The sequence below is a fragment of the Melopsittacus undulatus genome, chromosome 6 (assembly GCF_012275295.1).
Source record: "Melopsittacus undulatus isolate bMelUnd1 chromosome 6, bMelUnd1.mat.Z, whole genome shotgun sequence".
Classification (NCBI taxonomy): domain Eukaryota; kingdom Metazoa; phylum Chordata; class Aves; order Psittaciformes; family Psittaculidae; genus Melopsittacus; species Melopsittacus undulatus.
Genome location: NC_047532.1, coordinates 4,142,388 through 4,286,566, shown reverse-complemented (window position 1 = coordinate 4,286,566; position 144,179 = coordinate 4,142,388). Strand labels below are relative to the sequence as shown.

The window sequence follows — 144,179 nt, the reverse complement described above, 5'->3', positions numbered from 1 at the left end:
CTGAGGCTGAGATTGCTACAGAGTTCACCCATCACCTGGAAAAGAGTCAGAGTAGTCAGGAAACTGCCTCTACAAAGAACTAGATTCACTAAATAAGCACATTTCAGGGCCTCTGGCACTGAGCAGCGTTACCTGCACTTGTGCCCTTGTTTGTTACTCCACGAGAGGACTTTGCCACCATGATGCGCCTGGGCTGCAAGCAGGGCTCAGCTTACACCCATTTCTTGTTGGTTTTGCATGTCCAGTGAAAGTTTCTACCAAGGACAGAGCCTGTGCAGACAGTCCTTTGAAAGAATTATAGCTCACATGCACACTCTTACGCTTTCTTCCTAAACTTACCAACAAAACCAGAGCTACTGCCTTCCACACCCCATTCTCATGCTGAAATCTGCTACTTTCTCACAGAAGATGAAGCAGCTTTACCCCACGCAAGACAACTCCATTTCTTCAGTCCAAGCTGGTGGATGCCTAGTTGGCAGAAATGTAACCTGCCAGTGATAAATGACCACTCATTTTCATGCATTCAGTGCTTTTATTTTGTGCTCTCAGTGCAAAATACACACCAAGACTACCACCATTTGTGCAACTGCTTCCAAAAAACAAATCTTACAAACATAGAGCAATATCCAATAGATTCAAACAGTATTCTTACACTTTCAAAAGTCAGTAAACCTGTACAGAACAAAATTAGAAGAAATACAGCTATCACAAATATGTGACCACTAGTGGCAAAGCAGCATTGATTTGCTGAACCTGAGAAAGCCAATCTCTTTCAAACATTTTCATTCTCCAGTGACCACCATCATGTGTTCAATGCTTTTATTTTGTGCTCTCAGTGCAAAATACACACCAAGACTACCACCATTTGTGCAACAGCTTCCAAAAAACAAATCTTACATAGAGCAATATCCAACATATTCAAACAGTGTTTTTAGACCTTTCAAGTCATGAAACCTATACAGAACAAAATTAAGACAGAAGAAATACAGCTATCACGAATACGTGACCACTAGTGGCAAAGCAGCATTGATCTGCTGAACCTGAGAAAGCCAACCTCTTTCAAACATCCTCTAATGACCCTGTGCCCAATTTTTATCTGCAGGTATAACTGCAGCCTATTTCAGTGACTAAGCAAGAACCAGGTGTCTATGTGTTCCAGTGCAACCACTCGAGGCACAGTATTCATTTAGTGACAGTGTAGGTTATTACACATACTTTATATAGTCAAACTCAAGCTTTGTGTCCCCCGCACTGTTGTTTCTGTACAATCTCTTTCTATGCTCTCCTAAATAATCCACTAAAACATCAAGTCATGTATCACTAGCATAAACCTAAGGAGAGACATGAAATTTGAGTGTAGTTTAATCAACTGACCCAGCCCACTAAGACAAGGCCAGATTTACAAAACAACATCAACATAGTTGACAAACAAATAAACCAAAGGCAAGAAGTGAGTTTATGGTTCTCTGGTTTACATTCTTTGAGGCACATCATGACGTGCAGGGTTAGGTGAGGCAATATAGCTCACTTGCTGCACTGGTCCAGAACTCACAGCATTAGCAATCTGCGGAGAATTTCCATAGGGTGGATTTGCTGGATGCCAGGTACTAACATAGCAATAGGCAGGTACTGAAGAGTCAAATCCAGGAAGGGATTGCTGGCTGAAGGGGTCTGAAATGACTGGGTAATACACTGACCAAGAGGACAGGGCTGGAGCCTCTCCATTTTGAAAATTACCTTAAAAAACAGAACAAAATACACACTCTTACTATAACTGTAGTCTGTTTATGCAGACTTTCATTACTATGAAGACAGCATTACTCTGGTGGCCAAAAGGGAAAGTCCACTTGGATGACAATTTTATGCCCATAGATGCCCTTCCTAATGGAGGGGTTAAAATCATTTGTGGTACTAAGTTAGACTAGAGGACAACTTGCTCACAAACCTCTGTTCAAGAGCTGCTTAGCAGCATTCTGCTTTGGAGTGGCAGCTTTTTCAAGGTCTCTGGTAGAGAGCCAGTATCTTCTTCCCTATTTGATTTCTCACCATATGGCATTAATCTATGCAAAAGAACCACTCAAACTGAACAGGTCAAAGCATTATCAGAGCAATTTAGTCTTTTTCCTCATTCACTACAATACACCTTATTTACTGCCATGTGTATCTACAAGCCTTAAGCTGAAATGCTTGCCAAAACTCAGCTTAAAAAATACAGGCATTCTGGTTTGATATCCTGAATATCTGCTCATCAGGAAGCAAAAATGCTCTTTCAATGGTTTAGAAAGAGTTCTGCCAAGTTAAAGTTAGCATACCTGGTACAAGCCTAGAAAGGATTCCTTCTTCCTTTTTATGGCTTTAGAAAGCCCTTGACACACTGCTGGCTACACCAGTGACAACTGTGACATACTTCAAAGCACCACAGACAGCAGAGGAATTTGTGATAACCCCTTACAAGGTTTACTCTATGACCTCAAAACCTCGTGCTTCCCACCGGATAGTAAAGCTGCAGGCAAGCAGCTCTGAAAAATTCATTCCCTCATTCTCATTTGTTGCCTGTGTGGTCTTACATTCAAATACTAACCATTTGCAGGTGCTTCCAAGGGAACCTGGTGGATTCCAGTTTGCCCAGCATCAGTGTAGAGCTCAGGTACAGGAGCTGGCTCAGTATATGATGGATAAACTTCCATGGGTGACGGGGAAAGCACTGGCTCTACATACATCATGGGAGGCCAATAGCTCTGGTGGTAATACTTCAAGAAAAGGAAAAATGATACAAGGTCACTCGTACAACCACAAACTCTCCATCTCTTTTCCAAATCAGTGCTAGCTTCAGATCTGAAGTTAGGAAGAAGTGTATTTCTTCCCTTCTAGACCCTCAAGACACTGCACCTGCCAAACACCTCAATACAGCCTACCAGAAAAGACACTGCAATACCTGCAGCAATAGCCACCTCACACATTGTTGTTGTGTCAGGTAGCTCTTCAGAGAAACAGGACTCCCACCTATCAACTCTTTCAGATTTCTCCCATTTCTTCAGCTGCAGAAGCTGACATGACTTCCTCTACGTTCCTGAGCAGCAGCACTGACACAGCATATGCCTGCTGGTGCAAAGGCAACTCTTTAGCAGAGCAAGAGTTACCAGAACACAGACAAGTTGTGCTAACCAGTCTGAACACAGTTGTGCAAGTCCTAAAAGACTCAAAACACACATCTCTACATAGTCTTTGATGTCTTGTCCAAGTACACATTTTCTTAAGAATGCCTGAGGTTCCTCCCCTTACATCTTCATGAAAGAACAGTATTTATCCACCATTCTCTGCAAAAACAACAGCAAAACCAAAAAGCACCACCATAATCTAAAGTAAAACAATTGAACATGCATGCTAGTGTGCTTCACATTTTGAGCTACAACTTCACTTCCTGAGCTATACTTTTATCGCCACCAAGCAAGCCTATATGCTTTAAGTCAAGCGTGCAGGATGCACATTTAGCACACCTGGAAATCTCAAATACATCAGTGCATTTGTCAAGAAAATCAGCAGGTTTTACAGGCAATTTACTGTACCCTTTAAAAGCACTTACTTGCAATCCCAGATTAAAATACTGCAAGACCTTTCCATCTGAAATTAAAAGATGTGACATTAAAGAATGGAAAAGTACAAACTGAGAAGCAAAAGCAGCTTATGCACATTAAGAGCATCTTATTTTAAGTTACTCTTACTTAAGATCTTCTGACCTAATTTTGAAGGCCCCCCCAAACTGCTGTATCAAGTCAGAAAGTTGGGGGGGGGGGGAGTTAAAGATTATGTTAATTCCTTCCCTTTCCTCACAAGGGTGCTCCATTCCCTGCTTTCTTGCAAGTAGTCTTTTACTTGTTTTCCATGTACTGAATAATTTGCCCCCAGGCAAATACGTAATATACTGAGAAGCAATCACAGATGTGTGAAGGAACTTTGAAACCACACTCCAAGAACAGCAGGGCTCTGAACTTGGAAACACACTTCTAACTGTCCAAAAATGAAGCAGTTTTAAACCTTTAAAGCTTGAGCACTGAAAAGAAAAGAAGAAATGTATGTTTTAATCCTGTGATGCAGTTCTGGAACTGTGCAGTTCTCAGAAAAAACGTTGGTTTCTCAGATTCAGATTTGTTTTAAAGGCTCAGGAAAAGCAAGTCACCTATTTGACAGCAGTAGATCTGTGAGTGCATGAACACAGACTTTGCTTTAGTACCACTGGACACTGAAAGGGAAAGCAGAGAGACAGCTCCAAAGGAGCGAGCCACAAAGAACTTGACAACACCTCCAGAGTTACCACATACACCATCTTCTAACTTCCTAACTACTTCCCCCTAGATCAGGGCCTTGGCTCCACATTGCTGTGCTGTCCGCCCATCTAACACGCACACCAACCCTGCATGTTGCATTTTGCTGCAGGCAAGCACAGCATCCAGAATGCAAAGCCCAACCTTGATATACACAGGATTTGTTGCTTCATTGCTGTTGCCAATTCTCAACTCTTCAGTGCTCAGCACATTTGATCAGGACAACAATTCATGCAGCTATTTTAGGAAGTGTGCACAGGTCCTTCCTTACATCTAACAGCATTAAGCTTAACTCCCCAAAGTGCTGGTGATTTGGCAGTGACATTGAGAACAGCCAAACATAAAAATAACACAAAGCCTCACATGAATGCCATTTTTTTAGTATCCAGCTGAAACTGCATCTACATTTGGAACAAGTTGTTGGTGGATTTTTTAACCCGATTTTGTTCTTCAATTGTTTATGCAAATCTATGCAAAACAAGCCTAAGAGTGCAAAGAAACAACTGCTTCGTAGCAACGATAATGGTACAAAGGAAGAGCTGGGAGACTGAAGTGACAAACTGATAAGGGAAATAATGACGTCTGTGGAATGCTGGAACAGAAGCCAGGACAGTAGGAGACCAGTTTTTGTTTATATTCCTCTTCCAGATGTCTAGAAATCCAGTCAATCTCCACTAAGCATGACTACTACCTTATGAAGCAATAGCTAACCACTCTGAGATGGAAACACAAAGATCATGTCAAAGGCTGAAAAACCCCATCTTAAATGCAAGCAGCACAAAAGCCATGACAGAATTTTTGCTGTGCTGATGGGAAGCTTTGGTCAGTCCTGAACACTACTGCAGTCTCTAGAACACAATAATATCAAGCAGTCTTTTACCAACAGCTCCTTCGAATACAAACAGAAGAGAGCAGGTAAGGGGTGGACATCTAAGGTCACCATGTTAATAAACATGTTTCAAAAGCCCTAAGCACCACTAAACAAGATCCAAGAGATGAAAACTGGAACAAATGCAAATGTACCAGGTAATACTAAGGCACACAGCAGATTTTCCTCCCAAGTCCAGGATTTAACTCTGTTAACAAGTCATACTCCCCATCTATACCAGGCCTGCAAGTATCTTTAGGAAAGTGCACAGAACTCTAGGTCAAGTGTACCAACATACTCTGTACTACAGTCCAAAGCTTCTGGATTTCTGAACTTAAAAAGCCACACATCCTACAGCAGCGTGACAACATAACTGCTACATACGACTTACTAACTACCAACCTTAAAATCCTTTAGAAAAAGAAAAAAAGGCTTCCAGAGTTTACTCCAAAGAGGACATGGCCAGTATTAAATGGAGTGACTCAATTGAAGAGCCACAGGCAGGGTCTGAAGAGGTTATTAATCCACATCCACTCCAGATTCTTGTCAGCACACTTAACACCCAATTCTCCCAAGTGCCAGAAGCCTCAGTCAAGGGCATTCAACTAAAGCTGAAAAACACTAACCCTGATGTGTGCATGGTATCATCTAGAGCAGTACTAGTGCAGCACAGACTTGGGAAACTGAATATTCAAGATTAAAGCAGGAGCTCAGAGCAGGGGCAAGAAAGCAGAGCTCCTGCAGAGCACACAAGCAGTACCTGTGAAAGCAGCAGGCCTTTGAGCAGCCTCACCACAGTGTTTTGGGACCTGCCAACTTCTGACAAGCACATCACATGGTAAATGCCACTGAAAGAATCCATAGGTTTTCAGCCCAGTTATTCTTCAATCTACCAGATGTAGCTACCTGAACTGCAGGTATCAAGAGCAGCTCTTTATCTCACCTGAATTTAGCTCTCTAGGATTAGTAAATGGAAGAAAGTCCCACACAGAGTCAACAGACCTAACTTAGATGGCAACACATTGAATCTAACATGAAAACAATTTGCATTACTAAAATATTTCATGGTCTATCTTAAAGTAATAGATGTTAGAATAAAAGCCAGAAGCTTTCATTGCATCATTCAGTGAAAGCTACAACTGGCAGATAGCTAAAACCCAGTCTGTTACAAGGATGGGTTTTTTTGAGGATGGAGCTGGGGAAGAAATCAAGTCAAGATAGTGATAGTGAAATTACACTTTTCAAAAGAGTTCAAAAAGGAACACTTGGATTTCACAGTCACTACAGATATGCAGCTAGCTCCTTCGCCTGCTTGCCCCTGAATGAGCAGCTGCTCTCTACACCAGAGAACATGGGAGGTTCAGGAACTTGAACTAAAGGTAGTAAGCCTGATAAAATCGCATCATCTGCTCTATCTATAGTTATTAGAACAAGCCAGCTATGATGCAGACTTTCAACACATTCAGTGTACAGAGGACATTAAAAAACCCCGTGTACTTTGTATGCAGAGATATATCAACTACTTGAACAACAAAATCAAACAGCCAGTTTTGGACTGCTGCTCTTAAAGGCAGGCTACAGCTTATCTGCCTCTTGAGATGTGTGCAATGATGCAACAGTGGCACACTTGGGCCTCACAGCATTCCTCATCTAGAGAAAAACAAGTTACGTAGCGTTAACAGCAAGCAGTACCATTTTCCTGGAGCTGAGGCACTTAGCTTGATCTCTGGGTTATCAGACAAAGCTCTGTGAATTACAGGCTCTATTTATGACTTGTGAACCATAAATATGAGAGAATAAAGGGATAAATTAATAACAAAAACATCAAGTATATCAGTGCCTGTTGCACAGCTTAGCAAGCTCAGCTGTCTGATGCAATCAGTATGCAGATACTCTTATATTGTAAGAGCAAACTGACTAAAGATTACCACTTTCAAAACAAAGTCCATCTTCAGCTGATAAAGCCACAAGTTGTTTCTGAGCTGCCCTGCTGGTAGGTGCTATGTTGGTTTTCACATGCTCACTGCTTAATAGCCAAAATACACTTTCAACACCACCCTGACTGGTAACAGTACATGAGAAGGCCGAGTACACATGGAACCTGCATTTTATCTCCCATTTATACCACCACAGAATGACTTCTTGGACCCATACAGAACACCACAGTATGCCACTCAACTATGCAAGAGCATGACTGTAAGGAAACTGGGTTTGTTGGGTTTTTTTTAATCAGTTATCAGACAAACTATTCCCCCACCAAGAACCAGTACAATACAGGCCAAGCACCCTCTGCCTTGGTATTCATTTCTTTAGATGCTGTTTAAGGCTGTGGTAATCACATACTTGAGTCAGACATGAACTTGCTATTCAGAACTGGAAATGAAATTGATTTTAGCATAAGCATCCATAACATTATTTCTCACTCCCTGCAAACTGCCAAGAGCCATTTCTTCTCACTGTAGGTATTCTGTGAAGTTTCCATGGAGAACCCGAGTCAGAAGCATGCTGAAGAGCAGCAATAGTAAAAGCACAAAATACTGTTATTACCTTGAGGCAGATCACTGCCATTGGGATCACAAGAGTAAGGTGGAAGAATGGTACCAGCTTCTCCCACCTCACTGACTGGAGGAAGAGGGGCTGAATAAACTGGCACTGGCACCAAAGAAACTGCTACAATTAGAAGGAAACAGAAGTCAGCTTTGCAATGGCATGTCAAATGAGCAAGATGCTAAGTCACACAATTCAGCATGCACTTCTTCCTCATCCCAGTGCCCCTAAATACAAACTTTAACAAAGTTCTCCTTAGTAATCACTTTAAAAGAAATCCAAAAGTTTTAAAACCAGATGGGAAGGTTCCAGTCTCACAAGCCTGAACCGTATGTCCATCTGCAAGCTTCATGTAACTAAGCAGAGGAGCAAAATAAGGTCCACAAAAAACATATTAGGCTTTGTGTGGATCCTGAACCATGACAGCCAGAGACTCTTCTGGAAGGAACCAGTATCCTAACTTAAGAGAATAATTAACTGTAGGAAACTGGGGAGAAAGGAGGTGCCAGGAACGTCTGCCTTCTGAAAAGAGTTTTCTAGCACAAGCCTTGGCATTGGTGGCTAAAGGTGGTGACAGGGGAACCCAAAGCAGATACCTCCAATTCCCATGCAAATTAAGAGGCAACTGTCTCCTTCAAAACACAAAAACAAGAAGTGAGCAGTGAAGTTGCAGCTACTACCACATCATTTTAAGCCAAAGCAAGTGATCCATAAACCTCAGACATCCAAGTCCACAGCTGTAGCATACACACTCTACCTGGCCTCCCTATAGAAGGGGGAGATATCACAACTGGCTGGCCTGCTGTTTGTGGGGAAGCTGCTGTTGTGGCACTCGCTGGACTGGAGGCAGCAGAATTTGAGGAGAAGCCTGTAGCTGGAGCAGCATAAACAGCTGTAGAGGTTGACATAGCTGCAGAATTCACCACCACCTGGAAAAGAGTCAGAGTACTCATAGACAACATGCTTTGACAAAGATTATAGAAACGTCACATAGTTGGAAAATACTCACATAAATGCATCTTGGAAGTCCTAGCTGCAAGGCAGCTAACTATCCAAGTTCTCTAAAAACTGGCTTGAAAATACCAGCTGCAAAGCATCTTCTCCCCCTTCTACAAGATGCTATGAAGGGGCAGGTAAAGGGACCCCATATACTGGCACTAACTGAGCAGAGTGGTTGCCTCTTCTTAGGGCTACCACAATAAAGTACTAGATACTACCTTCTGGGGACAGCTGTGGGAAGCCACTCCATCTTGAGGTGACACAGAGATTGTCTCTTCTTCCTGAAGGGATTCCAAAGCAAAGCATAGTCCGTTTAAGAGGCAAAAGAAATCCCAAGGCACACACACCATACCCCTAAAGATTTATTTATGGACTATATATACACACAGGGCATCTTTGGTAACTTGAGTAAAAGCAGTTTTATTCTGACAAGCACAGGACTGACTTTCACACCACTGCACACCAGCAGGTAACTAAAGAGTTAGTTTCAGAATACTAAAAATTAGAATTCCACAATCAGGTCTATCAGAGGTGACATCTCTCCAGTCCCACAGTGGAGGAGTAGGACTGACTGCAATAGGACTTAAAAGGTAGCACGATAAAAGCAAGTGCTGTCAGGAGCAGAAAAAGAAACTAAACAGCACTCAACTACACACTTTCTCTTTGTGAAGGGGAAAGTGGAAAATCCTTAATTATCTTGTGCAATGCAGACTGTATTTGCAGACTCAGATAAAACCCTCAATATTTAGGGAGGAAAGTTGTGTGTGTGTGTGAATACATAAATAAAACCATCATTCTTTCACAAGAAGTCTCTGACCTACTATGTTAAGCCTGTATCCAACGACAGTTCCTATGAAGAATGCCAAACGCTTCAAGGACTCATAATCTGAATAGCCAGTGACTAAAGCTTACCAAGTTTTCCATAGGCTCTGCTGAACTAAATACCGTTGCAGTGTCACAGTCAGGATCTGGAGGGCATTGGCAAAATGAATTGAAAAAAAGCAGCATTAAATCTAATGCTTCAGAAAAAGATCATAATGAGTGCATTACAGTCAGCAAGCATCCTAGCAGTAAACACTGAACTGTTACTAACTTGGAGAAGCATAGATATATTCTTCATGGAATTTCCCTACAAGGGAAAGAACAAGATGCTTTGATTCAAAGGGAAAAAGAAAATGGAAAAGGAAAAAAAAGCTTATAGCTGAAGTTACCAGAATTACATTTCAGTGTACCCATTAATGAGCTGCTTTCAGGATCACCATCTTTTGTGCAGGAAAGATAGGAAAACTCTCAAGATACGCTCATTTTGTTATTCCATCAAGTATTAAGGTTGCCATTACTAAGCTTATACCATGCACTCATACATTTTTAGGCAACAACATGGCCTGCTGCTGACTTACCTAATCACAAAGGTGATGGTGTAGCAAGCTCAAATAGAAGTGACAGTTCTAGCAGACAAATACTGTGCTCACACATGTTTAAAGCTCCCAAAACCCAGATCTTTAGGAGATGTAAGGCACCTACTTTGACAATCTGAAGATCTTCTAAACATTGTCTTTTCTGTTTACCCAACTAATCCTTTAAGAACTCACCATTTTCACTTGCTTCTTCCTCCTCACAAGAATTCAGGATCTGCTTGTTAGCAACATCTGAGTTTGGGCTTCTCCTTGCTACCCAGAATCCTGCTGTATCACGGATAATGGGACCAGGGTTATCCTGGCTCTAAAGAGCAAAATCAAAAGCATGCATTTAGAAATAGTTTAAACCCTTTCCATACTCTACACACACTCACACAGTGGAAACAGGCTAGCAGATGCAAATCAAATCTTACTAGAATTACTGTATGTGTGCCCATTCCTATGCACCTTGATGGCAACAAAATGGTTACTGACACATTTCTTGCTATTACCTTTGGTTTGCCTAGTATACTTCAGGTAATTCACTTGGAAGACCTGCCACTGCCCTACATCATGCAGTCAAGTTGTTTCCTCCCAGAACATAGCCAGCTTTATCACAGGCTCAAAGCTCAAAAGGAAGGAGCAGTTCCCAGACAACAGCCAACAAAGACTCCCGTTTTCCTCATGCTGGAGCATTCCCACCACACCACCACTGCATCAGTGCATCCACTACACTAATTGCATGGGAAAAGGTTTTCTTTAGTCACAGTTGGCAAATGCAAGTCTGACTCTTTCAAAAAGCAGCACCCATTCAGGTTTCCCACAGGACTCCTTAACACTTCACACAACATTGTGCTGAAGTCAGTCCTTAGCTGCACCAAAATTTAAAAGACAGAGTTCTCTGAAGCAGGAATCTAGATGTTCAAGAAGTTGATTCACTCTTTTGTGATGGCTAAGGTGACACCCAACATTCTCCTCAGAAGACATGGTGACTATGAAATCGATAAAAGTGCTCAGAGAGGCTTGTAAGATTTCCAAGGTTGAAGCAGAGGTGGTAAGTCAGAAGATTCTCCCACCAGGCCTCTAGTAGGATGGCAGAGTTTTCTGTGAGGTGCATCTTTCCCCAGGAAATGTTTTATTCCTTGACTAAACAAGACAAGGGAGAGACAGAGAAAAGGCTTTGGCATTGACAGTACAAAATCACCGAATGAACATGAAAAACTATTCATTAGGAGCTGCAGGTATATAGTCTATCAAGGGGACGAAAAGCTAGTGAGCTGTACTGATTTTGTGGTGGGGAAAAAAAAGACCAACAAAAACCAAACCACTGCAGGATAATCTGTCCTTATTGCTTGACACTCTTGGAGGAAAAATCAGAATCAGATCTAGCACATGAGGAAACACTAAACAATGGCTGCTGCTGGAACAGCCGTGGGCAGACTCCCTCTCTCTCATTCAAATGCAAGTCTAACATTTGCTACATTCACTGCTTCAACACAGTAAAAACTCAAACTTACAGTTTCTCTTCAAAAAAGAAAAAAATATTTCTGCTTGCATAGTCAGCTACCTAAATATCAATTGATTCTTTGTAGCACATCCAGCTTTCTACTAAGGTTAGACTACAAATAAAAGACTTAAAAGTTCTTAAACTTAGTCTTAAGTACACTGAGCCACTTTATATACTATCTGACAGAAGGACTGCTTTAGAAGAAGTCTGTATCTGTAATTTTCTCCTGTTTCAGGAACAACATGTTAGCCCCAGAACATCACAACTACAAATTCACAGGCACAATCCAGGTTATCACTATAGGCTTTCTGAATCTAGTTACACAAATGATAAATCAGTGTGGCAAACAAATTAAAAGCTTTCCCCACACTATCTAGAAACAGACATACACAGGAAGAAGGGATTTTCTTTGTTTAGTTTGTTCAAACTGCAACGGAAAGGAGAAATATGACCCTACTTTTATGAAAATACACTGAAGAGAAAGATGCTGCTGGTGAGGTGAGGGAAAGGAGTGGAACATTCAGGGGAAAAAATGGTTTCAAGCAAGGCTTTTTTTTTACAGGATCTAGACTCATTTCAGCTATTCCCTCTTGAACACATTCACTGCTACAGCTTATTCCAAGGGAAAAGAAAAAACAACAAAACAAACCTGCTGTGTATTTAGGTAAACAAGTGCTGTGCACAACCCTTTGAGAGATATTAACATATCCTTTTGTTAGTAACTTACTGGCAAAGTAGGAAAAGCAGTGTTATCCTCTCCTTGGATTTCGTAGAAAGCTATAGTTTCTTCTGGTCCTTGAGGCTGCTCTCCATTCCCTGGCACAAACCCATACTGAGACTCCTTATTCGCACACTGCATCTGACGGCAGCTATGGCTGTATGAACTTTAAAAACAAGGAAGGAGATTAAGAACTGCCACCATCTGGAGTTTCACCTTGGTTTCACTGCTCAATTTTAACTCGGTGCTTTTTGGAGAGGCACAATAAACCCACTGTTTCATACTGTGCCACTAACAGCCAACACAGCTCTCCACATGCCACCATCCTCCCCAGCTTTTAGAGAGAGATTTTGTGAAGATGTTTATATTCACTTACCAGGACCTGCCGGAGAAATTGCCATAGCTCTGATAGCACCTCTTTCCTGGACTGGGGCAGAATGCTATCTGAGGGCCAACCATGTTGTGCCTGTTTATAAATCGGGCAGATCCCCTAAGTTTAAAGGGTAAAAGATGTAATTACAAGGAAGTGCTTCTCAGATGGAACTCATTTGCAGCTTTACCTACTAAATAGCAAAAACTCTTTCCTAACTAGCCTGCAGCAAGAACAAATAAAAAATGAGTGATGATCTCAGACAGGTTTTCAAGGCTTCATACCTTGACATCCCAAATCCATGGTTACGTCTATGAGGAGTGTTCTGAGGATGATAGTGTTCATAAGGTGGCATGTTCCCACCACCCTGTGAGCAATGAAGTGGAGTAGAGTGCCTTGAAGAAACATCATGCTGTAGCCGGGGTGGAAGAGCTGCCTGACCCCTGCTGTAAGAAACCGTCATAAAAACTTCCTTGCCACGAATTTTCTTAGGCAGTTTTTTCCCTGTCTTCACATCCATTTCTGCAATTTCTGTTGAGGACAGAAAAAAACCAAACAGATTTACACCTTAAACACCTGACTCCAGAGCTTCCTTCTCTTTATCAGTTGAGAAGCGTCAATATTTGGACACTCAGAAAAGAGCCTACTGCAGAAGAGTGCATTTTAAGTATACCCTTATTTTGAAGGCTCCAGGGGGCATTCTAAGTTCTGAGCAGAATGTAAACATCTCACATGTGAATACCTTCCAAATTCAGCTGCTCAAACCAGTGTTCACCAGTGTCAAAATCCCTTTATGAAATCAAACAAATACAGTCTATATTTATTGGCTGGGGAAGCTCTCATCCACTCATTCTTCTCTGCTATGATCAAACCAAACAAGTGCCTTGACTCACAGAGCCAATCTGTGTATCTGGTTTTTAAGTGCCAAACTTCTCCTTGGTAATTTCCAGCAACACCACTTTGCTGTGTATTTTCAATGGATTTCTTCCTTTGCAAAGACAAATTCATCCCTCTGTCTAATGGGTTACTTTACATCAAACCCCTGCAGTGACCAAGTTTTATATCACAGCCTGAAGTTACTTCCAATGTCCAAAGACTGCTACTGTGAAAAGTACCATGAGCTTCTTCCCCACTTCCCCCTGGTGTAGATGGGAATGGTGTAGAAACCTTATACAAACCTATTCCTGAGAAGTATCCACCTGCTATTTTCTGATAGGCTCCTCTTTTTAAAGCGGAAACCATATTCCAAGCAAGGACAGGTGCTACTTGTGTCACCGGTTTCAAGCTTGTCAAAGGAACTGCATGCCTGCAGGAAGAATACTGATGTTGGTGCCACAAGGATATCACAACATAAGACAGAGGAAAACAGAAAAAGCCACAAATGGGAGCATAGGGATCTTGGGGAAATAAAAAATAAATCATCTCATTTGCCTGACAACAAGCACACAGCTGTTACTTGTTTATTAAACAAGGCAAGCTAGGATTTATGCTCAACATACTGATTTCCTGGTCAAGACTTTGTTCCCTGCACATGTATGCCTATAGAACTACACATCTGGAAGCATGTGACAACACAGGATTTCTGCAGTACGTCATCAAGCTGAATTCTAAGTTTAATCAGAATTCTTGGAGGAAGGTGAATACTTTGAATAGCAAGGTAGAGAAAGTGATGAAACCCACCAGAAGTGCCAATTATTCAGTTGTTTGGGTACAGCATAAGAGCTCCAGAGAAACCAACACCAGAGGGTAATCTGTTATTCCTGAATTAAGCCCAAAGTGCAAAAACCATTTTCATGTACCAGAGAAAGGCAAGCAGCAAGATTTCACAGAAGGCATTACAATAATTATTTTGGTCATTGGAAACTGCACTCCTGAAACACTGCATTTGAGGGGTGATAGCCAACAAGGAAGCAAAGCTTCACGTTGTATTTGAAAGCCTAGGTTCTCCTCTCAAACTATCTTAACAACCCTGTTTAAAGCCTCCGTGAATATACAAACTCGACCAGAAAGAGCTTAAACACGAAGTGTCACCAGGCGGCTTACTTTTCTGCCAGCTCCTCAATGAATACAGTCAAGGTGTCACCATCTTGTCCGATTTCCTGGATATGAGCATTGTAATACTTACCTCCAGGCTCCAGACATACCTGAAGAGAGAAGAAGGGAAGCTCTAAAATAGCTAAACTCTACCAAGGATTTAGAATACTATCTGCAAACCACTGATAACAAAGCCTGCCCCTAACTGATCCTATGTTGGCTCAGGAGTCTCAAATACTTCTCCAAAATAGCAGGCAAAATAAAGAGCACTACACTAACTTCAGGAAGGGAAAACCAATCTTCTTGTAAGTAACTGAGAGGTAGAATACCTGCTTTCTTTACTTATTTTTATACACTGTGCCAAGCAGATAAGTATCAAGGAAGACTGTTATTTAAGAACTCAAGGAGAACAGAAGATAAAACAGGAAACTGGAAAGCTCTGCTCAGCTAGAAGTAAGTCATTGAGTGAATCATCAAGACTGCCTCAAACAGTGATAAAAAAATAAGCCCTCACTACATACATCAGAATACAAAGAAAGCTGACCTTCCTTTCAGCATTTCCAGACCAGATCATGCTACTCTGACTGTCCAAGCTTGCTTCTGACCCCCAGCGAAAATCTAACAGACAACTAGCTCAAAGGCACACTCAGTGCATTTTGAGCTCTTGATCTGAAACCTCCACACTCACAGAATGCACATCAAATTCCTGTTTGCAAGGAATTTCCAAGCTTTTCCTTCATGTTACCCAATGTTTAAAGCAGATTTTAGAAAGAAATTAAATTAAAAAGGAAGTCAGATTAATAACTACAAGGAAGAGAATGAGAAAAGCCTTGAAAAATTCTATGAAGTCAAATTATATTAAGGCTTACCATACTCCATTTAAAGAAGTTTTAATAGTTTCTCATAACTGAGTCTCCTTTATGTACTAACCTGACACTTGTCTCCTAAATAGTACTGTCTCCCAGCAAACACCATGTAGTCAGTTTTTTGAAGCTCTAAAAATAAACGAATAATAAAGGAAAAAGCCTTTAAACTATTGTTCTTTCCTCATATATCCTACAAGTACTTCAAGACAGCATCCAATTACAAGTTACAGGCCAATTAAGTACTTCCTATGCATACCTGAACATTCCCCATAGTAATGGTGAAATAACTACAGACGTTCTTAGAACACACCATAACCAAGCTAAATCACTGGACATCACTAACACCCAGATAATGCAGTAAGTAGCACTGCTACTTCAATACTACACTGCCTTTTGTGAGTTAATCCTGCATTTAATACAAATCCTGGTATGAAGAATGTTGAACACGTCTTGCCTTGCCACAGTACTGGTGGCACTTGGCAAAACTGAGACCTTATCCAGGTAAAGCTAACGTTGCCTAAAGCCTCATTGCTGCTGGATGTCAGTAGTTTTTCTCCATTCCTTGCCTGGCTTCTCTGCACACCAGTAGACTACATAGATAATTAGTTGATATACTCTGTTCCAAGAATTTTAATGACCCTCTAATGCTTATGCAGTTGCAACATGCTGAAGTCCTTCAGTATGCGAAGCACTTTGGGTCAGACATTAAACGCCATTTTAAAACTTATCTCTTTTGGTAACTTCCTGCTTTATGGATCAGCCACAGGGTATCCCAAAGAGCAGCAACCTATCTCAATCCACAAAGACCATGAAATCTTTCCAGAAAGTTCAAGCCCAGGAGAGCTGGGAAGCAAGACAAAACTCATCTCATTTGACAGATCCCAATGCTAAATTTGAGATCATTATTATACATCTCTGAAGCCAAAAATCATGCATAAAAAAGCAGAAGTCCTTGCACACATGCTGCAACAAAAACCTCCCAGATTTGAATGATTTCCAATACAACAGTATGGTAACAGAGTGCTGCATTCTGCTTTGAGTCCTCGTATTTCCCATACTGTAGTCAGTAAGTATCAAAGGCCAGATTTTTGCCAACCTTGTAACCATTGTACAGTGTCAGCAGTAGTATGTTTCATATTTTGAAACGAAGCCAAGAAACCAGCTACTAGCAAGATGTACTACCTACAAGTATTTGCTGGGTCAATCAGGATCCCTCACGTTTCACTTGTGACGAATCAGCTTCTCTGATAAATCTAACACTGAGCCTAGTACAGAGAGCCTTCTAGATTTGCTTTTTTAAAGATACCTTTTCTGCTGTCCAGCCAAACATCAAACTCCACATTTCGATAGATCCCAGGGTCCAGAGCCTTTAGTACTCTATAAGGAACAGGCATCTTTGATGGATTTTTCAGATGCTAAAAAGAGTTGAAACAAGTATATTTAGTGTGCTCAGTATAGTCTCCACCCTGCTAGCATCTATGGAATGTTTTAAAATGTACACATGCTATTTTCCAAAATATTCACTTCCACTGTTTTTCCTAAAAACTAAGCCTCAAGAATATGAGAACACATTTAAGCATTCAGAAGCAGAGCAAGACTTGGAAAGGTTAGAAACAAGCTCAAAACTAACATTTAACATGTTCTTTACTTGGAAAGAATCAAAGGAAGACAACTAGACCAATGAAATCATGGTTTCAGATGTTGGTGGGAGTTTCAGTTATTATATCTGAAAACATGTTTCTACAGAGTTTCTCAAACTGTTCTAGAGTGATTTATACTGTGTTCAAACAAAAGTGAGCTGATTTAAACCATTTCTAGGAAAAGCAAACAGCAGACCAGAAAACATCTGCTAAGCTCCATCTTTGAAGGGATATTAGCTAGAGAAGAACAAGAAAGTATCAGAAAGGAAAAAAGGCTTATCCAATTTAATAGAAACTCAGGGGCAAAACCAAGAGACAAGCAGATGTTAAAAATAAGCCACCCACTTTCCACAATGTCATTTTAAAAAGTGGAAGAGAAGGTGTAGCCCTAACAAGGGTAATGTCATACAACAACAGCAACAAAAAGACACCATAAGGAACTCTTTCCTAACTGACAAACCTTTTCTTCTTCAGCGTCTTGTTTGACCTTATCTTCCTGTGGATTGTCAGTCTCATTGCCTTCCCTGTAGTTCAGTCTAAGCAATTGAAAATAAGATTACAAAAAATACAATGCATAATTTCTAACCAGGATTAAAATCAACCAACTGTACATACAACCTGAAAAAGCACTATGGTGCCATCAAGTGGTAGATTTTTGTCTTAAACACAATCCATGGCTACAACGAGGTACAGGACAACCCTTTCCTTGATTTCATCTTTACTTGTTCCAACACCCATCCCTAATGAGGGCTACTGCTTTCATTAAGAAAGGATGAAGGTGATCCCACTGACCAATTAAACTCTTGCACTGCCAAGTATAAAAAGACACCCTAAATCCAATCAAACCAATGTCATCTGCAAGCATTCAGAGGCAGCCCTCAAGCCTTTCTAGTGACGTGAGCAACACAGGATGTGAGAGTTTCTATAAGGACATCCTGACTGTTCCTCTTGTCCTCAGTGATCCAACAGACTTGAATGAGTCCACTTAATTATCTATTTGAGGTATGATAACATTCAAAAGAAGACAAAGTCAAGCAGAGCTAATCTTCTCAATACATTAATTCCTCTGCAAAGTGATAGAGGCTTAGAAGGATAATAACAGGTTTTCACTAAAATTCTGATCACAAAGATCAATTTTATTTACAAATAAGCTGTCATTTTACAGAGTAACACAACTATAACACAGCCAGCAGCACAGGCTTTTCAATTACATGCTACTTCCCAGCCCATAGGAAAGCACATTCTCTTCCACAATGTATTTCAGCTTTGTGTTTGCACCACACGACAGGTAAGAGTTAATACCCCATAAACACTGGAAAAAAAACTTGTAAAAGTTGCTCTTTGCAAGGTTTTTAAAGGGATTTTTTCCTTCCCTTTCACCATAATCCCCTCCCAAAACACTACCTCTTTTCTGATGGATTTCTGGATACTTTTTCATGAAGACAATCAAAGTCCGCATCCTCACTTGCCACAGAGACATTGTTTCTGTTCTTCCTGGATCCCCTTCGAAATATCTCCACTGCAGACTTTAATTCTCCCTCATCCATGCCAAACACATCTTTGTACAGGATCTCATATAATATAGCTGAACAAATCAACACAAAGCTCAAACCAAATATTAAGGTAACACCAGAACAGCAAGAACTGCTGCGATTTTCAAGGTAAACATATCTTCATATATTACCTATTGTTACAAAGCACTTGTTATATTACATTCAGTTAATGAGAGGACCATAAAATAATTCAGGTGGAAAGAAGGGACCTATGGAAGTCATTTGGTCCAATACCCCACTTAACAGCTAGAATAACAAGTGTACATTAATATACAATGAATTAGCTTCCATCCTTCTCCACTCCACCTCTGAAAACCAAAACAAACACTGCCTATAAACATATGAAAACACCTAAGTTTCTTCCATAGAAAAAGGATTTCAAGTTTACCCTGGCAAACAGCAGCATTTTCCTGAAACTGTTTTGTATACACAGAGTCATAATGGCCATTGTCTGAACAACACAGCAAAACCTGTGAAAAGAAAACACGGTTTAAGTCCGGAATGATGTAAAACTTAACTCTGCTTGAAAGCCTAGCTCAAGACCATATTATTCTTTTATTCAATACCATCTTTCAGTCAATACCATCTAAACCCAATAAATACTCTATATGAAAAAGCTGTAGAATCAGCTTAAAAACTGAATCCTAGGTAAACTATCTAAGTAAGTTTGTCTATTATATCAAGGAAAACTATCAATTTGTACATCATGCTGCATTCAACATGAAATAATTGGTTTATAACCTACCTCTGAAACCATCAAGTGCTCAAGAGGTAAAATAAATACAAGCTATTAAATTCAGCACCCTAATATACACTGTGCAAGTAACAAAGGCATATTTCGCTGTTCCCTGCCTGAGGGACTAGAAAAGCATCTACTTCTCCAGCCCTCAGCAAAACCCTGCTTTCAGGAAGAGATATTACGTTGTCCTTTTGCCTTCTGCAACATATGCACTGACACCCCACATAAACATACACCATCAAACCTCATCTTGCCGTATGATCATGGCTAGCAAAAGCCCAGGTTGTCAGCACACTCCCAGCAAGGATGCTTCCCAGTTAACCAGCAGGAGCTGGGATGCCAGGGCTCTTATTTCAGTGTGCACTATGCCTTCTGCCAACTCAGGCTCTCATCTCATGGTGAGAATGAGCAACAGCAGACAGAGCTACTGGCTGTAGACGCACGGTAATGACAGACAGCTGCCAACACTTAATGAGAGCTCTGGTGATGAAGCCTTTGAGGACAAACACACAGTTAGACCATCCTGCTTGATTTTTAAAGTTGGCTCATTCTGAGTTAAATTAAGCTACACAGAAAAAGAAAGAAGCACATGTAAACAATGGCAGTTATTCTATAACCAACAGAGAACAGCTGCAGCAGCACAGATTTCAGTGCAGACCAGCCCCTTTGGCAAATACAGTAGCCCATACTGAATTCCATACTGCAGCAACTTTTCTGGCTTTGTGCCCAAGCTAGTCATGGAATTGTGTGGACACATCTATATGGCTACAGAAAACACAAGAAGGGGCTGACAGGAGGTAATACAGAGTATTTATCCTTTATGTGTCTTCTCTTGACCGCCAGCAGTAATATATATATATACAAGCTCTTCCATTAGCTCCTATTCTTAACTGTGCTCAATTGTACATCTTAGAAATGAAGCAGTTTGTTAGACAATTCCCATTAACTTCCTGTTTTTAGAAGAAAAGCTGCACACCTCATCCAATGTCAAAAAGAGAGGTACTGGGGGTGGGGGAGAACACCCTCTCTTCACCAATGCGATAAACAGATCTTGTTCTGCTCTTCAGCTCAACCCAGGTATTTCATTTTACTCTGTTGGATCAGTCAAATTCCCACTGAGAAGGGTTTTTACCCAGAGACTTCAGAGACATGGAAGAATATTCTGGAATTGCAATGTTATCTCTTCCTGCCAAAACTGAACTTCTTTGCAATAACATGCTAGCATAACGAATGACTGGCAGGAGAACAACACCTAATCCAACTCTCAAATGGGAAGCAAAGCTACTATAATTCCCTGTTGTGCAAATACTGTGCTTTTTCCATGAGCTGAAGTCAGTTTGGGGTTTTGTTCAGGTACACAAGAGCACTGGACTTACAAGAGCCCAATTCCAGTGGCGAGTTTTAACAGCTAAGCAGGACTGGAAGTCACTAAGATTTAGGGGTAGGAAACTGCCTCACTTCTGCTCACCTTGTCTTCAAAGCCATTGTTCGTAGCATAAATGGGGGGCTTTCCAGGGCAGCGGTACAGAATAAAGTCTCGCCTAGGTAAGCAGAGGAAAAACAATACTCAAAAAACCACACTTTTAGTAGAACCATGTTATGGAGAAGTTTGCAGGGAGCTGTATAGAGAACCCTGGTGGTTTATAGGAAAACCAAGGAGAATACTTTTCCTGATAAATGAATGCTACCATACAGGAAGAGCTAGATGAGCAAACACCCATCTTAGGGGAAAATAGTTATGTGGGAAAGACTAGTATACTTAAGTCACAGACCAGGTCAGGTATCTGTGCTTACAGCAGGGTGCTCACACACCACTGCAATTTAAGTATCACTCTGCAAAGGATTAGTGCTGCAGCACAGGGAACTAGAAACTTGCAAAGCTTCAGCTTGTTCCTTCAGTACAAGAACAGAATGAGCCTGCAAAGGGAGGGGTCTTCCTGCTACCACTGGAGACAGACTGCTTGCTGTAAGACAGCAGCACCTGCACAGGCTTATGTTACCTTTGACATGAGCATAAGGGTTTTACACACCAAGTATGTCCACTACTCCTCACTACTGGAGCTTTCAAGAACATCTACCTGAGTTTTAATTATGCTTATAATTACCACACAGCACTTCCACTACACATAGCCACTTGTTTGCTCCCATTTTCCATCCTCCAGCCACTACAAGAAAACCCTTGGTTTCCTTGAACATTAGCACAAAGATAACAAACATAGCTGGAAATTGACCCTCCCTTAAATCCAGGCTATGAGAACAGGGGCTGTGATGACACCTGTTTACACAGTAGTTTAGCTTTGTTTGGGTAGCATTTCTCAGCTTGTTTCACATGTTACTATCTCAGCAACAAACAAACAAAAGGTTCTGGGGCCAGAATCCAAATGCCATCAAGGTAAAAGCAAAATGAAACTTAAGAAAGAGACACTTACTTGTACATCACTGATAAAGCACTCATTTCCAGCTGGCCAGCACTTTCCTGTACAAGATTATGAGACTACATGAGCTACTGGATCAGTCTTCAACACTGAGAACGTAAGTTCTCTCTCCTATGAGGATATCTAACCAAATTAATCTACTGCTTAAAACAATCAATGCACTGAAGAATTGAGATATTAGTATTTCCACTTCTATGGCATACAGAAGTCTGCAACATGGGATAGACATGAGCTGAATAAAATGGAGCTAGTTCTGGCAGCGACTCTTAATCACACCATTCAAGATGTATTTGTTTTCATTTAAAGCCACTACATTTGTTGCAGAGATTGCTGCATCCATCACGCTTACTGGCTAAAGTCATAAGAAATAAAAGTCTGATCTCTAGTATTTGAACCTGGAGGTAGAAGAACCAGGGGATTGCAAAGCCTGATCAACACTTGATGTGACATACACCACACATTTCAACTTTTCCTTCTAGGAACTGCAATTATGAATAAGGCCCATGAGAGGCCTCAGCTTTACTGTCCAGTCTGCACACATTGCTCCTTTGCACTAACACAAATTCCCCACTAAAATAATGATACTGATTGATGCTGTTTATACATGTGAATTTTCAGCACAGGCCCACTCTATTACCTATGAAAACAGAACCCCAGGACTGGGGTCTATTTAAACACAACCCCCCAAACTTTAAACAACCACCTGATTATTTTCCTGGTTTAAGTCCCTAAAATTTTAATCCCTTACCAAGTACCAGATCAATCTTACCTTTGGATCTCCCAGTCGTTCAAGGTATTTCTCAAATGATCCTTCCACATACTTTCAGCAAAGAATAAAACAAATGTAAAAACTTAGCTAGTTGCAAAGCAAAATTAAACAGAAGCTGCCCATTACAGGCTATTGAATGGAAGGGGGCAGAACAAGGGCTGGGAGTACAGACACCAAACTGGGGAATAGTCTGACAATTCCTATCATTTTTGGTTTCTGAAGGGCTGTGGTCTGAGTGGGAGTATGACTTCACTGCTCCCTGCCTTAAAGCAGGGGGTACCAACATGTAAATACCGAGAGAGTCTCAAGACATTTAAGAGCACAATCCTGTGAATACTCAGACTCATCTCCCTCCAAGATCAGACTGAGCACTTAACTGTGAACACAACAGGATTAGGGGGCAAAACACACACCAAAACCAAGCAAACAAACATACACAAACCCCACCAAAATAAATACATCTAAATATCTCATTACTTTATGCAACAAGTAAACACACTCTGGAGTTTTCTGACATCTTTTGATATTCTTTACTCCAAAATCCTATGAAGTTCCTGCCTACCGAATTCTCCACAGAGAATATACTACACCAATAACTACCACCTTACAGGTTAATCATGTATTAGTAACTTGCTAAACTTGATTTCAGGAGCTGCAGAATGTAAACCCAAGTAAAACTTGTGCGATAGCAACTCAAATAAGCTAAGCAAGCAAGCACCCATCTGCTGCTGCTCTCTTAGGTGCACGAAGCCTGGCAAACCATGGTATGTTTTCACTTAAACCACTCTCCCCCTCCCACATTCCCCCATGCAAAGCTGTTGAACACGGACATTACTTACAGATTCAAACTGAAGCTGATGCTGCCTCATAAACGAAACACAAGCTTGCCTAACTTCTAGGTGGTGATTTTGAGTTAAAAACAGCTGGAAAAAATCCCATAAAGGTTGTAGAAGAATGAAAAAAGAAAAAAATCAGAACTGAAGTTACGCTATCTGTTAAGTTTGTTTTACTCATAGCTTATGGGTAACCCCACCACGACACACTCCATAGAGCAGGGTGCCACAGGCAGCTGTGGGAAGCAGCTCCTGGGAGCCCCAGGGTGACCGGTCATCCATCCCCTCGCACATCCCACCCGTTGGGCACCCCGGAGAGGTCTCCGGCATCACCCACCATCCGCGGGCAGGCAGCGGAGGAACTGAGGGACCGTTACTGGAGCCGTTACCTGCTCCGAGACGGCTCGGAATAAGCAGGAGGCGTCCTTAGCCGTCACCTTGCGGTACAGCCCCAGGCTGCCCAGGTACTTGTCCATGGCCACCTCGCTGAAGGACTTCCCGAAGTACTTCTTCCAGCCCTTCTGCATCGTCGCGGGTGGCAGCGGCTGAGGCGAAGACGGCAGCGGCTGAAACGGTAACGGCCGAAACGGCAACGGCACAAACGGCAACGGCACAAACGGCAACGGCACGCGGCAGCTCCGCGCTGAGCGGCGCGTGGAGGCTCCCCCCACGGCTGCTGCTAATGAGGGGCCGGCAAACAACGCGCCCACCTGCGCCCGGCCCGGCCCGGCCCCAGCACCCCCCTCCCTGCCCGCAGCACACGGGGAGCAGCCCCGACCACGGTCCGGTCCGGCCCCCCCATTGCCCTCCCTGCCCACCTGCCACTGAGAGCGGCACCGAGCACGGCTCGGCCCCCCGGAGCCCGCAGCGGCCATTTTACTGTGAGCCCCCCGCCGCCGGTCCCTGCTCTGCTCTCCCCTTAAGGCTGCAGGGGCTGGCCGGGGCCGTGGGTTCGCGTCCCTCGAACATCCATAAACCCCTACGGAGGTCATAGAATAAAAGAGTTTGGGTTGGAAGTGACCCTCAAATCTCATCCAACACCCTGCAATGAGCAAGGCCATCTCCCAACTACATCAGGCTGCCCAGAACCACATCCAGCCTGGCCTGGAATGTTTCCAGGGCTGGTGCATCCACCACTTCTCTGGGCAACCCGGGCATCTGTTTTACCACCCTCCTTGTAAAGATTTTGTGGGTTTTTTTCCCCTCACATCCAGCCTGAATCGCCCCTCTCTTAGTTTAAACCCATCCTATCACAACAGGCCTTGCTAGAAAGTCTTTCCCCAGTTTTCTTGTAGGGGACCTCGGGCTGGGTGCCTGGGAGAGAAGGGAACGCTTGCTAAGCCCTTGCCAACCGGTCATTCAAAACTGCCTGCAACATTCCCGAGTGCTCTTGGGCTGGAGCTAAGTGAGCAATAAACTGGAAGTAACACCAGCTCCACACAAATCATGACGTGAATAACTCCTCTAATAAAGTGTTCTGGGGAACTTTGAACAAAACACTCTCGCATGACAGTACAGCACTATTTACTACTCTGTAACCCTTGTGCTTCATTTGATTGGGAACGTGATTCCATGCACATTTAACTTGCTCATCAAAATGGCACTAGGACATCAGATGCACTGATCCAGGAGTTATTTCCTTCGTTTAAGCAACCACAAAAACCAACCCAACAGAACCCAGCCAAGCAATGTACCAGCAGGCAAAGCTGTCAAGCACCAGCTGCACACTGAGACAATTCTGGAGATCAGAGACCAAACAGCCTGTGTGAACCTTTTTTCAAAGTATTTACTTCAATGAATCAATGGGAGCATCAACACAGTTGACAATTTCAACACTTTAAATGGGGAGCTCCAGTCAGTATCAAACAGGAAACGCCACACTCCACAGAAGTCCAAACCAGGTAATGATGGCATAGCTGCATGAATGCATCGACTGCATTGCCCAGCCAGTTCCTCTCCTGTAGGCCATGCTGTATTTTGGGTGTAAATCTCCCCGAAACAGAAGACAGTTTAGCAGCAGGTTTGCAACTCTTGATTCTTCCCACCCACATTTACCACATGCATGCCCCTTTCCCTTTGAAGAGGCTTCACTTTATCTGTTTCAATTCTCCATTCAGTGCTTCTGTAAACACATGAGAGCTGAAGACACCTGCTCATTTGCAGGACATCACAGGAACATCAAAAAGAACAACTTACTTCCACTAGACCTAGGAAGTATGGTCAAGAGACAAGGATGTGCATGCCATACTGGTTAAGAAGTTATTTAGCTTGTCTTCCTCACTGCAATCACCAACTCCTGCAGATTTTGTGAGGTAAATATGTGTCTGTCCAAGAAACCTGACGTTTCATACTCTCCTTCCTTGTTGGCACTCTGCTCTTTGTAGCATAGATAACTTTGAATCTGCACTAGACAGGAACCATTTAACGTTGGTTAATGTTAACAGACATTTTCTTTGCGGGTTTGTCTCAGCCGCTGGACTCTTTAAGTATGGAAGACCTCATTAGCAGAGGAATAAAGGTTTAATTCTGTGATTTTTATTCCTCTGTATTGTTTACTGAATCCCCAAAACTTGATCCAAGAACAAAGCAAACTTTTCTGGTTGTCCAGGAGGAAAAGGTTTCAAAGTTGGTAACTCCATTGACTGCAGTGTCTCCACAAGAGTGCTGTAGAAACAGACAAAAACACAACATTAAAAAGAAATCTACCCCAAAGGGAATTTTTTTTCTCCACACAATTTTCTCTCTATTCATCCATACATAATCCTTTACCATGGAAGCAAAAATAAGGACCCCCACAAAGCAGTGGGCCCCAGCACTCACTGCTCACAGGCAGCACTGCTGAGAACACGCTTCAGTCTGTCATAAACAACCTCAGCTCTTCACTTTCTTACCTGTGGCTGCAATGCTGGGTGACTGAACAAGACCTGAGGATCTTCACCATCCCAGGAAACCCATCCTAGCTGAACACACGGCATAGTTCCCCACTTAACACATAGCCAGGAGAACAGCTAAATCAATCTGTTTGCTTGGTTTTGTCAGGCTGCAAATAAAGACTCTGATGCCAGGCACTGCTCAACAAAAATTCCTTCCTGTCTCCAAAGCTGTCAGAAGCACTGAGATAATAAGGTAAGGGACTTGCCCAACAGAAGTGAGTGACAGGCCTTTTGTTTTCAGAAAGCTCTCCCAAAACATATGAAATCCCATTTGCAGGGCAAAGGAGTAAGATACAGACTAAGGAATGGGAGTTGCACTTCCTCTACCTTCAATTTAGGGGTCATCTGTTATTTATAGAGTGCAATCAATCATAAAGAATCATAAAGAGAAAACAGTAACATACAGTCAAAACAAGAGATCAAATGAATCTAACAGAAGCTAAGAAAAACAAACAAAAGGAGCTGTTTGTTTTGGTGGTGGTATTTTGGGAGGGGGGGGGCTGTGTTTTGGCAGTGGTACTTCTCTGGGAGGTTGGCTGCTTGGTGGTTTGTTTTGGGGTTTTGTAGTGTTTTGTTCTGTTCCCCTGAAGTGACAGGCAGCAATCTGTGAAACTCCCTGTCAGAGGATGTGGTGGATTCAGGAAGTTTGGTTAAAAAGCCAGCTTGAGAAAGTACTTAGAAAACAGAGGTATTGAAAGTTACTAACCAGACAGCATCTGGTTTAGGAATCCCCCTCAGTCAAAGCACTTAAGAGCACTAGAGGGAAACTAGCCCAAGGAAGTACCTTACATTTGTGTTCTGTTTCTGTTTTAGGCTGGACATCTGCATATGGCTACTGCAGCAAGGATACTGAACTACATGGACTCCTGATCCATACCAGTGAGGCCAATTTCATGTTTTATTCTAAATAATCCAAATCCTTTCAACTTGTTGATGTCTGTGACTCTCTACAGTCAATTTTAGTGCCCTTTAAAAGGCAAATCCAAATAGCAAAATGATGAAATGGGAGTCCTAAGTCTGCAGGGAGCAATTTAGTCCTTAGAGTTCATGGTTACAAACCAATGGTCTGGGTTGTATTGTTTCTGGACTTCCAAAAGGAATCCAACACCTGCTAAGAGCAGAGAAAGAGTGAAGCTATTGGGTGCCTCTAGGATGCTACCTGACTGTTCCAAAGTCAGTCACTTCTGTTGGCTTTATGCTGCTCTTCTTTCAATCTCAAGAAAAGATTTAAAAGGAGCTGTGGTCCTTGCAAACAAATGGTTGTTACAAAGAAGGATGTGGATTTCCCCGTCTCATTCTCAATGCTGTAAGCCAGTGCCGATGCTGAACCCTCCTTGTTCAGCTAGGACAGCCATAGCAGCTCCATACCTGCAGTTACAGTAGAGGACATGCCCATCTTTGTGGAGCTGTTTCGCCAGTTCAAGCTGATGGTTGTTCATCAGCTTTTCATTTATTACTACTATTAGTGGTTTTCCTTTCTCTAGAGTCTCCAGACAGCTACCTGCACCTATAGGAGAAACAAAAAACACGCTGAGTTTCTGCCCTCACACATGAAATATCACCCTACTCACTCTTGTAACAAGGGGGCCTCCCGACCGTGAACATTTAACCACCCATCTCAGGTGTGGGCATGAACTCACTGCCAGCCCACCCCGAGCTGCTGAGAAACAGACTTCATCCAACCGACTTCAGCCAACCGACTTCAGCCAACCGACTTCAGCCAACCGACTTCCACTCCTGCCCCAGGAGGACAGGCTCGGCAAGCAGCCGAGGTTCTACCTGCGTGGCTGATGACCAGGTCCGCCCTCCGCAGGTCCTCAGCCAGAGACTCCTTGTAGCGGAAGGCTTCCACTTCCACGGCCACATCCGAACTGCCGAGCAGCGCCGGGTCCAGCGCGCACCGCCCCACCTGCAGCACCAGCTTCTCGTAGCCGAGGCTCTGCAGCACCTGCGGCGGAAGGGCGGTGGAATAGCGGCTTGCGTGTACCTATGTCGAGCACCGCGACCACTGTTACCCTCCCTTCGTACCACAGACCGTGGCTCACCCCCCACCTCAACCCCTGTGCCGCGTCAAACAGGCGCCGGCGTAAAGGGGAAGGGCAGGACAGCTCCCAGCGCACAGCCCCGCGGTTGAAGCGCTGTGGCAGGACGGACTCACCTGCATGGCCGCCGGGGAGCAGACGGTCGCGATCAGGTCATCGAAGCTGGTGGTACCCACGGTGACGAACACAGACTTCATGGCCGGCGGCTGAGGGCGCCGCGCGCCGCCCGCCCCAAGATGGCGGCCGGGCTGAGGGGGAACGGGGACACGCCTCCTTCTCCTCACGGCCCCACTGTCTCCGCCCAGCGAGCGGGGGACGGGGCAGGGCCGGGATGGACGAGCCGCTCCTCTTGTTGCGGCAGGGATAGCGTGAAAGGATCGTACTAACGGGGCACTCACTCATGCCTAGGAGGAGATTAATGTTTCAGAGCTGTTGCCTGAAGCAGTTGAGCAGTGGGTCCGGCAATGGCGGCCCCGGTCCTGACACATCCCCTTGAGCATTGTGCCTCTCCGGGACACACCGCTGGTAGTGAAAGCAACGCCTGGGGACTTGCAGAGTTGAAGAGCAAAGGCATGTGGATAGAAACGTGCCTTCAAATGACTGGAGGCAGGAGAAGATGGTGTCAGTTTCTGCCAGTGAGTGAGGTCGGGGCGGGGGATGGTGTTTCTCCTTCCATTGATACCACAGGGATTGGTGAAGATGGGAAACAGAAGGGAAAAGGACAGACATAGTTTGAACTCTGCATTCTGTGTTTTTGTTAGATAACTTCAATAGTTCTGGCCACGTAGGTGCCCTGTGTCCATTCCCCCAGAAATTATGCAAACCGATTGTAATAAGCACATGAATGTATTTGCTTGCGCAGATCATAGGTGCAGTTATGTGGGTATAACTATACGAGTTTACAGTAACAAAAACAAAGCTCGATAAAGACACAAGATTAGACAAGTTAAAAAAGAGAACTCTTGAGCAAAATGGAGTCACATAGTAAAAGAATCTGTAAAGAAAGGGGATGGAGCTTGATATAAGATGAGCTAGTGCTTGGAAAATTTAAAGTACTTTTTAGCTTAACTTAGGTTGTACAAAGAGAACAATGTTGATGTTGTTAGCCTGTGGAATTTAGTAGCCCCACTAAACATGAGTTAATTGTTTCACACTAGTCTTCTAAAGTATCTTTAGCCGTAAAGAACAATGTTTGTGTTGTAAGACTGTGGTGAGATAACTCATGAATGAGTTATTTCACACCATCCTTCCACTTATCAGTTAGTTTAGAGACAGAGCCTCCCAACCATCTGCTCCCTTGGGATACTCCTTGTCTGCTGTCCTGCTATAAATTGTGCAGGAAGGTCACACTGGTTTAAATCTTTGCTAGTTATCAGAATAATTACAGATATGGCTGGTTTTAGCCGTTGTGTGATTACTGGGGCGTCCAACTGGGCCAAAGGTGAAAAGTACACTGTGAGGAAGACTGCTTACTTCATCTTGAAGACCCCTACTCACATGAGGAAGACTGCTTACTTCATCTTCAAGACCCCTGCTCACAATCATCAGAGAGCAGCGCACAGATGCCAAAAGGAGGAGACTTATGATAATAAATTCCTGGACCTAGTTATAATATTCCCCGCCTCTATGTGGGAATTATGAATATGGATGTGACTAATGCAATAGTGACAGTATATAAACCTGTAACAAATACTAATCACTTGTGCCTCTGGCTATGGTCATGCACCCAGCACCGTTTGCTTTCGCTTTATTGACTTTGTCCCTCATTAAAACCTTGTTATCTTGTTTAGAGGAGTGAATTCGTATCTCACACGGATAGAAACTGCTCTCTTCTGATTCCTATTTGATCCCAAGAAGTCAGGTATAAAAGTTATGTGGCCTGAACGGATGAACCTGTCCCAGGAGCTGAGACTGCAACTCAAGGAAAACCTTGGAATCCTTTTCAAATCTTTCTGGTTTCTTTTCTTCGCTTTGCCAGTGACCAGCATTAGCTCCTTGGGGAGCTGCTCATCTTCTGTATCTCCAGCTACAAGCTATGAAAAGCTTTTAATGGAGGTGATCATGTGCAGAGAACTGAGTGTTCTAAAAACCTTCACTGCAGCAATGTTTAAAAACACTGAAGAGGGTTTTTTTGCCTACTCCCCTTGGCCTTCTGAAAGACACATTCTCAGTATCACTGAATACAAGTAGGTTTCTCCTTCTCCCTATTGCCCTTTAAGCACACATCTTTCTGATGCTGTTTCAGAGCAGTCTTTCTTCTTACGAGGTCTGAGGAGAGTGCTCCCTTGAGCAAAGGCATGTCAGCTCCCTGTGGAATGTGATCCTCAGAGCCAAGCAACAGTGAATCAGGCAGGAGCTGAGGTTGGAGGTGAAGGCCACTTCTGAAAAATAAAAATGCTGTTTAAACCACATTAACTCCATTGCAAAGATGAAGTCATCAGTAAATTTATTATTTCAGGTACACTTCTCTTTTGTGATGAAAACCGAGGGGGAAGAGGGAGAGGGACAACATTCAGGGTTCAAAACAAATCCATGCATTAAATCTATTAGCACAGTCCTGTCCACTGAAGACTAAGAATAACCCCTTAGCAGTTCCATAAAATGAACTAGCAGGGCTTTGTTATTAATTGCAAGTGTAACACAATGTACAATTCTACAGAAAGAAACTACTCAAACATATAAATCTATTTGTTTCCTGAATTAAACTTAATAGACGTGACCACATCTGTATAATGCTACTGAGTGTTTCAAGAAAGATGTAGCTATCTTGAGCATAGCGCTGATTGCCATGTTAATGGCTCATTCACAATGCTCATTAGCCCCCCATTGCTTTCATTTAGCATAATGAGCCACACTGAAATGAATTTATTTTTTTATTAAAGCAAATGGTGCTGACAGCAGACATGGCCAGGGGGAGGGTGGTACTTTATGTTGGGAAGCAGGCTGTAGAGCAAAACAATATCAGAGTCCTGAGTGCACAGGGTGGCCCTGACCAGCCTCATCCAGCTCTTACTTCTGTCCCTCAGGACAAGGAAGCCAGGAGCTGAGGGTGACCACGACACAAGGCAAATGCCTCTCCGACAGCGCGCAGCCTGACCCCCACCAGAGAAAAGCAAGCAGAGCAGAGGCAGCAACAGGTCCAGCAATCCAGTGACCATCAGGCAAACACAAGGTAACATACTATTTGCATGGTCAATCCAGAAAACCCAAACCAGCAATTCACGAACAGAATGAGCAGCAAGGACACCTACAACTCACCTCTGTCATCCCAACATAAGATATAGACCTGCTTAAGCGGGTCTGGAGGAGGGCCACAAAGATAACATCTTCCCTAGGAGGGTAGGCTGAGAGAGCTGGAAGAGAATACTCCCAGCAGACCTTAGAGCAGCTTCCTGTGCCTAAAGGGGCCCACAAGAAAAGATGGGGAAGAACTCTTTTATCAGAGAGTATAATAGGATGAGGAATAATGGTTTTAAACTGAAAGAGGGCAGATTTGGATTAGATATTAAGAATAAATTCTTTGCTATGAGGGTGATGCATTGGCACAGGTTGTCCAGAGAAGCTGTGCCTGCCCCATCCTTGGCAGTGTTTAAGACCAGCTTGGGTGGGGTTTGGAGCAGCTTGGGCTAGTGGAAGGTGTCCTTGTCCATGGCAGAGAGCTGGAACTGGATGAGGTTTATTAGTGCGGTCAAGATCCTGACAACTGATGGACAGGAAGTCAGATTTTGGGATGAAAGGAAGGATGATAAATTTTTCAGGTTTATCAGAGATGTGGGTCAGCACATGTGTAAAACTTTGTCATAAAAGGTTAAGTGCAGGATAATTAGATGATTGCAATTTATTAAGAGATAGAATTTAAATACATTGGAGTGTTTTCCTGTTTATGTCATTATTTTATAGTAGGTTAATTGCAGTAGTTTAGGAAATTACTGCTCATTTGTATCTAAAGCACTGTAAATCACCAAATGCATGCTCTTACTCTGCCAAAACTGAAGAAACCCCTCACCATCATGATACATCCACACATTGATTCTGCAGTTAGAACAGGAATCTATAGTTCAGATTTCTTAATCAAAAATGTCCAGGAGTGAGTGAGTGAGCACCTGTCAACAGGGAGTCCTTACACTGAATCCCTTTTCAGTCTCCTTGTGGAAGATATTACGTACAGTGTTGTTTGAAATAAGGGTTAATACAGCTATTCTTGCAATACATTGTGTACATGGCACATCAGGTTTTGCATTTGATTCTTTTGGGCTGAATTTCACTTCAACAGGACCCTGTTTTGCTCCTTTGCTTTCTAGAATGATGAGAATTCAGAAATTACCAGAATTATTTCTGTGATATGGAGCAGGTCTGTGTGATTCTGGCTTCGTATTTTGCATGTGTCACTGAAAGTCAGTATCCTCTGCAGCTTGTGTTCCCAGCATCACACTGTGTAGGGACTAGAAGAAACTACTCAAAAGTAACATTGCAGTGACTTAAATTCGCTTTATTTTGATTGGAGGATGCATCTTATTTGCACATGGAGTTAGGTTTGTCAGGATGACTTCAAAGTAAAGAGAAAAGAGAAAGCCATCCATTACAGGACACGCTCTCATGCTAATTTGTGCCTGCTATTTTCATTGGAAGTTGTGTAGGGTGTAATTTTGTCCATGAACACTTATTTTCTGGCCCATGAGAAGTATGGATCATTTGCAGAATGAGATACTTGGAGCTGATCCCTTATGGCTAAAGCAGTTTGCCTTTGGGGCAAACCTTGGGTGAACATATCCCTGCTTGTGTTGGAGAGTCTCTTTGCAATGCCAGTTTAACTCCAAGATACATGTGTGAGATACTATCAGGAGCATTCGAGAAATACAGGCTCAATCTGACATAATGTAGTCCAAGACACCAGAGAGAGGGCTAAAATAGAATATACATTCTTGTGAGAGATTTCTCCCATCTGTGCTTTATATGGCATAATTTCTATTCTAATCTTTTCTTCCCATGACAACATCTGGGCAAGAAAATTAAGATGGCAGGAGTGCAAGCTGTTTTTTTTAAGTGAGAAATGATGTATGCATCCTCCTTTCTCCTTAGTTTCTATTTGAAATGTTTCTGGATGGCTCAGCTTTGAGCACTGTCAGTTTGTATTCAGTTCAGCTTGCCAAAGTTTGCCCTGAAAGCTCCATAATTATATTATTCAGGAGGGAGAAAATGCATGAAAATAAACCAGTCAGTTCACATCTTGGTGTCTGAAAACTACATTCTGCCCTCAGTTTGCTCTTGAACTCTGAAGACTAACTCACAACTGGTGCACTAAAACTCTGACAACCCCTGAAATGCACAGGCTGGAGACAAGGTATTACATAATGAACTATAATGAATCATTAAAGCAGACACACCAACTTTAAAGCTCAAAGTCTACAAAGTCTGATTTTCTTTGAATCAAAAAGCCAATGACTAGTTAGTTAAACAGGCAACCCTGGCTTTCTTTTACCGTGTTATTTTGTGCACAGATTGATTCTCCATTTGGCTTGAAATATAATGGTGCAGTGGCTGACATGAGGTACAACAGAGCTATTAGACTTCTCCACACTAAATTTACATTAAGCTTTAGTACTTTTTGTATATTTATGAATGTGAAGAATGAGTGAAGATAGTCTTGCTTCTATTTCTAGTTGGCATTATATAAATTTGAACTGAAAAAAATGTTCACTTCCATTTGTCATTTAGATGTAGTGCTGTACCTATGAGGGGTATTTCTGTTACTATAGGGAACTGTGAAAATTAGATGGAGAACATTTTGGGGAATGATTCCTTCATATTATCATGATTCAGAGACGCTTGGTCTGGGAAAATAACAGGAACATTTGTCAGGCAAATTTAAATAGTACACTGAAGTATTTCATCACAACATTTACATCTTTTGACTTGTCTCTTTGTGGGCTTGTTATTTGGCTGTGAGGATTGTCAGATCGTTTGCAGAAAGGCTCAGACTGACTGGAGACAGTGAAGGGGATGTTAGATCACCTCTTCCTCAGGGCTGACTGGCAAAAGACAGCACAGAGGAACTGTGTCCACTGACTAAATATTTTACATGTGAAGTGAACTGGAGGCTGTGGCTTTGCTGGAATGAGTGTCCATGATCTGATAGTCCTCATAGATTTCTCTGAGTTTTTATGGCATGTCTTAAAGCCCCAATTCTGGAATTGATAATAATGATTTTTAAGGCCTTATGCTTCTGAAGAGGAGACTGAGAAAATGACTCACTGAATCTCAAGGCCCTGAAGACTAACGCATAAATAACATTTATTATATGTCTGTAACTATAACTATGTATCTTTTTATTACTCCTGTTTTGCTGAATATTCAAACAATGTCATGATTATTTGAGACCTAACTTCTGGAAGCTCAGAGCTTACTAATTTATGGAAGTGCTTCTGGTCTTTATCCTGCCCATTGAAGCAGGTCACCTCTAAAGTGGGACATAGCATGCATTGTATTTCAATCGTTGTTATAAGGAGTGTGGCTCAGCTGGCTCTTGAGCTATATCTTTACTGATGCTTGATGCCTCTAAGGGTAAAATGCTCACATTAAAGAACCAGAAAATGGGCTTCATATCACATAAAATTTCTCGAAGCTGGTAATTTCTAGTAAGTAGTATTTGGGAGATTGTAAAGGAAGTCATGTGAAGAATGATTGCAAAACAGGCTGGTATGCAGACATAGGAGGGAGTCTGAGCCTGTCTCTGTGAACACTCAATCTGGTGATGTCTCCTGGCAACTCTCTTCAGCTCCCCAGGGAACCTCTGCCTGTAACAGTCTGGCACCACTCCTTGCTGTCTGTGGAAAACACACACCACTATTCCTTGCCTACTGGCCACTAGCAAACACACCTCCACAGCAAAGCACTGTAGGAATGTCCTGCCATTCCATATTCCTGCATAATCCCTCTGACAACCAAATGTATTAAACATTAATTTTCATCCAGGCGGGTCAGACTCCCTGAAGTCAAGCTGTGTTCTCTGAAGGCAGCAAATCCTGAGGTGCCTTGCATGCATTTTTACAAGAACTGGGATAAACTTCATGTTTCAGTTATTCTTTTGATGTGCATTTTTTAAGGAAATACTATATTATACTCAAATAAACGAACAGCTTCAGAAGCATCACCAGCAGGTCAAGGGGAGGGTATTCTCCTCCTCTACTCTGCCCTGATGAGACCCCCCCTTGCAGTACTGCATTCAGCTCTGGGGCCCCCATCATATGAAGTACTTGGAGCTGTTGAAGAGAATCCAGAGGCCATAGAGATGCTGTGAGGGCTGGAACAGCTCTCTTCTGGAGATATGCTGAGGGAGCTGGGCTGGTTCAGCCTGGAGAACAGAAGTCCCCTTAAGGGGAGACCTTATAACGTTCTTCCAATACCTAAAGGGGGCCTACAAGAAATCTGGAGAGAGGCTTTTGACAAGGGCAGTTAGTTATAGGAAAAGGGGGAATGACTTTAACCTGACAGGAGAGATTTAGAGAAGATACTAGGAAAACGTTCTTTCCTGTGAAGGTTGTATGAACCTTTTCAGGTTGCCCAGAGAAGCCCAGAGACACCTAAGTCAGAGCACTGATCAAGTATGTAGACTAGCTGAATATACCCTACAACTAATGAAAAGCTACTCTGATTCTGCCTGAGAAGAAAACGGAAGAGCACGGGTGCTGGGCAAACATGATCAGTGGTGTTCATACCAGTAGAGGGCTGCCTGCATACACTGCATCCAGTAGACTGAAAGTTATCAAAGGTGCAGGCTCCTTTCTGCTCGTCTTTTCAGCATAGTATTTACATCTTTATATTTGCAATGCCCGTTTTTTCTTTCCCAGCTGGCTCTCAAAATCAAAGTGAAATACTGAAATCATATGAGATTCATTTCCCAGCCGATGAACACAGACCTGCACAAGGCCTGAAATGCTGTTTCATGTGCCGAGCTGCTTGTTTCTAGCAAGCCCTGTTCAGAGGAACCACACTGTCTGCATCGTCCCCAAGCTTTTGCAGCAGCAGTAGGGGTGCTAGCAGCAGTGACAAAGTTGTGATTTATTTCTCCTTTTTGTTTGTATTAATAAGATGCAAGCTTATTATTTACAGTCTACTTTCCATTGGACATTATGGCTTGATGTAGCCACTAGATACAGACCACCAAGATCCAGTTTGGAGATTCTTTAACAGCTCTGTCTGGACCACCATTATTTTTGTTTGCATGTTTATATAGCACTGAATCATAGTGAGAAGAATCAATACCAGCACATCTCTGCTTGCATGCATTTCCTGTTAATGGCCTTCTTTTTACCACCAGAAATGCTGGAAATATTTTATGTAGAGGCAAACCAGAGGATTAATACTTATGTGGTACATTTCACAAGGTAAAAGATAAAAAACTGTGGCTTTTATTTTAATGTCCTAAGGATGTATGCAGAGAGCTGCCTAAGGGAGATACATAGTCATGTTTTGAGTGTGTGTGCCTGTGCACTTCACAGATATATATTCTTATTTAGGTATCAACATGTAATGGTGCATCTTCTCTCAGCATTTCTTGTATCATACTTCCAGGATAACATTCAGCTATTTAAAATAAATAATCTTGCTAGAACTCACTGAGAAGTATTGGACTAGATTCATCCCAGGTGTAAATTAACTGACTTAGATCTAAAACAGAACACAGGGTTACATTTAGGAGAGCCATTATTGCTGCATGCACTGATGTCAAAACAAGACAGTTTAACTTTGTATTGTCCCCAGAAAAAACTTTGCTGAACTCACAGTAATCCTGTTTGCTGCACCCTGTAGCATGGCTGCCTGTACTTCCATTTACAGTAACGCTGTAGTTGTACTTCCACTTACAGTAACACTGTCTTTCCATTTCCCAGATGAAACTGAGGCATTTGGGTACTAAATGTGACTGTTCATTTAAATAAGGCTTTGTGTACCAATGTTTCCTGTTAGCAGCACACTACAAAGCACTATTCTTGTCACTGTGCCATATTAAAATGGTGATTCATGGTTAAATGAGTCCAAATGAAGGGCCTTGGTTTTGATTTGTCTGATTTTGTCAGTCAGATTGGACTGGCAGCTGAGGGTAGATAGAGATCTTTAACTGATACAAAAGTGAGGTGAAACATATTTGGCAGATGTACAGATAGATCAGCTTTCCTTTGTCTTGTGTGGGAGGTGGAATTGTGGCAGAGAATATTCTTCATGCTTCACAGCATGGTCTTTTCAGTAATGGCTCTGAGCTTTCATTGGAGATATGGGCAGTTAGTTGGCCATCAGAAACTGGATGGAGGATACTTGCAGGCTCCTGGACACCAGGTTGCTATCAGACAGTGTTGAACTTGTCCCAGTGCCTTTGCCATGAAGCAAATAATGCTCTTTTTCTGTCCCTTATCAAAGGGATATAAATGCCTGGCAGCACACACAGTTGATAAGGTGACACTTCTGGCATAACTAGTAAAATAGGTTAATATTTCTAAATGTAATGAGCTTTGATACTGGATAACTGATTCATGTCTAAGATCTGAAGGAAACATCTTCTGAAGCAGACAGTGTCCCATTTCCCTCCAGGACCTTTGATTTCTGTCATGATAGGCAAAATCATTCCCTTTGGTTTCTCTGAACCTGGAATTCTGGTTTTTATTTTGTGAGGCAGTGACTCAGGGAGGATTCAGGTGAAATCTTCATTGATTCTGAGCCTGGTATTACACAAGGTACTGCTGGGATATAGTGCAGGTCCCTTTCTGTTTTCTGTTTGTGAACAACCTACCCCAAGGTGCTCATTAGCCAGAAGAACTGCATATACACAGAGAACTGTTTTATTCCTCCATAAAAATAGTTATTGTGGAGGTGACTTTAACCAATTGGCCTGATCGTGAGCATCCTGGGCTTCTGAAATCAGCAAAGCAATAGCAAAACCTTGTGAGATTGCTCTTCTTAATCTAAGAACTAATTACAAATATCTGGTTAATTCCTAACAGCACCCATCCTCATTAAAGATTTGTTAGATACAGTAAAACCATTTAAATATTTGTATTTATCTTCCACAAAATCTGGCCACTTATTGCTTGTATTCAACCAGATCTGTCTTTGGTGGTTGGTACTTCTGGTTTATGACTGTAATCAGCTGTTTTCTTGCCCTATGTATTCTGTAGGCTGGAAGAAATTCTTTTGTGCACCTAGCTTTGACATACAGATGTGATTTGTGCCATGCCAAGTGTTTCTTTTCTCACTTGAGTTCAATGATGTCTGAACAAAGGCCATGAAGCAAAGCATGGCTGGCTGTTATCTGTTGCTTCTAAGACCAGGAAATCCAAATGCCACTGATCTTAAATGTTTGGGACATTTTATTTTTCTCAGATAAAGAAGGTTCACATCAGATTTTTTAGATGGATAAAGTCTTGAGGATATTTATGGGTACTACATAATAATGATACATCAGTTTTAAATTGAACACTGTGCTTCAGAAGTGGCTGCAATAAGAGGAATCAGCATGGTCTCCCTGGGTTTGTGTAACGAAAATGAACACCAATTACAGTGCAGTTTTTCCACTGGGATTTAGCCCATCATTTTGTCTAATTATGGTATGAATCCCACACTGGAGAAAACCCTGCTTTTGTAAAGAACTAATTCCCTCTAGAAATGCTAAAAATCTTAAAGAACTCTAATTAGAATACATTTCTCAATAGATAGAATCAGAGAGAGAGCCTGTGCCAGCCACTTACTACAGCAAAAAACACAGGAAAAGATGGAAGGACTACCCCAGGAGACAAAAAAAGGGAAGGAGAAGTAGTTTGGATAAACTTCCCTCATCTTTCATTTAGGCTTATACTAAATAGCATGATGGATCTATGCCTTGAAGTGTTACTGTCAATGGAGAGTTGATAGATTTCTTGACATAAACTCAAGTAATAATGTTGGACTAGAAAGACTTTGGGAGAAAAGGGCTGAAAACAAGTTCTAAATTCTGAGACACTCCAAACTAACGTGGCTATCCAGGCTTCTTAGGCATGCAGTTAGCTTTGTGTATTGTAGTTCCAGTCACCAAGCATGTTATATCATAAACTGGGTTGCCTGCGATAGAAAAGGGAAAACCCTCTGATTTCCTCACTCCCAGTCCTATTCTTCAGACCAAGTTCCAACATCGATTTGATTGGATTTCTGCAAATCTGAAATAGTTCATTAAGCTGCAGAGCTCTACTGGGGGTTGTTCAAAAGACTGCAGAATGGCAAAAAAGCAGAGGGAAGAGCTGCAGGGCTTCTTCAGCACCGCAGAGGATGTTTGTAGATGAGCATGACAAAGACTAGGCTACGGTCACTCCAGGATGAGATAACCACACGTACATATTGAAATGGCCTAAAATGTGCCTTCCCCAGCTGTCTGGTGAAATTGAGTTCAAACTCCTACTTTCATTCAATGGAATGGTCTCACATCCTTCATAACATGAATGGAAGATCTTTCAGACTCACAAGAAGGCAGAAACAGCTTTCCCAAGAGGAGAAGTGCAGGTGGCATTTATTTACAGATGGGTCTACTAAGAAAAATGAAAACAAATGATGATTACTGCTGCAAGATGATCCTTGGGAGGTGGAAATAGCTGCATCTAATCACCTGAGGGACAGACAGCAGCTCTCACTGCTTCCTGGCCATGGAGACGTTTGTTTGCAGTGTTTGTCTTTCCTTTTGGGAAACAGTTGAGAGAATTGATACACCCACAAAGACAAAATCTGCAGAAATGAGACAAAACCTCACAGGCTTCCTGCATCAACAACATTGAAGTCAAACCATGTGATAACAGGTCAGGAAAGGTGGTTGACTTCTCCTCATTTTTACCTTTAAATTACATCAAAGGGAATGTGACTTTAAGAATGTAAAGATTTTATTTAGATTATTTCGTCCTATCAGTTTCCTGTGTTCCTATGTAAGTGGTTCACACAGTGATATGCAGTAAATGGAAGGAGAAGCACACGGGACACGCACAGAGATAAACTGGGTATAGCTCAACTGCATTTGCTGTATCTGAACTCAGTGAAAGGAACTGCTTGTTGAATAGTCCCATAGTCTGTCAGCATCCCAAAGTCTTCCGCTGGCAGTGCATACCTATGGCTGAATGGAGAAGGTGAGGAATTTGCTAAATAGTCATATTTGCTTCCAGTGTCTAAGACAGGAGTAAAGCTGGGAGCAAACTGTCTTGTTTCAAGTAATACTTTACACAGATGCCTCCTAAAGCCAACAATTAATTTGAAATGAGTGGCAGTGCTTGAGCCTATTTCTGCATATGAGCTGGTCCCCCAGATCCACACATGGGAATGACACAGAGCAGTGACCATTGATAGTAACATGTCTCTTTATTTTTGTAAGCACCCCCAATTTTCTGTAGCAGATGGACAAGTGAGAAGGAAACAGACCTCAGGAGGGGAAAGGTATGGAACCTGCAGTTCTTCAAGATCCAGCAAATTCATGCAGAAGTTCCAGTAGCCACTCTGTAGAGCTAAAGAATGCCAAAGTCCACTAAGTCCCACTCAGCAAACACAGATCAATGCATCCAGCAGTCTCTTTTTCTCAGTGATGTCAGGTCTTGGACATTACAAATGAGAATGAAAAGGGGGAAAAGACACTCTTTTATTTCTCAGTGGGAAAGGCTTTAAAATTTGCTGGCATTGTACAAAGTGGTTGCTTTTTTATTTGCAGTATATTTATTAAGTTTTAAAGGGCTGTGAGACTCTTCTGAATTAACATTCTTTAGTACGAAGGAAAGAAACACAGTCTTGACATCTGCCTCTGGCAGCTTTTCAGTTGAGGTCAGAGCAAGCAGAATTTGGGTCCCAACTTAAATTCTGATACTGTCATTTCCCATTAGCAGAGCTGATGTTTATGTCAATATTTGAATCTGTCCTGCAGTCTCTTGGAAATAAGGTTTTTCCACTGATAGTTGTGCTGGCTTATGTGGTTTAGTTGCTGATTTAATATGTTAGAACATGTATGTTCTAAATTGTAGCTTTTGAATGGCACATCAGAAAAATTAAGTAGTTGTACAGGACAAGAGAGGTGTTCAGCCTGGGCTAGTCTGCTTCTTGATGGCTGAATGAGTGACAGATACCAAACCAACTTGATCTGCATTGATTTTTGCTACATTTAAATATCATTAACAAACTCAGGAGCTGTCTGTGTTAGTTGGATTGATATCCAAATTATCACACAGAATTTGTGCTCTTGTGCAGACCTGAGAGTAGCACTCCCTGAGGAGCCAATCTTTAGATGGGGTGTGAAGCCACCATCCTGCCTAGTGATACCTGTGTATTATCCCTGTAGCAGAAAGCTCAGGGGCAACCTTCCTCCTGCTTCTTTTCCAGGTAAACACAGGCAAATGTGGCATGTGGATATTGCTGAGAGTGTGTTGGTTGCTTGTATTCCCTTAGAATCATAGAATCACAGGATCAACTAGGTTGGAAAAGACCTTCAAGATCATCAGGTCCAACCATTCCCCAGCACTGGGAAGGCCACTACTAAACCATGTCACAGAGGGCCTTGTCTACACAGCTTGTGAGCACTCCAGGGGTGGTGACTCCACCACTGCTTCATGTTCTAATGCCTGATTGACCTCTTGGTGAAGAACTTGTTCCTAGTATCAATGTAAACCTCCCTTGGCTCAGCTTGAGGCTGTTTCCTCTTGTCCTATCACTTGGGAGCAGAGACTGACCCCCACCTTGCTCCATCCTCCTTTCAGGTAACTCTGAAGTCTGCCCTGAGCCTTCTTTTGTCCATACTAAACCCCCTCAGGTCCCTCAGCTGTTCGCCATCACACTTGTGCGCCAGGCCCTTCCCCAGCTCCGTTGCCGTTCTCTGGCCCCACTCCAGTACCTCAATGTCTCTCTTGTAGTGGGGGTCGCAGAACTGACACAGGATTTGAGGTGCGGCCTCACCAGTGCCCAGTACAGGAGGACAATCACTGCCGTGGCCCTGCTGCCACTGGTGCTGATGCAGGCCAGGATGCTGGTGGCCTTCTTGGCTGCCTGGGCACAAGCTGCTCATGTTCAGCTCCATCAGCCAGCACCCCCCAGGTCCTTTTCCATGAGCAGCTTTCCAGCCATTCTTCCCCAAGCCTGGAGCATTGCAGTCATTGTGCTATTTCACAGATTAAACCTGCTTATGTGTGGTTAATGGAGTATAAAAGGTGCTATTCTAAATAAGGAAGCAATTTTTAAAGTTTCATACTAAATATATCACTGAGAAAATACTAGTCCTGCCTGTGGACCAACTGTATCCAGTATGGATGTTACTTATCATTCTGTTCTCCATACAAACACAATCAGCTATAAAAGCCAAACCAAATAGCTCACCCATATACAGACTTTTAAAGGTAAATAAAGAGCCTGTTGTACACAAAGCACTTGAGAAGCAGTTTCTTGTTACTAATACAAGTCCATGGAGTCAGTGTCTTCTCTAATTTTAGCACTGGTTTTGTGTGGAGATTTTATGCTTTCCAAGCCTTGGAGAAAGAAGAATTGGCAAATAAGTGTATATAAATGTGGAAAGCATATAGGGCTTTTATAGCTAAGCCAGAATGAGACTGAAATAAAGAAGAGAGGATGGGTAAAATTCATGCCTTGTAAAGACATAGCTCAAACAATCTTGCTCAAGGTTTGTCTGTAAGAGGCAGTGACTCTCCCAGCAGTAACGTGCTGTATTTGATTCCATCTTTCCCATCCACAGAAGCAAAGTCTTTCTCTGTGCATCAGTCAGAGGTGAGAGGATTGGGTCAGATTATCATTTCATAAATTTAAGGAAACATTTTTTTCCTCACTGTTCCAAATGATCTGTCAGGATATTTGAATCCAGTGCTATCTTTTAGTGCTCAGTGAGTTTACTTTCCATCTCCATGTTCCCTATTAGTGTATGTCCAAAGCTGTTCAGGCTATCCATTATTGCAGTGCCAGGCCCTGGCATTTCTTCAACTTTCTTTGGAGGAAAACAAATGAAAAGTGAAAAAGCTTTGGCAGAACTGGTCTGTCTTTAGAGGAAGAAAACCCAACATGAGGATGAGAAGAAATGGGCTTAGGAATTTGGGTCTGTTTAGAATGATGTCCATTTGACTCACACTTGACACTGCATTTTAATTACTGAATGATACTTGGGAGGCTAAACAGCACGAATATGATTGTATTCACCTCAGTTATCTAATGGAGAACAAAGGCAAAGAGAGGTAGAATGTCTTGTAACTTTTCTCCTGTTGTTCATTTCCTGCTGATGCTTTCTTTTGATTTTCAACCTTTGTTCAATTTTATTTTTATTTTCTTTCCTCTTTTAAAAGTTCCATCTCTTTCTGCTATCTGGAATGCAACTCTTCACTGTATGGCTTTTAATGTCAGGAACCAATACTTCCAGCAGGTGATGACACATCTGTATACTTCTGAAACTGCTGTGTAAATCTGCTAATCAAGTGGGGAAAAAGCAGTTTATGGTTTTCCTTCTTGAATGGGATAAATGCCTGAGAATTTCAAAACCACTGATAATTTCTGTACATGTCCCGTGGGCTTTTCCTGTTGATGCCACTCCACTTTCTTAATTCAACTCTTCACAAGGAATTTAAGGGCAGAGAGATAGGTCAGCAAATCCAGGCTCCAGAACACATTCTGGTACATGTTGCTCTGGGTTTTTGGCTGTCATTGTGGCTTTTACCATTTTCTTCAAGGCCTTTTGGAGGGATAGGAGGCTTTCCTGACAGCAGGTTTCTGTAATGTCAGTTTTACTGAGGCTGTTGCACACACATTGTATGTAGTGTCAACAGTCAGTGGGCCCCAGCCAGTCAGTCTGAGCTGCCTGACACTCTCCAGATGCTCTGTGCTGCTGTTGATGGTTGTACAATAAGTTCTAGGGCTCAACAGACAGGCAGAGATTCTTTCCACCACCATTTTGCAGAACAAAACCTGTTTCACAAGCACAGAGGCCTTTTTGCTTTGGGGTCTTTAAGTGGTAGGAATCCTGCTGTGCATTTCCACATCTGTGAACTGCTGGACTGTATTCTCAGTGCTCTCTGGAGACGTGGTGATTGGGGCAATAACATGCTTCAGGCGCAAGAGCATGGAGAAAAGCAGTATGAGAAGGATAGCCAGAAGTGTTAGGAACAATACCACATACACGTAGAGGCTGGAGTATTTATCTGCTCTTGTGTCTGCTTCTGTAGCCAGAGTTGGAAAGTGGACGCGGCCAGTCAGGTTCCCACGGAGTTTGGAATACAGCTCAGTCATTGCTCTCTGTCACCTTTGGTCCATTTTCACCATTTACTTCCAGATTTGCTGTCTTCTCTCACCAGACTCACCAAGGAGGTCAAGAGAGGAAACTTAGGATACATGATAGCTTCAACAAGTAATGCTCCATCCTCTTCATCTCAAGACTTCTGGTTCACACAGTTAAGCAGATTGCATGAGACAGGCCTCTGCAACTCATTTTGCCATTTACAATGACAACAAGCATTAGACTTGTGTTTTATATCTGGCTTTTATTTTGTCCTGAAAATGCTTTGGTCCTTCTTTTGGTAGGCCACCTCCTTTGGCAGGTGAAAAGCTTTGGTCCTTCTCTCAAACTGAACTGCAAAGGTTTGCACAGCTCTAGTCTTTGCAGGTGCTGTTTTCCAAACAGCTTTCTGCCAGCTTCTCCCACAGCATGTAGTTTGTCCTTGCATGAGCTGGGGAACGTTGTGCTCTGCTTTGCCAGACTGCTGGGAGGAATCTCTTCTCTCCTAATCCAGAGCTATTGATACATGCTTAAAGAGTATGGAGTTTTGAGTTTCTCATTAGGAACACACAAAAAGTTGACTTTCTAAAAGGGAAAAGAGAGAGAGAGAAATGAAACCAGATGTCAAAATAGCAAAGCTTATATGTGGCATTTTCTGAACAAATAAGAAAACCCTCACATGCTCCTGTGAGATACATTATGATCAGGAGGATCAGCACTGAGTATTTAACTTTAGAGAATGTCCATGCAAATCTAATTGTTAAGGTCTCTTCTTTACTAACACTCACTACTTATGGGTAGGAGAAGGCTCCACAATCTATGGAATTAGATGTCACAGAGGAAGGGAAGATATGAATCCAGCCAGTGTCTTCCACCATGTGTGCCTCATTCATTATTTACCAGGACCCTCTGTTTCTGAGGCAGGGTGCCCCAGGCAGGCATCCAGAGCTCTGCCTGTTCCACTGGGGCAACTCTGTCACAGGATGTGATGCTCCACTTACTGCTTGGGAGCAGAACTTCCTAGAAACGGGAGAAATCTTAATGTTTTAGCATTTTCAGTTCTTCTAGCTGGAAAAAGTGTAAATGCCAAAATTTCACTGCAAATGATGCATCCAAAAGCATCATGTTCTGCTTTCGGTTTTAGCTGAAACAAAAATGGGAGCACTGAAACGAAGTGATGAAGTCATTTGTAGTGCTCACTACATACACGCCTACATGAGATGTGAATGTGGGAATATTAATATGGTAATATACTATGGTAGTCAGATTAAAATGAAGCATTAGGTCAAAATGATAAAAGTTCTGATGCTTTTAGATTAGAATTTCATGTAAAAGACATTCTGCTGCAAAACATCATGACTTTCATGAGGCTTCAGCTTGTAAAATGTAGCTGTTTATTGACAATGTTTGGTTGTGTTCTCCCCATGCACCAATGGGAACAACACCTTGCTGTTCTTCAGAGAGAGCTGCTTGAAATCTGGAGGCCTGAGTCATCAAGGGGCTGATATCCAGGTTTTCATTACAAGCAAGACAGCCCTATTTTGGCTCACTTGATGGGAAGCATCTGATGTGCTGAGTTGTCGGAGAAGGGGCGCTGGGGATCATGTACACTTTACCTCCCAACTCTTGCAACACCTTCTTCAGTAGCAAAGTGTTTGAGATAACAGTGATGCAATTTAGGGACTATTGGGCCAGATCATGCTTAGTAAAAGGCTGTCTAAACTGGGCCAAATTGCTGATGGAAAAACTTGCCTAGGGATTTGACTTCTGTAGTCCCTGTGTGGGTTGTGGAGTCTGTGCTGTGCTTTGTGCAGGAGAGTGTGGGCAAGCATGGCGTGAAACTGCTGCTCAGTACTTTTCCAGGGGCTGACCCAACCCCATTGGCACCAGTTAGTTATTCTGGCAGCAGGTTTGATGCTGATGCAGAAGGGTGAGACACGAAAGTGAAGGTTGTTCTGAAGTGCAGCCAGGCACTTCTGCTCTCAATTCTAGGGCAGTAACTGTGATTTTCACACTTTGAACCTATAAATGGGAAATCTTCCCCTATGAAGAATATTCTTACGTTACACATCAGGTGGGAAATAGAGGGTGAGAAAGTTATTTGCCGTATTAAGCCTCTGTTTCTACAATATGATTTCTCTATTGATAATGAAATGCAATCAGTCTGGAATTTGACACTTTTGTGGGTTCAAGTACAGAGCAATGTCTTTGCCCATCTCATCTGCTATCTTCCTGAGAGCAAAAGCCAGAGCTCATTTCTCTCCTTAAGGAGCAGAGAGCCTAATGGCTTTACATACTTTATAACATTAGACTGCAGAGCACTCAAGGCATTAGTCTGAGGTTCAATAATGAAATGCAAACCAAGACATTGAATTAACAAAGCTCAGCTGGGCATTTATTGATAAAAGCAGCAGATTAATAGTAACAGTATTAACAGTGGAGAGTTGGGACAGCTTTTGGGGGTTTTGTAGTCTCAGCTATAGAACTGTAGAAGCAATCAACCATTCATACAATTGAAAGCTGTGGAATTAATGACATTTTTCCCAGAAATGAGCTGCAAATACTTCAGTAGCTCCAGGCAACCCCAAAGATTTTGGTTTTCAATCTACCAAATTACCTCACTGAGCACATGGGTTTGGGTATTAGTAGATTTACCTTTGCACACTCCCCTTTAAGGAACAGAAGCTTGAAGCTTTGTAGAGACCAAAGTCATGTGGAAATAAGTCGCACACAAGGATTCTATAAAAAGCTGTGTATAAAGGAGATCAGCACTATAACTTTGTATTACTTGGATCACAGGAGGCAAAACCTCACTGGTTTCCTTGGGAAGCCCTTGAGTCTATGGACAGAGGTGGTAGGTAAAAGTTTGTTACAGAGCACAGCAGCATAACTTGAGCCCACATTCCCTGTGATCTGAGCTGTTGATCAAGGCTTAGTAATTCTTCTCTGGCTGGATAATAGTTTCTGAGATGAGCCAAGCACCAGTAGTGTTCACTCATGCTCAGTGGGTGCAGATTGATTCCAAGCAGACACTTTTTTATTTATCAGTTTGTGGTTGTTTCTAAGCAAGGATTACGAAATCCCAAACCAATGCATTTCACATAACAACCAGTAATGAGAATAGAAGCCTCATAGGTTTCTTCTCAGAGTGTGTCCCTGAGAGAGGAAATTCGTTCGCGAGCCAAAACTTTATGGCACTTAAATCACCATGCTCCCACTGTAACAATTGGACTAGGGGAGCTTCAGGTTTCAGTAGGGCACAGAGGGGCAGAGAAAGTCAGATTTTCCCCCCAACAGTGCAGCCAGACAGTACAGATGTATCATGCAACTGCAGAACATGTCTTGCTGGCTCACTTCCTTTAACTCCCATACTCGCTCGAAGTGCCACTTGCATCAAAGCATCTCTGAGAATGCAAACAATATTCTGAGTTCTCTTTTGCTTTTCCACCCAATGCTCGAAGTGGGACAAACCAGAACAATTACTTTTAGCTTCTCCAAGATTGCACTGAACTGGCTGGCAAACACAGAAAGGTTTGAACCCACAGTACCAGGTGTATTCTGTCTAAGTGACCCTTAGAGAGAAAAATAAGCATTTAAGTGTAAACAAAGTGTTAAAGTATCAATTCCATCCTCGGTTTGCATTTTCTCCAAGGAGAGCTTGAGGGAGAGGAAGGGAGGGTGTCTCTGCTTTCAGTGGCAGACGGTAGTTTTGCTGTCATGCTGAAGTGCACGATAGTGTCAGTGTCTCAGCTGTGCTAGTGCATAGGAAGAGAACAGAATAAAGCATAGTTACCTTTCAGAGCAGGCAGGGGTGTTGGGACTAGGCACTAGAGCAGCTGGTGCAGCCCATAAGCTTGCTGGTGATTTATCTGGGAACATCTCCTCCCAGGGAGTGGGATTCGTGCAGAAGAGTTTTGCTGTCTGATTGCTGGAGTCAGGATTATTGTCTGTTCAGCAAGACACGGCGAGTACACTTTCTTCTCCTTTGCTGTTGAAGTCGCGCTGTTCGCTGGCAGGCACGGCTCTTCCTCCCGCTCTGGAGATGACAGTCTGACTGTCAACTGACAGTCTGACTGATCAGCATCACTGCTGGTGCTCTCCCTCCGCGGCCGATGGGAGAAGGGGGACAAGGAACCTTCCCTTCGGGAGCCTCACTGCTCGGGTGGAAGCAGCCCCCTCCCTGCCCAGCGGTAGGCAGCCGTTCAGCAGGGAGGACGGTGCCGCTCGGGTTGCGTTGCCTCCCGGCGCGGAGGGAAGGGAGGGAGGCGGTGAGCTCAGCTCGCTGCAAAGTTTGGGGCAAGGTTCGTCTTAACCCCTTCGTGGTTAGGAGTGGTAAATGAGACTGAACTCCTAACTGCGGGGTAGGACACGAGCAGGGAAGTTATCGGAGTTTCATCTTCTGGAAGGTGGAGAGGTTTTTTGTGTTGTGCCTCTTGGGAAGGGTTACCTGGTGAGCGCTCCCAGGTGGGCTCCTGTCTGGAGCCATGGACAAATGTCACCTTTCAGCTGAGACCCTCAGCATAGTCCCCAAGCTCTTCAGCACTGGAGCTTTTGATGTATTTGTGTCCCTGTGCTTGCTGCTTGGTGGTTTAGGAAGGGCTGTGTGGCTGCTTAAGATTACGGGTCCTCTCTCCCCTGAGTACTTTGAAACTCTGCATGAATAAACTTAACCCCAACTTTGCAATGTTGTGGGCAGAAATGATTTTCACCAGTTTATGAATGTGTGAAGCACAGATCTACCTACAATGAGGCAGAACGAGCCAAGGCTGGGGTGAGAACACAAACCATCCTGCTCCCGCTGATTACCACTCCTATTGACCTGCATTTCTTAGCTCCCCCCAGCTGACAAAGTAAGCATGTTTTGTGATCCTATTCCAGTTATGACACAAATTAGGGTAAACCATATCAAGGAATCACTATAATTTTAGTTTTAGTGTGCATGTTTCAGAAGGGGCACGGGGGACAAGGTTTCCTTTCCTTTCTACAGGGTGGCTCAGTTTGGGAGACATTGCAGTGACCCCCAGGGTTTCACCAGCAAAGGAGCACAGCTGGACCAATACACAGAGTAGCAGTAGTTTGCAGCTGTATTTCACATGTCCATGTCCCTGTGCCTCAGCAGGTAGGTTGGCTGAAGGCATCTCATAGGGTGAAGTTGACCCGCAGGCCCACGCTGGCAGCTTGGCTTCCTGTGCCTGGAGGTTGTCTTCTGTGGCCTGTGTTTGGGGCACTGGGGGCAAAGTTCCCCAGTGAAAAGTGGGTCCCACACAGGGGTTTGGGAAAGACAAGTTCATTCCTTCTCTGCTGCTTTCTGTGTGACAAAATAGAGGCATTTCATCTCAAAACCCTCTCTTCAGAATTGTTCTCCCTCTCTGGTCCCCCATGGCCACAGCTTGAGCTGAGGGGCCAAAGGGTAATGAAATCCAGAGCTACACAACTCTTTCATCCTCCTGGGGTGGAGGGTATAATAAATCCATCTCTCACAGGTCTCTTCAGTCTCTGGAGCTCACAAGCACAGTGTATTATTGCAATGCAGCACTATTTAGGTAAATAAAACATAGCCCCTGGAAAAATACCATTCCTCCATGCTCTCTGGGGGGGGGGGGGGGGGGGATGGACTTTCTGAACACAGACTTATCAGGCAGCTTTGCTGATTTTCTCTCACATTTCCTTTGTCGTATTATCATGTGCAGTGCCTGGTAGTGCAGTCTATGCCACAATTCCCTGCTATAGGAATGAAAATATATTGATAAAGCAGAGGGAAGACTATGTGTATTTTCCACTGGAATCTGTACAACTACTACTTTACCAACAAACTACGTGAAAGCACCTCTAAACTCTGGGTATGGGGCCTCTTATTTAAGAAGAAACAAGTGAGAGCTCTATTTAACCAGGAATTATGTTGCTGGTTGAGTTACGAGAGCCAGAAGAGACAGAATGTGCTGAAATCCCGCAGCCCTGCTTTCTATACAATGCTAATGAGCAGTGCTGAAATGAAAGGCTCCCTCCCTGGCCATGCCATCCAGCTTCTCTGCTCAGCTCTTTTCCCCTTTGTTGATTTTGCAGTAAATGATCTCTCCCTTTTGTAGGATCAAGCTGCTGTTTGCTGGATGGGTACATTAGATTTCTGGTTCCCTTTGTAGCAGGGTATAATAAAGACAGATGAGTTTTAGATAATGCCACAATTTCTACCAGCTGAGGGTGATGAATGCTTGGCTAAAAGACTGCTGGATTCCTGAATGGGTGACAAGTATGGAAGGCTTTATCTCTATGTAAATTTTTTGGCCAATCCATGACAAATGGGGTTGTACAAATTTGGGTGTACACAAAAAGGTGTACAAATTGCCTTGGAAATACACAGATACGAACCCAGTGAGAGTCATTTTTCAAGCAGCCATTAAGAATTTGGGGAAAAAAAGAACAGGGAGTTTTTAGGTTCTTGCCTTTGCATTATTTCATCTGCACCTCAAGCTCTGTGTCTCCTAATATATATAATATCTCATAGTAGTCCCCTACCGGTCTTAAAGTGAAATGTGTTAAAATGTGCTCTTTGTTAAGAAAGAGCAAAAAAGATCTGTGAATGAGTTAGTGAGTTAGTTAATATAGAGTATAATCTATAGGGATTCTTTTGTTATCCAAATTCACAAAACCTATGAACACATACTTTGGGTTTTTATAAAATTGCATTTCAGTGACTGGAGAAATTGTTGTTCCTTTCATAGCAGACACATCCCAGAATGGTTTGTTCAAGCCCTCAGCTGTAAAGATCTTCCATTATTTGAGGGTGTGCATAGTGGAAGAGGGTGCAGGTCCATGCAAGGGCCTATTTTGATAATGTAGGTACTGTATGTTGAACTTGGGAAAGAGACACAATTTGGTAGGTGCCTGTGCACATGTCAAAGAGAAGCAGTGGTTGAGTTTTCAATATTAAGGGCAAAAATTGTGTTAAATTCTCTCTATGTTTGGACATATTTTCCACATGTTGTTTAGAGGTTACAGTTGATGACAACTCATTATTTCTCCATTACTCTCCTCTTTCCTCCTGTTAAAACAATTCCTCTCTTTTGCTTATGTGGTTAATCTCTGCCTGGAGCAGAGTTTGGCTGACAGAGCTGTTGCACTGAACTGAGGCAGCTTGGCTTGCCTGGAGTTTCACTGGCTTCCAAAGGTCTTAGGGAGAGTTCACCCACTTCCCCTGAGAGCACTGCACTGCTAGAAACCTGCACCAGATGGCTTAGAAATCAGCTCAGCACTATCAACTTGTAGTATTCATTACTTATGGCAGTCTTAATCATACTTAGCACTTCTGTATTTTCGAGACACTTCACAGTTACACAGTCCCTCAGTGAGATACAGTCAAACAGCATTTAAGGGAGCTGCCAAGCATCCACACTTCTAGCTTTTCTGACTGTTAAGGCTTTGTAGCTTTGCAGCATAGCTACTCATGAGACATCTTGAAGAGCTGCTCAGCCCCTCTTTAGCCTTAGAGGCTACAAGATTGAACTCCTGAGGTGCTCAGCTGATATTAGACATGTCACATGCAAAAAGACCTGTCCTTTACCTTTCTTGCCTTCCTTACCCCTGCCCTGGTCATTGCAGAGGTGCTGGGAGGCCCCTTGCTGCCATAAGGACAGTTAGACAACTGTAACTGCCTGAGATGGTTGCTTGGGGAGTTGTTCTTCCAGGGATCAGGATGGTTCCTGACCAATGCAAGTGCTATAAACGAGAGGGTAAGTCACTATGGAAGATGTGCTGAAGCAAGTGACAGCACTTAGAGGTGTTTGTCATGGCAGAGTGGAATCTGTCATAAATATGTTTTTGGTTTGATGTGTTTTGTCTTTGTAGCCATGGCACTGAGTGGCAGATGGTCTATACCACAAGCAGGCTTGTAGAACACATAAAACCTCATGTTACAGTAGGTTTTGAATTAAGGGTCTCTAATAAATGTTTGGACATTCAAGCATGTATTGCTCATCAGATTTGTATGAAACAGGTCTAGCAGCTTTAAGGGAGAAATCCCATAGATCATGGGATTGCAACTTTGAAAGCAAAGAAACCTGCCTGTAGCTCATTTCTTGCTTAGGCCACCAAGGGCCCCGAGAAAAGGCACTGACTTCTCTCTGTCTCATTTCTTTCTGTTCTGAAAAGGGAATATTTATTTGTACCTCACCCCCAAAAGCAATTTGTCAGCACTGAGTGCTACGTGAATGCATGTGGTCATGTGCCTGCTGCTCCAGCAGAGCCCAGGGCCTTTCCCTCTCTGCATTCCCACACTGGCTTGTTTTGTCCAGTCCAGTGTATCTGAAAATGCTTATGTGTTCGGACTAAAAGGGTCTTGTTGCTTTGAAAGGCTTCGGGCTGTTTTGACAGTTTGGATTCATTTTGAACTTCATCAGTAATATTGCAATGCTTCAGTTTATGTATAGAAACTTACTCTCTCCCATAGATAACCAAGGAAATCCAGCCTGGTCTGATGTTAATCCTAAATTTTAGGAACATTTCTAATTTGATTTACCAGTGAAGGGCTATGTTGTCCTGCACAGAATTCTGTCTGGAACAGTCCTAAACTTCATTTTCTTGATTGAGCTTGTGAAGAACACATTGCAGGTCCCCAAAATGGTGTTAACACCACTCACAGAGGAGAATTCCAGTGCTCTAGGTATGGCAGTGAGAAGCAGCTCAGGAAGGACCAACTGGCAGTGAGCAGGATTGTATAGACAACCCAGGGAGCAAAGAGCTCAAAAGCAAGTTCCACCTGGATCCGAACTGGAAATACATGTCAGCCACCCTCCATCAAGGTCCCACACAGGTCCCTGTGGGCCTTGGCAAGAAAATGAGTTGAACAATGATTCAGGGACAGAACTTAAAGCAGATCCTGTCTTCTCCAGCCCATGCTCTGGAATATTATTTCTCAAGTAGGTCAGTTCTTGCAGCAGTGCCTATTTCTAGTGGAGCTGAGCACAGCTTTTAGACTCAAAAGCTTCAAGTGAGTCTGGAGATGCTTTCAGATGTGCTGATGGTCTCCTTTTGGCTGGCTAGTTGCTAAGAGACAAATCAAGAGGTGCTCCCTTGCATGACAGTGGGCCATTCTGGTTTAGTCACTTCAAATGTTGTCTGAAACTGTGGTTATTCATGAGGCAGCCTGAAAATCTACTTGTTCATTTTGTTATTTTCATCTCATTTCCCCACTGCATGGTTCCATGCTCTGTCTGTGGACAGAATTGCCTTCAGTGTTACTTACTACTAGTCCATGGACAAGTGGTTGAGCCGCTTATGAGCTACTGGATGTGCCACAAAGCCCGTCTCAGTCCACCTGGAGCTGTGAGCAAAGAGCACTTTGACTCCTGTGGGCTTGTCCGGGGTTCAGCAGTAGCAGTCATTTTTTCTCCTTCTTAGTAGCTGGTGCAGCGCTGTGGTTTTGACTTTCAGCCTGGGAACAGCACTGGTAACACCGATGTTAGGGTGGTGAAGTACTGGAGTGGGTTGCCCAGGGAGGTTGTGAATGCTCCATCCCTGGCAGTGTTCAAGACCAGGTTGGATGAAGCCTTAGGTGACATGGTTTAGTGTGAGGTGTCCCTGCCCATGGCAGGGGGCTGAAACTAGATGATCTTAAAGTCCTTTCCAACCCTAACTATTCTATGATTCTATGATTCTATGTTTTTAGTTACTGCTCAGTAATGTTTAGTCTGAGCAAGGACTTTCTGAGTCTCATGCTCTGCCAGGGAGGAGGAGAAGCCGGGAGGAAGCAGAGACAGGACACCTGACCCAAACTGACCAAAGAGGTATTCCATACCACAGCACGTCATGCCCAGGATGTAAAAATGGGAGCAGTTACCTGGAAGGGCTAGTTCAGCCCAGAGCTCATACGCTCCAGTATTCACTAACTCACTATTGGCAGGCACCCCTGAGGCATAACTTCCAGAGCCTTTAACATGTGAACACCTATTCCCTGAATTCTAATCAAACCCTCCTAAGCCAGACCATAGAGCTGAATGCAGAGTGGGTAGAGTGTGGGGAATGCTGGCTGCAAAACAGTGCGACCCTTCTCTGAAGTCTCTGATGCCTCCTTATTTACATGATTCACAGTTAACAGATGGGCTCATGCCTATACTGGCGTCCTTCAGTTGCTAGCATTAAATAAGAATCATGACAGTATACTGAATGGAAAACAATTTGTGATGACCCCATTCCATCACTTTTTACTTCTTTGCTTGGTTTGTTTTAATTCCAGTCTTAAAGAAGAAAATCTCCTTTCTCAGTTCTCATTTACAAAATACGCAGCTGAGAGAATTCTGCCCACCCACATTGACATTTCAGATCTCAGCATTTCCATCCAGGGCTGGATGAACTCTTTCTAAACCTGTTTGGAGGAAACATAGTTGAAATACAGCCATAGATGCAGACACTGCCATAGATGCAGACATTGCCATAGATGCAGACACTGCCATAGATGCAGACATTGCCATCTCTGCTCTGCCACTAGTTTTCACCACAGTTTTGAAGAACAGAGAGCATGAGGACAAAGGAAGGAAAACTGCACAGTGTCTGTGTTTGAGTTCCCACTTTGTTTCACTGGAGGCTTCTTTATACAACAATTTTTAGTGTCTACTGCTTTCTATCAAGAAGTGGAGACAGGATGTCAGCCCAGACAGACTTTCAGTCTGAGTCATGACACAGCTGCTATACATTTATGGTAAAGACGGGAGTCTTTCCATTTGATGCCCGTTTTTGTCTAATAGCAGTCACAAGGTCCCTCTTCCCCAGCCTCTGGGTCAGTCACCAAGCAAGCTCACTGGGCAGCCTCACTTCATTATTGTTCATTTTTGGTGAAGCAAAGAATAAATGTCACTGTGTGACTGTGCATAACTAATGTGCCTGATTATTAATAGTCAGTTTTGGCCCCCTCCCAGCCTATGTGTCACAAAATACATTTCCCTTCTGTCTCTGGGATTAAGTTGTCTGGGAAGCCACTGTTCTGTGAAGTGCCTGCACAAAAAGCTTGTTGAACATCCCTTCCTTCTTATCAGAAGAGTGATCTCTTTATTTTTAGGATGCTACCAACAAAAGTTGCTTTGTTGCTTCTATGGATGAAGACACATTTTCAATATAGACAAAGATCTCTACCCAGAACTCACCACATGGTTCTCCTGCATAACACACATGAAGTCCTGTGCTTGGTCACCTGGTTCTTTTTCTCACACATCAAATGCACGCAAGACCCTGCCTTGCTCTACACAGCCTCACTTAAATCTCACTGAAATCCGGGAGGTTTTATCCATGCCAGCTCCTCAAGCCCCAGGCTTTTCTAGTGCCTGGGCATCAGCTCTGGAGCTGATTTGACCATTTTGCCAAACAGATCTTGTACTGAAATCAGGTGATGCTCTTTGGAAGAGCGACAGGCTGCTTGTCCTGTGAAGCAGTAGGAAGCCTCCGCGCTGGGAACACGTAGTGGCCACATGAGATGTGCCTTGCTACAGGGGAGGGTACTGAAAAGAAATACTTCATAGATGCCATGCTATGCCTGAAGACTAGCATTTGCCCTAGCAAATCCCCACTGTCATTTAAACAGCAGTTCCATGTACCCAGATTAAAGGATATTTAAACATTCTGGACCAGGTTTACTCTGCATATACTTGCGTGACTCCCACTGGAGATGCAAAAGCATAAAGCCCTTCCCTGGCAATGGCTTTAGGAAATGTTAAGCCTGTGTCAACTCAATGCTAGTGCTGCTCTCTGTAAAGCTATTAAATGCTCTATCTCCACTTCTGGAAGAGATAGTAATTTGCTATCTTAGCCACTAGTGCCAACAAAATCTCTGTTTCCATTTCCTAGGATTTTCGTCCTGTGCAATAGGGAGGAGAAGGCACATTATCTGCTTCTGCATACAGTTTATTATCAATGTTTCTTCCTGCTTCAGCTCTGCTTCCAGTGACACTGTCCAGCCAAATCTTAAGTGTCCAGCATTGGGGAAACCACCATTTCCTTGGGGAGGTTATTCCAATGGCTGATTGTTCTCAGTGTGAAAAATCATCCTCTTGTGTCCACTTGGATTCTCCCCAGGAGGAACTTGTGCCTATCACTCCTTGTCTTTTCCATGTTACTCCTTGTAAAAAGGGAGTCTCCATCTTCTTTGTAGCCACCCTTTAAAATACTAGAATATGCTGATAAGGTCTCCTGTAAACCTTTTCTGAACCCTAAGCAAAGCCAGTTCTCTCAGCCTCCTCTCATACAGCACTCTTCCAAGTCCTCTGAAAAAGGCCAATGTTGTGGCCCTTTTCTGGGCCCTTTCCAACCTGTCCACATCTTTTTCGTACAGCAGGGACCAAACCTGAACACAGTATTCCAACCATGGCCTTACAAGTGCTGAGCAGAGTGGGATTTGATATACTCCTGGTCCCTTGGTTGTCTGCAAAACCTGAATTGCTCAGTTGCTGAAGGCTAACAGACGGCTTGCAGCACCTAAAGGTGCTGTGTTGCCTTGGGCTCTGAATTAGCCCACTTAACGTTGTAGGTGGCAGACCCTCTGGAATTCACCATATCACTGTTGGATGTTACAACTGCCAAAGCTCTGAGAATGCAGCCAAGACTGGTATAACCCACTGACAAGTTCTTGTTGCTCAGCACAGAGCAGAGATTGGCCTGTTATATTTCATAGGACTTGGCTTTGTAGCTTAAAATATAGCAGCTCATGCTTGTGACACTGGAGAAGCCTTGTTCAAAACCTGCTGGCAGCCAAGGTAAATGCTCTTACAAGAATGGAAAGACCTTTTACAAGGTCTAAAATTTGTTATCTCCTCAAGTCTGAGCTTCCCCTCACTGCTTTAGCAGTATTCATTTCTTCACAGAGTCCCACACCCAACCACTCCAATTCCTCTCCTATTCCTTCTGTACACTGTTCATCCTTGTCCTTCCTATGTCATCTTCCCCCACCCCCAGCCCACCTCAGGCTCACACAACACTTGTGGGAACTAAGCCAATTCATTGCAATATTCATATTTCAGTGTGAGGGTCATACAACACAGAGCTGCAGTGGGAAAGCAGCCTTGGGCAGCTGGTTCCCATTTATTCCCATGTAACCTCCAGAGTGCTGTCAGCAGAATATTAAGCAAGGTTTTAGCATCTGCTTTTTTGGTTGGTTGGGTATCAGCCAACTGCTCCTGAGTTCTGAGATGGACCAAGTGCCTGCATCCCTCATCAGCAGGGTGAGCTAATCTGCATCACTCACTGCCACAGCACTGCCTTGGCAGCTCTCAGCTCCTTTGCAGAACATAATTGTTCTCTGCAAGTGCTTGATTCTGGTGACTTCTATTGCCAAGGCACAGCATGGGCAGTCCTGCTTCACAAAGGCTGCAGGAAAGCTCTGAGCTGTTGTAGACTGGAAAGAGCTGGTCACTCTTAGGAAGATGAATTGTCTTTTCTCTGGTGGTGGTTGTGAAATACTTCCTTGCCTCTGCTAGGTTTTAAATTGTAGTACAGCATTGAGGACAGTACAGAAATTTACTGGGTGATTCACTCTTGCTGGCCCAGGGTGACCCCCAGGTATTGATGTTTGTATTCCAGGCTAAACCCCAAGGACATCCCATGAGGTCACCGTTTGTGGTGGGCTGCAGCTCCCTGAAGCTTCCTCACAGCAGTGAGTTCATTCTTAGCTCTTACCCACTGTATGTTTCAGTGAGCAGAGGCTATTCTGCTAGCAGTAAGGAAAAGCAGGTGGAAAAACCCAGCAGGTCCCACAATGAAACCAGCACCTTCTCTCTGCACCTGGTTGTGTGTCCACCCAGCAGTGACTTGGATGAATGTATTCCACTCTCACCAAGAGCAGAGTTGTTAGGAAAGGAAATCTCTTTTCTCCATGTCACAGTGAAGGCTCTTCCCTGCAGTACATTTACAAGTACTTCACTCAATCTACTTTTAAGTAGTGCATTTGCCACCATTTAAAAGGAAATAGGAAAGGTGAAGTGTATTTTCTATGCTGGCACTGATTTTACCTTGGAAGGTTCCTCTGATCAGTCTGTCTATTTCAGTAATGCAACTTAAATTCTCCTGGGGAAGAGTGAAGTCCAGCCTCTGAAGACCATCTGAACACCCTGCACTGTAATCAACTCTGCTAATGTAAAGATAAGTTCTCTGAAGGGAACTTAAATCTCTAAACCTTCCTGAAGCAGCTGATCTCCTTTGAGGCAGCAGGAAGATTTGGGCCACTACTTTTTCTAGGTATAACATTTCTCTGGCCCTTTTGTATTTTGAGAGATTTCCTTTTCAGTGGCTATAATTCCACAAGCTGCCTTATATTGTGTAAAATGTATGTAGTTTGCAATGCATGACCTGTGCTCTAGGAGCTGTCTTCTACCAAATATTCCCTGTAGACAAGAAAACATTTTTAACAGAAATGAAGAGAATAGAGATTTCTTCCCTGCTCTCTGTCTCAGAAAAGCACAGTCTGGTGGTAAGACAAAGTCTGATGTGGCTTTTATTATGCATGATGATGGCTTTGTTCTGGGCACAGAAGTGGCCTTCAGTGCTCAAAGTATTCATGTGAATATTTTGACATACACACCTATTTCTGCATGGCAATGTATATGCCACATCATGGAAAAGCTGGTGCTTGGCAACACAAATGATTGCACCATGACATCTTCCCTTAATGACCTTGGCCTTGAGATATCCAGGTAAGGGATGCAACTGGCAGGCTGACATCTCCCTTAGGAAATGCTCTGCCCCTTTTCTGGCTCCCCCCTCCCTTCATTTGGAAAATCTTTGATAATTAAATCACTGCAAAGGCAAGTGATCTGTGGTTATAAAGCATTTGATAATTCAGCCTAAGCCCCACGTTCCTCTTGCACAAATGAAATTTGCTCTGTTCACAAAAGAGACGCTCCCAGGCTACCTGCTTACTCACACAACCCCTTTCCTCATTAGATGACTGAAAGCAGCAAAGCACAGCCTTCTTCCCAGATGTCCTTAGGGAAACAGAAGTGGTGCTTTTCATTACAGAGGTCCTGGAGACTGCCATAAAGAGGAGAAATACATTAATTTCTGGAAGAAGACAGAAAGATACAAGAACTCCTTAGTCACTTACTGTAGATAGCATCTCCTATTCAAGCTGCATTATCTAATCATCAATCTCCAAATCTCTTTGGGACTCCACCAGATAAAAGCAATCATCTCTGTAATATATATGTTTGTTGTGCAATGGACAAGTTAAAACCTACAAGGTGCAAGTAATGGCAGAACTAGCTGAGCATGACAGTGAAAGAGTGGTGGTGAACAAGAGCCAAGCAGTGAACTGGGCTGGGAGAGCAACTGCTGGAAGCTGACACATTGCAGATTCACTGAGACACTTCAGAAAGTGCAACTAAAACCCAAGCCCCTGAAAGCCGGTGGCTGATAGAAGAGCTCTGCCTGCAGCATCAGCAACTGCCACAACTTCACAGCAACCACCAACCTGGGGCTTGGTTATTACCCAAGTGTTACTACTCAGGTTTTACAGCAGCTTCAAAAGCAGTTGTCTCATCTGTGACAAACAAGGCCAGATGAACCCTGAGCTAATACAGCTTCCTAGTTAGTTGCTGGCCTCCTGGTTGCCTGTGAAACAACATTTCCTCCCTAGAATCACCCCAAACCAGCACATTTTAATTTGGGGAAAAAATGCAAAACTCTTCATTATGTTTTGCCTAAACCCTGCTTGCCTGTCCTTTACAAGAAAAAGCTTTATTCTCCCTGCTTCCAGAGAAACAGATACCAGCTCTGCAGAACAGCACCATCCCATTAGCCATCTGCAGGCATGACTCTCACATGCAGCTTCTTAAACAGAACAGTTTTCTTTAAGGAGCCTGAGGGAATGAGGAATTAAAGATGGGGAGGCACTGACTAGAGGCCTTCATTTTGAAAAGAAGCCTGATTGATGGCCTCACATCAACAGAAAGCAAACGCAGTCACCCAGACTCTATATTCCCATTTTGCCTGTAATTCCTTGCAGCACGAAGAACCTGACTTTAAGAGCCCATAAATACAAAAGATAGAAACAGTCTTCTTGCATGGCAAGCTACTATAAAGCTGAAATACTATTAGAGTGTTTTTATTACTTTACCAATGATTGTAAGCACCAGGGGGAAAAAAAGGAAACCAGCTTGCCCCATTTCCTTTAAATACTCTGGCTGCACCTGGCCTTTGCTTTGAACCAATCCTTGCCAGCAAGTCTCTTTTTAAAAGGTCTGTGAGCCCTTAATAAAGGTGTTGGTCAGTTTTGAGGGTTGCTGTCTGTTCTGATAAGGTAACTGGGTTTTCGTGCTTTGTGGTTTTCTTCTGTATATAGCAAATAATGCTTCTTTTGAGGTTTTCTTTGGGGGATGTTGAAAGGTGGAGGGATCTTGTCATTTGTTTGTGGGGTTTGGGTTTGGTTTTGTACTTGTGCTTCTAAGAAGTGTCTGTGTGTGGTTGGATAGTAACTGATTTTATGTTGATAAATTGAGTTTATAACCTGAAAAGGGTGAAGCACTTTGGGCCATGTGAAAGACCTGAATTCACCTGAGTGCTCTTGTGCTCTCGTATCAAGATAAGGAAAGGAAAGCTTGATGACAGCCTGTGCCAAACACACCAAGTGGGGTCTACAGGAAGTCTGAGTGCCAAGTGTTACAGACCCTTAGCAAGCAGGCAAGCCTTGTGTCTGCAACTATGGCAGAGAACTGTATTGTGATGCCTCTGCTGCAGCTTTGGTGTTCAGGTCAACATATTCTCACTGTCCAGGGATTTTCAGTGAGTTAAGCACTTTCTTCAATGGCTTTCTACTTTTTTCTCCCCTCAATCTTACTCTCTGGTTAGCTCATCTTTCCCCCATCTTCATGCTAATGAACAGACTGGAAATGATCTTGTTTGCATCATCTGCTTGTTCTTAGGCATCAGTTATGAACTTTTTAAGAGTAGTTATTTCTTCTTTAGTTTTTTTTTACACGTTCCTTCCCTTGCTCTCCCTTCTCTATGCTGTACACATGCTTGTTGCTGTAATTCACCCCTGCTCCCCACCTCTTTCTTCCACAGCATCAGAGCTATGCTGGCAACAGGCCATCTAGCACTCCAGATGGCTGGCACTTGCTGCTTCTGCCACAGCTGAGGTAATGAGCTAGTTATTCCAGAAACAAATCCAATGCTATTTACTACAGGGAATAGTTATACTAGAATGAGTTATTGCCTGCCTCATCTCTGAAGGATGTATTCCATGCTAGAGAAGACATTTTTCTTTAGCATCACTCTGAATCTACCCCCAAACTGCCTGATGAGTCATGGAACAGGCTGATTTCTAATAAGGTGTAATAGCACCTTTCCTCCTTGGTGGTGTTAGTCTGGTGATGACTGTTGCTTTATAGGACTTGCCCTTGGTTTTATTTTCCCCATGGCTGTTTCCTATAGCTGGTGTGCAGATATAAAGGAATCAGAAGCTCTTTAGCCAACCTGTGATGCAGCCCCTCCCAACATGTGAGTAAAGTAATGGTATTACTATACTTATGTTGCTTGCTCTGGAAACCTTATTTCCTGGGCTCCAGAGCATGTCATGGTTTTGCTCATGAGTCCCATCACATACCTTCTGGATACTTTGAAAACATCAGAGGGTTTACAACAGGGCAGCCAAAACAATATTTTGCACCTGCTGTGGCTAAAACTGGTTTGGGAAAAAGTTTTCTTATCCTGGAACCAATTCTTATTAATGGAGAAGTAAGTGGGAGCATGTGGGAAGGTCAGTGCATAGGACTGTGTGTGGAGAGAGTCTAGAAAATGGTGCCACTTTGGGGATGTCTCTGTTCAGCTGGATTGTGGCTACACCACAGAGTGGGGTTTTGGCAGGGAGTAGCAAAGTTTAACATGTGATGGATAATTGCTTTGCCCAGGAGATGGAGAAAAGGACTATATCTTGTGAGATATCCTATGTGCTTGTCCTGGGACTTGTCCAGCTCCATAGCAGAATAGCTACCTTCCCCATCACATAGCTAGTGAGTTAGCATGAATCCTTGTCACAGCATGGGCTCACTCCTGCTCTGAGACCCACATGACCTGACACAGCCCATGCTCTGTAACAGATCCAATGTGCACAGTGATACATCTGACATCCATAGCCTACTAAATCCTGCAATGGATTAGAAATATATTTATAGAAGCTGAGATGAATATTAATAAGCACTTCCTCTCAGAAATCTAAATCTCTCCTAAAATGACTAGCTTTTCAGCCAACACAAATTAACATAAAGCTGCTGTTAATGTGTCCTGGGTGTGAGGGGGTGGAAAGCAGCCTTCCAGCACAGTCACTGAGGTCTTTGTTAAAAGCACCAGCTTCATCAGTGAGCTCCATCAGCTGGTTCAGTGATTGGGACCTCCTGTCTTCAATCCTGCCACTAATTAGGTAGGTGTTGCTGTAGTCTCTTCCCTCACTAGACAGCTCACTCATATCCCCTTTAATGAGTCCAAAATGGACACTTCAAGTAGTCCTTCCATATGTGTTTGTCCTTGTAGTTATCACCCTCTGTAGGGGTAGTTTTCAGTCTTTCATCCCTTCTCAAGATAACTTGTGTTGATGGAGTATGTGCCTGGGTTTAGGGTTTGTTCAGTTGCTGGCAAGACTGAGACATCTTCACTGTTTCAGGTCTAAATTCTCCCCTCTGTAAATGCAGAAGCACAGATTCAAGAAGAGACTGGACTCTTAATTTGAACAGATACTTCTTTTGTGCTCTGTGTAGGACAGGCTGGTAAGGCAGTCAGCAAACTGGCATCTTGAGCTGTACTATTGACATGGCTGACTATTCTACATGGGTGAAAAGCTTGTGGGTTGTGGTTTGTCTGAATCTGCTCTAGCTTCAGTCCTTGGGGTTCTGACATGTCCCTGGCACCCTGGTCCTATGGCTGTGGGCATGTATTGCTCCTTCAAAAGGGGCAGTACATTAACTCTGCAGGGAACATGAAACCCACCTAACAGCCTTTGAAAATCCAGGAGGACTCTGAATGCTTAAAGCAATGCTGAAAATGTTTTCTGTCTGTAAACCCTAACCACCTAATAGCTCTTCTAAAGTGAGTCAAAAGGAAATCCTGGCCATGGGGACTTGGTCAGATGGGATATGTGCCTGTGATCTTATGCTGCCTGAAATGCCAATATGTATGAATTCAAAGTTGTGCCTTGGGTGATGTTGCTCAAACTACTTGCCTCCAGTCTTCATCAAGGGTGTGGAAGTAAAAAGGGAGATTCTGACACTAAGTCACAGCAATCAGTGACCGCATGCATGTGGTGTGAACTTCCTATGTGTTAGCACTGAGAAACTAGTAAGAATTTATGGAATGAAAATGGGAGTACCATGGTGATGTCTCCACTGCAGAGTGGTTGGCTGGGGCCTAAACCACCCAGATAGATATGTTGTTTGGTCTCTCAACTCCATCAAAGATTTAATTGTAACAGCACAGAACTCCTGTGCTCCTCTTGATGCTTTGCTGAGGCTGGGGAGCAGCTGCTTGGCTGCCCACGCTGCTGCTTGCATGGCTCAAAGAGCTACTACAAACTCCATTGGGTTGCCATCTGCTGGCATTGCCTCTAAATGCTTCCTACTGGGAGAAGCGAACAGGACATCTACAAAAGGGGATCGAGAAAGCCTCAAGGTAAAGTCCCCGATAACTTCAAGTGTTTTATGAATCCTTCAACTAATAGTCTATGCTGGCTTAGCAGACCTTACATTGAAGGGGAGAAAGCTGCATTGTCACATAGAGAGCCTGTTCCTAGTCTGTTCTAATTTGGAATGGTTTCTTACTATCATCAGCCAATGGGCCACATGAAACAAAGCAATAATTAGCTTCTGCAAAGCCTTCATTTGGTCTGACTTGAATCAAATAAGTCACATTACAGCTAATGGTTCAGTGCAATATTGGGTGAGCTCAAATGGCATCTCTGAAGCTTGTTTTCCCTAGAAATATTTCAAATGATAAGCTAGTATAACTTAAGCAAGGGCAATTCTGCTTTTGATCTTTTAAGGCAAACCCCAGAGCATGTTTGTCTTCCTTTTCCACTTTAGGGATGGGAAATCCCAATATGCAAACTGAGAGGTGTGTATAGATCTACCTGTACCATTGCCAAGAAGCAGTGGTCCAGACCTGACTGACCATTCAAAATTGAGGGAAGCTCAAAGCTCATGGGCTCAGGTGAACTTGTGGAGATGGAGTTTGCTTTGTTGTTAGGCTCTTGGAAGAGTGTGCTTAATCTGTTGTGGTTGGACAGGGGTATCACTCACAAATTGCCATCATGGGCAAAACAGACTCTATTTAGGGAAATTAATTTATTGTCAATCAAATCAGAATAGGATAATGGAAAATAAACCAAAATCTAGAAACACCTTCCTCCCACCCCTTTCTTCTCCCTGGACTCAACTTCACTCCTGATTTCTCTCTGCACCTCCTCCCTGAGTGCTGGAGGGGAATGGGGAATGGGAGTTGAGCTCAGTTCATCACATCTTATCTCTGCTGCTTCTTTGTTTTTACACTCTTCCCCTGCTCCAATGTGGGGTCTCTCCTATGGGAGACATCCTCCAGGAACTTTCCAATGTGTATCCTTCCCACAGGCTGCAGTTCTTCATTAACTGCTCTGCTGTGACCCCCTTCCATGGGTCTACAGGTCCTGCCAGGAGCCTGGTCCACCCCAGGCTTCCCATGGGGTCACAGCCTCCTTTGGACATCCTTATGCTGTGGCATGGAGTGGGTCTACCCTGGGTTGCAGGGGGGTATCTGCCTCACCGTGGACCAACCTGGCTGCAGGAGCACAGTCTGCCTCACCATGGTCTTCATGCCAAGAGGTTAGAAGGGGAGGTGACTAATTTCTTGCCATAGAAATTTGTATGGACTACTGTTACTGCAAGTCCTTCCTGGAGGTTTGCTGACCCACAGCTGCAGCAGTGCTGCTACTAAAGCACAGTGACCGCTCGTCATCCCCATGTGTCTTTCCTTTCGCTTCTAGAAACCCAAGAGCATTGTCGTGAGCAGCAGTCATTCTAAACCGAGCAGTCCCTGGCCAGGAATCGCTATTTCCACTCTGCTTCTCGGTTTTACCACAGGATGGCATCGTTGTTGTCCGACAGACACCCACAGCCCGAGGAAGTGGCGCACAGCTCGAACGAGGTCCTTGCAGTGCGATTGCTGGCCAGCACATGGGCTCGTATGGGCACTCCGCAGGTCCGTGCCGCTTTGCACCACAGAACTGGTGCATCATCTGTGCCTCCCAAATATCCCCTGTCACATCTGCTAGCCTCACAGGGAGCCAGTGTGCACTGGTGTTACTGCATCTATGGGAGTGGTGTGTTGGATGTGGACTGTGATTAGCACTGTGGGAACTACAGCTAGACATCTCTCTGCAGGTCTGCCTTTCATGCAGCAATGGAAGAAGCAAGGAAGGAGGCCTACAATGGTGTGGGGGAAGAGTGCCATAAAGAAAAGAGTAAGATCTCTGCTGTAACCAGCCTGGAGATGAGTGGGTTTCTGTGGGCTGAAAGTGAGACAATCTGTGCCTTTCACAGTTCACTTTCAGGGTTATATCTACAGACTCAACCCACAAACTGGAGGTTTGGGCCAGCAGTGCTGAGGGCTGGCTCACTGCAGGCTGACCATAATGAGACAAGTCATGACCATGCCCAGGAGACATGCAAAGGCGATTAATACTGTAGCGTGGGCATTGAATTAATCTGGAGTAAGAGGTATTTGAGCAGAATGCTCTGTGTGCTTTCTGGGTTAATAAATGTAAAGATGAAACTGCAAATATTTCTTGGGTTGCCTAGTGAGTGGAGTCACCTAATCCAACAAGCAGTTTGGATTCCTAATTGGAAACAGAATAAAACTAACTTGGAGCAGCAAAGCACTTCATGGGTATAAAGGACCAACAATGGCCTGTTAGTATTTATGGCTGTACCCTGTTACTGTAGTGGGGCTGCAGTCAGCTGGGCTGCCTTTCTCTGGAGGTTAGAATAAAGCAGGAGAAGGACAGAAGTAGTGACAATTATGATAATACATTACTATCTTGTGGTATAAAGGTGGGATAGTGACATTCTGCTGGACTTAATGTACACTCAGCACTGGGGCTGAAGCCATTGCTGCAGGAAGACCCTCTCCTTTGTAGTTATCAGGCTGCTACTGATACCCTTTTCTTGCAGCTTACTGGGATTGAATATGATTTTGTTTTTGCACTAGAACAGCATTTCATCAGTTGTTTTTCTGACTTGAGCCACTTGTCCCCATGCATCCCATGTACAGACCATCCTCAGTGGAAATGTGCTTTATCTGATGCCACTTGTCCCCATGCATCCCATGTACAGACCATCCTCAGTGGGAATGTGCTTTATCTGATGCCTGATCTCTTACTATTCTTTCTAATATTTTTTTTGTGGTTACATAGCTGCTATTAGGTAGCACTTATGAGAGCTCATTGTATCAGAAGTGTATTTGACAGCACCTTCAGATGACACCAGGAGTTTCTTCTGGTGCTTGATCCAACTTTTGGATACTAGCCTTAATGTTCTGGTATGATTCTGATTCTCCTGTTCAATTATACCTTGTTTCCCAAAGTTTTCCAGGTTGGGAATTTCATCTAATGAGGAAGAAAAATAGTCTGTGAGCAATGTGTAGTAACTTTTTATCTTGGGAGGGTTTCCTAAGGAACAGAACCTGCATAATCTGAAGATTAAATAGCATCAAAAACATCACTGTGGAGTTTCTGGTGTCAACTTCTAGCCCAGCAGCTTCCATATCATCTGGTACTCCTCTGGGATGTTGAACAATGACCTAGGTTTCAGCAAGCTGCAGATGTTCAACAGGGAAAAAGGGTATAACTTTTTTTCCTAAAGAGGTTAGTATCAAGGCACTGATAGTCACTGGATGAGATGCTTCCCTCTGCTGAGTCTGTTAAGGACATTAATGGAGCAGGGAGGATGCCTCTTGATGATCACACTGTAGACAAGGGGAAGAACTCCTGCCTGAAGCTATCTCTCACTTGTCAGTACAACTCTGCATGGAGGGAACATGCAGAAGTTCAGATCAGAATTTCAGTACTTAAAATAAAGCTATTTAGAAGGCAAGTGTCTTGCAGTGTTTCTATACTGTAACCTTTGAGATTAAACATGTAGCTCTGTGTAGGTTCTCAGGAGGTATCCAAAATCCCTGGAGGTACATCAATAGCTGCTAGGGACAGGGCTTTGCGTGTCAGCATGTGTTTGGAACCTGCTTACTTCCCATGCTTGCTATGCTCAAGGTTGCCCTGTACTAGAAACAAACAGGCTATTGCTGGCTGCAGCATGCAAGACCTAGCTTTTCAAAGCCTGGCAGTACTTCTGGGAGATGAAGAATTAGACTTGGTTTGCTTTAGCTTGCAGTGTGGGCTCTGGTTGCTGGAGAAAGGGGGCTGAAGGTGAGTGCTGACCTGGTATGTTATAATGGGTTTTATTGTTCTTCCATTCTGCCTGACTGCAATGACTCTGCGTCTTTCTAGAGTGAGTGTCTGCAGCTCTATAAACAAGGAATCTCACTTCATTGATTTTTAAACAGTGGTCTTTCCTGTGTTCTAGTTTGTACAAGACTTTGAGTAGATAAGTTTGTCTTTTAATGTAGCTAAATGATTTTTTTAATTGCTGTTTCTACCTTTAAATTTCAATGCAGATTGAAATGCTTATCAATAGTTTATTATAGGTAAATGGTATGGAGAAGAGAAGCAAATAGCTAAGCAATATCTGCAGCCATTAAAATTCACCATTTATACTTGTTCTCTGTGAATTTTTAGGATAAACCAGATAGGGAACATCCCCTGAAAACAAAAACCCACCAGCACAAAAGCACTGTCCCCACTCCACTCTCCTAATTCCTGGAGAGTGTAAAAACCTTTGTGCTGCCTCTGTCTCTGGGCTGTTTCTGCTGGTAGAAGGTGAGCAACCTGAATGACAATGATATAGCTGACAGCTCAAAGCTTCTACACAGCAGCTGAGCTCAGCTGGAATGTGCACTGTAAATACTGATTACTCATCTCCTGCCAAGAGACAGGTTTCCTGAGAGCCTTATAGCCACTCTGGGAGCCTTCCAGCACCCGTGCTCTCTGCCACAGGCCAGATGTGTTGGCACAGACACAGGCTGGGCCAGTGTGTGAGCCTTCCACCAGTGAGGGGTTTGTGCTCCAAAGATGGTGTGAGCCTGAACCTAGACTAGCCATGAGCACTGTGTTGGGTGTAGGACCTAACAAATGCTTGCAACACAAAGTTTAAAATGAGGCTGAGATGGACTGTAAGAACTCCAGGTTGGTTTAATTTGCCCCCTTGTGGTCTCTAGTCTTTGTCCTATGTTATGCTGAATATCAGAGCTTGAAATCTCTTCATGTCTCCTAAGGCCACTGGAGGCAACATTTGTCTTCTATTTAAAATGCCAGTTCTATAGGTCACATACATTCACTATTTGATAATGAGAAGGTATTTGCTTAGGATGCTTATATGGCTAATCTTGCAGGCATTTGGGCTTGGTCTGGGATGGCATGGACTGAGTATACTGAGTGGAAATCTCTTATGGAAAACAAGTTCTGGAATGGTCTGTTGTTGTTATTTCTGGTGGGCTGTTTGGGTATCTTTTATACATGCTCCCCCCGTGTCACCTGACTTCACTGTCACTACCTTCAGAGTGATAGAGAGATCTATAGATGAAATATCTTGCATTTCCAGCTTGAATGTGACATGAACCCCTTTGATGGCTTTGATGGGATTTTCCTTTCCATCACTTAATATTCCATCAGAAAAGCCCTTCAAATCAATGATAGATACAGCAGGCACTTTGCGAGACTGGCAATCATGGTAAGTCACTTAGAATTGCTGTATAAAATGAAAATATCAAGGTGGTTAAATTCTTGGTCATAAGTCTCCTAACTACTATGATGCAGCCCATGGGCAGCCTCAGAGAAAGGAGACATCTGGATCTCGTGTGATTCTGTTTGCCATGACCTTTGCTGGGGCTTGTGGTCTGTGCATCTTATCATTTGGTCAGCAAAAATGTACTGACAACCTCTGTGAGGTTGCACATGTCCCCCAGGGCACAGGCAATGCATGTGGCAGATGTTTCCATGGCTTTCTGCAAGCCTTGCAAATTGCTGCCACTGAACTGCCACCAGAATTTGGCTTGTGGAGCTCACTGGGTCTGGCAAGATTTACCCGAGAAATCAGGGGCTCAGAATGTCTGATTTTCTGCTATCAGGGAATTTGCTTTCATCTGGGAAAGATATATTCGTTCTGGTGATTTACTTGTAGGAGGAAGCCAGAAGAAATCCAGTACAAGAGGTATTTTCTTTTGGGTGACTTGTGTATTCTAATACTTTTTTGTGTGTCTGGGTGTACTGGGAATGTCTTGAGTGTGTTCCTCAAGTTTATTAGCACAGGAAGTTGCCTTTTCACTTGCAGCTTGCTTTCTGCTGGTCCCTCAGAGCATGGAAAGGTCTCTTTCTCCCAGATCTCAGCAGAAGCTTACCTGAAGCTAAAGTTATCTGCTGAGATTGAGGGTGTGTGCCCAAGCGTGTGGGACTGCAGCACAAATGCACTGACTCATCACAGCCTCTGGGGTCTGGAGAAATGGCAGGTCTGACCCCAGAGGTACCAGTGCTGTTGGAACACAGGTGAGGGCCCCATGTGGGCCAGCTGCTGGAGGTGGCCTTGGAACCCAGCTTCTGCCTCCACCATCTCCTTCCCTAGACTGACATCTTTGTCCCCACTGCTCCCTGGGGTTTCCAGTGATTCAGGTTATAGAAGGATCTAACCCTCTGACTTCAAGGTCTAAACTGCCTCTGCAGGTGGTTACAAGGCTTAGAGTGGGGAAACTATGCTATGGAAGTATTTGTCCACCCTTCCCTCCCCATGACTGAGCTGACTTTGGCTCAATAGCACTGGTATTTAAAAGGCTTTCATGTGTGTGGTCCCTGTAAAAATAAATCTCCAAAGGAAACAAATGTTATGTGATGAAAGTCAGCCAAGTCCCCATTGCTTATTAGCTCATAGTATTATGTGGGAGAGATTTAACTCTTTAGTCTGATATGATACCTATTTTGAAGATTCAGATTCAAAGCCTGTTGTTCTATAGGGTCAGGACTGAGCCATTGGCATTATGGGCTCTCATCTTGAGAGCCTTCACACATTCATCAGAGCCCTGTAATTTGTCAGGTCAGAAGGTTTAGGTGTGTAAGCTCACAGCAAAGCAAAGCCTTGGAAGCAGTGACCAGGGATGACACTTCCAAAGCAGTCCAGAAGAACAGAGGTTAAAATAAGAAATGTAATTAAACATCTGCATCAAGTAGACTGACTTGAAAATGTTGATCCAAGACTTCCTTCAAAAGCTCTGATGACTTGATGTAGATTTTTCCAGGATCCTCATCTGTGGTGCAGCCAGACCTCAGCTACTTCCCACCCTAACTTACATCCTGATCAGAGAACATGTTGTGCTATCAGATATTCAGTCTTTTATACGAGTCAGGATGATGTGTAACAAGGCAACTGGGCATTGACATAGAGTACTTCAGACTACAGCTCCTAATGATGCTAGAACTGGAGTTTCTAGGTGTACATGAAGAAGTTAGAACAAAGCAGTTGCAAAACCCCTTTTACCTGCAGTCTGTCCCTTTCCAAAGTATCACAGTTGCTCAGCAATGACAATAAACATGTCTTTATACAGATTTAGTTACACAGGCAAATAGTCTACATCTTTCCTGGAGGAAAGATGATTCACCTGATTTAAAGCAGATAATTTAATCTGAAGAGCTAAATTTGTCTTTCCTTTTTAACTGGATGAAATCACTGATGAGAAGAAGAATTGTCCTTCCAATTCTCAGTCACTCATGCTGCCTGAAATGGTTTTAGGTTGTGGTGTCTCAGAGGACGAGTCTCTTCTGATGTAAGTAAGTTCTGACTAGCATTAATGCCTTAAGGCCGGTGAAGAAGCTCTTGTGTCTGACCAGCAGAACTGAAGTCAGGAGCAGGCCCTACATTCATCAAGGAAAAGATGTATATTTTGATGCCTTATTGCATAGCCAATGTCTGTAGGGTGAGGTGATCCTGTTCTCATTTGAAGAATGGGGTGTGATTCCACTGATAACATGTGAAATCAACCTGGCTCCAGGGTTTTTCACCTCTGATGATGCTCTAGCTGCTTGTTTCATGGTGGGGTTGAAGGAGATCTGTACTGAAGGTGATTTGAGCACCTTTTAGGAATAACTTGAGGTTTTTCTCCAGATGAAGACTACCATCATTGGCTATAGAAACCTTATCTTTCAGTCAGGGACAAATACCAGGTGTCTTGCTGGTGTAATTCTGCTTTTTAAAGTGTACATGCTCCAAAAAAGCTTCTGGCAGTGTCTTGAGCAGACATGTCCATATAGCCATGCTTTATTTTCTCACCAGGATATGCAAAGAAGTCAAGAGCCATCCAGTATGCTATTGGAGACACTTTGCTGTCCTCAGAACTCTCCATACATGTCAAATGTGGGAGGTGAACATGTTGTACAATTCCACTGACTGCATGGGTTTACATCCTCCTGCCAGGTTACCCTGGGGTAGTATCCAGATCTTTAGACATAATCCCAAACAGTCTGCCTCTTCTCTGTCAAAGCCCTGTGCACCACTGAAGACTGATTTTGGTTTTCTTTTCTCTGTTCTTGCTGTTACTGTGCTTAGCACATGATTTGTATTTTGGCACATTTTAAAAGTCTAATTAAATTTGTATTTACAGCAGTATTGTGGTATAGAGAAGAACTGTTAATCCTGGACAGATTAAGCACGTAGTGATCAACAGCTGGAAATTATCTGATTTGAAATGGGATCTGATGGGAAGGAGAAGGCTCAAAGTTCCAGGGACCTGCTGACACATGCCCTGAAGAGCCCAGACCTTGATCTTCCTTGGGGTCTTCTCAAGTGCTAATTCCTGAGGAAGGAGAGCAGATTTGGAGGGTCCTCTGTAGTAATCCCACTAAGCACATAAGGGAACAGTCAACAGCTTTACTGGGGGTGCACAGGAGCCTTTGAATAAAAGTATGGTTTCAGAGAATAAGGAACTTAACAATTGTCTTGTGTTGCTGGCAAATATGAGCTGTTAGTGGGTTTGTGTCAGTGTTGCCTGGACTATCATGTACAGGGCAGACAAAGCTGCAATAAGTACTAACTAAATGTGATACTGCTGGGATATGCCAAAATGACAACATCTGATGTTTCCATTCAAAATAGGCACAGTGTTGTTAGGAAAGATTTCTTTCTACGCATGGGAACACTCCCATTTCCAATTCCTGGTCTTCTCTGAAAGCACCGAGTGGAGTTAGTGATGCTGCTCTCCAAGCTGCAGGATAGAAATCTCCATCCAGAAAGTAGGTGGAAGATTTTGTTTTCAAAGTGAAAGAGCCCAATACAATTTTGTACCAGCTGCGTTGTCCTGCAGTGGAACTGGAAAGTAAACTTCTCTTAGTTTGGCACAGGAGCCAGGCTGGATCTGTTGGGTTAAGCTTGTGTTGAATGGCTCTGTCCTGAGCCCCTTGGGATTTGAATGAACTGGGATTCAGAGCTCTGGCTTTGGCTTGTGTCCAGTGTTAACGGAGAAAAGTTATTCAGGGGCACTTCATGCAGAACCATGAAGTGAATTCTCCCTTTCTGCTAGCCAGTGTAAACATGGTTGATGTGTAAAACCAGGAGCAGGAGTATGCCCAGTTTCACTGGTCAGCTTTGTTCATAGCTGCTTTCCTAATGCACAGGACCCTAGTGCCAGCATTGCAGCACACTGCAGGGTTGTAGCCATGACCTCCTAGTACTGGTAATCCTATAATGCTGCTACATCGGTTCAATTACCCCTTTATTTTAGTGGGGCCAGATCCATTCTTAGTGAAACTAGAGCCAGGGGGAAATTTGCATCCTTCAGAACTGCACCTCAAACCCTGCCCCTTTAAACTGTTTACTCTGTTATGTTCACATCTGTTAATGCAGCCAGAGCTGGCATGAACACACCCTTTTTTCCCTCAAATACAGAGAATGCAACAACCAGAAAACTGGTGATGAGAGTAAAAACCGCTGAGGCAAAGTTACGCGGAGGGATGGAACAAGGCACTAGGACCTAGGAGGCGTCTCATCCACCCTGGCAGGAATTTCTTGCTTGGAGCTCAGACAACAAAGGCAGAGTGAGCCTGGTGTTCTTTCTCTCAGCATCTCCACCCTGCGCGCTGAAAACCGGTGAGTAGTGCTTTTTTAGGTGACTTGCATGCAGGAAAGTAACAGATGTCAGCTAGAACGGGGAAATCTGCCTCTTAGTACCTTACAGCATCTGCAGTTCATTTTAAAACCGAACCCCTGCATCCTCTGATTCATTCCCGAAGTTGCTTGGATGTTTCATTGTTCAGTGCATGACACTGGGCTGAGTCTGCCCCGGCTGCAGTCGTGGGGGGAATGTTCCCAACTTGTGATTTCTGTGTGGATCCCCTCATTGTCATCTTGTGCTTTACTGCAGACTGGGGACAAGGATTTTTCTTGCACAGGTCACACTGACATTGTGTAAATACAGGGAAGAAGCTTCGTTCTGGCAAATGTAAGGGGTGGAGAAGAGATAGCAACAGCTTTTCCTAGATTTATACCTGGCTGCCAAGTGCTGTTTTAAAACCTCTTCCTTCCCTGTATTAACATGCAAGCAACATACGTGAGCTGCATGTTCCTGGCTGTGCTGGGGGAGTGGAAGGGGCTTTCTGTTGCAGGGTTGGGGGTTCCTCCTCCTTTTGTGCTGGGGTTTGGTGCAGGAGGAAGGTTGCTCATGAGCATAAACTGGAGACTGCACAGACATTCCTGCTTGGTGGGTGTCAGCTCAAGCCTCAGCTTTTCTGTGCTGGGAGCCCACTGTGCTCAGAACAATGAAAGGTGAGGAGCAGGGGAGTTGTGTCCCTTGGGCAGTGGCACTTCCAGCAATTAAAACACTTAAGGCTGGAAGGGGGGTGGAAACAGCCCCTTTATTTTCTCCTCCTCATTAAACGGGAGCAGAAATGCAATTCAGAGGAGTCTCGGGCTGAAAGGAGCTTACCAAAGCTTCATTTCAATGACAGATTTTTCTTTGCAGTCATTTCTTAGAGATGTAGGCTGGTCCTGGGAATTGATTGATGGGCTAGGAGGGGGCTGCGGATAGGGGGAAGGGTGGGCTGGATCTCATTGCTTACCCTTATTGAACAGGCTGTCACAAAGAAACTGCTTATTCCCCTGTGACCATTCTTTCATAAATGCCAGTTTATTCTAATGTTAAACATTCAGATGCTCTGGTTCCTTCCGTGATTCGACAGATTGAAGGGCTGATTTACTGGGATCTCCTTGTTTTCTGTTGCCAGAGGAAACCTCACAGGGCTCAGAGGTTTAATTCATTGGATGAGGGTTTTGGTGGCTGAGCTGTGATTGCCATGTATCCCTCTGGCCCCAGGTCCTCATTTACTGCACTTTGAAAACTCCCAGGTGCAGGAGCACACAGCTCTCTAGGAACGTGCTCCCTGCCCCCAGGAGCTGGATGCCTTTCAGAATGTGAGGACCCCTCCTACGCTCAGTCTCCAGAATCAATACCTCAGTGAGGGGAGGGGGAGCTTCCCTAATGCATCTGTCCTGCTCCAGACACAGCTCTTTGCCTTAGTGTTGTTTTTCTCTCTGGATCGTGGCTCTGCTTGGCTCTAACCTGTCCCTTCACACTCCTCTCCCCATCTTCTTCCTGCTCAGCTTCAGATCTTTAGGGTTCACCAAACTATGGAACTTGATTTTGGACACTTTGACGAACGAGACAAGGCGTCCAGAAACATGCGAGGCTCACGTATGAACGGGCTGCCCAGCCCCACTCACAGTGCTCATTGTAGCTTCTACAGAACCAGGACCTTACAGGCACTGAGTAACGAGAAGAAAGCCAAGAAGGTGCGTTTCTATCGCAACGGGGACCGCTACTTCAAGGGGATTGTATATGCCGTGTCCTCCGACCGCTTCCGAAGTTTCGATGCTCTCCTGGCTGACCTCACCCGGTCCCTGTCCGACAACATTAACCTGCCTCAGGGAGTCCGTTACATTTACACCATCGATGGCTCACGGAAGATTGGGAGCATGGATGAGCTGGAGGAAGGTAATTGCATCGCGGGCTGGTGCAGTGAGGAGGCGGGGTGGGAAGGGGGCTGCACCACTTGGGGCTGCTCCTAAGGTCCCGTTTCCTCAGGTGCTCAGGGTGTTCTGCCCCCCTGAATTGAGTCTACCTGTTCCCCATCCCTCTGGAGAGGGTGACAGTGTAGGGGCTGACATCTTCGGGGTGTCTCCAGCTCCAGTACAGGCACAGGGGTGTGTCTGACTCCTGGTTAGATATGGCTGTGTCCATAGCTCGGGGCTTTCTGAGGGTGTCCCCATGTCTTTCTGGGCTGGGGAGTAATGTGTGTCCCAGATGGATCCAGGGAGTGGCTGGGGAGCAATATGGGTTTCTCACCAGGATGGATGGGTATGACTGGAAAAGCAAAGGGTGCTGGGGGATTTGTGTAGCGTGTGTGTAATGCGGGTGGGAAGGATTTATGCACTTTGTGCATGGGGGTGTTTTGAGGGGCTCTGCACTCTGTGTGTGTGTGTGTGTTGGGGTGTGGCCAGGGCTGTGCAGGGACTTGTGTGTAGTTGTGTGTTGGGGTGCATGCTGCAGTGTGTGTATGGTGGATGTGTGGAAGGTGGGGTGTGAATTATTTCACAGTGTTTGGGGAGTGTGTGTGGAGTGTGCTGCAGAGTGTTTAGGGGGTGTTAGTGAAAGGTATGTGTATGCAGAAGGGTGTTTTGGGTGTGTTGCACTTGGTAAAATTTGGGGGTTTATACCTATGTGGAGGAAGGTGTAAGAAGGGTTAATTGCAGCGGAGGCGTTGGGATTCCTTTATTCCTTGAGGGGGTTCATGAGGGTGTTGGTTTGTGCACAGGGAGTGTGTGGAGGTGTGCCAGCTGTGTGTGTGTAAGGGGGTGTGTTGGCTGTGTGTATGTAAGGGGGTGTGCTGGCTGTGTGTGTGTAAGGGGGTGTGCCGGCTGTGTGTGTGTAAGGGGGTGTGCCGGCTGTGTGTGTGTAAGGGGGTGTGCCGGCTGTGTGTGTGTAAGGGGGTGTGCCGGCTGGCTGTGTGTAAGGGGGTGTGCTGGCTGTGTGTAAGAGGGTGTGTTGGCTGTGTGTGTGTAAGGGGGTGTGCTGGCTGTGTGTGTAAGGGGGTGTGCCGGCTGTGTGTGTGTAAGGGTGGGTGCCGGCTGTGTGTATTTAGGGGGGTGTGCTGGCTGTGTGTAAGGGGTGTGCTGGCTCTGTGTGTAAGGGGGTGTGCTGGCTGTGTGTGAGGAGAGGGCATTGGGAGTTCATGGCTGTGTCTGAATATGATTCACGCAGTCTGTATGGAAGGGAGGTGTGCTGAGATGTGCAGATGGGGGTTGTATTTGAGAGTGTTTCTGCAGGGGCTGTGGGGGGGGGGGTGTGGGGTGCTGTGGTAGGTTTGGGGTGGAAGTGTGAGAAGGCATCCCCTGTGTGGCAGGTCTGAGTGTGCAGGGGATGCTCAGGAGAGGGCTGAGCGTATCCCTGTATCTAGAGAGGGTGTCAGTGTGCCTGTTCCCCCGAGGGACACTTGGACTGTGGGATGAGGGATGAGTCAAAAATCAATCCTACACGGCCAGGGCATGGCTGTGGGCAACACCATGCTGGTGGTGCAGCCAAACTGGGGTGCACAGACAACACCCGCAGCCTCCCTGCTTTTCTCTTCCCCGAGCAATCCATTCTTTGTTTGAAGCTGGAATATCCTGATTATCTGTTGCAAGAAGGGAGTTGTTCTTCCCTATTCCTTGATGTTTTCCTCCAAGCAGATGACCTGGCTGATTTGGTAAGGACAGAAATTCCTCAAGGCGTTTGCCTGTAGTAAAAGACAATGGATGTGTGTTAGCCACTGAACTGCAGGGGCATCCTCACCACTGAGTCATTGTGTGACCTTGACTAAAACATCTCTCCCTACAATTCCTTATCTGTCAAATGGGATACTCATTTCCCCAAAATAGTTTGTGAGGACAAGCACACAGAATAAATATTGGTTTCCATAGAGCAATTCTACTGGGAGGAAACTGCTGCCTTTCAGAGCGCTGATGCAGCCCTGCTGGAGTTATTCTCAGCCCAGTTACAGCTGTCAAACGGAGGTGTGGCCTCCCTAATGTCAGAGATGCTGCCAGGTTTCATTCTGAGCTTTTCATATGGCCACAGCCTTTCTCTGGTGGCAGCTCTCAGGCCTGCTTGGCCCAGGGTTTACCTGAATCCTCAGCAATCATTCCACAGCAGAAAATGCAGTTCTTTATTCCATTTTTATACTCTTCCTGTATTTATGCTCTTTCTACTTTTTTTGCCAGTGAAGTTAAACCTTTAGTTGTTACACCTGCTTTACACTGGGTTTTGCTGCAGGTTAGAATATACCTGGCTCTTAAAATGTTTCTTACTGGTTAAGGCACAGACAGGAGGTGATGGGATTTGGGTTCTGGCTTTGTTCTGCCAAAGTGGTATCTGGAAACAGCACTGAACATGTGGTACTAAAAGGAAAATGGGATTTTGTGTGTGGCTGTGTCCTCAGCAGAGTATCAGTGAGGAAAATACAATCTGAGCAGAGTTAAAACAAAGGAATGCAGTGTTTGAAAATGCAAACGTCAATCTGCTTGTTACTGACAGCTTAGTGATGACAATATTCCCATATTTCTAGGGATGACCTGTTGCAGAAAAGTAATCTGGAAAATACACTACTTTTAATTTCTAGTACCATGGTTGTAACCAACCTTGTGGTAAACTGCTGTTAGCTTGGGTGTGTGTAGCACATGGAAAAACAGGACTTCAGTGTAATTGTGCTTTGACATACAAGAACAATGCATACACAGTGTATGTTTGTCATATAAATTAGCTTCCTGCTTGGAGACTGAGCACAACTAAACCAATTCTAGTTCCCATAATGTGACTAATGTTGTAATTTCCAATAAACAAGTAGAACCTGGGAAAAGAACTCACCAGAGAGGCTCATCTCAGTATGATTGCAGAAGATCTTCCTCACCTGGCACTGGCTGCTTTCCCCACACTGCCCCCTGTACCAGAGAGCTGCCCATGTCCAGGTCTCCCAATGACCTTCTCTCAAAATCAACTTAGCATTTTTTCCTCCCTCCTTTCACCCCTAACAGCCATCTTCCATCACTGTAGCCTATGTCTTAATCTTGGCTCCCTATTTCCAGCATTCAGTTTTAATGTATTTGTAAATAATGCACATGCTGCCATTGCTTAGGACTGTATTTTTCTGGAATCTATATGTTGGCTTAATGCAGTATAGCATGCTGAGAAAGCTGGGGCTGTTCAGCCTGGAGAAGAGGAGGCTGCGTGGAGACCTCACAGCAGCCTTCCAGTATCTGATGGGGGCCTACAGGGATGCTGGGGAGGGACTATTCATTAGGGACTGTAGTGATAGGACAAGGGGTAATGGGTTGAAACTTAAACAGGGGAAGTTTAGATTGGATATAAGGAAGAAGTTCTTTACTGTGAGGGTGCTGAGGCACTGGAATGGGTTGCCCAGGGAGGTTGTGAATGCTCCATCCCTGGCAGTGTTCAAGGCCAGGTTGGATGAAGCCTTGGGTGATATGGTTTAGTGTGAAGTGTCCCTGCCCATGGCAGGGGGGTTGGAACTGGATGATCTTAAGATCCTTTCCCACCCTAACTATTCTATGATTCTATATTACTGCACTATTACAGCTGGTCCTGACTACAGGTAAATTGCTGACAGCCTTTCCCACTTGTGTTCTCCCTTGGCTGAGTCAGGAGATGATGCTGGGCCCAAGTGCTACTATTGTGATTGGTTTAGTTACTAAGTAAACCTTTGGAAAAGAGCACCAGGTGATCTTTATTCATTTCATATTATAATTGGTTCTAGTGACCAAGGCTTTAGGAAGTCAATATATGAAGCTGCCTTTATAGATTATTGGTGAGCCACTGCTGTAACAGTTAATTCTGTGCATTGTACCGTGGGAAAACTTGGATATGAATGATACTAAAAAACCTCATGTGCCATCTTTTCCAGCCTTGCTCAAGCTGCCAGTAGAGCAGCTCACACTGTCACCCAAGTTTATACTAAAACCTAGTTGCCTTTGACATCTGGAGAGGGTGGCTTGTTCCTTGGTTCATTTGAGCCTCTCTTATACTTGTAGACCCATTGTAATGGGATAGTGAATTCTCCCTGTCTCGTCTCTGATTACTCTTTTTCTTTGAAGGGAGGGCTGGATAAAGGTGGAAGTGTATGTTATGCATTCATTTCCACAGCAAAGATGGATTAAGAAATGCTGTTCTTGGCCACATCATTCCAAAGCTGGGTTGCAGTCTGCTGTCTCTGTTGTCCCACAGATGAGCTCTTTTTAGTCCCCTCCATCATTTTGCTGCTTCCCAATGTGGCCCCACTAGCAGTTGCTTGACATAAAGGGGCAGTGAGGTGCAAGCTGGGAGTGAGGGAAAGGCACAAGGCAGAGTCCTGGCTGCTGAAGCCATTGCAGCTCTGGGTTAAACTCAGTGCTGGTGGAGACCAGATTGGTTCTTCTGGAGAGAAGGACTGACACTTCCACCGAAGCCAAATTTTCCCCACTTTTAAAGATCAGACATTTGTCACAATGTATTTAGAAGTGCTGATCAAATGGGGCATCCTACTGTGCAAGGCACCATTTCAATGTAGGAAGAGAGAACTCCTGCCCAGGGAGATTATGTCAAGGTGGAAGAAGGTGTTGAGGAACTAAGATGCATGTTTCAGGTTTTTTATTATAGGTAGTCTTAGGACCTGCTTCTAGCCAGTGGCTGATTTCATGTGGAAACAAACCCACCAAATACAAATACAGCATTGATTAGGCATGGGCAGCAAAGGCAGAAATGCAGACATAGACTAAAACTAGAACTTGAGAGGCTCAACATTTAGTTGAAGCTGTAGAGCTCCTGATTCACTCAGGTTGTTAGGCAGGACACAACCCCCCTTGTGCAGTGGTCAGAGGGCCCATCCAAGGCTGGGTTTATGCCCTTGTCCTGTGCTGGGCTACTTGTCTGAAATTTGCTCTTGCCTCAGCTTAAACACTAGAAAAAGCTGAATAGGATTTTGTTTTGCTCAATGGGGTTTCATTACAAATGTTCTTGGGCTGTGTTGGATGTTCCAGAATGTGTTTCCAAGCTTTTGGTATCCTGTTATGCCCTCGGGAATCTTTTCCAAAAGCTCATCCAGGAGTGTTTCAAGTATCATAGGAGGGACTCCACCCTGGAGCTGCACAGAGCCTGGTGTGTGCTGGGACTGAGGGGTTCATGGGAAGTGCAATGAAATCCCCACCCAGTGCGTGCGTGTTCCAGTTTGCCTGGAAAACTGAATTTCACATAGCCCAATATTGAAGTCTTGGGAACCTATGCTATTGTTTCCTATGGCTGTTGTCCTGGCAGCTTGGCTAATTACATCCTGTATGACAAAACTTATCCTTGTGGTTCTGTTTCATTTGCTTTGTCCTCGTGGCTGTTGCACCAGGACTAGTGTGATCCCAGAAGTTCTTTCTGGGCATCACATGGTTTTGAAGGAGATTTCTAACCATGTGTTTCTTTCACTTAACAGAACAAGAGGTGTCTCTTTCATGGAAGAGCTCCCTGTCAAAGAGCCAAAAGAAGGAAGCTCTTCCAGAGCTCATTTTGCCATGGTGGAGTAGGTCTTGAGGCAGAGAAAGATCCTCTTTAATGCATAAAGAAGCAGGAAGTTTATGTATTTGAAACTAAAAGCCTACTTTAACACCATATGCAATGAACTCTGCAAGGTGTTAAGTCCATTTAGTTCCTACTGCAATCATGGTAAATCCCATGAAACACAAAAGCTGGGCACAGTAGCACAATCTCAACTTTGCAGGAGCAGAGCTTACAACCAAAATAATTGCCTGCAGCCCACAGAGGCTGTTTTTGGAATAACTTAGCAGTGACACTTTCAAAATGGCCCCAATCCAGCTTTCCCAGTTTTTCTCGCAAGACTTCTGCCTGCAGTTCGTTATACTTGGAACCTTGCTGGGCATGCTGAGGAAGGATAGCTCTTCCTGAAAGCACAGCCTGCCACTTTTAGTATTGTCACAAGGAGCTGCTGTAAGGGGGTTGAGAGATTAGTGCTCATCTTGAGCTTAGAGTTCCTCTAAGAAACCTTCTCTAAGGCAAACTTTATCTCTGCTGAGATCATCCCTTCTTTAGGGGCTGAGTAATCACCTTGTGCTTCTATCAAATGGGTAGCACATTACTATGTAATGCACTTATAGCCAGAGTAACTCAGTGTGTTAGAGCCCATGGCTTCAAATGGCAAACAGGCCGATCAGGACTTAAGGTCTACAGTCAGTTCATCTACTGCTAAGGGCAGGATAGAAAGAATAAATAAGTGCCTCGGCTGGTTTGGTGTCACGATAGCAGTTGTGACACCTCTGGAACACGCTGGCATGATGACAAGTGCACATCACGCTGCAGGGCTTTGGTTTCACTGTGCAGGAAGGGCATGTGGCACTGTGCTGTCCTTAGCACATTGGTGTCATGCTCACAGTGTGTTCAGCAGCAGCCTGGATCTTGTCAGGAGGATGCTTCCACTCCTGCAGAATCTTCCCATCCCCAGTGAATGAATGTGTTTCTCTGGGCTCCCATTTGGGGTTTCATTTGGCAGCAATGATAGGGCTGTTCCTCATAACCTTCTCAGGGCTTCTATTTGGCTTTCTGCACATGTACACAGCTGCTTGCACTCTGAAGATGTGTTCCTGGAAACATTTGTGCACAGATTTTATGCTTAGGGCTGGGGAGCAATGTACTGCTTGGAGTGGTTTCTTTTGCTTTTGACAAAATCTCATATCCTTCCCTTCCTTCTGTTATGGGGTGCACATCTGCAACCATGCTGTCTATCACTTATATTTCTTTGACTAGCACAATTGTACACCTTGACTTCCTATTAGATGCTTAGCATAGATGGAAGTAGCAGAGAAACCAAGAAACTTCTCCTCTCTCTGTTGTGACCTTCTGCCCACAATGCCACAGTGGTGTCACAGTACAATAGTGTTTGAAGCTGGCAAGTTCACAAGTCCTCAGCCCATATTTGCCCAATCCTTATACCCCCCTCGTGGTAAGGTTTGGGTAGCACTCAGCTGTGGGAAGTGAAATAGCAGATATTCCTGGCTAACAAATGGCAAAAGGGATGTGTCTCACCGAGGAATAATAAGTTTGCTGCTATTTGAGGGCCATAAACTGATTTGGGAAGACATCAGCTGAAGTGATTTTTAAATTCAGTTAAAACTTTGGGTTACACCTTTAGGTCAGGGAAGAAGGAAGGAAAAGCCCTTCCTCCCTGCAGCTCTACTGCTGTGACTGCAGAAATGATGCTGGAAGAGTTGCTCTTCCGAACTGCTCTTCTGAAGTGTCATTCCCAGCAAATTGCTGTCTGGATTTAGAATTCAGTGAGATATTTGCAGGGGGTTGATTTAACTGAAACCAAATGAGAAAGGGCAGATTACATTTTCCACCTGTGATTGTCAGTGTAATTTGAAAGGTCAGTGTGTGTGTATATATATGTATATATATACACACACATATATATACACACACATATATATATGCACATATATATATACACACATATATATATATATGTATATACATATGCACAACTATATAATGCCACATTTGTGGAAACAAGGCCTGGGTGAAGAGTATTGCTTAAATGCCACTGTTGCCTTCAGTGTATGCTCTTGTAAATACAGTAGACAGATATGGTGTGCAGGGAAGAATTTCACATGATTCAGCTGGAACTAAGAGTATTAGTGCTCTATTGAACAGACCAATAGTCTCTACAGTTTACTTTAAAGCATGGAACTTATTAATGGAAAATATGCTCTAACACCTCCCATGTTTATGGAACAGAGCACAAATATACACTTGCTTTCATTGTGGTGTCTTCAAACTCAAAGCATTACATAAACACAGATGAAAGTCATGCCTTGCAATGCTTCAGTGGCAGATACTGCTAATTCTGCTTCCAGGTAGGGAAGCCAAGGTGGAGGATTGGTCGGTAGCTTCCACAGGGAGGCCCAGGCAGGGGTGAGGAGTATTCCAATCACTTATTCCTAGTCCTGCATTTTAAACATAGAAATCCCTTTTCTCAAAGTCTAATGCTACAGTTCTGTTGAGCACACTTCTAAAGGCTCTACCACCCAGGGATTATGGACTTGGGAAGGCTCAGGTTCTTAAGATGCCTAATTCCCTGTGCTCATTTCAAACTCCCATTGCTGCACTTCACACAGTTGTGAAACTGGAGAGGAGCATGGGCCCCCTCTGCATTGGGTGTTGCTTGGCTGAAACAGATAAATAAACCACAACTTATCACTTATTAATCAGAAAGACTTGAAGTATTCAGTGCTTCTGGAAACTAATATCTCCAATGGGAATTCATTATAATGTATGGTACTCCATAGGGTATCTTTATGCTTCTATTGAGTCAGAGTCAAGAAATGTAAGAAATTAAGGACCTTCAGTGATGGGCACTACAGGATCAGTTTATGGAGGGGTTTTGCTGACAGCATACATGCCTCAAATATAGATCTTTATTGCCTGTTCAAGGTAACAGAGCCTCCTGGTGGGATTATTGCATTTGGGGGATGCTAGTTGCAGTGTTCATCAGGAACCTTGCTAGCTGTCTTCTTCCTTCTGTATTTCTGTTCCATGTTCAGAAGGGAAAACAGAATATCTGCTTCCTATTGATAAATGATTTGGGTCATTTGAGATGGAGAAAAGCTACAGTTGATGTAAGCACCATGAGTACACATCCCTTTCTGGTGAGCTGGGTACAAAGTTGGGTTAAAATGTTAGCATCCTACATCTTTCTGTGGCTGCTCACTTAGCAGTAATAAGGACACAAATACTACACAGACTGCTCTTGTAAACCTATTAAAGTCTTCTGTTTATATGTACCTGCTAGTGGTCTGTCAAGGGATTGTCTCAGTGCCTCCATCAAAAATGCAACTTAATCAGCAGAAGGATGTGTACATAAGCACTGAACTGGCTGTGTTGTGTGCCTGGACCATAAAATGCTGTGGAAATCAGTGGGCTGCTTGAAAATCCATATTTACACTTTTGCCAATTGGATGTGAAATCCTGCCCTAGAGATCCTGTAATGGAAAGCCAGACTCAGGTGTTAGGCTCTTCAGAGATGGCCAGTTTGCAGTAGGGAACAGATAAGGAAATGCAGCCAGTCTACTTATATGAAGAAGGATTTTTATTTATTAAAACCAGTGCAATCTGCATTTTGATTTCAAACTTATCATAATATCTAAAGAAATTTCATTCTGCAAAATCAGCTCAATACAACACCCAAAGAAACACCATAAAATCCTACAGGTACCTATGTTATGCCTTCAGTTCCTATTAAAATTTTATCTAATGATGAGACAAAAGCTTTTTCCTCTAGCAATGACTGAGGTTTTTTCCAGTTGCATCCTCAAGTGCTCAACAGCCTGAGTCATTTCAGACTAGACAGCTACATTCCCTTAGGGATACTGTTTTACAGTCTCATTCTAGTCATAACTCTTCTAGCATCTATCAGATTTGCAGACCCAAAAGAAGATCCTATAAATCCTTTAAGGTTCTCTTAAAACCTTGGCTAGGACTCTGTAAATCACAGACAAAGCTTGAAACTAATTTTGGATGGGGTAGGGAAGGTTTTGGGTTTTTTGATGAATTGCTAACAAGACTGTGTAACCCTTCTTTACCGGGTCTAAATTGGGATTTAATGTATTTTTGGTTGGTACCAGCCATGTAAAAGCAATGGGTGGTATTTGGTGTAGTGTTTTAGATCAGTTGCCACGAAGTCTGTCCTCTAATAGACCACTGACACTATAACGAAGCATAAATATAGAATTAAAACAAACCAAAAAGTTTTCATAACAAGCTGTCATGGAAGTGCTAATGGAAAAATTATTAATGCTTTGCACAATTAAATGGATAAGGTCTGGTTTTCAGCTGTCCTATGGTAAGAAATGTAGAATTAAACTGGTGTTCCTTTCTTTCCAAAGGGGAAAGTTACGTTTGCTCATCTGACAACTTCTTCAAGAAGGTGGAATACACCAAGAACGTCAATCCTAACTGGTCTGTCAACGTGAAGACATCTGCCAACCAGAAAGCACCTCAGTCTCTGGCCAGCAGCAACAGCGCCCAGGCCAAGGAGAACAAAGATTTTGTGCGTCCTAAGCTGGTAACCATCATCCGCAGCGGGGTGAAGCCCCGGAAGGCAGTGCGTGTGCTCTTGAACAAGAAGACTGCCCATTCCTTTGAGCAAGTTCTCACTGATATCACTGAAGCTATAAAACTGGAGACAGGAGTGGTCAAAAAGCTGTATACCTTGGATGGGAAACAGGTACGAGTATTTACAGATGTTATATGTCTTTTTCTTTCTTTTATCTTGAGGCTTTGCTGACTCAGGATGATTTTTGAAGCCTAAAATTAACCTGAGATGATCACTGCCAGCTGTTCTCTTAGAAGTCAGACTTCTCATGCCAGTGGTTAAGTTACTAAATTTTCACTGATATTAATATCAAGTAAAGAATGTAGCCAACAGCGTGAGGGAAACAGATGCTCTGTCCTGCACGCCAGCGTGCAGTGCGTGTTGTCTGTACTAGCTAAATACTAACATGGGGAGTTCAGCTCACAGCCACAAGCTGATTTGGCTCTGGAGTCATTGCAAGAACTCTTGAGCTTTGGATTCACTCAGTGAAAATGTGTTGCTTGATTTTCCTTGCCCTCAGATGAAGGCTTGCTAAGATAAAGTAATTGACCCAAGCATGCACATCTGATGGGCTCAGTAATTAGCAGGAAACCCATGGAACTCTGTTGTGTTTTCCTGACTAACTACGTGAAGAAATAACATGCAGAAAGGGATTTGGGTCAGAAATGTTTAGTGGGTCATCACAATGTGCTTCATGTCTACATTTTCTTGGAACTGAAGGAAACATCTGTTTTTTGTTAGCAGCTACATAGCAATAAGCTATTTTATATTGCTGTATCTATGAAAACCCTTAAAGGAATGTGGAGGATAACTCTGGGGACTGGGAAGAAACAGATTCTTCAAGGACAGTTCTAAGCTTGATTTAAGTTGTCTTCTATAACTGTGGGATGATCCTATTTTTGTCACTGTTTCTCTTGGTCCACATTCTAGAGTGAGGCAGCACAGCTCTTGTAGGTAGGGGTGGACACTGGCTATTCTAAGGATTGATGCTATTGCTTTAAATTAATTATTTTTCCTATCTCTGGAGAAAATTATTCAAATTCTCTCTTGAAATACCATCCCAACCCCAGGCAATGCATCTAACTAACATGCAGGCTTTAGATATGAAGATGTTCATCCTTCCAACTCCAAATATAGTCTTGTAAAGTGTCCTGTGCAGTCCATGTGCAGTGTCTGGGAGCTGAGAGTGGCATGGCACTCGAACCTGTCTGATAGTCTTGTTTTTTCCCAATCTCCGGATCCTGCATGTTAGTTAAAGGCTGCTTCTAACTTCAGATGCACAAAAATCACATCTGCCTGTCAAAGCTTTTCTTTCCACTTGTCTCAACCCAGCATTTTTTCCTTTATATGATGTATAATTTATACGTAAGTGGGTGACTTTCCAGCTAGACAGTAATATAGATGCAGTAGCATGGTGTAAATAAGCAGTGATACAGAGAGTGATGTACTGGAAACCTTGAAAGTGGCTGGAGGAAGAGGAAGGAAAGAGTCATGATCTCTCCTCACTGAGGAAATTATACATGGGTACAAGTCCATGTGTTTTGGGTCACAGCAGCTTTACATAGTGTTTATGAGATGAACCTGGCCTGAAAGCAGCATGAGCCTACTCATGCTGACACAGGGTCCTGTTCCTCTCACAGTTGTGAATGAGGACCTTAATCTGAACTTGCAAATTGCCTCAGTTCTTTGAGAACAGCCAGCATTTTGGAGGTGAGATGTTGCTTTGGGTGGTTTGCAGAAATAGGGATGTCTCATGTACTGCCATCAAACTGTTCTCTCCAGAAAGGTGCACAAAGATCCATGTAATTTAGCAGTTCCTACTGCAAGCTGCTATCCATTGCAGACACCCCACCATACATGACTCCTCTTGAATCAAAGCATAAAAGGCAATGTTGTTTGCCTCATGTCAGGTGTCAGCCTCTGATCACTGTACAGTGACTGGTGCTTAATTCAACACTGTTTTGGCTGAGGCAATCTGACAACTTCACCATCAGTTTTTGTTGTAGAAATGGGATGTCAGTAAAGACCAAGCAAAGATAACCCCATTCAACTTGTCTTGCTGCTTGTATAATGCACTGTTTTATGAAATGTGATATTTCATTTTGTGCTGAGCCACCATGGGGAGTTTCCTTGTGTGCAAATGTCCACACAGCATTGCAGCTATTGAAAAGAGTGAGATTTTGTGATCTGAAAGGACATGGTACTGTTAGAACATGTCCAGAGGAGGCCATGAGGATGATCAGGGGACTGGAGCACCTCCCATATGAAGACAGGCTGAGAAAGTTGGGGCTGTTCAGCCTGGAGAAGAGAAGGCTGCATGGAGACCTCAGAGCAGCCTTCCAGTATCTGAAGGGGGCCTATAGGGATGCGGGGGGGGACTATTCATTAGGGACTGTAGTGACAGGACAAGGGGTAATGGGTTGAAACTTAAACAGCAGAGGTTTAGACTGGATCTAAGGAAGAAATTCTTTACTGTTAGGGTGGTGAGGTACTGGAATGGGTTGCCCAGGGAGGTAGTGAATGCTCCATCCCTGACAGTGTTCAAGACCAGGTTAGGTGAAGCCTTGGGTGATGGTTTAGTGTGAGGTGTCCCTGCCCATGGCAGGGGGGTTGGAACTGGATGATCTTAAGGTCCTTTCCAATCCTAACTATTCTATGATTCTATGACAATATCCATTGGGCAACTGATATTTGTTTGCAGCTTACCTGGCTCACTTAGGCTTTGCTTTTATTAGATTGCAGGAAACCTTCCTTGGTTTTTTAATCCAAGTGTGTTCTTGGTGTTGAAGCTAGAGCTTGAAGCTTCTCCTGTGGGTGCAGTGTTTGCTGTTAGGGTTTCCATGACATTCTGCTCCATAAAATTTGACCTTCTGACATGACATTAGAGATTTTTCCACATCTGATTCTGACATTAGAAAGAGATTCTTGAATGCCTAATTCTGACAAACAGTGCTTTATTTTCAGGAGAAAATATTCATGCAAAAGCACAAGCTGCTCAAAGCTGAAACCCTGACAAGAAGCCTGACAGTCTGTCTCTTTAGTGTCATCAGAGGCACGTTCCTCCCTCTGTTGTGAAGTGGTAACATTCACAAAAGCAACGTACAAAGGAAAATCATCCTTTCTCAGCCCATGCGCTGGGCCTTAATGAGGGGAGATGATGATTTTATTTTGAAGCAGTTCCATGGTGCTCATCAGTAATCAAGATGCTTTAGAAGTACAGACAATAGTGGCAATGATGGAGTGGTGTGTAAATAATTACATTCCTGTGCACTGCAGACCTGCTGCACTGGGAGTGAGAAAGCAGTTAACTGAGAGCTGGGTGGGGTGTGTTTGAACCAAAACAACAGTGAACTTGGGCTTTCGAAAGGAAATTCTGTTTCTTCCTATGTCTTAGGTTGTCGACAGGAATGTGGCCCTTTTGAAACTGCTAAATTAGTATCTTATGTTTAAATAGTTTATTTAACTTGGTCTTGCACATCTTTCTAATGCCTCGTGCCTTCTCTGTTTGTACTCAAGCTCCTTCCCTCCTTGCCCTTGATGGACATCCCTGCATTCAAAAGGGGTTTCAAACTGTTGACCAAATATGAATCATGACACAGAAACACAATGAAGATTTAACTTTTGAACTTTTATGGCCATATAGGAAATGGGACAGGTAAAAGAATCCAGTGCATTAAACAAATATTATGATAGATCAAACTCAGCACTTGATTTCATGACTACAACTGCTGTCGTGTTGAAATGCATAATATATATTAATATACTCATGTGCAGGATTGAATTCGGTCTGATCTGTGGATCAGGTTGGAAACCAGTTGTCTTGAGAGATTCCTTCTCTTTCTTTAAACACTTGCTTATCTCTAGTGTCCCAAATAAGTCTGGATTCCCAGGAGCACTGGCTGCTCTATAAGCACGTGATGACTCTTTCTGCTTCATGTGTTTAATACACCAGATTAGAAAACAGAATGTGAGACTGAGGATGAAGTTGCATTCAGATATTTTGAATGCAATAGTCTGAGCTAGACTTTCTATAGATTTATTGTCCTCTTTGTGCTTGAGCTTCTTTCTTACTATGGTGTACAATAAATAGGTATTTTGCTGGAAAAGAGGAAGCTATTTAATCACTGACAGCCCAGTGCCCATCTTCTGCTTCCTGCACCTTGCTTTACAAGTGGTCTCTGTCTGCATTCGTTCCTGCTTTTAAGAAGTGACCAGTAAAAGCTAATGCCTTCTGTACGTCCTGAACTTCTCTTTTCCTGTGCTGGCTTGTATTCCAAAGTCTGTGAGCTGTTCAGGAGGTGTATGAAGAGAGGCAGTGACAAAAATCAGCTCCTTTTTTTGTGACAGACCAAGCGGGTGATACACTGGAGTGACCAGGATCTCATCAGGCATCTTCAGTTGTGCTTTAGCATTAAGATACTTTCTGTGGTACGGAATTCCTTCTGCTTTTTCTTTAGCTGATGTATTGCCATTTCTTAACTAAACCCCCTCTTCTGTGACATAGCAATTAACATCACCAAATAAGCAGAGTAAGGTGCTGTTCAGAGAGGGAGAGCTTGTATGCTTCAGTTCCACATATAAATAGATATACTGGTCAACCAGCAGGGAACTGAATGTGGTTTCAGCCATAATAACATGCCGTGATCTCCTTTCCCTGTGCTTGAAGACTTCAATGCTCAGAAAACAGACATTCACTGGTTTTTACCTAGCCCAGACAAAGTGCTTCTGTATCTGAGCGTTGGCTGTCTCATCACATGAAATGACATACATTTTCATATGTCAGGGTCTTTGTGACTCTGCTCCCAAAAGAATTTCCAGTCTTAATATAATGGTCCCCTCTAGCAGTCCTTGCTTTGAGGAGGATTTCATGTGGCAGGTGATGAGTGAAGTTCATCTTTCTGTTTGCAAGGCTGATGCAAATGCCTGGAGGCCAGCCCTCCCCTCCTGGCCAGAGAAGAAGTTGCCAGTTCATTTTAGATGACTTGCATCTAGGAAGGGCAGCAGCAGCAGAGGGAAAAGCAGATGACAAAGCTGAAAACAGGTTAAAGGTCTATTGATTAGATTAATGAAATTGTATTAATGTGACATAGAACAAGGCTTGTATCAAAATATACAGTTGCCTCCAATGGCTGCAGTCTGTAGTTGATGTTCAAGTAGGTGCCTACCTCTGTGATGTACCTAGTAACATCTGCATTCCTGAAAGATGAGAGGGAAAATATTCTCTCTAGAGCCCTGGAGATGCTTAACTTACACCCTGAGGCACGAGGTTCAACGTTACAAAGCAAGGAAATTGCTTTGTGTTCTCACACATGTCAAGGGGTAAGATGTCAGAAACTCTTCTTCCTTCTGAGCCTAGATAATTCTGAGATACAGAAAAACTACATTCAGGCAACCCCAGAACAAAGCAGTTTCATGCACTTGTGTAAAGCTGAGATCTAGCCCAAGAACAAAAGGGAGAGAAGAGCAGGAGATGTGTGCAAGTGTGTTTTGTACCCTGCCTCTTGCATAAGGCCCTGCATCAGCCAGAACTCACAGAAGAGAGGTGAGTCCCATCTTTCCTCCCTGCTGCATGAAGCTGTAACAATGAAACCATATCTGTTGTGCATCTTTTTCTCAGTGCTTCTTGCTAAATGCTGAGATTTGGCAGGTCTTGCAGAAATGTCCCTCTCTGGTACCAAGGGGCCAGGTCTGGATGGAAGAATCATGCAGACAGGGTCTTTGCCCATAGCTGCCTCCCCGACAGGTCCCTTAGGGTGCGGATTGCTCCCAGCTTCACTCCTTCTCATTGCTTTTGCAGACTTCTCTCACTTAGAGTGTTTGCATGAGATTATTCCTCTCTAGCAACCATGTGTCATGCGAGGAAGGTTAGTAATAATGCATGGGCTGAAGAACTTCTGAACCCAAGTCTTTTACACCACCAGACAACACAGCCTAGTTCTCTCTCTTTAGGGAGCTCTTAGCCTAAGCTAGGAACTCGGCATTGCCTGATTCATGCTGTGAGTAGACACTAACACAGACAAGCTGTATTAGTCTGCAGGTATCCCTTAGGAATTTTATCACTTGCTAGAATGAGTAAGCCAAGCTTCCATGAATGTGTATCTAAGTACCTATGATAAAATATTCAGAAGCCTTTCTGAGATGTTATTCAGAAACCTTATGCTTATTAATTTCTGCTTACTTAGGTCTGTGGGCCACAGAAACTGGGTGAAAAGGGGCCGCTGGAACACTGTGAATCCTAATTCCTGTACTTATCAAAGCAGACGCTTTCAGCAGCTAAAGTCTTGACCAAATCTGTTCTCTTGTGAGCATTGAGGCTGACTTGTTTGCCATCAGTGTAGTCTTAAATCAGCTCCCCAAGGCTTGTATGGAGCAAGGGGAGACAGCATCTTGCAAACTTTGGATGTTTTGGCACTGCTTTTCTCAGCCTCAGATTCTGGAGGAGGTGTCCTGCTCCTGCCTGCCACACAGCAGGGTTTGGAGCCTTCACTGGCATGTTCTTGTGCAGATATTAGCTAGGGCTGTGGTGAAGCCATTGTCTTCCTAAGGCAGTTAGGCTCCAAGTCCAGAAGCAGGCTCTGGACTTGCACTGCTGCTTGCTGAACGCTGTGGGGTTTCTAGAAGCAGAAGACTTGCTATTTGACATGTACTGACCACGATGCACATGAACACCTGCTACTGGTGTCACAGATGGCAGGCTGTCAAAATTACTGAAAGATGCAGTCACATCTGACCTGGTGACCTAGAAGTACGTGGCCCCTATTACTGAATCCTGCTGCTATTCACACCCTGAAAGAGATGTATGCTAAAAATTCAATCCTCACCAGCATCTTTATTTTGGCAGTTCTTTCAGTCATACAGAGTGACGTGTTCCCCTTTTACTCGGAATCCCAGGAGAGAAGAGGATTATTCACTGTAGTGCCAGAGGGTTTAAGTGGGAATAAATGGGCTGAAAATGAGCAAGGAAATTAGGCTGAATACTGGGAGCTGAGACAGACCAAGAAAGCCTTGGGAGTTTTTTCCACTGCTAGTTTGTATTCTCACATGAAACTGAGTTCCTGGCTCTTTTTTGATGCCCAGTTAGAAATCTCACCAGTTTGAATGGGAGTCCCTGAGAGGGAGCAGGTTACATTGAATGTATTCTGAGCAAGCATCTACCTCAATGCATGAACTCGAGTTAATGTCTTATTTCTTTTGATTAGGTAGAATAGAAATAAGTGTATTTTCCCTGTTTATAATGGGGAAATGTCTTGCTTATTCTGGTGTGCCAAGGTCCTTGAGAATCTGATGGTAGTAGGTGCCATATTTCATATCTGGTTGCAAGTTCCATGTCTTCTACTTGTGTGCTTGAAACCATTTCTTCTCAGCTCTTACTGGCCTGTAATGCAAAGGCTGTTTTCACTTTGTAGCAGGTAATTTATGACACGGCATATACTTATATTTCTTTAGGAAGAGCCTGCACTTGATGTGAGTAAAGGCACACAGCCTAACAGCAGATAACGGAGCTATCATCCAGCACAGCAGCATCTCATCCTCTCTTGTCCCTGAAACAGCACACAGAACTGAAACAGTGATTATTCTTATATGTGCATTTTGAGGAAGCTTAAGTGTTAAAGAAATTAATACACATTGCAAAGGGCTCAGGCTCAGCATGAGAGGTTGTCAAAAGCCTTCTTATATTGTCTTCTGAACACGATGCCAGTGTCATTCAGAGGTCTCTATGGGACAGTAAGGCAGCAAGTGACGGCTTTGCTCAAGAGCACAGGATAACAGCTTCCATCCACCCTCAGGTCTGCCAGGGATGACAAAGACATTGGCACAGAAATGTGTGTCATAAAAGTATGTCTAAAGGAGTTGAGGAGAAAAAAAATTGGATCCAATCCATCCAGATTTTCCGAGTTGGCTGAGGTATCCCCGCATGTGTGGGGAAGCACAAAGACAAGCAACAAGAGGTGAGGGCTAGTCCAGCTTGTGTTCAGTGCTGCAGCAAACTGATTAGCACACAGAGCTGGAAAAGCAACCTGCTCCTGGAGATCTGCTTAGCTCTGGTTTCAAACTGAATAGGGAAAAAACAAGTAAGGCCAATACCCAGAGCATTCCCTGCTCCAAGCCATAAGTCACACCCTCTCCCCTGTGAGCATCCTTTCTGAGCTAAGAGCCATATTTCTGGTTTCCTGGTGAGCAGCAAGCAGGGTGTGTATGAGCACACACACGTGTGTCTGTCTACATTTTAGTAAGTGTTGCAGAACACAACTCTGCAGCTCAACTTGCTGCCTAAGCAATCTAAACTTTCCATTTAGTTAAAGGATCCCAGGGACTATCGTGCTGTAATGGTGATATCCTCGAGCCATGTTATGGTTTTTTTTTCCCTTATTCTAATAAACCAAATGTGTTTTACTGACATCTTTAACTGCACTTTGAAAGTGTTTGCTTGGTTTTCAATTATTTTTTTGAGCTAAATGGGAATCTCAGTGTCATTAATAGTCCTCCAGTTATCCACGTAATATGAAATAAATGGGAAATCTGTAGGTATTGGCACATGATCCTTTACTATCATATTTATCTTGAGAAATACTTCATATCCAGGATTTTTCAACTCAAGTGGGTGTAAAATATAGGCTGCTTTTTACTAATTCTTTTTTTCCCCAGATGGGAGACTTAGTTATGAACAAAATGGACAAAAGCCAGACATGGGGAAGATGAGATAATATGCACCATTCATCAAAGGATTTTTTTCCAGGGGATTTTGCTGCAGTCAGAACTGGTGTGAGAGGTCAGTCCTTCCAGTGCTCCAGGTCTGAGCTCTGTTATCTGGAGGACAATGAACACAACCAGCTTTATCAGCTCCATAGGAGTAATTATGCAGCCAGTGAGCCTGCAGGGCAGCAGGGGAGAGCAGGACTCCAGGCTCCTTCCTCCTGCTCCCTTGCCCTCACCATCTGCTCTGTGCTGCTTATCTGGTACTCAGTCCCCTGCGGCTGCCAGGGCCCACAGCTCTGGTTCTGCTGCTGCCTTTCTGTGGACATTGCTCCCTGTTTATGATGGGCTGGATCAGAGGCTGGGAATGGTGAGCAGTGGTGTAGCTGTTCTCTGGATGTCTGATGGTGAAAACACAGCTTCTGTACTAGATAAATCAACTGAAATGAAAGTTAAAGTTGTGAAATCCACAATGTGATGTAACATAAGCGTGACTTCTGCATGACAATCTTTCACCTTGATGCTCTATTAGTGTAGAATAATAGAACAAAATCATGGATAGGGGAGAATCAGTGGACATTTGGCCTTCAAAAATCATGAGAAAAAAAGACTTCTTCATGAATCTATTAAGGAACCTGTGGTAGTGATAAGAAGGGAAAATACAGATGGGAAGCAGGTTTAGAAGAAGAAAACAGGGTAGAAATAACTTTTTATCAGTAAAAATTAAGTATCATGATACAAGTGGTGCTTATTGTCTTTCTGAGTGATCTGGAAGTGGAATTAATTGGTGAAGACAATGAAAGAATTACTGTGGTAAAGGAAGCTGGGAGACAAGCAAGAGACTTACCAAGATGTATTGGATGTAATGGAAACTTACCAGTGTAATGGATGATCAGAAGTGCAAAGCAGCAAACACTGGTAGAAATGACTTAGCTTTTCAATTAAAAATAACTATTCTGCAGAGAGGATTGGTCTTGTTGAGGCAGGCAAGTAAAGAATATCTTAGCACAGAATCCAAACAACATGCTAAAGCATATGGTATGCATTCAGAATTCAGACAGAAAGCAGCTTTATGAAATATTGCTGTGCTCCATTTACCCTTCCATTTCACCTCTGCACATTCACAAATGTGTTTCAGAATATGGAAGTAAAGAAAAAGCTCCTTCACTGACTCTATTGCAGCTCTCTGCAACTTCCTCATCTTCTCTTGAAGCAGCTAGAAGCTAGGAGCTAAGAATATTGTTCTTGCCTACTTGAAAGCCCTTCATACTGGATTAGAAACAAGAACTTACATCTCTTAATACCAGCTGAAAATTAAGGCATCTTTCTGCTTCTTGTGAATTTTAATACTTTGAGAGTAAATGGTGCTGGGGATTTCCTTCATTTTAGACAACCCCAGTCACTGAGGGTTGCAAAGAAGCTCATGCAGGTGCTTGGTAACTTAAACAGGAGAGGTTTAGATTGGATATAAGGAAGAAATTCTTTACTGTTAGGGTGTTGAGGCACTGGAATGGGTTGCCCAGGGAAGTTGTGAATGCTCCATCCCTGGCAGTGTTCAAGGCCAGGTTGGATGAAACTTGGGTGGCATGGTTTAGTGTGAGGTGTTCCTGCCCATGGCAGGGGGTTGGAACTGGATGATCGTAAGGTCCTTTCCAACCCTAACTATTCTATGATTCTATGTTATAACTGGAACTTCAGTAAAACAAGGTTACAAATGTGCCTGCACATATGAAACTGGCAGTTTGCCTGTGGCTGGGGTATTGAGATGACCTGGTAACCAGTAAGTAAATGTCCTTTGGAGATCCAAGGTGTCTAGTTATGCAAAGATGTAACTCTACAGATGGGATATACCTTAACTTTGTATTGAGAGGTGATACGTTGTCATCCCCCTGCATGGCAGAACATTTGAAATGGGTTTGTCAAAATTGCATAGAGTGATCCTATTCTTTATATTCATGGCACACAATAAAGTGCCTGTGAAAGTGATGCTCTTAATGTGTGTGGACATCTCCACTCTTCAGCCAGGTTGTGCAGCCATTAACTCAGGATCCATAACCTCTGTTAACCACTTTGTTGATGTCTAACTTTTGCACTATCTTCGTATCTACAACGTAGTTTCATTTGAGTAGGGATCAAAATTACACCCTCCACTCTTCTCCAATACCGCTTAGGATTTACGGGAGCCTAGGATTTGAATAATGGAAACACACAAAACTGCAGTGCAGCCATTTCAACTTTGTCAGGAATTTTAAACCCAGCAGATAAATTATTTGGGGACAAATGCTGAGAAGCAAAAATCCATCTGAAACCTTAAACCTGTGCAGCTTCCATCATGGAGCTCAGCTCTTTGGAAAGTAAGAGGGCTAAACTTCCTTGCCTCAAATGTGCACATATCAGGAACCTTATCAACTGCTGGCAGGCTGCAGGATTACATGTAAATTAAGTGTATCAAAGAGTCGAGTTAGTTTCCCAACATTAGGAGCTAAGAATATTATTCTTGCCTACTTGAAAGCCCTTCATACTGGATTAGAAACAAGAACTTACATCTCTTAATACCAGCTGAAAATTAAGGCATCTTTCTGCTTCTTGTGAATTTTAATACTTTGAGAGTAAATGGTGCTGGGGATTTCCTTCATTTTAGACAACCCCAGTCGCTGAGGGTTGCAAACCATGTGTGCATTTCACAATTGAAATGAAAGCCATAAGGCTGGCTGAGTTGTGTCAGAGTCTCCATTGAGTTGTTGGTGCATTATTTTTAGCGCTGTAAAGCAACAGAGTTCTTTACAATCTTGGCATTTCTTGCAGTTTTAAAATGGAGAACAGCTTTTGAAATGTCTGCTTTCCCTTGAATTTTATCCATATCATTAGCTCTTCATACAGTTTTTGCACTGCTCTTGGCAGTGATTTAGTGCCCAACAGTGCAGAACTGCTCCATTTTATGCTGTTTCTGCAGAATGCTTTTTCTTCCAGAAAATAGATGGTGGAAAAAATGTTTTCTGATCCTGACCCTCATTGTTTGGGTTGTTTCCAGTTGCATGTGTGAAATGTTGAATTTAATGCAAAATGAACAGTAAACAAGGAAAAGAAGTCAGGCTAAATGTGGATGCACTAAGGGCTGATTTGCAGATCTTGTAATACCTAATACTGGTGAAAACCAACTTCATTTTTCTTCTAGCACAGCTCACCAAAGACTTTCTTCCTCTCAAAAGCAGAAGGGAGTTGCTACAGGGATTACCTTATGTCACAGATAAGAGGCAGTGCACTCAGGGATTCAAGCAGCAAGAGTGGGGCTCAGGGCTCCTGGCATGTATCCTCGATTCAGCTGCAGTGCGTGACCCAGGTTAAGCCAATTAATCTGGTATTTTCAGACAGATGTGCCTTGAGACATTTAAACTCCTAAGGAGGCTGACATGAGGCTGTTAATTTGCCTTAAATGTTCAAGTTTGAAAAGTTTTCATACATCTTTGTCTTAGCTGGTTTTTGGTAAAATGGAGTAAGACTTATTCGAACTGCTGAGAGCTGGAGGGATGATGTAGGTAAGGGATTATACTGATCAGGGTTTCCTGCCTAAATTCTGCAGGAAGAATGTCTCTTACCCATTTCTAACAGGTTTCTAACAGCTAACATTGCTATACCAATCAGTAAAACATACAGCACAGTTGGAATGTTCATTTATCTCTCTATTTTTCCCCTCCCATTCTATTCATTCTCTGCTTGTGTGCATGGGGATTTGCCTGTTTGCTTTCCTTTCCTTGCCATATTGTTTCAATTATCAGGCAATCTTTTTTTCACCTCCACTTGACTTATATGTGGGTTTGACTTACAACTGGGACAATACAGTCATTCTGGCAGCTGTATTGTGAGCCACCTTCTGCTGCTTTTTGGACCACCAGCTAAGTTTGATGTAGAATATTAGGTCTCAATTGCATCATAACAGACTCCATTCCTTTTCTTTTCACTGCAACCAGATATCACATACAGGACACCTGGGTTTAGTGCTCCAAGGGTCTGGCTTCTAAAACAGACTATGTGTCCGGGTTCTGCCCCCTCAGCGGGTAAGATCCATTGAGGGTGATCTCTTCTTGTATCTGGTGCCATACTTAGGCAGGAGACAAAGCGGAGATTGATTCAGTCCCAACCTTCCCATGTGCTTCCTTTCCATAAGTCACGGTTTCGCTGCTGCTTTGTAGCCTGGCAGCTGCAAGGGCTGGTTGCTTGGTGACGCTCTCAGCAGCACAAAGAGCTCTCAGCTGGGAGGCCAGGTCTGTCTGCCACAAACAGCTGGGGTAATTTTATTTGTCTTTCTCTCCTTCCTGATAATTGCAGGGAGCTGAATCAAAGTCAACGTAATAGAAAGGGGAGCACCAGCAGATACTATTTATGGCTTCTTTAACATCTACCTTTTTCTCCCTGAGTCAGGGGAGTGACAGTGTGTGCCAGCAGTGGGCTGTGATTTCAGAAGCGCAGGAATAAAATGAAAAGGCATGATTTCCACTTCTGGTTCAGGCAGGTTCTTACCAGAGCCTATACAAAAGCAGCACATAAGACTGGGGTTTTGGATTTATGTATTGTTGTTCCTTAATCCAGTGTGTGACTGCCTGCCTGTTCATTCTTTGTAAGAATCATATCTGCATGGTCATGTCTATGAGATAGCTATTAATGACTTTACTGCAGAAGGATCCACCATTCCTCAGATTTTGTACAAGGTGAAAATGTTGTGATTTAATGATCTAGGCACAGGCCTTCATTTGATGAACTCCTGGATTCTCATTTCTGCTCCTGTGTAGGCTGTGTCATCCTAAATTACCTGGTGTTTCAGCTGATTTCTACCTGGGGTCAGGCTGGTTGGACCTAGGCACAAGAAGGTACAGAGGAAAAGGTGATGGCGCATTAGTACTGCTTGGCTTGTGCTTCTGGAGTAGCAGGACTTCTCAAGCCAGTGCCAGCATCAGCCACATGTTGGGTCTTGGTACTACCAAGTGCTGAGCATTCCAGCTCAGATGGGTAGTTTAATTATGCAAAGTGTTATGTGGTAATCAAACAATTAACACTGAATATTAACATTTCACTGGTGACATGCACACTAACATGGATAAACCTGATGCATGAGCATGCTAAAGGGTCTGCTGTCAAAATCCAGGCCAGAAAGTAGTTTGTGCATTTTCTTCTCTGATCAAAAGCCCTGAGGTACCAAGAAATAAAACCACATTTTGAGAGTTTGGGCCACTATTCCTAGGGCAAAAGTCAAGGAAGATTGAGGAATGTGAACTGAAGTGGAAATGAACCTGCCTAACACAGTGCTAAATCTGGCATGCAGAGCTGCTGAGGGAACGGACTGAGTTGGTGAGATCTGATTTGGGTGTGAAAATGAGGACTTACACTGACAATCTGGAATAGCAGGTGTTACAGGAGACACGCTGGGCTTTTAGACCTGGTTTGTATGCCCACGTGCCTGCACAGGCCCTTATTACATGAACCTTTTTAGTGAAGAGACGGCAACCCAAGTGATGTTTCTTTGTTAAAAAACACATAATTGAGCTACAGTCTCTTTCTTCTGTTTGGAAAACGTTTTGTCACTCTAATCCAGGTACTCATGGCATAGTTTTCATCCCTGAGCTGGTGCTTCCCAGGTATTTTTGTGTGCATGGTGTTTACATAGATTTTGTTGGTTCCGAATCTAACAGTTTTTCTCATTAATTACTTTCCAGTTTACTACTTCAGATGTAGATGTATCAAGACAATAACCAGGCAATCCTGGAGCTCACGTGTTAGGGTTTAGAGTGATCACTGAAAGGATCAAGAAGGAATTGGTGTCTCCAAGCAGCATGGTGCAAAAAGATGGATGTGGATTTGTGAAGGAGCTTCCCTCCCTTGTGAAACATCAGCTATTAGCCTCTCACTGAGGCTGTGTGTCAGCCTGCCTACACCCACAGATGAACTGATCCTCTGTGTCAAATCCTTATGTAAATGTAATAGCCTAATCCCCTTGTCCTAATAGGAATTTCACACCTTAATCCTCTCTATGTTCAGGGGCAAAGACATTCCTACTAGGCACTTTGACGAAGGCATCCTATTTTGAGATAAATCACTGTGTATAAGTTTGTGGTAATAGGGAAACTATAGTCTCTGATTGAAGACTGAAGTATGTCACTAAAAAAGGGAGGGGATTATGTTCCTAAATTGCCAGTGGATTTCAGAGGATTTGCCAAACCAAATGAGACCATTAGCTTACCAAGTCCTTCATTTTGCCCCTGGCTGGCTCTTTTTGCTTTAGCTGGAAATGCTCCCTGGGTGATACAGTTGAGTCTATAGGAGTGGGAGGAACAGGATTCCCTCCTGATCCCTGAAGCAACCCAGCTTATGCCTTGCAGCTTGTCATTGCTCCTTGTGTGCTGGGCTTCCACTGCTTGAGCTGGAAGAAGTGTCACCCAGTGTGTGTGGTGGTATTCTGAATAAATCTGTAATTTACATTATCATGTAACAGCAAAGGAGTAAACAGGTGGAAGTATATAGCACATGAGGCTTGGGCAGTGCCTTGAACTCATCCTGTTCTATATAGGTATGTATTAATCTCTTAGTTGTGGATACTTATTTCTTACCCAGCTGCAGAGCCTCATCCAGAGCTCACTGAAGTCTATAGAAGACTTCCACAGGCCCTGACCTCAATCTGATGATCTAATGTATTCGGCGCCTTCAACAACAAAGGAGAATTGCCACCTCTGAAAAGAAGGTTGCACCAGTGTGTTTCACATCACAGCTGAGAAGTAATTGCATTACACACAGGGGCTCCTTTTCTCAGGCTCAGGAGGACCACATTTGTATCTCTGGTGCTGCTGGTTATGCAGATAATAGTGAGTCAAATCATGCAACTGGATGTGCTGTTATTAAGCCCCATTCCCTCAGTCTGTTCGTGCACACACACAGGCAGAGTGGATCTTGATCAGCTGCGGATTAACCACTAACACAAAACACAATGTGTGCACAGCTTTACAAGCAGCAGTGGTTAGCTGGCCATTTGGAAGAAATCTGTGTACATGTGTCCCGTTATTTCCACTGCCAAAGCTTTTCCAATCCAGCCTTTTGTTTTAGTTTATTTCTCACTACAGAAGCTTGTTGCTCTATGCCCTGCTCTCTTGTTGCAGCTCCAGTTCCTCTTGGCTGCTCTTTGTTTGCCCTGTTGTTACTGGATGCTTCAGTTCGAACTCTTCTCACCGGTGCACGAATGAGGCTCTTCAACAGTCAGGCCTTTATATCTATTCTCTGCAGAGCCTATTCTACTGGTGCAACCCTTTGAGTGTTTGCATCCAAAATGCCAGCGCAGTGAGTCAAATCTGCTGCTACACAAGAGAGTCTACACAAACTAAGCCTTGATTTTTTCCCCCAGGCCAGCTGGCTGTGGAAAGTTTTGTTCTTTGTAACTCTAAATACTTGTGTTGTTTTCCATCAGATTCGCCTGTAGCTCACGTTAGCGTTTGTGGCTTTCCCTTAGGAATGATATCACTGTCCCAGCTCCTGTGGAGCAAGGGCTGGAAAATCTACTTTATGGCAAACTATAATTTAAGAGTCAGCAATGTCTGATCTAGGAAGAAATGCAGTTTTGGAGGGGAAACTCTTACCCAGTTATTTAAATGCTTCTGTCACATAGAATAAACCCATCTGTAACAGCAAAGGTCACTACATGCCCAAGAGCTACTCTGAAACCATTATTTGACCCATCTCCAGCATGGATTTAGTGACCTGTGTGCTTTCAGCCCCACAGAAGGGCTCTCCCCTCATGCAGATGTCCCTGCCCTGGCTGGGTTCAGGTTTTGACACTGAGGAACCCCTGAGGAATGCAGAGGCAGCTGGGTAGTAGTCTGTGTGTGCATCCCCTGCAGATGAAGCCTTTCCTGGGGTTTTCTAATGGTTTTGATAATTGCAGGTTATTTTTGCAGCCTGACTAAAGCAATTCTGAGATTTCCTGGGTTTGATGCCCTGTGTCAGCATTTTCATGTACTGAAGGTGCTTAAGCAGATTGTGTTAATCTCCACACTCACCATTCGGTATCATTACTACAGACCTAAGCCAAGAGTTTGAAACAATTTAGTACAAAGATTATAAGAAAGGAAAAAGTATCTCATTGCAGTTCAGGCAGAAATGACACAACCCAGAGGCTTCTTCCAGCCTCACTGGATCATGTCTTGAGCAGAGCTTTGTGTCCAACCCACCTTGTCAGCCAGCACAAGGAAGGAGCGGAGCAACACTCACTCTCTCCTTGCCTTCCCAGCTCTGATGCCCCATTTAGCACTTAGCAATGTTGTTCCATGGGGCTCTGTGCTGTTAAATGGGAGTGATACCAGTAGTAAGTGCTGATTAATACAAAGGTGATTGCAGGTAATACGTGACTGCTTGAGTTTGTGAGTGTACTAGCACAGACCAGCTGCAGCAGCTGTTCAGAATTGCCTTGCATTGCTTCCCTGGACAGAAATGTGGAAAATGAACACAATAAACATAAAAGCCTCAAGGTTTTTATTGTTTCCATCAGGCTGTGCTGCACTAGTGACAGTAAAGGGCTGGGGTGGTGAGCCAGATTCTCAGCATAGGCTTATTGGCCTTGCTCTCAGTACAAAGCAGTTCTAGGCACCATCCTCACTGTGGGATGGATAGTGATGTGTGCCCTGACAACAGGTCCCAGGGATGCTGAGCCCAAGGCAGGTGCCATGCCTCTAGGATCACTAGGCCAGCAGATACTCAAATAGCCACTGCTGTAGCATTTTGTGGGGCCCAGAGCACATCTGTACTGTCAGATGGTGTGGAATGGGTCTTTACCTTGCCCTCACCATACCCTCATCTGCTTCAGCTGCCTCCTGCTGACCCTGTTACCCATTCCCCTGGTCTTTGCACATCAATAATGCTGATGTCAGGTCACATTGGCTCCGACTGGTGTCAGTTGGGCACCATGCCCCAATATTTGAGCTCCTTCCTGATACAGCTATTTCTGTGCTGCCAACAGGGCTAGACTTAACGTGAGACATGGGAGGCTGTCTTCAGCTACCATCAATTACCAGTTAAGTGGATTTACAACAACTAGGCATGATACTCCAGGTTTTTATCCCCTTTCCTCCTTTTAGCTGAATAGCTGGGAAGAAGATGCTGAACTCTCAGTGGAGAGCTGTAAAAGAATTACTTGTGGGTAGCACCCATGTAATTCTCCCTGAGCTGGCACAGTGGCAGAGATGCTATTTCTGACAGCACTCAAAACAAACATGTTCCCAAAGCACAGTGTATGCAGGACTTGAACTTGCAGCAATCCATTAACAGGGCTAGTATGGGGGTTGCCTGTCTGTCACATTTTGGGTTATGTTGGCAAGAAACCTGCTAGGAAAATTCTTCCTTCTTGACAATAGAATATTCCCAAGGCAGGATTTCGAGATGCTGTAAATGGGAAAGTCTGGGGTGCTATTTGCAGAACAAGAACTGATAGAAGTCTGGAAAGCTGTATTAAAACCAGTGAAGATTTATTGATTTACACTACCTAATAATCTGTCCCTAAAGCTGCTTTTAAAACCAGAGTAATGTAGTTCTTATTGCTTGTCCCTGTCCTTCCTAACTGTGTTACTTCTGTTCCTTGCTTAAGTGCTGACAGCTTAAAAATGTATTTGGAAAGGGTGTTCAGAGGATTTTGAACATGATACTGTTAATAGGAGCATTGTTCTACCAGTCTCAGCAATTACCCGATTTCCTCTCAGGGCAAATCTGCCATTTTAGCCACTTAAGCACCAGATGCCCACCTTGTGAAACAATCTTTACCATTTTCTCCCTGCTAAATTACAGCCAGCATCCGAGGCAGCTCCAGGCAGAGATCTGGTGTTTGTGCTCTTCATTGCTGCAGAGGAGGGAGGGAGGAAAGGCAGAAGAAAAACCTCTCCAAATGTATCCAACCTGAGCAGGTCAGGATAATTTCTAAGCAACTGCATCACTGTAGCACAGAGCCCTCAGCAGCAGGGGCCAGCCCGGTACTGACCTGCAGCATCTCTGCTGATGCGTGAAGTGCACATCCTCCCCAGCAGCAATGAGGTAACCGAGCTCCCAGCAAATCCTTTGTTTAAGGAATTGCTTGGGCTCGGTGGGAAAGCTGAGCCGCCTGGGCTGTGGCAGATGAGCTGCCTTGAGCAGGAGAGAAAGGAGCTCCAAGAAATGACTTCTCCTCTTTGCCTTAGAAGGGAAATTTTCCTCAGAGGTGCTTTCCTATTTCCCTTGTGTGTATTCTGCTGGTGCTGTTTGCCCATGTCAGAGATGGACTGTTAGCCAGCCAAGCTCCTACTGTTCAGCAGGTTCCCGAGCCCAGCATACAGCCCCTTTTCCTCTGCTCCATCAGCAGGGTGTAAGAAAAGTAGGTTTAAAGATTCTACTTTGGCTCAGTAATTTACAGGGTGTTTACAGAGATGTAGTAAACAGGCAGAGTGGACCACTGAGGTAATACCGTGGTGTCCAAATCTCTGGTGTGCAGAACTGGACTTTATCAGTCCGGCCATTTGTCTGTTTGTGATGGAGAAGACAAAGACACTTCAGATTCCAGGTTTCCTGTGTTCCTATGGAGGTAATTTACAGACTTTTACTTATGGAGACATCTGCCTCAGGTTGCACTTGGCTTGTCTGCTGTGCAGAGGCCATTAGCAAGCACTTGTCATCAATGCTGGAGCAAGTGACAAGCAACTGAACCTGGTCAGAAGAGGGTGAGATTGAAATCCACTTAATGTGCTGAAAGGGAAATAGGAAAACGGTTGGCTGGAGAGGATGAGGGAGCTATCTTGAACTTCCCAATGAATATTCATGCACCCAAAGGCTCAGCCTGCTTACCTCAGAGCTGGCTGTCACCTGTAGCATCAAGTGCTGCAAATTGAGGGCTTGGCCCCAAACTGGTTATTTGTAACCTGGACACACTTGTAATCTAGCAAGAGATTTAATCCTGTTAGTGAAGGTGCTTGTTTATTGCTCAGCTGGCCAGAAAGACCCTGATTTTCTGTCTTGCTTTGCACTCCGTGCTCAATTTAAATCAGTGTAAATGAGTGAACAAAGCCTGGGGCTGCAGGAAATGTGATCTAAGAGCAGCTCTGGTGTTGTGGGTTCCCCAGAGCAACAGCAAATCAGCAGTGAAGTCAATATAGAGCTCTCTTGCTTTGCCATGGCAGCACTGCTTTGGAGACAGCATTGGTTTGTACAGGCCATTGCTAAGATGCTTCACCAATTCATATTAGTGTGGTTGGTGGATGGGTGATGAACAGCTGGAAGCATGTGGCTGTGGAGAGAGACTGGTAAAGAAGGAGACATTACTGTATACCCCAGTGGGCAGAGAAGTCAGTCTGTTAAAACATACATCAGTACAGGTAAATGAAAGGCTGCCTGGGGGCATCTTGATTCCTCCTGGCATGTTTGAGACATCTTTCTTAGTAAGTAGTTCTGCTTAGAGTAAACTCTAACAGGATTTAGTCCTTGAACACTAGTAATTCAGTTAGAGAAGACAGCCAATGTTGCCTCATGAGAAGATGTTATAACACCTCCTCTTGCTTTCTGTCCCTCTTTCTCCCCTGTAGTGAGAAAGGAGATGGATATTTAAATATGTGAGTTACCAGCGCATGAGGTTTGGACACTGCTTTTTTGGTATCTGCCCAGAAGAAAGTAAGGAGGGGATATGCTAATTCAGTGCAAATTAGTCTTCTTTATTTGCCTGATGTAATGGGATAAAAAGAAGGCAGTGGAATAGGAGCCAAGTCATTTTCCTGTAGTCTGCAGGAGGGAAGTTTAGTGCATCTGGAAGGCAGCAGTGCAGAGCAAGGGTATTTGTAATCAAACTGGCATATGCAAAAGAAGTGTTACGGCAAATCTGCGTCAAAACAAGGGTGGTGTCAAATTGGGCTCCAATTCAGTAATCACAGGTGCCAAATGGATGAATTTCAGTTCAAAGTTTAGAATTGTTGTGATTCCTGTGGTTATTTTGGGTTCCTTTTTGAGGCTGTCCCAGCAGGCAGCATGAAAGATTAAAAGCATTAATGTAAAGACACTGACAGAGAAAGACAGAGTCTCTGCTGCAGGAATGTAGAGTGGGAAGACCAGGAGATGCTGATGAAAGGAAGTCCTTGTGATTCAGTCCAATATAGGACACTCTAAGTTTTCCAGCCCTCAAAACCTGGGTAGTAATTTGCATAAATGGATTTACATCTCTACAGAATAGGATTACTTTGGCTAAGCATACCTTTGAATTTGGGGGAAAAAGAGCACCTTCCAAAACAAGCAGTCAGTCAAGCATAAGAATCCTTAAGGCACCTCATGCATGGTTAAGTTATTCAAGGGTGACTGAAAATCCAGGGAAATCAAATACATTTGAAGAATAGCATTGAAGAGTTCTTGGTGTTGGATGCAGGTTGACGCATCCTCATGAGGCACGTTCCCCGTGCAGCTCAGATATGTTACAAACAAAGCGTGTGTTATTGTCCTCATTTTAGGGATAGGAAGTGGTCACACTGATCCTCAAAGTGGCCAAAGTGCCCTCTGCTCATTGATCTGTCTTTGCCTTCCAGCCTCAGCCTGCTTGGCTTGTTGAGGTCACCCAGCAGGTATGACAGCTACAGGATGACTTCAGCATTCCCTTTTTCCCCCTTCCCCGGCTGAGTGATCCTTTCCCACACCTTCCTCACTTCCCCCACTGATGTAGCCTTGTTCCCCACAGTACTTCAAAGGTTTGTTTCTATTTTTCCATGTCAAACTAAAGTCCCAACAGCATTGTGTTAACTGCTGCACTATGTACGCTCCATACCTCTGCAAAATTGCCCTTCCTGGACAAAGCATGTGGGCAAACTCCATTTATCAAAAGAAGGACTTTGGGGAGAGCGTAATTAATCTTCACTTATCCCTGGAGACCTGCAAGGTGGAAATGGGTCTGTAGGTGTGAACAGCTGAAATGACTTGATTTTTTTCCCAGCCCCAAAATGAACAAAGAATTCCTTGTGGGAGCCATGTGCATGGGAAGTAATGCAAGATGAAAGAAGAGGCAGCAAACAGGCTGGTGACCTAAGGCTTGGGGTCATTACTTGCCCCAAGCATAACTAGGTAGGAGAACCTCTTTCCTACATCATTAGTCCATCACAGGGAACACAATAACTTGAAAGAGCAGGAGAAAGGAGAAGGGAATTAGTTCAAATGGAGTGAGTAGTGCTTTTTCAGCATCCTTTACAAACATTGAAGCTTACTATTTATTATAGAGAATGCATTTCTAGCATTTTTGCTGATTAGATAAATAGTTTTCCCTGTTAGTGGGAACACCTGGATGCACAGGGAATATCCTGACCCTCCTGGTCAAGTCTGCTGGCAGCAGGAATGGTTGGATGTCTGCACTCCACCTGCCCCAGGCTGGTGCTCTCTGAGGCACTGCCTGCTCACCTGCCAAAGAGCAAGCTGGCTGAAGCCCATCCAGACAGGATTCTGGCCTGCAGCAGGGTCATGGAAGGGATCTCAACCTGTTCTTGGCATGCACTTTGTTCCTTGCTTTGCCCAGGAGGTTCAGTGCCTGTGATCTGCGGTTCCAAGGGACTTCTGTGGCCATCTGCTTCTGGTGAGCTGGGTCTCAGTACACTAATCCATCCCTTTGGAACCCGTGAACTCGGTCTTTGTTATCTTGTGTTCTGCTTAGGGAACAGAAAGAAGGAAAAAGAAAAGGCAAGGCCATTGATTGTTAGTACACCTTACACCTTTTCTTTTTCTTTATTCTCCCTCCTCCTGGGTTGTTTTATTTTTCCATTCCCTGCTACATCTGGAGTGTAAATTTGGGAGATTGACTTGGATTTGCAAAACCACAGATGCTTCTGGGCATGAGTTCCTAAGAGGGCTCCTTTTACCTGGAGTGCTGAGGCACCAGCTAGCATCTGCCAGGTGCCCTGACTGCTTCCCAAATCTAATACCTCAGCGATGACTTGATACTGGGGCACTCACATTTGGAAGCTGCTTTCCCCAGTGGCCCAGTCACTCAGCACTGAATTAATGTCAGTAGTGCTGTTCTCTGTTGGGTTTCCTGGGCACGGCTGAGTGACCACAAAGATGGTAGCTCTTCCCCTTACGCAGAAGCATATAGATATAGATATAGATATATATATGTGTGTGTGCAGATGTGTGTGGGTTTTTAATGAGTTTGTGTAAATCTGCCCTGAAGTGTGTTGGGAAGAGGATGCATTTTGTACTGCTAAAAATAAATACATATGAAATTTGTATATTAGATTTCTTTTGGGGAAACAGGCTAAAATTTGCGTGTTAAATTTGAGTGCAAGAAGATGAATGGAATTTGATTAAAACCCCCATAACTCTGCAAGTATGCTGGTTTTAATTATTCTGATACATTCATGGAGCTATTTTTCAATGCTTTAAATCCTAACATGAGTCATTAAAGCCACTAGTGACTTCTGCAGACAGTGAAGCATTTCCTTATAGGAACTAATTTGAGAGTGTAGCAACTTAAAGAGCTGCTTTAACATCTTGCCTTTGAAGATCTGATGGTAAAACCATTTCATCATCTTCTCCAATACTGTAAAATATGATATCGTATGTTCTTTCAAGATGTGGAATTACCTTTGTGCACAGGTATGTAAGTGTGCAAGCATATATGCACATGTACAGCTCTGCAGACCTACACTATTACATATTTTCAGATAGCTCTTTATAGGATTAGCTTGGCCTGTGGAATGAGACAGCTGAATCATCAGACTATGCTATATATTCTTCTTGCAGAGCTCTTAAGAGCTAGGAGACTTCTTTGGCGGGTCAGATAACATGTTAGAAGTAATGTACTTGACAAATGTTCCTGGTTTCCATTGCTTCATTTTTCAGAGCACGGTGCACTGCGAGCAATGGGTAGTCCATGAGCCAGGCTCTTACGTTAGAAACAGCAGCTCAGAAAAAGGTTGATGCTTTGGTTTACCTTAGTGCAAATATGCATTTTTCTTAATGTTTTACCAACTAATCTGCCTTTCTATCAATAAAACTTATTCCAACCAGGAGGACTGTGGGTGAAAGTAAAAGGTACAAGATCTGGTTTATATGGGTAGAGTGGCCATAGATATTCTAGCTAGGAAAGCTAAATGGTGTTAGTTTGTAGGAATGGCTTGAGTAGAGCAGGGAAGACATGGTATGGAATCACTTTTATTATAACACATGGGCCGAGAAACCCAAGAAGAGAGAACTAAACTGGAAGTTTAGAGCAAGAATAGGAGTCTGTGAAGATCAGTTCCTCCTGGACTGGAGCGAATCACACAAGTCAGAAACATGCATGCAGGGCTATATGGAGTTATGGGTTATTAAATACCATTGCAAAAGCAAAATGCTAGAGGAATTGGTACAAAAAGTGCAATAAAATATGCATTAACATGATGAAATATGTATTGGAATGAATACTGAGTGGGATAAGCATGACTCTTAACTGAGTGGTGGTCTTGGAAGTGCTGGGTTAATGCTTGGACTAGATGATCTTAAAGGTCTTTTCCAACCTAAACAAGTCTATGACAATTCTACGAAACAAATCTGGCAGGATATAACTTTGGCTTATGGAGAGGCCCAACTACATTTTAGCCCAGTGGAGATGTTGGAGAGTTTCCATGCGATGTCTTATGGCACAAAACACTCCTCTAAGTTGAGACTATGCTTTAAAGGGGAATTTAGCACCTTTTGATCTCCCCTTGAAAGGAGGGCAGGCAGGGAGCCGTCACAGCCTTTTGGGAAAGGACAAAGTGGAAGGACTGATGCAAGCTTCAAGCCACAGCCATGTCCATCCTGGAAGTGAAGTGTGTTGCATGCGTGCACACAGGGATACTCTATGTATCTATGGCAGTCTCTTGCAGAAGGAAGGGAGGAGACATGAAATATTTCCTGTAACTCATTCCCATTGTGACACATTTAAAGAACTCTTCAGAAAGAGCAAGGCAGACCCCAAAAGGAGAAGCCCTGTGCCCAGTTCTACTCTGACTTATGTCATCTTCAGTTTTACTAAAGGCATTAGAGTTGCACAGGGCATAATGGAGGCAATAACTTAGGCTCCTGCGAAACACTGCAGTTCTGGAAGTGCAATGCAACTCCAGTGCTAGGTCTCTTATTACAAACTCTTCAGTGTAATATTAAGGCTTGCAGAGGTCTCCAGCACAATGGCCATAGAGATTCAGGGGGGACAGCTCTGAATACATCCCCACCAAATAAGATCTTTTTGGGAATGAAACTCACTGGCTCTTGTTTCTCCAAGGTCATGTTTCTTAGTAAAAGTATTTATGGTTTTGCCCATAATCCTATTGTAACCATTAATCATATTGCTATCATATTCCTGCAAAGCATCAGGGAAGGTTTTCCAGACAGATTAATCACTAATGAATTTGTAATCTGGTTTTGATCACTCATTCTTTTTGAATGCTGGTAGGTGGAGTTTACATCCCAACACTTTTCTGAATAATGAGGCTGCTGCCTCTAAGGATCCTTTGGAATTAATGTTTCAAATTTGGTTGAATATGTAAGCTGGGTTCCCACAGTTGGTGTTCTCCTGATTTAACACTGAGAAAGAACTTGGCAACTTGTACGGATATGCAGACCTCCACATGCAATGTTCTCTCTGCTTTTGGAGAAGGCTGGGGCAGACAGGTAGAAGTACTTGCACTCGTGAAGGCAGATGGAGTGTTATCAGAGGAGCAAATGGCTCCTGCAAATGGAAAACTCTAATCCTTCCACACTGTGGTTTACAGCACTGAAACCTTTTGCAATGTCAGCAGCATCTGATATTAAATATCCAGCAAATAATTACAGTCAGCTTTGACACAGCGAGGTATAAACCTCATTTCTGGTGAGGCATGAATGTCAGTATGCTGTCTGCACAATAGCCAAAGGCTGTGTAAATTGTAATTAAAAGCATTTAATTGAAGTTAATCTTCATTAGGAACATGATTATGTCCGCACACAAATTGTATCAATGTAATTGTCACAGTTGTAAATACCTAGTTTTATTAACCAGCTTTTCTTCAGGATAAACTGGTGAAGAGATTATCAGCTGTTCCAGGGAAAAGCAGAGGGTGCCTGTAAGTGTAACATGTGCATGTGTGGAATTGGACCAAACTCACCACCCTTTGCTGCTGCAGGTGCTGCAGTGGTGCTGGCTCACACATCCCTCATGTGCAGAGATGAGAGGATGCTGTCTTGGAAGTTCAGTAATTTATAAGAGCTTGGTTGTGGAGAAAATGGTCCTCCCTCCCCCCAGATGGGTCAGACTTCATTTTCTAAGGGGTGTTTTAGTATACAGTGGCACTGGCTTCAGCCTTGTCCCTTTCTTGTGGGCATGAGAGTCTATGGGAAAAGTCTACCTTCTATAAAGTTGTCATCTTTAATCAGATTATCAATGAAACTTCTATATGGGCATTGCTGTCCTGAAGCCCACAAGCGAACTGTATGTTGCAGAAGCTTGGAGCTGTATGTATCAGCAATGTTCCTCTGGTGGAGACTGGCGAAGTCTTCCACTGGTCAGAGGCATCTACCAATAGATCACTGTGATTCTTCTCTTCAGGTCTCTTGATTGCTATGGGAATTCAGGGGCTGATCCAATGTATGTTGAAGTCAATAGGGAGTTTTTTCCTATTGCTTTGTGTGATCAGAATCACATATTCTATAGATGAGTGAAGAATCTAATACATGTTGGATTCTGCTGAGAGCAACCTGACCTGAATCCAAAAAGGCTGAGAGTAGCTACTGCAAGACTTAACTTAGAAAAGGAGTGATTTAGTCGTCTTTGTTGCCCCAGGAAACAATGCCATGAATGCACATAAGAAATTAAATAGCAGTTGGGAGACGAGTAAAAATAGTCAGATAAGTGGACGTGAATGCTTGAAATGGATGTCCTACAACACGGTTTAAAAGTAGAAGGAACTTTTAACTGGTGTCAGTGCTTTTCCCAAATAATCTGCACTGTTACTGCTAATTGGCATAAATCTTGCTCCTAATACCCATAGCGAAGATTTGCACAGAATCCATTGCTAATCCTATAAACTGGTGAGGTTGATAAAGTGAGTTGCTCTGGGCATTGCTAATTTTATTTTCATGCTTCTACTTGCTGTCATTCATTAACCCCCAAATGGCAGGCTGGTCTGTATACACAAACAAGAGAGCAACAGTCATTACTGGCTATAACCATGGGTGGGAAATAACAATAAAACAAATACATGTGTGATTTAAATAGGATGCCTTTTCTTGTGCTATGTTTCTTGCATATGATGCTACCTGCTAAAAGAAGGGTCAGGTTATCATCAGCACGTGCCATACTAAATGGCATTAGCTTTCACATGGCTTACTACTATTCCCCAGGCACAACAGTATGTAGTACTACTGCTCTTTGTTTCTCATTGTCTTAGTCATTTAGAAGTACATAAGTCACATTGTTTAATAACTGTGTGTGGTGCAGAATTTAGAGCAGCTAGCAAGCACTGGTAGCAAGTCTAGGGCTGAAACCTGCCCGTGTGTCTCACTGGGTATAGTATGAATCAGGGTAAGTACAAAGAACCAATTCTGATGTTACAGTGGATGAGGTATCCCTCACCAGTATTAGAGGAGATGCGAAGGGTTGAATAAGCACCCCAAGGATCTCCTCAGACATGTCTGTTTAAGGTGCAATCAGTGTACCAGTGGAAAGGCTTACAATATTGATGCTTTAATTTTCAATTCAATATAGGTGAGCTGGGCACTGCAAAGAGGATTATGCAAAGGCTCAGGCTATAAGACAGGACTTCCCAGATTTCCACTTCCATCCTGAGGAGAAGGAAACACCAACAAACAATAGCCTAAATCTCACAGCTAGGAGCCAGGATAACATAAAAATCTGCATTATCTATGAGTCGGTGTCACAGTCAGAATCCAACTGAATAAAAACTGTGCCTTCATACAGCACACGAGAGGGAGAGTGGCTGGATGTACAGACCCAGGCCAGGTAACTAGGGAAAATGGACAGCATGCTTCTCAGTGAAACTTCTTACATACAACTCAGCATGTGTAACAGCATTTAATACTTTCCTAGGTATTACAAAGAAGTGAAAAGCAGTCACAGAGTAAAATACACTACTCGTTACCTAAAACTGATTTTCCTCTAGGCAGCCATAGTTTTTCCTTTCATCCAAGAAAACTGCCTTGGAAGCAGAGCGATGCAATGGTGTGGATTATGTGTTCTCTTCAGGAAAGAAATGAAATATTTAGCCTGGACTATAAAGGAAAGAGTATCCAGTTTTTAACATTACTTTGGTGTGTTTGAGTTCAAGACAGCCCAGCAAAAGCAAAATGCTTATTAAATCATTCTGGTGTGCATGTAGCATGGTTAATCTGATGTTCTGAGAATTCCCTGCATGCTAATTGTCAGGGTATGATTTCTTCATTTATTTTAAAGGATGTTCAGGTGTTGCCTTATTTGGTCACAGATGCTTTGCTGCCTCTTGGTCCAGAGTTAAAAATAAGGGAAAGAAAAAGGGCACTTGGTTTAGTACCGTGACATTGTAGTGAACTCCAGCAACACATTCCCTATGGAAATATATATTCTAGACTGAACAGTATTTCTTCAGAGACACTAATGAAAATATAGCACCGGTCTTGTTACAATTACCTCTTCCCACATATTCCTGCTATCCCATGCTTCAGCAATGCTGTGCTTCTGTAGTTCCTGTGGAATCCTGCTGGAATTGCAGACATTCATTGTTTCCTAAAATCCTCAGACCGCACTGTCTGCACTAGATGTTTATTAGAGTGCTGGAGCAAATTGAACATATATCACTGTGGGTATAGAGAAGATCTCCACAGGAGAGGCTGATAGTGCTGGATTACCTGTCAAAACTGATCTGAGATGAAAGGGGAAGGGAACAAAGGGAAGCTATAAAACATTGGAGGGGAAAAAGTAAAACCACAGAGTTTTAGAAGTGCTGTCAGTCTAACCAGGGAGCGAAGGCAGATTGATGCTTTGTGTCATCTTTGGACTTCAGTAGGTTTGTACCAAGAGGCTTGTATACCAAGACAGGTTTGGCCCTTCTGTTTACTTTTCATAGTTGTATGTTTAGTCCTTCTGCAGTGCTTACACAGGAGTTTGTGTTTGAGCAGCATTGCCACCAGGAACAGCCACCTTGGTTCTTTCGTGGCATCCACAGCAAAGTTTAAAAGTCCAAACCAACCCACAACAAATCGAACAAAAGAGCCACGTCTTTTAACTGATATTAAGGTACCAGCTTTGCTGAACCTAACAAAGGGCTCTTTAACATCCTTTTGTTTTAACTGTAGTTCCAAAGCTTATTGATCTCCACAGTCACAGTGAGGATTCAGAATTGGTGCTTTGACCCGGGGTTGTTGCATGTGTGAGAGCAAAAGCTGACTCAAAATCTACAAGGAACAAGAAATGATTTCTCTTCTGCAGAGGTGAGGAACACAGGAACACTTGAGGGAGGAAAGAATCTATAGCATCTACCCCTGGAAAGGTGATGTCCACTGCAAGGTGCTATCTGTGCTCCTTATTGCTTCACACCAGTGTGCTTTTGGGAATGAATAGCTCAGTCCTGTTTTGTCAGTGGCACAGAGACAAGCCCTGCATGGGAAGATGCCAGGCTCATGCTCTTCACACCAGCAGAAAGAATCCATGTAACGTGGAAATGACTTAGAGGGGTGAGAGCTGGGGATGAGATGGAGAGTGAAGGATGGGTGAAGAGCTGACAAATTCATTCAGCAATGGAGAAAGGAGGGGAAAATCCAGTGCTATTTCTGTGATTCAAATAAAAGCAATATCCAATTATCCCAGGGACAGTGCAGAAAGGGAATGTAAATGTGTACAACTCTGCAGCTGGCTGATCTGTGTGCTTGGATAGTCACCTCTGCACCCATACAAGTGGAATTTGCCATTTTGTAGACATTGGGAAAGAAACAGATACAGTTCTGCTTGTAAGTCACTGGCTGTCTCCTGTTTCTCTTATCATGTATCTCTTGGGGGAATCTCATAGCAATTAGTTTCTAATTGCTTCAGTAGTCTACAACTCATTTTATGAGAAAAGCCATCCAAGTATAATGGTTCTTGCACGTTTCACAGAAGCAGAAATTAATTGCGTCATAATTTTTAAACCTTCTTTTCATTTCCCCTTCTTCCATCACACAATTTACATTCCAAAAACAAAGGTGATATATTAAAAAGGATTTTGATTTGTAAATCGGGTCCTCTTTTGGCACCGCTCAATAGCAAAGCTTCACGCTGCTGTGCTAGACATTTATTACAGTGATGTCATCTGAATGATGCCTTCAAAACTAGTGTGGACCCTTTAATACCTCTCCCAGGTGCTATTTAGTTGGGGCAAGAAGGCTTTAACCTTCTGCCTTTTGGAGTCCCCCCCAGTAAATCAACTGCATCTTGGGATCATCTCCAAACGAAATTTGCTTGCTACTCAGCAGCAAGGAGACGTGATGGGATTATAAAACAGGACCGTTTTTCACTGCAGAAATGCTTGAACTCACTCCAGACAATTATGCAGCCTGCCATTTTACATATACTCTATTTCAGTACTCCTGCATCAATTATTCCATTCACATTACTGCATACTGAGCTCGAACGTGTCATTGATCCTGTGGACATGGAAGGGATGGGATGTATTTCAAATGAAAAGAAAGAAAAAAGGGTGTGGGAAAAAGGCATTTTCACGTGAGAGGCATTGGAACATTCATTTCAGCAGCCTTGCTGCCTGCTCTGGACAAAGTATTTTTATCTCCCAGCCTGCTTAACATTGGTAATTTCTACCATAGTATGGTTTAGCTCAGGACATAATGCTGAATTTTCCATTACCTCTTTAGCTGTCAGCTGCATTCAAAAGACCTGGTAATGAGAAAAAAGTTAATAGCTTTATTTAAAGATTAACAGAAATTAGGGTGAAAACAAAATGGTTCCGATAAGGCATTTACACTGGCTGTGAATTCAGGATATCTCCCCAAACAAAGACTTATAATTAAGGCAGAAATGTTAACTCCCCAAAAGAACAGCTTGATGGCGATTGGAATGTTCCTTTCGATTGGATGTAGCATCTGTTACAGTTTAATTTTTAAAGGACACCGTTTTTAATTCTCATTAATCTCCACAATTAACAGTGTAATAAAGAGCCTTGCAAAATTTAACTAGTCAAAATGCCTTTAGAGAATAGTTTAGCAATTGAGCAACAGCTTTGATGCTATGAGTAAAGTGACATGCAAGGCCAGTAGTAATTAGGAACAGAACCAGTTGCATCTTCTCATCTTCTTCAAGAATTAGGCTGACTCGGATCCATAGGCTGCAAATGAAGTTACATTGGAGGACAGGACGGTTTGTTCATCATCAGGTTTGGAGGTGTGTATTAGGAAGGATGACTTTGAAGGCTGAATACTTCATACTGGTGTCTGTTTTCCATTACAGTTGATAGCATGAAGTCTAACTGTTATCTTTTTGACATTCCCTTTGATGAGAAAGTGCTATGGATTTTGCAGATGTTGAACAAAACCGAGGGGACCTGTATAAAATATGAACGCAGTAACACATCCAAGGATTAATTATTAGAAACATCTTTAGATATGACACAAATAGCAGAGATGTTTGAAAAGCTGTAGTTGGAGACCTAGGCCCTGCATGAAACAAGTGCAGGCTAAGACACAAATATGTGCATAAGCTGCATTGATACAATAGTCTTGTCTGGTCAGAAAAAGGTTTTAGTTACAACTGAGTGCATCCTCCCCAGGAAAAACTGTGATAATACATTGCTGTAATTCTCATTAACATATGCTGCCTTCTACAGACACCAAGGAAGACAAGGCTATCTGTAGTGAAATGTGTTAGTGTGCTGCTGTGCAGGGGAGACACAGCCAGCCCGAAACATACTGCCTTCAGAGTCAGTGGTGATGCCTGACTTCAAGTGAAGTGCCCTTGAGCTCTCCTAATGCACTAATAATAATGGCAAGTCTGATTCTGACTTCTCCCTAAGACTTATTATTTTGGAAGGGAGATACTGATGTCAGCAGCACCCAGGACAATGTTGAATAACTACATCTTTTAAAGAGAGGCTGCCTCAGCGAGTAAAACACATCCACTTCTTAAATGGAAAGCAGATCTGTTTGTATTTAATAAAATTTCCTTTGTCACTCTGAGTGATTGTCAAAGACAGCATTTCCTCTCTTATGTCTCTGTACACCACACCACAAAGAGGCTGTAGGAACAAATCCTGCTATTCCATACAACTGTCGTTTTGCCAGAACTTAATTCTTCCCAAAAGCACATTGCTGCCCTCTGCTTCCATGGCTGCATGCTTGGCAGCAGTCAGGCAGAATGGGTGGGTTCGAAGACACTGGACTTACCCCTGGCAAATAGAAATGCATTAATAAATCAGTTTTGTCCCCCAGTGAGGGTTTGTCTTTGACCAGTGCTGCACTGGGCTGAAATCTGTAACTGTACCCATGTGGGTCAAAGTTCCAAGGGATTTCTCTTTGGTAGGGGGCCAGTGTACTGTCCTTTGAAATGATTGGGCTGAGAATTAAGTTCTTGGTTCATCTAACCATGAAATAATTCACTGGAGAGAGTATTTTTATGTAATGCTGACTGATAAAAGAAGGAGCAGGAGCCAGGAACACTTACAAGACATTGAGGAGGGAAAGACTCTCCCAGGACACTCTTCTAGCAGGTAAGGAAAGCAGAGATGTTGTCTTAGTCTTTTAAGCAGACATCACACACTGCCTGTGGGGATGGGAGCAATTCTCACAGCTACATTTACCTTCTCCCTTCTCCAGCATCTTCCCCAAACAGAAGTCAGCAGGCAGAGGGGTGGCTGTGGGGGTGCTGGTTCTGACCTTCTCGCACACCAGGTAGATGCTGTGGGGTACAGAGGGGAGAATTCCTGGAGGGAAAGCTGTTATTAAAATGAAGTCAGGATATGGCTGTTGGTCTCCTTCAGCCCTTAGAGCTTGCTTGCAAGCAGTAAATGCTTGGTGTAACTTTTCACCCTTCCACTGGTCAGCAATGGTAATACTCTTTCTGGGCACCCTGAAGATGGAGCAGGCTGTTTGCAAGCACACACCAAACCATCCAGTCCTGGTGTGGGGTGTTCTGTTTGTTCATGTTTTAACCAGCATGAAGCTCTATTTACCAGTGCCTCTCCAAAACCATCAGTACCATTGTACAGTTGAAGAAAAACATACAAAGCTGAACAAGAGCCTTTCTCTTTCACAAAGATATGCACAACAGGATCAGCAACAGCTATAGGTTTTAGGAGCTTGTTGCTGGAAATCCCATTAACTGGAAATTCCAGCCCACTGGCTCTTCAGCCTGACCTTGAGTAGGTTGATAGGCTCCCTGTGCTCTTACTTTCAAGCCTCCTGGTTCCAGCTTGACCTTGGCTGTGTGGTGACACTACTGCCAAAGTTTCTGATGCTCTTCTGTAGTCCAGAACTACTGTTTCCTCTCAAGAGTGATGAGTGGGATGATTAGGAAGAATGGTTTGACAGTTCTCTAACTCTTCAGTGCTACCTGTTTTAGGGCAATTTCTGCTGGAACACTTTCATAGTCTCAATCTGTCACCTAGAATTCCTGGTTTTACAGTTTTCTGACTGGAGAAAGGGTAATGTTTTATATACTGGTACTGATGGCTGTGCTTCTTATGTTTCCAAACTGCACAGCATGTTTTTCCTCAGCCTAATACCCTCATTAATGCAAGAACAGCCTTTCTTCTAAGAAAAAAGAATCAACAGCCTGAGTATCTGTTTCATAGTCCCCTCCATATGTATAGGGAATGGGGATAACACACTAACCTTTCTTCCAGAGGCTAATTGGATTTCACACAGTTTGGAAGCACTGCTAATTCACCAGATATATTAAACTCAGCTTTAACATTCCTACTGGGTTTCTTGGCTGTTGACCTTCCTCCTCTCCCTTGCTTTTTATTCTATTCTATTTCAAATGTAGCCATTTCCAATACTTAAATAAATAGGCTCCTTGTGCTGCAGCGCTTTTGACAGCAGAGTTTCTTCATGCATGAAGTCTTACGAGCTGCTGTGCACATACATGCATGAATATTTCTTATTCCACTTAAATAAGCAACAGAAATGCTTATTATAGAAATAATGCATATTGGTTAGAAGCTGGTGTTTAGTCACATCATAACAAAACAGTCCAAGTGGACATAAAGCACTTGAAATCAAGCTTCTGTAGTTCTATGGCCTAATTGAGAGGATCTGCATTTGTCAGCAATAAAAAGGTGTGAAAATTCCCTCTTGCATCAAAGAAAACACTTGATCCTTATGACTTGCCAAGAATTTTCTCTTCTGAAGGTGAGAAATCTGTACAGAAGAGTGGAATTGATTGTTTCAATCAAACTATGTAGCATAAATGTAAGATGTGGCTCTCATGAATACAAGAAAAGGTTGAGATCCCTGAATGATGTTTTAAAGAATGGAAATCTCAGGTTTCTATTGAGAGATCAAACTATGGGCCCTGAAACCTAGATAATAGACATGATTTGTCCTGCTCTTCACAACGGCTCACTGCAAACACAGTAATGAGGGGACAGCACAGCCGTGGTCCTCCCAGGTTTCCATGTGGATGTTTTGTGGTGGAGGGGAGCAGAGATGGAAGAGCAGATGACTCAGTCCCCTCCCCTCACTGCTGGGCAACTCAGAAAAGGGGCTCCAAAAGTGTAATTGCATGTACTTCTATGGCATCATGCAGGAGTGCTCCTGATCCATTTCTGAATGTCAGCATCTGTGCTTTTTCTGCTCAGCTTTCCATTGCTGATCCATTTTAAGCAGTATCTTTTCCCAAAAGTGGATAAATAATTCTCTTTCTGGCAATGCAAATGTGGAATATATTCAGTGGGTGTGTGCATACTTTAAAGAAATAATTGAATCCAAACATCTCTTCTTTTTAAATGCAGGAAACCAGAATCTAATAAAATGTAAATCAATTCAGTGTCTGCTTTGGGCTTGCAGTATCAGGCTGTTAAGAAAAAATGTATCAAGTGCTGTGCATTCCAATACCAACATCTTTATTTTCCATCCTATCCCTTTAACCCCTTAAGTCTTATGGGATCTTTTTCTTTCTGGACATGTGGTGAAGAGCTTGTCAGACAGGAGTTCATTAAAAGTCTGCTTTGTTTGTTCATTTCTTCCTGATACTCACTCTGGTGCATGACCTTGCTGAATCTTCCTGTGGACAAGGCTGTGTTTGGTTTCTATACTGTGCTTTACTGATTGCAAACACCCAACTGATGGATTGTAAAGCACAGTTGCCTTTGTGATTTAGGAGTTCAGCTTCTCAGAATAGCTGCAATAAACATACCGCTGCCAGTTTGACTTGGGGTACAAGTGCTGGAATAGAAATAAGTCCATCAGATTTCTGGTTTGAGTTAAAGCAGAATTTAAACAGATTTTAGTTCCATTCTCAGCTCAGTTAACTCTCAGTGCCTGTCTAGCTGCTAGTCTGACTTCCCTAGCTCTATCTAGCATCTAGTGCTGGAAGAGAAAGGGCACGAGCGAGCATCTAAAATACGTTAATTGTCTTTAGCTAACAGATGGTTGGATGTCTTCAGTTCTACAGCATTTATCAAAGCAACTTAGAAAATGAGAGTTTGTCTTAATTCAGTTGTGCTCTGGACAGGGTTTATGTGTGTTTGGCACGCAAATTCTCTCTGCAGTCTTTTTGGCTTAAAGAAGTTGTCTCTGAAGGCAATTTCCCCCTGTTCTGCTCTGGAAGCCTGCAACCTGAAGAAGTATGATGATGTAAAGAAAGCAAATGGACATCTCTTTTCTTTGAGCATAGCCATTAGATCTGCAGAAACTTAGGGAGCAGTTGGAAGCTACCTATGTACTGCTATCACTTTCTGTTCTGCTGTCTAAATTCTTCAAGAGGAGGGATATTACAGAGAGAACACTTAGCAAAATCATTATGACTATGGGAGAGAGGAGCAGAGGGAGAAGCCCTGCACTGGCCCTCGCTGATCCAAAGACTTGAACAGAGTCAGGCAGTTGGTTAAAGATGACATCCCCAAGGCAGAAGATGTTCAGCCCCCGGGTTGAACCCCTGGTGGTATTATTCCAAACCTCCTTTGCCAGAGCTCTGCTGGCTGTTTAGCCAGAGGTCTTTCCTCATTCCATGACATAATGGGAAGTCTGGAAGCAGGACTGTGTACATAAATCACTGTTCTGAATAATCACTAGCTATAACATCTGATCATTTATCATTCAGCATCACCTGGCTCCATCAGCTAAAAATAGGAACCTCTGATAAAGGCACCTCTCTGAAAGGTGGAAGACAGTTCAGTTAACTCCTGGTGATGTATTCCTCTTCAGGGACATGCTCTGTCATCTTGGCAAACAGTGATGGCCAATCCAGGCTTCTGGAGCCTCCTGCTAAAGTGGCAGCTACAGGAGCTACAGAGCTCAATCAAGCAATGAAACAACCTGGCTGGAGCCTATATTACTGCCCAGACAATGTTCACACGTGCAGAGAGTGACAGTGAGGGCAAGCTGTCAGCCATGCAGACACAGATTGCTCCATCATTCTGCAGATGGAAAGGGACAAAAGGAGCTGGTTAATCATAGCACCCCTTTAATGTGCAGGAGGCTCTGCACAGATAGGTGATTCTAACTGAGATTGAAGTCTTCAGGCTTTTGATTCCTGATTCCTTCTAGTTATTTTATGTATTAATGAATTACACTTTGTAAATGCTGCTGCTGCCTCCTGGAGGATGGTAGAAACAGCCAGTTATTCACAGCTGGGCAGGTATATATCCTGCATGTTTACTGCTCCTTTCCCAGCTGAACACCCAATACCTGTAGCAGAACAGGTATTTCAGCAGACTGTGAGCTCACATCCGGAGAGATGCTTGAGGCAAGCTCCATTTTGTCAAAACCCTGAAAAATGCTTAGTTCTACAACTGCTGTGTTAAAGTGAATGGGAAGCATCTCTCAGAAGGCCCCATCAATTAAAATTGCTGCCACAGATGCTAAGGGACTGTCACTGCAGAAATCCCCTCTTGGAAATCCCAGCTATATTGTCCTCTCTGGGAAGGTTTCTCTAATATAAGCAGAGAAGGATTTCATTTAACAAGAGAAGAACCCCCCCTTAATGAAAACCTAAGGAATTGCAAACAGTTTTGCACTCCATAAAATCTCTGTTAATCTCCACCAATTTCTATTTCCTTCATAATATATCATAAAGTTTGGGGAAAAAATCAAACCTTGGCATAAAGGAAAATGTTACCATCAAATCTATTAGAAAGAATTGCTTTGTGAGGAATACAATTGTGCCTCATTGACCAGAGCATGAAGAATTAACTTCCTTCATTGGAATTGCTTAAACTACAAGAAAGGGAGAGGAAACATTTAATGCAGTATGATCCTTTTAAAGTCCATGTTGACTTTTTAATCCCAAATTTCAAATTAAATATTATCTTCCTTTAAACAATGGTTTGCACATACATCTTGGAAATCGATACTACTTATCCTTGTCTGCTGTAATCATATACATGAGGTTCATTTCTGCTAGAAATGAAAAAGCTTGTAGGCTTAACAATGTAAAAAGTCAAAATCTGACTAATTTGATGGTTTCCAATGTCATTGCTAAGGGGCATGATAACAGTCATCAAGAAAATCATCATTTTCAGGTAGGTCCTTGCACTAGCTGGCTACTATCAGCTTCTCTTTTGTGCTTTCATAAATGTATGGCTGAAAGCAAAATGCAGCATTTAAAGGCACTGATCTTCAGGCTGTCAGCTGGAGTGAATTTTTGTTGATGTAAACTTTCTTTCAGGGTATTTATGGTGTTCCAGACTCATTATTGGATAGAATTAGGATAGTAGATGAAGCGAAAGCAGAACACAGACTTTTAGAAGAGTCCTGACTGCCTGGGGGGAGATTTGTGCCAATTTTAATTAATTCTTTTTAATTGAGAAAACATGAGAAAAAAAGACTTTTGAAGAATGAACCTAAGAAGATTTACAGGGTTACTCAGGAGTCACTAAAACCCTCTAAACAATTAAGGCAGGGTAGAGGTTTGGCTTTGCTTGTCAAGAACATCCCTGAAATATCCCATACAGGCTGATAAGGTCTTGAACCATGTATCATAAAATCACAGAATCATAGAATAGTTCGGGTTGGAAAGGGCCTTAAGATCATCCAGTTCCAACCCCCCTGCCATGGGCAGGGACACCTCACACTAAACCCTGTCATGTAAGACTCCCTGTCCCAGCAGAGCAGGCCATAATCCTGCTTCCCGGCTAGCATCCTCTTTAGCATCACATCCTTCAGGAATGAGCATTTCCAGGGCTTTCTGCTGGGGCTTTTCTTTGTCTGTGCACTGCTTAGGCAAGCTGGCTCTGGTGCTGCAAGATCCAGCACTTAAGTCCCATGTTTTCACAAAGGAAGTTTACTGCAGTAAGTTCATGTAGACAGCAATACGTAAGGGGCCTGTTTCAGGGACATAGAGTAATGATCCAGGACTGAAGTTTAATAAACCAAAGGTAAATAGAAGATACCACACACGTGGTGGACATGAGCAGCACAGCTAAAACTGCATAACATGTGCCCCTTGTTATTGTCTGGATTTTGCAATGTTTTCCACTATTTAATGACAGTGGGGTTGCATTTTGGCTGTCTTTGCTGCTGTGTTGTAGTGTGGTCTTAATAGTGGAAGTTACAGCAGGAAACAAAAGGGAATAAATAAAGCAAATGCAGCACTTACTGTTTCCTGAATATCAGGAGCTCAACAAGGAGATAATCCCATTTCTCTATCAGCCCCAGTGCTCATTCAGACAGCTCTTCATAATTATAAAATACACATAATAACCTACTATCTGAAGGGACAAGAATGCAGCAAAGTGAATTCCAAGTATCTCTGCTTGACATGTAATCAGGTTTCTAGCCTTGTGCATGCTGGTTGTTTTCCATCGGTCTGAAGGCTTTCATGGTGGCCTGGGCTTTATTTCGCTCATGGTGGTTGTGGAGAGTTTAAGGACAAAATATACACTTTGACTTATGAACTACAGATGATAAAGGCACCTGTAGGCTCTGTCTGATTTCACCTAAAAGGCTGGGAAATGTTTGAACCCTTATATGGTGATCTAGCTTTGCACTTTTAACTGTGCCGTGGTTTCCGTAGTGAAGGGTGAGCTAAGCAACACTGCAGTTTGTGCCATGGCATAAGTATAATACTTAGCATTCAGATGGGAACCAGTGTTTCTTGCCAAGCCCAATCATTTGCAAATGAATTGGTGCCAGCATCCTCAGGGGGAGGACTGTAATACCAAGTGCTGGTTTGAAATGTCATATTTATCATGGGAGAATTCTCTATAGGTAGCATATTAATGATTTTCAACCTAATTTTAGGCAAACAGAAACTGGGATTCACTGAAGTTTGCAAAGATAATTCTACCTTTGATCAAAGCTAGAGCAGATTTCAGCTTGCTCCGTTTTGAAAGTCATGCTGATGTGAAAAGCAAGCTTTTTGCTAATGTTTGGCATCCTATCCAGAGCTGGCACTCTCAGGCAGTGCTTTAATTATACATTATATTAACCAGTGTGAAATACTGAGCTTTATTAAGATATCCAAAAGCCTGCTTTATAGTTGATTCATTAGAGCTTGAAATGAATTTTTCACAGTCCAGCTCAAAGAGATCAGTAGATATTCAAATTCAGCTCTAAGTTTCCCCCCAGTTACCTCCACCCCCTTGCAATGCATCTACCCTCTGTTAAGACCACAGTATCGAGACATGCCAAAACACTGGGCATCAGCTGTCAGCCTCACACTTCCATTATAAATGTCAGTGCCAATCTTGTGCACATTTCCCCTCCCTAGCCTTCTGTGGGATGGGCAGCCCTGCAGTGAGGAGTGATGCTTCAACATCCCATGTCTGGGTGGCAAAAGCAGGGAGAAGGGGTCACAACCTCTGGAGTAAATCCATGGATTTACACACTGCTTGGGTGGGAAGGGCATCCAGTGGTACTTCAGGCCTCTCACTCAATGGTCAGATAAACCTTTGGCCTTTTAAACCTATCATCATGAGGCCTGCTCAGAGTCATGTTCCTGCCCCTGTGCTGGGACCTGCAGCTCTTTGCCTTTTTCATGGTTCTTTGAGGTTTTAGGCTTTGTTGGTACTGAGATACTCATCAGCATGGCACAGGGTGCCCAGAGAAGCTGTGGCTGCCCCATCCTTGGCAGTGCTCAAGGCCAGGTTGGACACAGAGGCTTGGAGCAGCTGCTCCAGTGGAAGGGGTCCCTGCCTGTGGCAGGGGTTGGAACTGGATGAACTTTAAGGTCCCTTCCAACACAAACCAGTCTGGGATCCTATGATCCTATGGGCAGTGATGTCCCAAGTAGCTCAGGAATGCCTGTGTCATTCATTAGGGTGACTGATGTTTTCTGTCAGCTCCCAAATGGATTGGAAATGCCATCCTTCAATCCCTCATAGAATTTGCAAGGTAGCTGGGAATTCCTTATTTTTAATTACATTTTTATGCTTGGCTTGCCCAGAGAAGCTTTGTGTGCACCAGGCTTACAGGAAGTAGGACTGAATCAGCATGAGACAGGGGAACAGCAGAGAGGCAGCTCCCTCCTGTTTAAATTAAAACTAAGCCACATCAGAAAGTTGCCAATTAAAACTAACATGAATGACTTTGCTCTCTCTGTAGGTGACCTGTCTGCATGATTTCTTTGGGGATGATGATGTGTTCATCGCCTGTGGTCCAGAAAAATTCCGCTATGCACAGGATGACTTTTCGTTGGATGAAAGCGGTAACATCAAACACAAAGTGCTCTCCAATCTGTGGCTTTATTTCCATTCAGTTGTTTGTATCACATAATCATGCTGCATGCTTCCATTCTGGTTTTTTAAGACCAATATATAGAATCATAGAATAGTTGGGGTTGGAAAGGACCTTAAGAACATCCAGTTCCAACCCCCTGCCATGGGCAGGGACACCTCGCACTAAACCATGCCACCCATGGCTCTGTTGAGCCTGGCCTTGTACACCTTGAACTATATGGAATTTAACATCCTTTTGTGATACTGTACAGTCAGCACGTTATAATAGGGCAAACACTGAGGTAGTCCAACTGAGAATAGATGGACTCCTGCACCATTTGACATTACTGCCAAATCTGGTAGTGTCTATCTAGTTGCAGATACATTTTTCTTGAGAACTAAACAAGGACTCCTGTCCTTACATACCCATGTGAATATGAATATATGGGAACAAGCACAGTTAAAGAAAATCACTCCAGTGCTTTCTTCTGCTGATCCAGAAAGCAGGACATTAATTCCCCTTTCAGAGGGAAAGACTAGGACAGCACCATTATTTGTCCCTGTTAGAACTGCAAGCACAGTTCTGTAAGAATGTGAATCTCTATGATCAAATAAGCCATGAAATCTTTGATTTCACAGAATATACAGGGTGTGCTTAAAGGTGTTGCCCCTACCCCAACTGGTAACTGTACACACCAACAGCTCAGGCTGTCTGCTAATGCAGCAAGAGTAAATTAGTGTAACTTTGACTATTTAAACTAGAAGAAAATGTGATCTCCAAACATTCAGGCTCATTTCCCAAAGCTCTAGGTATCCTTTATAAGGAACACAAGCCCCATGCATTCTTACATGCTACAAACTAGCTCAGCATCGAAGACCAAAGAGGGCTTTTGCTCTGTACCAGGAAGTCAAGCAGCCTCCAACCTTCAACCACTGTATTTTTATGACTCCTGATTTTAGTTGCTGATGGTACTTCTGACCTGTGTACTCCAGATGAACCCATGTGATGGTTTGGGGTGATTCAAACAAAGTTTCCAAGGTTCAGCTGAAACTTGCAGGCAGAGAATAAAGCCAATGTCAGGCTGGGGAAGTGATCTGTAACCTGAGCTTCATCATTTTAACACTCAGCAGTTGAGTCAGCACCATGGGGAATTCCACACTGTAAAACAGTTTGGATGCAGTCCTCGCAGAACAACTTGATGGGAAGCCCAGCTCTGCCTACACTCCTGGTTACTACTGATTAGTCCAGCTTATTTCTTGGCTTATTTGTTTAGCAAAACCAAGCAAAGCTTGCTGTTGGGAGAACACCAGGTAACTGCATCTCATGGTGGTATTTTGAGGGGTGCCCCACACCTCTCAAGTTGCAGATGAGGTGCTATTAGCCAGCAGCGTTTCCCTGCTATACACCCATCATCCTTCCTTGTTACAAGTCAGATGCTGCAAGAGTCCTGAGGTCTTGCAGATGAATGTCACTTACTAAAATCTCCTCTGTCATGGGGTGCTTTTTCTTGCCTGTTAGGATGACATGCACTTGAATTGCTGCTTATTATGTTCACTCTGACAGGAGATCAGGAAGCAAAATGAGAAATAGCATAAGAGAGGATTATGTCATCTCTTTCCTCCTGGCTGCCCACCACAGCTTCCGCCCTCTAATCCCCGTTGCTGAGATGACATTGCTCTGTCTCATTCATACCTGCTGGTTTCAGCATCAGCCCATATAAATGTCATGCCCCCTGTGATGTTTAGAGGCCTGTTTACACTAACTTCACCCCAGTCAAGTTTCCACCTTTAGAACCTTGTCTCAAGATGCGCAAATGCTCAGTGATTGCCTTTGGTTTACTGACACTTGCCAGCGGCTGAGCTGGAGGAATTCCTCAGTGTCAGCCTTTCTGTGCTGGAAGATGCAAAGCACAGTTTCTTTTCCAGGAATTAATCCCCTGGGAAGAAAATAAATCCGAAAGCTCTTGAAAAGATGTAGCACAAAAGTATTTCTGCTTTTCAGGTTTATTTTTTTAGGGAATAATTCTGGTGACTGAACACGGATGTCTGACACCCATTGAGGCCCCCTTCGTTTCTGAGATACCCACTTGATACGTGATTGACAGATATCACACCAGGAGACCCACTCTGCTCCAGGGAGGCTGTACTCTCGTGTATCTCACATAGCATCTGGTGCCAATCAAAATGTGCTGGTTTTGTTAAAGAGCTATATATAAACAGCTGTATACATATAATATATGTATGTACCTTTAAAATATCCCTTCTGCAGTGGCTGAAGTTGATTTTTGCCCATATTGTGACTTGGCTGGTCCACAGCAGAAGCAGTTATTTGCACACTCTCCCTAGTGGCTATTTCACAGTGTCTCTTCAACACTATATTCGTTAGTATCATTTGTTAGTCTATCTTCCACACTTCCCACCCAAGTTATTACTATTCTTCATGTATAAAAAATTGGGGCAATATCACCACTGGAGCCCTCCAAGCCTTCCTTTAGCATCATCTATGAGAAGTCAAGTACCTCTGATAAAAACCCCACACCTTCTTCTATCCCTGATTTACAGTTTCCAAAATCCACCAAGCAGGAGAGGGAATAAACTCACTGTATGTCTGTTTATCCCCATGCAGTATGCCTGGAGTATACTCTCTTCATATTCTTCTACTGCATGACCCAACAGCAAACTCTCTCACAAACCATCTGCAAGAAGAAGAGGCTGATTCTTGACTGCCTGAGAATGGGGAAAAACTTAAGCCAATTACATTTGCATAGATATAGAGATATATAAGTAAATAACCCATACATTTAGGTCAGACAACTTGGTTTTGGTTGACCAAGTATTTATCCTCTATGTGTGGATTCCTGCTAAGGAACCCAGTCAAGGGATCCTCAGTCTAGCCCATGCATGCTGACCTGAACCTTTCCATAAAACCAGTCTGTATATGGAACGTCTAATTCATGTCTGTAAAAATGACCTGGTTTTCACATCTTGGTGAGGACAATCTGCTGGAGGAGATGAGGTGAGACCAGTCGGTGTTTGACAGAAAGGAAATCCCCTTTTTATTGCCTCCTTCTTAACTGGGTTAACTTAATAACTCCAAGGGTGAAAAGTGCTTTTGCTGTTAGCTCTCAATGTAAATAAACTGGGGGTTTGAAGACTTGGCATGCCTGAAGTCCTGGGACACACAGAGGTTTGTTAGTGTTTCGGTTCCCTTCTGCAGGACACTATAGATCATGCTTACATTTCCCACTCTTCCTGGAGTATTTATTTTTAAAGCAAACACAAGTTGGGGTTCTCATCTGCTCATGTCTTCAAGTACATAAATCTCCTATAGACCTGTTTATGCAGAGCTCTCTGAAAGGGGTGAGTGGCCAGGACAGAGGATGTGTTCTATGAAACCATGTTGTCATCTTTGCTTTCTGCATCTAAAAAGCTGCAGCTTGTTGAAACCAGAGAAGAGATTTATTGAGGCTGGGTGAAAGCCTCCTGGGGCAGATGTCCCATCTGCCACTTAGAGGCCTTTGTGCCATGCCATGAGCTGTTTGCTGGCTTTCTGCACCTGCATAAAGTGCTCTCAGCACTCCTACTACTCGGTCTTCATCAAAGGGTTAGAGCAAATTAACTGTTTTTTTGGCCTGATTCTTCCCTCACTGTTGACCATTTTCATTGTGCTCTTGTTGTGAGAACCAAGGCAAGGGGAAGGGCAGAAGATCTTTGGTGAGACACAGGTATGGAGATGGGCCCTGCTAGGGAACTAGCCTGACCTTGACATACACTGCCTCAGCTTCTCTTCTTAGAAGAGCAAAGCTGATTTTCTTCTTGCCCTCCCCATAAAAAGTCTCCTTTCTGTTCTGGAGAAAATATGGAGAGAGCAGATTTTCCCTTGTCATTAATGCTTCCTACAGCTCTTTGGAGACAAAGCACCAAGCTGCCCATGGATCTTTCATGGTGTCCATAGGCAGGGACATAACCACAGTTGCTGTCTGTTCCCTTAGAGTGCCGGGTGATGAAGGGGAGCCCTGCGAATGCCACGGGCAGTAAGTCATCTCCCACCCCTCAGAAGAGCTCAGCAAAGAGTCCAGCCCCCATGCGCCGGAGCAAGTCTCCAGCCGATTCAGGTAACCACCAAGATGGTGAGTGATTGTTTTCTGGTGTCTGAATACTAACTGTGCTCAAGGGAAGAACACACACTATATGTTGCTGGGTACACTGACCTTGGGTGTTTGCATGTGAAGCTTTGGCACTTTTTAATAACAAGAAGCTTGTGCTAGTGAACAGAGGCACTTAATATCTGTTGGAGAGGCATCATCTGGTTGCTTAAGTGCAGTTGTGGCTTTAGGTCATCTCACCCCCAGTGTCACAGCCTTCTGCCCTAACTGCATTTTAAAAGAAGTATCCATGTCACAGGCAGGAAATCAAGGCCCAGAGTGCTTCAATATGTTCGTTATAGATGCAGACTGATTTAGGAGAATCTCCTGTGCAATGTAAATGTTCATTACTGTGCAGGTCAGAAATGTCTCCTCATCATTATTTAAAGAAGACCAGTGACCTTGCAATGAAGAGTTGGTCACAGGTTTATTGATGTGATACTGAGACGTTCATTCAGACGGGAAGGAAAATGGGAATCCTAACCTGCTGCAGCAGCTTGCATCATTTGAAATGCATTCCTCCCTCTTCGGCAGCAACTGGATTAACAATGTGCACAAGTTAAAGGCTGGGCTGAATATCACACTTTTGGTAATTGATAGTTTTGGGAGTCATGGAGAGTTTTGAAGTCATGTGGGAGAGGGTGGATGACATAAACTGCACTCCAGCTTCATGGAGCACATTCCACGCTGCGTGTGGACACCATGCAACAGTTGACCATCAGTAGATACTGGATTACTGGATATAAAGTTCTCTTGACAGTACTCAAAAAGATTTTCCCCAGGAAACAATTCATTTGTTTAGGTTCTCTTGATGTTATTCAGCTACTTAAAAAGACTGTGAAATTGGTTGGCACATACCCTGTGATTTTAAAAAAGGTATTTCTCTGTAAGGTGATTCTGCATTTATAGAGTTTTCCTTCAGGATTCCACTGTTGGCTGTTCTTAAACTTGGGTTTGTAACAACCTATAAAGCCTTTACCAAATGCATGGTGAAGTTGTGTAGGTACATTGAAAGCATGATGCAAAATATGTTGCTGATTAAAAAAAACCCTAAACCATTCCCATTCAGTGATGTGGGAGTCAGCTCACCCATGAGGTGTGAAACAGCATTTGAACCTCCTCCGTAAGCATCAGGTGCTAATTACTACCAGAAGTAGACTTTACTGCAGGAACCTATAGTCTAATGTGAAATGACAACTATTGTGTTCCTGATTTTAACTGATTGAATGACTTGCAGGAACTAAACAGTGAGTCATCGGATGCAGTTTAATGAACGTGGTTAGTGGAGCCTTTCAGAAGGAGATTAAAACAATCAGCAAACTGAACAATAGCTAGCTCCTGGAGTTAAGGCCAGTAATGAAGGGCAAATCAGGTTCCTTTAATCCATTTAGACAAGGGTCTTTCTACTTCCTTGTGGTGTCAGTACAGGAAAAAATGGCAGTCTGTCCTGCTTAATGAGAACTACAAACCAGACTGAACTCTTAGCACTGGAAAGGTAATCACAGACTTGTTTTCTCAGAGCAGAGAGAAGAAGGAACATCATCCTGTGTTCTTGTCCCTTGAATCTGTAATAAAGTGAGTGGGTTTACATATTGCTTAAGAATCACTATTTGCATTTAGTTGGATTTTGAAGTTATTACATGAAAAAGGTAAAGAATGTTGAATGAAGCCTGATTAATAAAACATGATCTGATCCTTTTTCTTTTTCCTTTTTCCCAGAATTCTCACCTATTTAATTTGTGAAATGATTCAAAAGCAGTTTTATTTCAAGTATACTACATATTTTTTTCTGTGTGTTTGATCTGTACCCATTTGTACCTTTTGTCTTTGCTGTCTTAACTCTGTCATATCAGAACTGGGTGGTTTTTCAGGTCTGAGTTGTAAGTTTCTGTTCTTTTCCATGTGAGTTTCTATATGGTTTTTTTCCACCACAGTCTCTAAGGCCTTTGCGACACATGTGGGCATTGATGTAAATACAGATTCTGAAGTAAATCTCCTTGCTGCTTGAGTTGAAGAAGTCTGAACCCTCCTCATTACAAGCACACCACAATTACAGAAAGGGATGTTATTTTCTTCCATTTCTCATCCTGATTATGCCATTTTCCTGTTAAAGCATGTGGGAAAATGGAACGTAACATATCAGCAGCAAAAATGAGCATGCAATGGATTTACATGTGGACAGTGGTCAACATGCATTGCTCACAGAGGCAGCTAAGGCTTAAAGCAGATTGTGCATGCACAGCTCTGCCTCACTCCTTAGCAAGGGCTTCAGTGTTGCCAGCAGATAGTGAACAAAAGTAATAAGCTACTGTTACAGCACAGAAAGAACAGGGAAAAAAGGCTTCAGCAGAGCTTGCTAGTGCTAATTCTGAGGATGTAACATTGACAGCATGCAAACATCGCATCCGCTTTCCCTTCCACTTGCTGCAGGAACGCTTCTGATCTTCATGTGTCAACATAAATAAAACACATCTTACTCAAAGCTGTGAAAATGCTTTGTGCCCAGCAGCAGCCATCCTCCACACAGCCTGGGGTTGCTGGGGACTTGTGTTTTACTCCAGTCTTCTCCACTGACTCACTCTGTGGCTTTGAGTACATTACTTAAGCTGTTCATGTCCTCTTTCCCAATGGGTCATCCAAGACAGTGATAACCAATCTGTATACAGAGCTCTGTAATCTAACCCTGGAATCATACACAGGAAAGAGCTTTGAGGCTCTTTATTTGGGCTTTTTGTGTATTCTGAAAACATTGAGGAATAATATTGCTAAAACCAAAGCTATTATCTCACAGATTGCCAGAGACAAAAGACATCTCCAGCAGCAGAGTGACTGCAGCTTGTGCCCCAGACCTTCAACAGAAGCAAGCCACACTCCAGCATGGCCACTATCCACACTCCAGTGGATCACAGACTGCTCCAGCAGCCTGCAGACTCCAATGCTTTCAATCCTGCTGCAGTAAATTGTCAGCTATGCAGGTGAATGAGTGCAACTGTTTAGCCATCATCATAGACTGTGTAACTTCCCATTTGAGCTGATTTCTCAGCCTGGAAGCTTTATATGTAGGGATCTGCCTTCTGTGCCAGGTGATCTCCATTCATCTTTGATATCCTTTGCTCCTTCTGGTTTTGGCTATGGAATTAGTGATCTATGTCTTAAGAAGCATAGATCCAGGTATAACTAGCTTTCTGGGAGAGACACAGAGAGTGTACTGCTGTTTGAAGTCCAGTTTCCTGTGATGGCACCCAAACCTTTGCCCTGATTGTGGTCTCTGGGGCCACCTCTGTGTCCGAACAACAGCAGAATACAGAAGGAAATATATGTAGTAAGAATGTAGATGTAGCACTGAAAAGGAAGCAGCTTGTAAGCTGCTATAACCAGCCAGATGTGAACTGTAATGTATTGTTCGACTGTCTTGTTACAGCAGTCCTGGTAGTGAGCCACCTAACGAGTGGTCAGCTTCCATCCCAAAGTAACAAGGATTAACATGGAGCATCAAAGAACATAGAATACTCTATTAGAAAACACCAGGACAAAAAGCTGTGCACACAAGTGCAGCCACACAGAGGGTGTCAGCTCCCACTGCACTGATTCGAGTTCGCTGGTTGAACTGCTTCCTTTTGCCAGAGGTAATCTGCCTCCTGCCTAGATGTGTCATGGCCTCACCACAAAAAGCTCAATTCCCTGTGGGCAGCCAGGCCCCTTCAGCTCCAAGGATAGTCAAAAAATGAAGTAGACATTCTCATCCACAGAAACATGTTAAACACTTTTCTTGTCACGATGCTTCTACCTCTTTATTTGCCATACAGCCATAAAATGAATGAAACATTAAATGAATGAATGAGCATTAAATGAACAGATGAAGAATGAAGAAGTGTCTTGCTATAAGCAGATGGTAACACACCACAGTCCTTATATTCCCAAGGGGAATCCTTTTTTCCTTCTCTCATTAACCCCAACCTATATATATACAGTTTCTCAGCAACACTAGTGTATATCTGTTCTGATCCAGCTATTCCTCCAGACACTGTGTTGATCATTCCATCATGGGGCCATTTTCACCTCTTGGTTCATTTTGTCTGGAGGGCCCTGGCTTTGCCAGCAGTTCCCACTGGGCTTCCAGTATATCCTTTAGTTTCCTACCTCTCTGGCGCTGGAGCTGGGATGCAGTCTTTCATCTATATCCTCCACATAATTCCCCCAATATGTTGCTTCCAGCAAGGTGTCATTAGCAAAACACAGCAGGGTTTTACTTCTCCCTCTACAGGAATATATCCAAGTGCCTTTCTCTTGTCTGTCTCCCAGATGCTGGCTAGTAGAGCTGAACCAGTTTCTCATATATGAGGTGTGAATTGAGACTGGAAGGGATCAGTGTCTCTGGTCCTAACTGAGCTTGCTAGGGTTACTGTATGGACTGGACATGCTAAGAAAGACACAGGCAAAAGAGAACATACAAAAGAAATTTCCTAAGGTTCAGAAACTACTTTGGGAGGAAAGGTTGAAGAAAATGGACTGATTCAGCTCAGGAAAAAAGGAAACTTGAGAAGAGACAATTTAACACTCTTGAAATGCATTTGAAGTATTAAGAACAGGATAAGGACTGATTTTCCTGTGCTCCTGTCAGGGATAGAGACAGGACATTGGTTTAATCTTTAATAAAAGATATACAGATCAAATATTAGGAACACCTTCCAATTATAAGCATCTTAATCACTACAGCAGATCTCCCAGGGAATCCCTGACAAACCTGGGGCTTTTAAAATACAAGATCTCTACTGGGGATGACCCAAATATATTTGATGCCAATTTAGAGCAGAGAATTGAAGTTTCAAAGCTTCTATGGTTATCTCTACCTCTATTTTAATTTCTGTGAAAGTCAGCTTTGCTAAATGACATAGCTTAGAGCAAGAAAATCCAGACTAAACTACACCTGCAGCATACCATCCTGTTCCTTCTCCTAACAGCCCTGATTCGGCTCAGCCCATGAGCAGGGCTCTGATACACTGCTGCAGGACTTTAATTTCTCCATCCTCTAATGGATGGGTTTGGGTAGAGGGACAAAAGCATATTCACAAGGCAGCAGCAATTAGCAAAACAGATACAGAACGTCAGTCTGTCCTGACTGCAGATCTGGCTCCCCAGGGTCATTATATATGAATGTGTTAAAAAGGCAGCAGATGTCTTTTGGATTGCACACGAGATAGAGCAGCTTGTTATCCCACTTGTGCTTACTTATGTTCTGCTAGCTGACAACCCACATTGTGCATCCAGTGGAGAGAGCATCCTCACAAAACGTGATGAGAAAAGGGTGCCAGCACTGCAGAGCAAGTGCTTGGAGGTTAGGAGGTGCCTGAGCAAAGGATGCCTGTGCAATCTGAATTCTTCCACTCCTGAATGAACACTACAATGGAGTCTTTATTTTTCCCTCAGGCTTCTCTGTCCTGGGGGCCAGGATGGCTTGTGCTCACTAAATGAGCTGCTATTTCTACATCTGCTTTATGCTATCCTTGTTCTGGTCCTTGCCTGTCTTTATTTTCTTAGTGACACTTCAAACCCTGCCCTAGAGACACAACCATCCACATATTTCATGGTTCTTTCTCTCATTCTTGTGACACACAAGCATGTACTCTGCAAAGTAAGAACTCACCTACAGAACCCTGGGAACCCCAATGGAGCAAGGAGTATTAGCCTTATGTTACAAACTGGTAGAAAAAGAGGTATTTCCACACATTCTGAGCACTCACTGTGATATTTGACCCTGTTCATTGACAGAAATGTGAGTTCAGTCTCATGTATAGGTCTTGGTGCTTGTCATTGTTGGCTATTCAGGCCCAGAGTCCCAGTCATCCAAGCAAACCTGAGCATCACTCAAGGAATAATGGCAAATGAGAAGTTTGGCTAAAATATCTGTGGGAGAAGCAGGCAGAGAATTCCATTTCCCTGGATCTCTCAGCATCTCAGACATGACATAATGCTATATTCTCTGTCCTCCCTCTCATGTGCTGGGCAAACCTGATTTCTCTCCTAACTACATATTGTCTTGTACACCAAAGGAGGTAAGGAATGCTCATGTTCACGCAATTAAGGAATGTGTCATAAGCACAAAGGGGCTTTAAAGTAAATTGAGGTTGCAAAACAAATACAATGACGTAAATAAGACGCAATACACAAACAATAATGTGGTGGAAAAAAAGCCAGATGGATTCAAGTGAATGCTGGTTATATGGAATGGTTTCCAGTAGCCAAACTCATGTGAGATCCTGAGCTACCCGAAGTCCTCAGTTACACACCACCCAGGATCTGCCTTTTGCCTCTGGCTATTTTCTTGCATTTGAGTTCAGAAGAAATGTGTGCAAAGTTTGATTCTGAACAGTATTCTTCATTAGCAGACAGAGAGAAAATGAAACTGGGCTTCTTACTCATTGCTCCTGCTGCAAGACTCTTAGTGAGTATTTGTAATGATAGCACATCCTTCTTACTGGGTTTCTGGTTTGAATGTCACATCTGCTTCTTCACTGGTGCTCATAAAATATTAACATCCCTGCTGTAGCACTTAAAAGTCTCATTGTATTCTGGACTTTCTGTCCTCCCCTGCAGCAATTACATCTATTTGCTGCACATTGACTGTTAGCTGTTCTTCCAGTCTTTCTGCTTGTGGAAGGGAAGCTTGGGTTCTTTGTAGGGTTGCTAAGTGGCATGCTTGAGATCAGTGGCAATTGGAAATAAGAGGCATTTTAGCAACCAGAGGTGGATTCTGGCTAACACAGATTCCATCATTGCTGCTGTACCCCACATTTTCTTGAACAGAAACCTGAGTCATTGGTGAAAAAAAACCCATGAAAGAGATCCAAGTTCTTTTCTCTGAATTGCCTTCATTGTATGGCATGTAATGAGTGAACTCTGCTCTTTATTCCACCAACCTGGAGGGCAGCTCACTTTGTAGGACTGGAGCAAAGTGAAGAGTGGCATGTCACCATGCAGGGACAGTGTGTAACAGTTTCTGGGTCTCTCTAACTAGCTTTCCCCAAACCAATAAAGAATGATCTGAGTGGAATGGGGAGCTGAAGGGTCACTCTGTTCCCCAGTTATCTATAAATCATTCTTTCTACCACCTTTTAAGAACTACCTATTTCCTCAGTGAGGAGCATTTGTCATGGGGAAAGAGCTACATGTGATGAATAGCCTCCTCTTCCCAATAGTGCCTTCTGCACAGAAATAATAGATGTGAAGGCAGAGGGCCCACACCACCATGAATCTGTTGAGTCTGAGCTTCTTTAATATGCCTGCAGCTCCTCCTTTGTCCTGTGGCTTAGGGTACATTACACTTTGAATTCACATGTACGAGCACAACATTTAGGCCAGTGATATTGTAAACTTCAACTATGCCCCTCTTTCTCAGAAGAAGGTAACAGAAGAGAAATGAGGCTGTCTTAGGCATTAAAGCAAGAGTTATGCTGGTTTTGCTCTTAAAAATACAGCACTCACAGACCTTCTTCTTACTCTATGGTCCTCTTTTTAGGTCTCCTCCAGACATGCAACTACTTCCTTAATTTTAAACAACTGATTTGCTTATTCAGCTATTATAATTGAAAGCATAAGTCCCATATGCTGAAATCATCCATCCTCTTGTGCCCATGCCTTTACAGTTAGAGCAATGGGATAAAGAGACACTGGGCACTCAGAGAGCAGGACAAGCTTGGATCATCATACACTTGTCTTTTTCCCTCTGTGTGAACCATCAACACAATTAAAAACGCTTTCTTTAAAAAGGGGTAGGGATTTGTGGAGTTATCTGGAGCACTGGCAACACTACTGCCATTTAAGGAAACAACAGGAAAAGCATTTGGGGTTTAGTTTTGTGGTTTGTGTTGTATATGTTAACATCTGGAGTAGGTTTGGGAAATGTCACTTTCTGTAGACTTGATTGGAATACGTATTTTAATGCTCATAAGGCCTTCAGCTTGCTGCTGCTTGGATTGCAAAACCAAAAGGCTAAAAAAGACAATATACTTGGACAGAGCCAGCATGAGTTTGAACTTCCTTCCTTTAAGTAATGCTGCTTGTGCTGGTGCAGCTGTGTGTTTATAACCCCTGATAACAAGGGGGTCTGTATCCTGGAGTTGATACACAACCTATGAATAGCCAAGTGCACTGTGTGTAAGCACATCCTTATGAAATCCGTATCGTGACATCTGGCAGTTAGCAAAGACATCAGCTCACTCCAAAGAACATCAGCGGTAGGAAAAACTTTATTTATACTTATTTCATTTTTGTTTCCTTTCTTCTTTCTGCATAATATACTGTTTACTTTTGAGTCCAAACAACTCTTCCAAAAGCCATTTGGTTTAAATAAATCATATATATATATTTTAATGGAGAGTGACTATACTTTCTTCAAAGCAACACAAACAAAGTAACCTAAAAGGGCAAATTCTGATCTCTGCAAGAGGATCATTGCTTGATGCAATTCTCCTGTTCCTCCCCCTGATGGACCATATTCACTTGTGGGATGCAGGCAGCAGAGGAACACTATAGGCAGCTCTGGTCTCTCCCCAGAGAGGTGAACAGGGACATGTCACTCTGTGCTTACACCAGGGCTTCAGAAGGGCTCTTTTGGTCATTTAATCCCAGCCACAGCTGCATCCAGGGCATTCCTGTTTGTCTAATTGGTAATGTGTATATTTGACACCTAACATTTGTTGCATAGGATCCAGGATATCTGCAACTCATGCCTTTAAATGCCATGTGGTTTCAATTGCACTACACAGATTGAGAACACAGGACTTGTCTTTCTGTTTGTCTGGTGATGTGTGTCTTGGATCAATTTGGTGAATGGTTGTAGTGTAAGCTATCACTCCATCAATATATTTGTATTTCACTGTATTTTAGAGTCTATTATCCTGAACAACTGAATGCCTTAAAATGGGTGAATAGCCATGGTGTTTGCTTGGGGTTTTTTTCTCCTGCCTAACATGAATAAACTATAGCATTTCTGTGTTAAATGTCTGGATACCTTCCATCTCCCCAAAGGAGAAAGAAGATCTTCCTCTTGCTTCTCTGATTGCCAGCTTCTGTCTTGTTTTCTGACAGCAAATGGGACCTCAAGCAGTCAGCTGTCTACACCCAAATCAAAGCAGTCCCCAATCTCCACACCAACCAGCCCAGGGAGCCTCCGTAAGCACAAGGTATTACGTTTCTTATACCTTACTATATCTGTTTCTTCTTTAGTCTACTCAGATTTGTATGACATATAAGTCATGGCCATATTCTCTGGAAGCACAATTCCTTATGTTGGAACAGTGGAGAATTTGACCTGTTATCTAAAAGGGTTGTCACTGTGGGCTCTAGCAAGATGGGGAACACCAAATCATTGTCCTGTTTCTTCCACTAATGTGTGTTGGAGATCATCCATATGGATTGGAAGAGATTACCTAACCCTGAGCTTGTATCACTATTTGAGAAAGTTCACAAGTTATTAATGGATATGATCTTCATACAAACCCTCCTCTCTTGAAATGCCTGAAGGGTTGGCAAATCTGGTCCATTAAGCAGCAGAAGAAATGCAAACATTACTGCAGCTCTGAGACATCACTTTAATGATGCTTCTCAAGGGTTTTTGGTTTAATTATTTAAGGCCATGCTCTGTTTTACAGGAAACAAGTGATTTTACAGCTGGGGTAGTAATTGTGTTCTGGTGCAGTAGTTGTTTTTCCTGGTAACAAACAGGGTGTCTGCCAGGCAGCATGGCAACCTAGCAGAGATCAGTAAACCTGTGCTGCCTTGTAGGTAATTCAGAGCACAGAGAAGTCAATGGGAGGAATACCTGAAAGTCCAGTGGATTACACCTCTAACATGTAAGATTTTGGATTGCAAACCTTTGGACATGGGGTTGAATGGTACTGGGGGAGCCTGAAGTGGACTTTCAGCTTCTGAAAAATTAGATCTTTAAATTATTCCCAACACATAGAAAAGCTGTAGTAGTTACTCAGCTGTAGTTACTCAGCTTTATCTGACTATCTTTAACAAAATAGCTGGATCCAAACAAACTCTGTTTTCCTCAGGACTTCACTCTGATCTCAGCTGCTCAGTCCAAGTCTGAGGAAATGCACCCATTTTAACACAATGGGTCCAAGTTGATTATTGATTTATAATTGAGAACAGAATCTGCCCCATAGTCTGGATTTCAACAGTAGTTTACAGCTGTAAAGCATCCTTTGCTTCTGCCTATTTCAAGAACCCAAAGTACTTTCCAAAACACTATCACATTTAGGACTTTGGAGATGAGGATTTGCTTCCTGGAAAAGATGAGTAAAACTCACCTTGAATGCTTTCTGTTATGTTTTCAGCTGGCTGATTTATGACCTTTCCAGTGAAGCCCCCAGAACATTTGTAATGGATGGTGACTGCTGAGGGCAAAGCTAATCCATCTATGAGTTTCTCCACTAACTTAAGCCAAGCAGCAAATATGAATGTAGCATTTAGGTTACCACAGTATTCAAGCATCATTGTCTTCCTCCCAGAAGCAATTTCCTGCTTTATGATGAAATCATTTTTCCTTTTTCCCCTAAAGCTCTAATGAGAAATTCTTAGGTTGAGTTCACCACGGAGTCCTATTTTACCTCTTCTTACATCAAGACTGTTGGGAATGTTCTTTCTGTGTATTTGGGCTTTCCTTCATTTTGCTCACATTTTACCTGTGTGGGGGTCAGAGCTCATAAAGGTCCAAGGAGAGCTTTAGCCCTTGAGCTGGTTGTTTACCTAGTTCCATCCAGAACTTGGAGGAAGTGGAATAAGATGGTTAGCTCAGAAAGGAACCTGGAAAAGCTTTACATACAGAGTTTGATCCAAATAATAAATTTGGGATTATTTTATAACCCATCTAAATGATCATAAATGATCATAAGTGAGTTAAAATAAAGACTAAATTGTGGAGTGTGTGATTTTCCTAGATGTTTGTCCTAAGGGTAGCTGTCAAATCAAGGTAAGACACTTTATTCTGGACTTAGCTTTGGAGAGAGCTGTTAATGAAGGGTCCTGCTCTTTCATGCATGTACTATCATGGACACATTGATCCTGAAGTGACAAAAAAATACTCCCAAACTTGTCATTGAACAGTCTTCTTTCTTCTGGTACCAAGATCCTCTTGCTCCACTGTGCAAGTCACCTGCCTTGGTTTTGGCCTTGAGCTACCTGGAAAACTGGTCAGCCCATCCAGGAACCAGTGCCCGAGTCTTCCACCCTGTCCCTGTGAACTGCACAGAACTGGGCCATTTGACTGCTTCCTCATGCATGACCAAAGGTGGAAGCTGATGGTGTGAGTTAACATTTTCTTCTTTCTTCCTACAGGACTTGTATCTGCCTCTGTCTTTGGATGACTCTGATTCCCTTGGAGATTCCATGTAAAGCGACAAGAAGCTAAATGTCCATATTGCAAGCTATGTTTAAGATACAGTAGAGTACTTCTGCCAAAATAAGCAGATAGGTGACTGGTGCTTTCAAATCAAAGGACACACAGTTATATGTCATTTTTGTTCTGTGATTTATCCTCTGTGCCACAAATCAACACCTGCCAGTCTATAGAGATAGAGGGATACCATTCTTCTAAGATACAGGGGTGCAAAATGGACATTGCAAGAAATTTGGGGCCAATATGCCAATGATCCTGTGCATTTCCCATTTGCTTCTATTATTCCTTCTGCTGCTGCAACTGTGTGATTTCCCTAGTGGTAGTAAAGTAGCTCCCCCTGGAAGTGTGCAAATGGATCACTTGCTGATGAATTTGCAAGCTCAAGTAGAGCACATTATGTCCTCCACCTCTCCAAACTGCCAACAGTTGCCAGCAAACCTGCTCCTCATTTGCAGCCCTTATTTTAGCACCTGCATACTAACTAGTCTTGTTTTTGTCGTTGGAGAGCAGGAAGGGATATGACTTGCCAGTTTGATGCTTGAGACGCCAGCAGAAGGTTGGATGAGATTAGGAATGATCATGCAAGATGCTAAGGAAGGTCAGTACAATAGTGATTGAAATATGGGGCTTTTATGTGTGATTGAGGAAAAAGGAAGTCATCTGAGTCACATGAAGTGGAACACCCTTCATGGGATCCAAAGGTACTGCTGGCTGGTAACAATTTGTTAGACCTACCCTATGGTATCTCTCTATCTCTGTATCAGTAATGCCTTGTGAACAGCCAACACTGAAAACACTGTGAACATTTGTTTTCAGGTTTGACACCCTACAGGTCACTTTTTATAGCAAAAAAAGATATCAATACACTTTTTATACAGGAAAACCTTGTAGCTGTGTTTTGGGAGTATGGATTCGAGCTCCTTCTTTTGTATAGAAACTGGTGATTTTCTTTTGCTTAAAAAACACATGCAGAAAAATGGACAAAAAAACCAACCAACAACTGCAGCACAGTAATGCCAACAACTCAGTGTAGAAATCTTGCAATCACTGCCAGAACAGATACATGGGGGGAGGGAAGGGGAAGGTCCATTCAAGATATTGAATGTTTTGATAGTTTTTGTAATGTTTAGGGCTATGTATTTGGGTTTTTACACTTCAGTATTCCTGACTATGGCCAGATTCGCTACTTCTATAACGAATGGGATTTTGTGGGGTTCAAAACCCGTATTTTGAGAAACTCTTCTATCTGACAAAAAGCAAACTTCAAGTATTTAGAGAAACCTTTTGCTTTTATTAATCAGCAATGACTCCTCCAGAATGCAAAGTTCATGTATTCACACAGGGCTGGTGGGTTTTACTATGCCGAAGCTTTGTCCTAGGCTAACTGGCATTGCCTCCTTTCCTCATGGAATTAGCTTTTGATGAAACTTTACCTAAATGAAATCTGTGCAATCAAATCTTTCTTTGTTGTTCTATTTGCCTGGGGTTTTTTTATATTGCAACATATACACGTATTCCCTATTGTCTTGCAACCCCTTGTGATTAGAATGGATTCTAATGTTGTGATGTTTGATGCTACATGAACGCTGGGTTGTTCCCAAAGCCACTCCACATTTTGTTTGCTTGCATTGCTGGTATGGAACAATCTGTGCAGGCTGCATCTTTAAAGGTTTGTGTGATGATACATTTAAAGCAACTTAAAAAAAAAGAGATTTATCTGAGAGAGGCCAGGACTGGGAATAATCAAGGGGTCAGAGTTATCATGCACCAAATCTGCACCCAGTAGTCTTAGTGCATGATCATTTACACCCAGAGTTTTGCACAAGAAATCATTTGTTCCCATAAATAACTTCATTAAATTGAATAACTGACTATGTGACTGCTAAAGGATCATTTCACCTATTGTACATAGAACCCTGGTTTTGGTTCAAATGCTAAGGGCTCGGGTTGAAGGTTTGTGGGAAAGAGGGTGGTAGTGTGGACAAAGCATAGGTGCAGTAGTCAGGAC

The 144,179-nt window shown here is 43.2% G+C and overlaps 4 protein-coding genes across 4 annotated transcripts; 1 reads left to right on the top strand and 3 right to left on the bottom strand.

Annotated features, from left to right (window-relative positions):
- Positions 1 to 1,471: 1,471 nt before the first annotated feature.
- Positions 1,472 to 24,124, bottom strand: LOC101877387 (ALG13 UDP-N-acetylglucosaminyltransferase subunit). Its single transcript, XM_034064388.1, is given in 23 exon segments — positions 1,472 to 1,737; positions 2,582 to 2,750; positions 3,584 to 3,621; positions 7,738 to 7,860; positions 8,495 to 8,666; positions 8,955 to 9,017; positions 9,649 to 9,704; positions 9,830 to 9,865; positions 10,329 to 10,456; positions 12,345 to 12,524; positions 13,013 to 13,250; positions 13,907 to 14,034; positions 14,772 to 14,872; positions 15,693 to 15,757; positions 16,935 to 17,043; positions 17,729 to 17,804; positions 18,673 to 18,853; positions 19,210 to 19,291; positions 21,029 to 21,101; positions 21,990 to 22,036; positions 22,765 to 22,815; positions 23,604 to 23,687; positions 23,987 to 24,124. Coding segments are annotated over 23 exon segments (2,604 nt in total).
- Positions 24,125 to 25,359: 1,235 nt separating this feature from the next.
- On the bottom strand, positions 25,360 to 28,819 carry LOC115945797 (UDP-N-acetylglucosamine transferase subunit ALG13 homolog). The gene is made up of 4 exons (XM_034064389.1): positions 28,689 to 28,819; positions 28,310 to 28,478; positions 27,899 to 28,037; positions 25,360 to 26,261 (listed from the first exon to the last, which is right to left on the bottom strand). Exons 1-4 carry the CDS (start codon positions 28,767 to 28,769, stop codon positions 26,150 to 26,152), a joined length of 501 nt encoding a protein of 166 aa, XP_033920280.1. The 5' UTR covers positions 28,770 to 28,819; the 3' UTR covers positions 25,360 to 26,149.
- A 13,531-nt stretch (positions 28,820 to 42,350) lies between these two features.
- Positions 42,351 to 49,036, bottom strand: SERTM2 (serine rich and transmembrane domain containing 2). Its single transcript, XM_031045288.2, has 2 exons — positions 48,612 to 49,036; positions 42,351 to 45,403 (listed from the first exon to the last, which is right to left on the bottom strand). The coding sequence occupies exon 2, from the start codon at positions 44,830 to 44,832 to the stop codon at positions 44,551 to 44,553; it is 282 nt and encodes a 93-aa protein (XP_030901148.2). The 5' UTR covers positions 44,833 to 45,403; positions 48,612 to 49,036; the 3' UTR covers positions 42,351 to 44,550.
- Positions 49,037 to 73,874: 24,838 nt separating this feature from the next.
- Positions 73,875 to 143,700, top strand: DCX (doublecortin). Its single transcript, XM_013127964.2, has 7 exons — positions 73,875 to 74,043; positions 75,553 to 75,943; positions 85,918 to 86,258; positions 126,510 to 126,612; positions 130,615 to 130,737; positions 139,855 to 139,949; positions 142,111 to 143,700. Exons 2-7 carry the CDS (start codon positions 75,580 to 75,582, stop codon positions 142,165 to 142,167), a joined length of 1,083 nt encoding a protein of 360 aa, XP_012983418.1. The 5' UTR covers positions 73,875 to 74,043; positions 75,553 to 75,579; the 3' UTR covers positions 142,168 to 143,700.
- Positions 143,701 to 144,179: the final 479 nt, after the last annotated feature.

What these genes read in the sequence shown, in the direction of transcription:
- LOC115945797 (XM_034064389.1), bottom strand. Translation starts at nt 28,769, where the DNA reads ATGAAGTCTGTGTTCGTCACCGTGGGTACCACCAGCTTCGATGACCTG. An exon ending in GCTCCCCGGCGGCCATGCAG is followed by an intron (nt 28,479 to 28,688) that starts GTGAGTCCGTCC and finishes CTTCCGCCGCAG; the next exon opens with GTGCTGCAGAGCCTCGGCTA. An exon ending in GTCCTCTACTGTAACTGCAG is followed by an intron (nt 26,262 to 27,898) that starts GTATGGAGCTGC and finishes CTGTTTCTACAG; the next exon opens with CACTCTTGTGGAGACACTGC.
- SERTM2 (XM_031045288.2), bottom strand. Translation starts at nt 44,832, where the DNA reads ATGACTGAGCTGTATTCCAAACTCCGTGGGAACCTGACTGGCCGCGTC.
- DCX (XM_013127964.2), top strand. Translation starts at nt 75,580, where the DNA reads ATGGAACTTGATTTTGGACACTTTGACGAACGAGACAAGGCGTCCAGA. An exon ending in ATACCTTGGATGGGAAACAG is followed by an intron (nt 86,259 to 126,509) that starts GTACGAGTATTT and finishes CTCTCTCTGTAG; the next exon opens with GTGACCTGTCTGCATGATTT. An exon ending in CTTTTCGTTGGATGAAAGCG is followed by an intron (nt 126,613 to 130,614) that starts GTAACATCAAAC and finishes CTGTTCCCTTAG; the next exon opens with AGTGCCGGGTGATGAAGGGG.